This window comes from Manis pentadactyla, chromosome 1 (assembly GCF_030020395.1).
Source record: "Manis pentadactyla isolate mManPen7 chromosome 1, mManPen7.hap1, whole genome shotgun sequence".
Classification (NCBI taxonomy): domain Eukaryota; kingdom Metazoa; phylum Chordata; class Mammalia; order Pholidota; family Manidae; genus Manis; species Manis pentadactyla.
In genome coordinates this window covers 16396637-16512849 of record NC_080019.1, presented here as the reverse complement: position 1 = coordinate 16512849, position 116213 = coordinate 16396637, and the positions used below count along the sequence as shown (strand labels likewise).

Below are 116213 nucleotides of genomic sequence, written 5' to 3'. Positions count from 1 at the left end.
TATTGGTAGCTTCATTTGCAAACCTGGACATATAAGAGAAATGAAGGCCTATAGAGCAATATTTTCCCCTAGCAACTGGGACCTGGCATAACATTTTATAAGTAAGTTATTATGTTATCTTTTATATTCCATTTTTAGAATCTTGTTTTTAAATAGCAGAGTATATCATTTTAATTTGAATCTGATGAACACCACCACCACATTTCATAGTTGTTAGAGTTGGTGAAGGCACAGGAATAATAGTTCCTTTACAGATGAGAGAACACAAATTCGTGTATTCTTGGCTCCTAGTAACATGCTAAGACTTTATATTTATAGTATGCTTTCCTAAAACAGAATCATCTCAGATCCCCAAATTAAATGACAGGCTAAATATTTCTTGGAGTTAATATAATTTCTTTTTGACCCTGCATATCCTTGCTTTTGAGTTTATCCTCTGTGAATTCAGGTGGCTTATCTATAAAATGTGTTTAATAAAATGAGGTCATTTTGAGAATCAAGTTAGAAAATGCAGGGGAGACACTTTGTAAACTCTGAAAGGCTTTACAAATGTCACACTCTTTTGTTGTTGCTGCTATGCTACTGTGTGTCATGGATAAGAGAGATTCCTCAAGATGATTTAGGACTAATTATCCATAAGGAGTTAAATTTCTCAAACTTACCGCTCTAAAGTAGATGAAGTTTATCAAGTTCCTAAGACCCCTGAATAGAGAGATTGCTGGATTTCCAAACACCTTCCTCCCACTTTTCTTTCCCTCTTGCTCTTTCTCTCCCTCCTCCTCCTCCCTGGCTGTCTCTCTCCCTCTCCCTCCTACTCCTTGCCCTCCCATGCTGCTTTTACACAACTCCAACCAAAGTTCTCGGCTAAACTCTACTCCTTTACGGTGGTAGGACTGCCTCTGACAGAGACAACCCATTAAACCCTTGTGAACAGGCACATCAGCCCCAAGACCCAAGCTCAGCCCGGCGGGGTCTTGGGGGCAGCTGCGCACCCCACCCCACCACCCTTGTCCTTCTCCTGTGTGTCGGATTCTGCCCTCTCCCAGGTTGCCCATCTCAGGATGCAGGCCCTTGGGGGTAAATCACGCAACCAAGTGCAGAGCGGACCAAGTCTCCTTCTTCGTAATTTGGAGCAAGACTCCATGTACGTGTTACTTTCAGCAAAGCGGCCAAAGCAAGTACTGTGTTTGGGTGTTAGGGGAATCCTGGTTTAACTTTAAAGACTTTCATCAGTTGACACTGAGGTGCGCGATTGCAGAAACCATGTAATGTTGCCAAGCCACTCATATTTACTAGTGAATAGTGTTTGAGCGTCTGCTCAGGGAATGCACTGTGTGCTTTTCTCTCTTTTTTTTTTTTTGGCAAATGATGTGATTGACCACTGACCACCCGCACCCAGCAGGATGACTCAAACTGTCATTCTTTCAGTAGTGCTGGGTTTGTTGTCATCCACAAACTTTCTTGAAATTAAGGGTGTAGCCCTGATGATGTGTAAGTGGTTTGCTGTTCTCTCTCTGCATCTGTGAAGGCGAGTGCACAGGGTAAGGTAGCCTCCGACCCTAAATGATGTAGCACTCTGAACCCTGGGGGCTGTAGACATGGGAGCAGAGAGGTGATCGCTGAGATGTGCATGTGGAGGAGACTGCCCTGAGCATGTGAAAGGGAGCAACAACAGGCAGGTGTGGGGCCTTGAGGAAGCCCAGGAAGGTCCATGGTCATGTCGTATGAGATGTAAGAGTAGGTAAGAGAGGTCAGCTCTACAGAGTGGAGTGGAAGAGTAAGCGAGATGAGGTGTTTGCATAACAACTCATGGGGAAAGTGATCTCAAGTGAGACCTTCCGCTTTCTTAAGGAGGATGGGAGAGAATTGTGCAAAGGGACAAGCGCAAGGTGAGAAAGAAGACCTGAAAGCACAGGAGACAGGAAGGTTTCCTGGTGGGGAAGGAGAGGACAGGAATAGGGTGTAGGGAAAAGGGATAGACAGCTTAGGAGGTGAGGGTGGTGTAGACACAGGTGTGGCTGCGACTTGGGGGCAGTGCAGGAACTTGCATTAGTACCTTGAGAGATAAAATAAGGTAGTGAGAAAAGCTAGAGGAGACACAGGGGAAAGACTTCCTCATGCTCTTTACGAAGTTCTCTTTGGTTTTGATCCAGTGAGTGATGTCACCAGGGAATGGCAGACGGGGGAATCAATGTGAATGGTGGAGAAGGTGGTTTGGGCAGCTAGATTAAACTGGAATTAACCTGTGATGGAGCAGAGTAATCTCCAGGGGAGGATGTTGCCATCCTCCAGGAGAGAAATAACCAGCACTTGGATCAAGGCATTAACTGTGATAATAAAGCAGAAGGAATAACTTGAGAACATAGGCATCTAAGAACAGCAAGACCTGTCAGCTGCCCAGTACAGTTGTCACAGCCACACGTGGCTCTTAAGCACTTGAATTTGGCTAGTCTGAGTTGTACTGATGGGTGGGATGCAAATCACACACAGATTTTGACTATTTAGTATGAATAGATATTTCAAGTTGATATGATGACATTTGGGATGTATTGGGTTAAACAAAATTTATTATTACAATGAATTTCACTTGTGCCTTTTTCCTTTTTTTAAAACACGGCTACTTGAAAATTTAAAATTATATATATGGCTTCTATTACATGTTTGTTGGGGCAGTGCTTCTTGGACTTCAGTCATACTGTCCGGCCATAGGCGAACAGAGAAACTGGTACAGGGATGAGTTGTAAGATGATGACAAATTCTTCTGCTCACATTTAGTTTGGGTTGGGAATTAGAAATGCAGGTGGTGGTAATGTGGCTGGAGTGCCATCCAGCTGGTTGTCGCAGCACATTCAGTGTGTATTTGGCTGTTACCTGTCTGCTTTGGTACATATGTACCCTCTTAACTGGCATAACTGGGACAAGTAGGTGGTTAATGGAAAAAAATCAGTTGAAGAGAATCATGAAAAATGAAGCATACAAGCGAAGTTTAAGTAATTTACTTAAAACGCATAAGCACACACTCATCCATTGGCTGGCTGTTGCTTGTAGGAACCAGGCCGTTCACCCTAAGGCACTGTCTACCATTACCAGTTTTGATTTCTTTAAAGTGACAGGGTTTTGAACAAACCTGATAGCAGAATCTTTAGAGATTTCTGTTTTCTTCAGTCCTCCGCTATTTTCTCATCCATACTGAATTCCATTGAAAAACTTCAAATGTTTCCAAAGCATATGACTTTTTTACTATGCTTGCATTTACCAGTTTACCTCATTTTTAATTAATGATACTACCGCAGGTAAAAGTGGCATGAACATTTGGGTAAATGTGGGAATGAGGCCAGGTCAGGTGTGTGGACACCAGCAGTCTGCGTGGGGGTGTGAGCGGAGAGCTGGCTGAGTGGAGGTCAGACAAGAGAAAGTCTTCAGTGTTTACAAGGAATGGGAACAACAGGTCTTGGTGTTTGGAATTTGGAGGTAGGAGGAAGGTTTCAAAGCAGGAAAGCTGGATGGGGCACTGTGGTATGAGTAAGAGGCACCTGCCAGGAGGGTCTGTCCCAGCAAGGAGTGAGGGATGCAGAAGGCTTCCATCATTGCCACACCTTTTGTGCCCACCCCCTTGCAGGCATTATTTCATGGAATGCTCAGTGTCCCTCATTTTCAGAGGAAGTCATTGAGCAATTTCCTGAAACAAGTAGACCTGGTTCTAGAACACTGTTATGTCAGACTTAAAACCCAGTATTCCTCTAATCTTACTGTGCACTGGAATCACCAGGGGAGGTTCATGATGGGGAGAGCTTATTCACACACAGATTTCCAGACCCATCCCCAGAAAACTGAATAAAATTTGTCTGGCATGTGGCCATGCTCATCAGGTAATACTGATGCGGAAGGTTCATGAATGACAGTGGGGACATGGCAGAATAGGAGGTCATGGTGATAACTGCATCCCATGTACACATAAAGGAAACAACTATGTTGAATATGACTTGAAGACTGGACAACAGATTGCCTAGAGCTGATGAAGAAAAGAAGACTACACAGAGAAGGGTAAAGGGGCAGAGCCACAACTGAGCAGGATCCAAGCCATTTGCTTATCCCAACTCACAAGCAGAAAGGAGAGGAATGGAGCGGGGAGGGGATAAGTTCTCAGGAACTCTGCACACCTGGTCCCGGAGACCTGTTCTGGGAACACAAGTCCACATTGCACTGGGCTTTGGTGGTTGGTGGGGCCAGCCACCAGGGAGACTTGGAGCACTCTGGAAGACTGAGACTCCTGCTGCTTGTGGGGGACAGACATGCTCCATCAGTCCTGCCAAGACCCAGCACAGAGGTGGCAGTTTGAAAGGTTCACTAGCCTTGGGAAGTGTGTCTGAGGAGTGAGGTGGTCTGAGGGAGCTCTCTGTGAAGGAGAAAGGACAGGTGGAGGACACTTCCCCAGCCCTCCCTCAGCCCAACTGGCCAGATACTTGTGAGAGCAGCTCTGAAACTCTCCACCAGCCCCACTGACTGAGCCCTGGCATGCCCCTGAGTACCTGCCCAACCCAGCGCACTTGGCCCAGTGGTGGTCCACCATTGCTAATGGAGAGCCCTGTGGAGGGCAGTCCTGCCCACAATGAATCCTAGTAGAAATGCCTGACACCACACAAAGGTCACCGTAAGGCTAGCTGTGGGGATCCAGCAATAAAGGCAGACAGGAAGAAAGGCAGGCCCCCCTGTAGCATACCAACAGCACCTGCAGCTCAGCCTCAACAGAGAACTGGGCTCCAGTGAGGAAGGGTTCTTGAACTTCTGGGCACCATAGGATGCTAACTACATAAAGCCACTATTTTCAAGACCAGGAGGTACAAATGATCTATCTAATACAAAGGAAGAAACCCAGAAACCCAGACAAAATAGGAGGTAGAGGACTATGTTCTAAACAAAAGAACAAGACAAAACACCAGAAAAAGTGCTAAATGAAACAGAGGTGAGCAAACTTCCTGATAAAGAGTTCAAAGTAATGGTCATAAAGCTGCTCACTGAACTGAAAAGAATAGAAACACTTACGAGATTAAAAGAACTAATACCTATTCTTCTTAAAATATTCCAAAAATTAAGACAGGAAGGAATACTTCCGAATTCATTCTACATGGCCAGCATTACTCTAACACTAAAACCAGATAAAGATGCTACAAAGAAGAAATCCCTGATGAACATAGATGGAAAAATCCTCAACAAAAATTATCAAACAAACAAAAAAAAATACATCAAAAGGATCATTCATCACAACCAAATGAGATTTATTCCAGGGATGCAAGGATGGTACAATATCTGTAAGTCAATCAATGTGATACACCACATTAATAAAAAAATGATAAAAACCATATTATCGGAGGGGTGGAAGATGGCAGCGTGAGTAGAGCAGCGGAAATCTCCTCCCAAAACAACATATATCTATGAAAATATAACAAAGACAACCCTTCCTAGAATAAAGACCAGAGGACACAGGACAATATCCAGACCACATCCGCACCTGAGAGAACCCAGCGCCTCGCCAAGGGGGTAAGATACAAGCCCCGGCCCCGCGGGAGCCGAGCGCCCCTCCCCCCAGCTCCCGGCAGGAGAAGAGCAGGCAGAGCGGGAGGGAGACGGAGCCCAGGACTGCCGAGCACCCAGCCCCAGCCATCCGGGCCAGAGTGCAGGGCGCTCGATACTAGGAAAACAGGGCAGCAAGAACAGTGAGCAGGCACTGGAGGCTGGGCGACAGAGGACATAAGAAAAGCGCGCGACCATTTTTTTTTTGCTTTTTTGCTGTTTTGTTTTGGCGAGCGCTTTTTGGAAGTCTTAAAGGGATAGGGACCCCAATACTAGGGAAACAGGGCAGAAAGACCGGTGAGCAGAGGCCTGAGGCTGGCACCGCAGAATAAAGAAAAACGAGCGACCACCTTTTTTTTTTATTAAAAAAAATTTTTTTTTTTTTTTAATTTAAAAAATTTTTCTTTTTTTTTTTTGTGGTCGTTGTTTTGTTTTGGTGGGTGCTTTTTGGAAGTCTTAAAGGGGAAGGGCGGGACACTTAATCCAGAGGTAGGGAATCCGGGGATCTCTGGGCACCCTAACCCCTGGGCTGCAGGGAGCAGGGAGGCCCCTTACGGAGATAAATAGCCTCCCAGCCGCTCCTGCTCCAACGCGACTCCACCATTTTGGAGTAGCTGCCCGAGCCAGGCCACGCCCACAGCAACAGCGGAGATTAACTCCATAGCAGCCGGGCAGGAAGCAGAAACCCTGTCTGCACGCAGCTGCGCAGCACAAGCCACTAGAGGCCGCTGTTCTCCCAGGAGAGGAGGGCCACAAACCAACAAGAAGGGAAGTCCTTCCAGCCGTCACTCGTCCCAGCTCTGCAGACTATTCCTATCACCATGAAAAGGCAAAGCTACAGGCAGACAAAGATCACAGAGACAACACCAGAGAAGGAGACAGACTTAACCAGTCTTCCTGACAAAGAATTCAAAATAAGAATCATAAACATGCTGACAGAGATGCAGAGAAATATGCAAGAGAAATGGGATGAAGTCCGGAGGGAGATCACAGATGCCAGAAAGGAGATCGCAGAAATGAAACAAACTCTGGAAGGGTTTATAAGCAGAATGGATAGAATGCAAGAGGCCATTGATGGAATTGAAATCAGAGAACAGGAACGCATAGAAGCTGACATAGAGAGAGACAAAAGGATCTCCAGGAATGAAACAATATTAAGAGAACTGTGTGACCAATCCAAAAGGAGCAATATCTGTATTATAGGGGTCCCAGAAGAAGAAGAGAGAGGAAAAGAGATGGAAAGTATCTTAGAAGAAATAATTGCTGAAAACTTCCCCAAACTGGGGGAGGAAATAATAGAACAGACCACGGAAATACACAGAACCCCCAACAGAAAGGATCCAAGAAGGACAACACCAAGACATATAATAATTAAAATGGCAAAGATCAAGGACAAGCAAAGAGTTTTAAAGGCACCTAGAGAGAAAAAGGTCACCCATAACGGGAAACCCATCAGGCTAACATCAGACTTCTCAACAGAAACCCTACAGGCCAGAAGAGAATGGCATGATATATTTAATACAATGAAACAGAAGGGCCTTGAACCAAGGATACTGTATCCAGCACGACTATCATTCAAATATGACGGTGGGATTAAACAATTCCCAGACAAACAAAAGCTGAGGGAATTTGCTTTCCACAAACCACCTCTACAGAACATCTTACAGGGACTGCTCTAGATGGGAGCACTCCTAGAAAGAGCACAGCACAAAACACCCAACATATGAAGAATCGAGGAGGAGGAACAAGAAGGGAGACAAGAAAAGAATCTCCAGACAGTGTATATAACAGCTCAATAAGCGAGCTAAGTTAGGCAGTAAGATACTAAAGAGGCTAACCTTGAACCTTTGGTAACCACGAATTTAAAGCCTGCAATGGCAATAAGTACATATCTTTCAATAGTCACCCTAAATGTTAATGGGCTGAATGCACCAATCAAAAGACACGGAGTAACAGAATGGATAAAAAAGCAAGACCCATCTATATGCTGCTTACAAGAAACTCACCTCAAACCCAAAGACATGTACAGACTAAAAGTCAAGGGATGGAAAAACATATTTCAAGCAAACAACAGTGAGAAGAAAGCAGGGGTTGCAGTACTAATATCAGACAAAATAGACTTCAAAACAAAGAAAGTAACAAGAGATAAAGAAGGACACTACATAATGATAAAGGGCTCAGTCCAACAAGAGGATATAACCATTCTAAATATATATGCACCCAACACAGGAGCAACAGCATATGTGAAACAAATACTAACAGAACTAAAGGGGGATATAGACTGCAATGCATTCATTCTAGGAGACTTCAACACACCACTCACCCCAAAGGATAGATCCACTGGGCAGAAAATAAGTAAGGACACGGAAGCACTGAACAACACAGTAGAGCAGATGGACCTAGTAGACATCTATAGAACTCTACATCCAAAAGCAGCGGGATATACATTCTTCTCAAGTGCACATGGAACATTCTCCAGAATAGACCACATACTAGGCCACAAAAAGAGCCTCAGAAAATTCCAAAAGATTGAAATCCTACCAACCAACTTTTCAGACCACAAAGGCATAAAACTAGAAATAAACTGTACAAAGAAAGCAAAGAGGCTCACAAACACATGGAGGCTTAACAACACGCTCCTAAATAATCAATGGATCAATGACCAAATCAAAATGGAGATCCAGCAATATATGGAAACAAATGACAACAACAACACTAAGCCCCAACTTCTGTGGGACACAACAAAAGCAGTCTTAAGAGGAAAGTATATAGCAATCCAAGCATATTTAAAAAAGGAAGAGCAATCCCAAATGAATGGTCTAATGTCACAATTATCAAAATTGGAAAAAGAAGAACAAATGAGGCCTAAGGTCAGCAGAAGGAGGGACATAATAAAGATCAGAGAAGAAATAAATACAATTGAGAAGAATAAAACAATAGCAAAAATCAATGAAACCAAGAGCTGGTTCTTCGAGAAAATAAACAAAATAGATAAGCCTCTAGCCAGACTTATTAAGAAGAAAAGAGAGTCAACACAAATCAACAGTATCAGAAACGAGAAAGGAAAAATCACGGCGGACCCCACAGAAATACAAACAATTATTAGAGAATACTATGAAAACCTGTATGCTAACAAGCTGGGAAACCTAGGAGAAATGGACAACTTCCTAGAAAAATACAACCTTCCAAGATTGACCCAGGAAGAAACAGAAAATCTAAACAGACCAATTAGCAGCAGTGAAATTGAAGCGGTAATCAAAAAACTACCAAAGAACAAAACCCCCGGGCCAGATGGATTTACCTCGGAATTTTATCAGACATACAGGGAAGACATAATACCCATTCTCCTTAAAGTTTTCCAAAAAATAGAGAAGGAGGGGATACTCCCAAACTCATTCTATGAAGGTAACATCACCCTAATACCAAAACAAGGCAAAGACCCCACCAAAAAAGAAAAGTACAGACCAATATCCCTGATGAACGTAGATGCAAAAATACTCAACAAAATATTAGCAAACCAAATTCAAAAATACATCAAAAGGATCATACACCATGACCAAGTGGGATTCATCCCAGGGATGCAAGGATGGTACAACATTCGAAAATCCATCAACATCATCCACCACATCAACAAAAAGAAAGACAAAAACCACATGATCATCTCCATAGATGCTGAAAAAGCATTTGACAAAGTTCAACATCCATTCATGATAAAAACTCTCAGCAAAATGGGAATAGAGGGCAAGTACCTCAACATAATAAAGGCCATCTATGATAAACCCACAGCCAACATTATATTGAACAGCGAGAAGCTGAAAGCATTTCTTCTGAGATCGGGAACTAGACAGGGATGCTCACTCTCTCCACTGTTATTTAACATAGTACTGGAGGTCCTAGCCACGGCAATCAGACAAAACAAAGAAATACAAGGAATCCAGATTGGTAAAGAAGAAGTTAAACTGTTACTATTTGCAGATGACATGATACTGTACATAAAAAACCCTAAAGACTCCACCCCATAACTACTACAACTGATATCGGAATACAGCAAAGTTGCAGGATGCAAAGTCAACACACAGAAATCTGTGGCTTTCCTATACACTAACAATGAACCAACAGCGAGAGAAATCAGGAAAACAACTCCATTCACAATTGCATCCAAAAAAATAAAATACCTAGGAATAAACCTAACCAAAGAAGTGAAAGACTTATATTCTGAAAACTACAAGTCACTCTTAAGAGAAATTAAAGGGGACACTAACAGATGGAAATGCATCCCATGCTCGTGGCTAGGAAGAATTAATATCGTCAAAATGGCCATCCTGCCCAAAGCAATATACAGATTTGATGCAATCCCTATGAAACTACCAGCAACATTCTTCAATGAACTGGAACAAATAATTCAAAAATTCATATGGAACCACCAAAGACCCCGAATAGCCAAAGCAGTCCTGAGAAAGAAGAATAAAGTAGGGGGGATCTCACTCCCCAACTTCAAGCTCTATTATAAAGCCATAGTAATCAAGACAATTTGGTACTGGCACAAGAGCAGAGCCACAGACCAATGGAACAGACTAGAGAATCCAGACATTAACCCAGACATATATGGCCAATTAATATTTGATAAAGGAGCCATGGACATACAATGGCGAAATGACAGTCTCTTCAACAGATGGTGCTGGCAAAACTGGACAGCTACATGTAGGAGAATGAAACTGGACCATCGTCTAACCCCATATACAAAAGTAAACTCAAAATGGATCAAAGACCTGAATGTAAGTCATGAAACCATTAAACTCTTGGAAGAAAACATAGGCACAAACCTCTTAGACATAAACATGAGTGACCTCTTCTTGAACATACCTCCCCGGGCAAGGAAAACAACAGCAAAAATGAACAAGTGGGACTATATTAAGCTGAAAAGCTTCTGTACAGCAAAAGACACCATCAATAGAACAAAAAGGAACCCTACAGTATGGGAGAATATCTTTGAAAATGACACATCCGATAAAGGCTTGACGTCCAGAATATATAAGGAGCTCACACGCCTCAACAAACAAAAAACAAATAACCCAATTAAAAAATGGGCAGAGGAACTGAACAGACAGTTCTCCAAAAAAGAACTACAGATGGCCAACAGACACATGGAAAGATGCTCCACATCGCTAATTATCAGAGAAATGCAAATTAAAACTACAATGAGGTATCACCTCACACCAGTAAGGATGGCTGCCATCCAAAAGACAAACAACAACAAATGTTGGCGAGGCTGTGGAGAAAGGGGAACCCTCCTACACTGCTGGTGGGAATGTAAGTTAGTTCAACCATTGTGGAAAGCAGTATGGAGGTACATCAAAATGCTCAAAACAGACTTACCATTTGACCCAGGAATTGCACTCCTAGGAATTGACCCTAAGAATGCAGCAATCAAGTATGAGAAAGATCAGTGCACCCCTATGTTTATCGCAGCACTATTTACAATAGCCAAGAATTGGAAGCAACCTAAATGTCCATCGACAGATGAATGGATAAAGAAGAGGTGGTACATATACACAATGGAATACTACTCAGCCATAAGAAAAGGGCAAATCCAATCATTTGCAGCAACTTGGATGGAGCTGGTGGGTATTATGCTCAGTGAAACAAGCCAAGCGGAGAAAGAGAAATACCAAATGATTTCACTTATCTGTGGAATATAAGAACAAAGGAAAAACTGAAGGAACAAAACAGCAGCAGAATCACAGAACTCAAGAATGGACTAACAGGTACCAAAGGGAAAGGGACTGCGGAGGATGTGTGGGTAGGGAGGGATAAGGGTGGGGGAGAAGTAGGGGGGTATTAAGATTAACATGCATGGGGGAGTAGGAGAAAAGGGAGGGTTGTACAACATAGAGAAGGCAAGTAGTGAATCTAGAACATTTTGCTATGCTGATGAACAGTGACTATAAAGGGGTTTATAGGGGGGATCTGGTATAGGGGAGAGCCTAGTAAACATAATATTTGTCATGTAAGTGTAGATTAGTGATACCAAAAACAAAACAAAACAAAATAAAAAAAAGGGCAGTTCCTGTGTGGTAACCTCCAATGAGTTCTACACAAGGGTATAAAGGGCATACAAAAGTGTCGGCAAAGGGTCTGTTTGTGTTTATAAAGCGGATCAAAGCCTAATTGGGCTACCCCGAAAATGAACTAAGATACGATATGAAAGAGAACTTCCAACATCAGCACTCTCTGGAAGACTCATGCCAGAAGATGATCATCAAAAAACCCCAACAAAGATCCACGCACTGCTACAGCTGTAGATGCACTCATCCTACCAGCTCCTGGACTTGCCATGGGAATGAAGGAGATATCTAAGCTCGCCTGTTTATACAGTAAAACAACAAATTTGACTGGATATATACTGTTGGAACTTAACCAAGAATTAGGAGAAGTGCAAATTGTAGCGCTCCAAAATCTTACAACTACAGACTATTTACTGTTAAAAGAACATAAGGGATGTGAACAGTCCCCAGGAATGGGTTGTTTTAATTTGTCTGATTTCTCTCAGACTGTTCAAGTTCAGTTGGACAATATCCACCATATCATAGATAAGTTTTCACAAATGCCTAAGGTGCCTAACTGGTTTTCTTGGTTTCACTGGAGATGGCTGGTAATTACGGATATGCTTTGTTTATGTAACTATACTCCTATTATATTAATGTGTGTGCGCAATTTAAGTAGTAGCTTAAAACCTATACATGCTGAAGTTACTCTACAAGAAGATATGTCAAAGAAATAATCAATCTTCCCATGTTTTCTTCCGCCTGCTACTTCTATAGCTTTTCTTCTTCCTGCCTAATTACAACCCTTAAATAGAATTCGTGCCTCACATCAAATTTACCGAGTATCATAATTCTTCCAAGTGGTAAAGATACCTCAAGACAGGGCATAAATATGCAAAGAAATAAAAAGCTAACCATTTCAAACAATAAGGCTTCTCTCTCACTTACCAACTTTACATTTCCCTGTATGGCCCCGGAAGATGACTGGTTAGCCAGAGACGGGTAAGATTCCTCAAGGGAGGAACAACCTAAGACAGGCACAGTCGCAGGGGGGTCATCAGGTGAGAAATTGGGGATCAACAGAGGTGAGGCTTAGAACCTCACCCCCCCGTTCTGAAAGAAATCTTCTGCATACGTGGATGTTTTATTGCCCTTGTCTAGCTTGGATTAACACATAGTCTACAGGCACACACCTGATCATCTACATTTGCTCTCTTACAACACTAAACTATGTTTTCTACCTTTATCTTGTATCTACCTACCACTTCAGCATTTTATTAAAAATAATAATAATAAAGAGAGAAATGTGGTATCCACATATAAATCAAGTATAAAAACCAAATGAGTATTCATATTTGAACTGACTGTTTAGAGTTCATAATGCATGAGCAAAACCGAAAGTTTCTGTGATGACTGCCCTTGTACTGTTCACTATGTAACTTATTCATTATGTAAGAATTTGTTCTCCATGTAAGAACTTGTTTGTTATGCCTCAGAAGATTGGAGACTGATGAAAATTAGGCTTGGGGTGGATTAATGATTGTGCATTGAGCATTGACTCCCCTATACAGAATTTTATTTTTGTTAACAACCATTTGATCAATAAATATGAGAGATGCCCTCACAAAAAAAAAAAAAGGACAGACTTCCAATGGTCAAATAAATAAGTAACCGGGATGTAATGTATAGCATAAGGAATATAGTCAAGATATTATAACAGCTTGGTAGGGTGATAGCTGGAACCTAGAATTATGTATATAAATGTTTTATCACTGTGTTGTACACTTGAAACTAATGTAATGTAATACTGTGCATCAACTACCCTTCAATAAAAAGTAATTATCTAAAAAAAAAAAAAGAAAACAAATCCATATTATTATCTCAATAGATGTTGAAAAGGCATTTGACAAAATCCAACATCCATTCATGATAAAAATTCTCAACAAAATGGATAAAGACATAGTATATTATCTCAGCATAATAAAGGCCATATATGGTCAACCCATAGCTAACATACTCAATGGTGAATAGGTTAAAGTTTTTCCTCTAAGATCAGGAACAAAACAACTTTTATTCTCACCACTTTTATTCAACATGGTATTGGACGTCCTAGCCACAGCAATCAGACATGAAAAATAAATAAAAGGCATTCAAACTAGTAAGGAAGAAGTAAAACTGTCACTATTTGCAGATGACATGATACTATATATAGAAACCTTAAAGACTCCATCAAAAAAACTCTTAGAGCTAATAAATGATTCAGTAAAGTTGCAGGATAGAAAATCAATATACAGAAATTGGTTGCATTTCTATGTACTAATAATGAACTAGCAGAAGGAGAAATCAGGAAAACCATTCCATTTACAATTGCATCAAAAAGAATAAAATACCTAGGAATAAACCTAACCAAGGAGATGAAAGACCTGTACTCTGAAAACTATAAGACACTGATGAAAGAAACTGTAGAAGACACAAATAAAGAGAAAGCTATCCCATGTTCATGGATAGGAAGAATTAATATTGTCAAATGGCCAGCCTACCCAAAGCAATTTATAGGTTCAATGCAATCCCTATCAAAATACCAATGGCATTTTTCAATAAACTAGAGCAAGTAATTCTAAAATTAATATAGAACCACAAAAGACCCTACAAAGTCTAAGAAATTTTGAGAAAGGAGAACAAGGCTGGGGTTATTATGTCCCCTGATTTCAAACTATACTACAAAGCTACAGTAATCAAAATAGTATGGTACTGGCACAAGAATAAACCCATAGATCAATGGAACAAAATGGAGAGTCCAGATATAAACCCACATATATGTCAATTAATATATGATAAAGGATCCATGAATATACAATAGGGAAAAGACAGCCTTTTAAAAAATTGGTCTTGGGAACATTGGACAACTACATTCAAAAGAATGAGACTCGATTTTATCTAATTGCATGCACAGAAGTAAAATTTAAATATCTCAAAGACCTAAACATAAGACAGGAAACCATAAATCTTTGAAGAAGACATAGACAGGAATCTCTGGAACATAAACATGAGTAATTTTTTTCCTGGATACGTCTCCCCAGGCAAGGGAAACAAAATAAAAAAAGAACAAATGTGACTACATGAAACTAAAAAGCTTCTGCACAACAAAGGGCATCATCAACAAAATGAAAAGGCAACCTATGCAATGGCAGACTATATTTTTAAATGATACATCTGATAACGGGCTGATATCCAACACACATAAAGAACTCATATAATTCAGCACCAGAAAGAAAAAAATCCAATTAAAAAATTCACAGAGGGCTTGAATAGACATTTCTCCAAAGAAGACATACAGAGGGCCAGCAGACACAAAACATGCTCCATTATCACTAAATATTGGGGAAATGCAAATGAAAACCACAGTGAGATATCACCTCATACCAATCAGAATGGCCATTATCAAAAAGATAAGAAATAACAAGTGTTGGTGAGGATGTGGAGAAAAGGGAATCCTCCTACATTATTGGTGGCGAAGCAAATTGTAGAGCCACTGTGGACAACAGTATGGAGGTTCCTAAGAAAAATAAAAATACAACTACCATATGACCCATCAATTCCATGTCTGGGAATTTACCTGAAGAAAACAAAATCACTAATTTGAAAAGATATATGCACCCCTATGTTTACTGCAGCATTATTTACAAAAGCCAAGATATGGAAGTCACCTAAGTGTCCCCCAACAGATGAATGGATAAAGATGTGATACATAGACACAATGGAATATTACTCAACCATAGAAAAGAGTGAAATCTTTCCATTTGCAACAACATGGATGGACCTAGAAGTATTATGCTAAATAATTAGCCAGGCAGAGAAAGACAAATACCATATGACTTCATTTATATGTGGAATCTAAAAAACCAAAAAACAAATGAACAGAATGAAAATGGATTCATGGACTCAAAGGGACTGGTGGTTACTATGGGGAGGGTTTGGGGTGGGTGGGTGAAATAGGAGAAGGGGATTAAAAGGTACAAAATCTAAATTATAATAAAAATTAGTCATGGGGTTAAAAGTACAGCCTAGAGAATATAGTCAATAGTTCTGTAACATCTTTCTATGTTGACAGTAACTACACAGTTGGAGTGAGCATTTAATAATGTAGATAACTGTCAGATCACTATGTTGTATATGTGAAGCCATATAATATCATGTATCAACTATACTTCAGTAAAAAATGTTAATGATACAAACAAAAACAAAAAAAAATCCATACACTATTGCCTTACAGGAAACCACAGAGCAGGAACAGCCAGAAAGGGTTGAGGCTGCTTAGTGGGGAATGGAGACTGGACATGGATATGCAGTTTGCTGGAGCCAGTCTGCATCAGCTTACAAGAGTCCGTTGTTAAAATCAAAGGAATTTTATGAGTCATTTATTAAACACAGCCAAAAAATAACAAACTTGCAATTAAATGAACTTTCGTATAAAAGTTAATATTCAAAATTCATCATTTCTTAATTATGTTGCCACATCTTGTTATCGCCCATGTTCTTGAGGTCATCTGTAGGGGGTGATGCGGTCTGTATTGGTTATCTAGTGCTGCATAACTCATCACCCAGCTCACAGTGACTCTCTACAGTCTCTGTGGGTCAGAACCTGGCTGCTGCTTGGCTGGGTAGTTCTGGCTCAGGGGTTCTAACAAGGCTGTTGTCAAGGTGTCAGAGAGGCAGTCTTTCACAGCTCTGCTGGTCTGAAGGACCAGGTTCCAGCCTGTCTGCATGGTTGTTGAGGCCTCTGTCATTCATGGACTCTTGGCCAGGGGAAGTCAGTCCCTCCCAGGCTGTTTGATGGGGCCTTCTTCAGATCCTTGCTGTGTGTGGATTTCTCCACAATGTGGTGGCCAACTTCCCCAGGACAAGTGTGAGCAGAAGGGGGAGAGAGATCAGGATGGAAGCTTCAGTCATTTTATAACCTGATTTTGGTAGACACATCCCATCAAGTCAGCGTATTGTGCTCATTAGAGCAAGTTGCTAAGTGCTGCCTACACTGGAGGGGAGGGAATCATGCTGAACCTCCTGGGAGGTGAGAGTATCAGGAATTTGTCACCACCACCATACATGCTTACCCTTCTCAATGCCGTGGTCAGTGATGTCATATTAATAATCTGTATTCAGCCACAGTGGGAATAACTACACTGTGGAAATCAGAAAGCACTCTAAATGAGTGCTGAGCACTGGACAGCCCTAGAGCCATGTGTTTACACAACTTTTGTGAAGTAGATGAGTTTTAGACAGGGCTTTGGAAGAAGGAAATAAAAGGTTTGGATATAGAGTTTCTGGATTTGAAAATGGTGAAGGCGGCACATTGAAGAGGTGGTTTGGGAGCTTGAAAATGCCCATTCAGAGTCCAGAAGTGACATGAAAAAGATTGCTTTTCCTCTGTCTTTCTTGCATAAGGATAATTAAAAATGTGGGTTGCATACTAGATTTAACTACGGGTAGACAAAGTCAAACACATTAGAGACTTGGTATGCCTGATTTCCATCTACCAATCAGGCGTATAACCTTTAAGCTCCAGTGAATATGACCTACACCTTAAACAGCACAAATTCAAAGCCCAAGTTTTAATTCCTTTGAACTAATTTCTTTGTGTAGGTGGTATGTCCAAAAATAAGTGAGGAGCTCTATCATCTTTCAGATGAGCAGGGATTTTTTTCAAAAAGGAAACTTCCAGAATCATAGCATTTTAGATCCAAAGGAGATCTAAGTAAACACAGAACAGTATTTCTTGAAGTATGTTTCTCAATCATACATCAGAAGCAGAAATACTTTGTTTTGTTAAAACCCAGAACCTTGTTAGTACCCAGAACCCGTCTCAGACCCACTGTGCTGTCGGGGCTTGGGAATCTGCACATTTCTCAAACTCTCTAGATGATTCTGCTGCACTTGAGTAATTCACTCTAAGCCTTCCATTTTATAGAGGAGGGACACAAACCTTCTCAGATGCAGAGGTCCCTTTCCAGTGAGACCACATGGCTGGTAGGATTCCATCCAATAAAAACAAATGAAAAAGAACCCATAACATCGAATTTTAGGAGAAAATAGAAAACACACCCTTTGTCTAAAAAGACAGCTAAAGGGCAACACAGGACTACAAGAAATAATACGCTGTTTATGTGTGTAGCAACTAGTTGATATGCCCCACCTAGCCACAAATTAGTGTGGTTGCCTTAAATTGCTAACATGAAAATCTCAACCTTGTACTTCTGAAGTTCTTGGATTTAGATACTCTTTTTTTCTAGGTTTCCAAGGTTGCTTTTTTTGTGCATGATTTTAGAATGTAATTATAACCGTGGTTCAAACTTGTGGACCATGTAATGAAATACAGACTGGTCAGAGTGGAAAATACACAGTTCTTGGTTCTGCCTACACTGACAAGGGAAGTGACTAGATCCACATTCAATGAGTGTCATGTCTTTAGAGTGGCAGCTTTCCCCAAAACCAGAAGGGATTCAAGCTGCAGTGGGAAATGGAGACAGTTAGAGGGGTTTGGGAACAGCCTCTTCAGCAGCATTTTTTTTTAATCCAATAAAATCTTTTAAATATTTGGATCCTTTTCCGGAAGAAAGTGTTCCTTTAGTGTAATGTGTTGTTTGACAGGTGGAGAAAGAGCAAGTTAAAACATGTCTAACATGAAAGATTTCCTTCATGGTGTCCAGTTTTTCTGCTTGGTCAGAATATCTAGTGGATTATTTATTGTTACTTATTTGGATTTGTGTTGTTCTTGGATCCAAAGGGCAACCTCTTCAGAGTAACATCTTCAGAGTTGCTCCAGGGATATAAATCTTGTCTAAAGGCTGGGTACAATAACTTTGTGAGGGTGGATGGAGATGGTGGGGAGTGGAGATATTATCTCTCATGAGCAGAGTTTTCTTTCCATAACAGGATTTTATCTTTTTTTTTGTTTTTTTATTTTAGAAGATTCTTCAGCCCCAGTGAAGCCTCAGATGACTGCAGTCCTGTCCAACATCTTGGTTACAACCTGGTAAGAGATCCTGAAGCAGAACCACCTGGATAAGCTGCTCCTTATTTAGGAGCATTAAAGATTTATTCTTAATGACAAACTAAATCCGTTGTCCAGCACACCCCAGAGCTGTACTTTGTTTTCCCCACCGGTGTCACAAAAGGGGATTGGCACAGGTACTCAGAGGACATTGCATTATTTGTTTTTTAATTTTTTTTCTGGAAGAATCCAGGAATGAGCATAAATACAATTAAAGACAATATCTGCAGATTGTTAGAATGCTTTTCTATTCCCTTAAGCCTCTAAACACAAGTGCGCAGTGTTGTGCTTTCCAGCCAGATCTTGCAATAAATGAAAAATCCAGTTCTTGGATTGTGCTTGTTCTGTCAGTACAGCTATTACAGATACATCGTCGGGAGAAGGCAAGGGGCCACCAATGCTTGCTATTTGTCTCTTTTTTCTGGAATGTTCTCTAATTCTTGGTGCATCAAGATGGAAACCCTGGTCGACTTGGAATAGATGTCACTTAAAAAATCCAAGGGTATTTTTCGCATCCGCAGTGTCGTGGGTTTGCCAGGGACAACGTCGTCCCCAAACCAGAGCTTAGTTGTCCTTCACCTGCATCGTCCCGGCCGTTGGGCTGTTGACGTGTTCCCATCCGGCAAATCGCGCAGGCGGCCGGGTTGCTCCTCCCGCAGTTCCGGGCGGGGCGCGCGTTGACACTCCTCCGCCGGTCGGGAGGCGACCGCGGGCTGGTGCGGACCCGCAGCGCCGGAGCCGGGCGGACAAAGAGGCCGCCAGCGAGGGCCGGGGCGCAGGGGCGCGGGGTCGGGGCCGGGGGCGCCGGGAGCAGGGCCGGGGGAGCGGGGCCGGGGGCTCAGGGCGTGGGGCCGGGGCCGCGGCGATGGCCGGGCCGGGGGCGCTGCTGGCGCTGGTCGCGGTGCTGGTCTGCGGGGCGCTGCTGGGCGCCGAGGCCCAGGAGCCCGGGGCGCGCGCGGCGGGCGCGGGGCGGCGGCGGCGGCTGCAGCGCGAGGACGGCGTCTCCTTCGAGTACCACCGCTACCCCGAGCTGCGCGAGGCGCTGGTGGCCGTGTGGCTGCAGTGCACCGCCGTGAGCAGGATCTACACGGTGGGGCGCAGCGCCGAGGGCCGGGAGCTGCTGGTCATCGAGCTGTCTGACAACCCCGGGGTCCATGAGCCTGGTAAGGCGGCCCCGCCCGGGGCGCGTCCGGGGCCCGGCCGGGGTCGCGCGGCGGCAGGGAGGGCGCGATTGTGCGCCCAGGGCGCCTGGGGAGGAGGGCGCCTGCGGAGGAGGTGGGCAGTAGAGGGGGGCCGAGGTGGGCTTAGTTGGCACCCCTCTCCCGCTACCGCGCCCCCTCCCCGTCTCCAGCCCCTGGGCGGCGGAGGGCGCGGAGGCTGCAGGGCGCTGGCAGGGGCGCTCGCTGCGCCGCGTCCAGACCCGCGGGAGTAACGGAGCCTTGGGTGAGGCCGACCTTCCTTGCGGACCGGAGTAGAAAGGTAGCTGGACTGCAGGGCTTCGGGGCCCGAGGGACAGTCGCGCACCTTGGGCGGTAATTCCCGGAGGACCAGCGTCTGATCCGCGTACACGCGCGGGAGGCCCCGGGAAATGTGCCTCCGCGGCTTGCCAGGGAAGGAGGGGGTTTTCCACGTTCCCAGCTTTGGCCCCTCGAGATGAGTGTTGCGATCCGATTCTATTTCACCTGATGTTCCCACAGCCATCTTGTGCATCTTCTTCTTGAATATGTTAAGGCACTTTTATTCATGTTAAATATGATTCATTTAGTATAAATAAAGAGGTATTAAAAATATTCATGGGCTTTTTCATATGCTTTTGCTTTTTGGAAATGATGCAACTCTTAAGACTGTTCCAGGCCAACAGGAGCTGAGATGCTTGTTGTTTTTTAATGACAGAGAAAACAAGAAAGTAGGCTAAAGATTCTCAGTGTTATAATAGTGTTATAATGATGTTAGGAATCAGTCCAGAAGGGAATAAAATAAATGATAAATTAAAATTTTATCTTCAAATGGCGAGTGTATAGGTTGATCAATAATCTTTAAAGGGGAAACATTTCTCAGCTTCAAATAATATAAGTGAAAGTGCAAAGGTTTGTATAACTTCACTGTCAAAACCCTAAAATCAGATCCTGGAAAACATTTTACATAGTGCAGTGTAGCAGGATTCAGTTTGTAGATTTGGAAATTTTGGAAATTAGTTTCAGACTGTTATCTGAAGATAAAGAAAAATTTGAAATACAATGACTCATTTTCAACTATTTCAAATAAAGTCAAGGCATCCTAGGCAGAAATAAGACTAATCTAAGTATTTGTCAATTTCCAATTGCCTACTTCGAGTTTCTTGTTATTTTATTATAGATTGCTCCTTAGAATTTGTTGCAGTTATGAAAGCTATTGTTAACTTTTTGCTATCTTGTTTTAAGTTTAGAAATAAAATTCCAGAATGATATGGTTAGAGTGCAGTATGCTTTTGAAATGAAAACAGTAATTCCTTTACTTGAATGTTTGGAATGTATAGTCCACCAAATTTGCAAACCTCTCTAGGATTGCAAGCTCCTTGAGGTAGGGACTATGTCGTCAGCACCCAGCCTGGATCTGCCACACAGTACTCATGATGGAGAAAGTGAGTTGGTCAGCAGCTGAGTAACACAATGTTTTAAAATATTATATTCCTCCTAAACACAAAATACACAGATTTAATTCATGTGTCAAAGGTGAACTCAGAAATGTTTTACTTTATGTGATTTATAATTCCTTGTTAAATGATGGGGACCTTAAGTTCATGGTATTACTAAGTAATTAAATACAAAATGTCTATCCACTGTATTTTTAAAGGCAGGAATAAACTATTATCACCAATACTGAAAAACCACAAGGATGATTTCCCCCTCCATCACCTTTTTTTTTTTAACGGGAAGATAAGTAGGTTAGAAATATTCAGGGAACTGGTGTTAAAAAACCACATACAACTGCGCAGATTTTAAAGATCCTATTGACATTATTCATGGTTCATGAATCTGGGAGCATCCAATCCAGTAGGTGAAGGAGTTTACAGACAGAAAGGGCAGGAACAAGGGAGATGTATGAGACAGAAACGGGTTGGTATGCAGGGGCCTCAGTGGGTGGCAGGGTCTCCCATGACTGCCTCACCAGTGCTCATGAGCTGGTTCCTGACTGACAGGTAGATTCCATCCGGGGAGAGGCAAACCGTAAGGGGTCGGTTTGGGGATGCGGGTCTGCTTAGTCTGGAGGCTTCATTTTGGGCTCTCTGTCTTGTTTCTAACACCAGTAATGGAGAGGTCTAATCAGTATGTTAGTTTGCTAGTACTTATACAAACTAAGTTTTTAGGCAGTTGGAAAGTGTTCACCTTTCTTAAGTGGCCTTCAAATTCATTTTAGATTGAGCTATTTTAAGACATGAAAAAGGATATCCGTACTAATTCATTGGTGTTTTTGAGCCCACCACCCTGAGTGGGCTGTACAGTGACCCACAAGATAGCCCTTGCTTTTGGGGTACGGAGGACCAGGAATTGGAAGGACAGCGTGAAGGGGAGAAGAGCTGCCAGAACGTGTAGTGGGTGACGGGCTTGTGGCCACAGGTCCGGTTACTGAAGAATGGATACCAGGAAGGCAGGAAGTGCAGTCACTGAAATTCACCATTTCCGGTGTAGCTCATATGGATGCATGTTTTAACAGAGTCCCCTGTTTAGGAAAGGCTAAGTCTTAACTCTTTCACCTGTATGTATCTTTTTTTTGTTTGAAATAATATTTCTGATTAAGCTACTAGGAAGTAACATTTAGCTTCACGAATTCAGTATGAGACTAAAACTGATGAGGTGTCGTGCATTCATCTCCTGGCAAGTAAGAGGTGTGAAGTGTTAGTTTTCTTAATCTACATTCCTTTTCTGAACTTTAAAAAAAATGTAGCTAATATCTAAGATTTAGTTATCATAATAGAAAAGCTACTCCAAGACAAAACAACATACGTGCACATAAAGATGAAGATTTTCTGTGTGGTAAAACCAGTGGGCAAGAGGCTTCCATTGTCCAATTAGCAGGTTATGGACAGAAGGTGCTCCTGTTACCACCAGCTCTCCTCCTGGGCACAAAGAGTGCTCATCACACTTGTTGGGATTGGGCCATGGGCTGAACTTGAATTGACCTCCTGAGAAGGATTCCCTTTCTCAGATTTTCCACATTTTAATTCATCAGAAGGGGAAGGAAAATCCCATTTTAGGTTGATCAGCGAGGAATACCCATACCTATTCTGCCATGACAGCCTCATCGCTGGCTAGCTGAATGTCGGGTGCCTGTTATCATTTTGTATCACTAGAGACCTGCAGAAATCTGGAGGAGGGTTGTATCAGCCTTCCTCAGAAGAACTTGAGTGGTCTTAGCCCTGGTCTCATCTCTCGCATCGTAAATCTGGACACTCGAGATGGGACTGCTGTGAAAACGACTCTGGGCTGATTCTAGGCACTCAGATGTGTTTCCATTAGATAGGGTATCTGCCAGGCCCAGTCTTGGTCCCCAGGTTTCTTTCTATTTGCTGATATTTTATACTTTTAGAATATTTCTGCACATAGGTACTCAAACTCGAACATGTGCTGCTCTTGGCAATCAAATCCAACATTGCAACACCCAGAAAAGAAACCTTCATTAATTTCTGTCTAAGCAATGGAATTCCTATTCCCAGACCACTCCTTCCAGAGTGAAACATGAGCTAAGATTAGTTAGTTTAAAAATAATTCTTTTACATGTAGTTTAAGATGGCTCTTGGGAGTAAATCTGATTTATAGCTGAAATGCTATCTTAGAAACATTCTTTAAAACATAGATTTTTCTCTCTCAAAGGCTGGAATGATTATTTTGGATCTGCTCCTCCCCAAATCTGTTAAAATTTAGTGTGTGAATGCCAGTATGCAGCTGCCAAATATTGTGATGGAATGTTCAATGCTGGCAAAATTTCTACACAACTCAAAGAAAGAAGTGGGAGTTTTGGTTACTTGGTATCACCTATTTTCATGCCAGATTAACAGGTATTAGTGGGAAATGATTACAAGTCACACCTCAAGTTGGTGAATATAGATGATAGATTCTGAGAAGGATCTACCAAGTGTGGTCAATAGTTATTTTTAGATCCAAGTGAGTCAGTACAACTTTTGCCAGAAATAATGTACTTGATTGACTTGTGATTGGTTAATGGAAGAGAGAAAATTGGGCTGCCCCAATATTATTTCTTGTGCTCAAAGTGGGCAGCTTGTATGGAAACTGACTTGAAAGGTGGCAATGGGATGACCTCCCAACATCTGCCTGAGTGGGGTAGCGTAGGGTGAGACCCCACATCTGCAGTCACTCCTTTTGGGAAAGACAGTTTTGACAAATACAGAAATAGTCCGCATAAAGAGTGACACAAAACCCAGCTTTGCCCCGAGTGTATTCCATGGAACAATTAGTTCAGCTCAAAAATGAACAGGTTTGTATATTGCAAGACTTAATCAGAGCCCTTTATATGCTAATGTCTGTTTCAGATCTCCAAATTAGAGGTATGCTAGACAGTTTTTCCAATCTTTTTTCACCATGGAACCCCTGTTTTCAAGGTGCTTATCTTGGAACCAGCATTGCACTAGTTGGAAAAATAGTCATTGACCAACATGTTAGGAAGGATGAAAGCTGGAATTCTCTCCTGAAAGACTCATACAGGGAACCCCAAGGTGTGGCGTACCTGTGTTTCCCATTTTTTTATGTTCATAAACAGCAAGTGTAGTGACTTATGTGGAGTAAGTTCTTCAGATACGCCCATTAGCTGAATATCATGTTCAGAGGCAATGAGCACGGGACAGATAATTTTGATGGAGAGGTTAAGGTAACAAAAGCCTTCGGCTCCTTTGTTGTTAGTAGCTCCATGCTTTTAGCTTCTGCTAACCTCTTCTTGATCACAAATAGGAGCTCTGAACTCATACCTCACCCGGTAGCTGAGAGGCCAAAGCCCTGCGGGAGAAAGAAAAGGATTTACTGGAGTGGCTTGCATCTGCTTAGTAAGGAGACTGGTGAACCTGCTAACATTTTTCTTCACTGTCAGCCAGGCTGGACAGTGCACTCACTGGCCTCCCTCTTTTCAGTGGCCTCCTTCCCTGTGTCACCACAGGACATGAGGTGCTCACCTGTCGCAATGGATACCAAGGCCAGCCCACAGACCTGAAGGACTTTGCCTCTCACCACCGTTTCTCTGTTCACAGATGTTTGCCATCTGTTGATTTTTAAAACGCGGGGCCTTCCTGCTTTTCTTTGGTTTGACATCACATTTTGCTTCATTCAGTGGGAACAGTGAAAGTATTCATCATTATTTGAGAAAGTCTTTATGGTTGTTTTCTCAGGTAGCTAAATAAATCTAGTTCCAACATTTACTTTGGAAAACGAACTCATTTTTCTGAAGAATTTATAATGAAACTGTTCAGGTCCTGACTATTTTCTTTGACAGACTTGGTATGAGTGAAAAATCTTTGAAACCTTCTTTTTCAACCCTCCCTAATTTTTTTACCTTGCTGGGGTCCTTTCTGTGTGATTCTGTAGTTCTTTGGGGATCTGTAACATAAAGGTTTACAGTATATGCTTTGATAAGCCAGACCCCTGAGTTTAAATCCAGTCTCTTCCTAGTTTCAATTAAGTGCTTTTGGACAAATCACTTCTTAAGTTCCAAATTTATCATGTATGAAATGACAACAATGTGATGATTAAATGAAGTAGTAAATAAAAAGTTCTTAATTTATGATGTGTCAACAGCTATTAATGTCTTTATTATGGCATTGGCCACTGCTGGCCTGTTTCTGCAGTAGATTGTAAGCATCTTGCAGGCAGAATTGCCTTTTGTTCATTTCTGTATCTGAAAGATCTAGCGAATACTTAGGGCCTAGTGGCCACTCAGTGAATGTTTGGAATAAACGAACTTTCTCAAGCAGGAAAAGATGCACATCATAAAGCAAAGCTCTGTTGAAGGTCAGTGTTGACATTATGCATGTTGGCTTGTCCGAAGTATGATAATAAGAAGGGACAGAAATGGTATGTTTCTTATGTATATACTTATATTTTTTTGTGATGCATCCAGTTTTGCTAATGGAGAAGGCTGCCAGCTGCACATCTCTCCAGTGAGGGCTTGCTTGTTTGTTGTTTCTTATAAGTGGACTAGTATGAGGTTCTTTCCTCTTGAGACATTTTAAACAGTGGAGCTGCTTTTTAAGTATTAGAAGTTCTAAAGATATTCAGGAGAAATTCACTTAGTGAAATTTCTGACCTTCAAAGTACCTGCGTGAGCCCCTAGAGTTGGGAACGGTGGGCCGTTTTGAATACAGATGTCACGTACCTGTGGGTGGTGCCCTCCCCGCGACAGGGCATCCAGCCTGCACCTGGACATGCTGCAGAGGAGGAGGTTTCCCTGAACACAGCTGATGGGGCAGATGAGCTCAGACTTGAAACCTTTAAATTTGCTTCTTCCTTCCCTTCTCATTAGTTACTGGAATTGCTGCCAATCTGTTGCTCTGTGAATATTCTTCTTTTAAAATTCAGGATATGGTGTTTTGTAGGCAGTCCAGCAGCCAGTTCTTTCTAATAAAACGTGGCCTCAGAGACAGGCCTGTGTACTTCCCAGTTCCTTTTATTGTTTTCAGATGATTTACGTACATCTGTAACTATTCCAGTTAGTAATCTTGAAGGCATACATACAGAGCTAATTCTTAAACAGAAAGAAATGAGTTAACTATGATAATAAACTCTACCAGTAAATATTTTGCTTTTTATAGAAATCTATTTAGTGTAAAATCACTGTTGAGCATCATGGTTCAATAATAATAATACACCTAATTTTAAAGACATTTGATTTCAAAGACTGATTATTTTTAAAATGGATGCAGATTGCTTACTTTTAAAATGAGACTCCATATAACTTTAACTTAAATCAGGCTTGCTAAAAAGTCCATTGCTTTCATTTCGGAAGTCAAGGTAATTGGGAAAAGCAGCGATTATCCCATGAATTTGCTTATGCAGACAGCTCCTCAGATGTTCAGATCCAAAAGTGATGCTGACAGATTGGACCTACCAATTTTCTCTTTGTATATAGCCTAAATTATTCAAAACCAGAAAATCTTCTCTTTACTATGCAGCTGTTATGCACTGTCATTTTGTAATTTTTTTTTCCCCAAGAAATATTTTGTTTCTAGAGCTCAGTTCACCAGCGTGCACGAGTCATAAGCTTTGACCATGAGTTCAGGGTGGGAAAACTTCACTGTGAGAGCTGTCTGGCTGTCATCTGCTGGGCCACTGTCTGGAATACCTTTTTCCTTTTTTCTTTTTCTAGCCAAGGGGTAGTTTTAAAATAGCCTTTCTCATAATCATTATAAAAAATTGCCATGTAGCATTCCAAGCTAAAATCAACCTCTCAAGATGAAAAGAAAATGTGGGTTTTGTCAATATAGTTAATACTTTCAATTTGACTTAGGGATTATTTGATGAATGCCCATTGTGTGCATGTCATTTTATTTTATCTGCTGGTCACTTATTGGGAAGTGCCTTTGCATGCCTTGAAATGAGTGATTTCGTTCCAAGCTCGGAGCCTCTCTCATGCATGCTGAGCTTGATTGGCACGCTAGGGGACTGACGGACACGTTACTTGGTGCTGCCCAGCGTGTGCTGCACGCAGACACAAAGGTTGAAGGCTTCCCTGGGCTGCTCCTGATGTAGCACGTGGAAACAGCGTCTGCAGGGGACCTAGTGCAATTGTCAGACATTTGTCCTTTTGGTGTGCCATGTGCAGTATTGGACATCTGATTCTGAAGTACAACAGTCCTATTAAAATAGTGTGATTTGTCTCAAATCATGTCACTTGTTTAGCATAAACTTTCTTTTAAAGTTTACTGGAGGAAACCAGTCTTAATTCACTTTGGGAACTCAGTAAATGGTAAGCCACATTCTTCACAGAATCAGCATCGTGGGAGTTAAGTCAATGTACTTTTGTAACGTGCATTAACTGTCCAAAATCAACAGGACCTTTATAGCACTCAGGCAAGGAGAAATCCACTTGCTAAATATATTTTCTCAAGAGTTATATTTGATTTTTGGAAAAAGCTGAAGCAACACAAATATAGGTAAATAATTCTCATGTGTTAGGAATATGTATAGTGAATAATACTGTGTAGACAAATAGACAAAAGTGCTCTGTAGGCAAAGGTTTTGTCTAGGTCTTGGTGATGGGAGACAATCATGAGTGGAACAGTTGTTTTAAGTTATTTTAAATTTCAAATTGGTTATCGTATTTATATTTATAGATTTCACTTGCTCTTATAAAATAGCCTTCATTTTACTTGTTTTTATCTGTATCCATAGCTATTGTTGGGAATCAAAGTGTTTTCCCTTTTACCTAAGTGGCTTATTAAAAAACATTTTTTTTCTCAGAAGCTTTTTCTTTCAGGAATTTCTCTTGGACTCTTACCACCCTCTCTAAATCTGGCCGGATAGTCCACCAGGGATTTAAATATCTGTCCAAATTTGCCTTTACTTCATGAAGATTCTACCTGGAGGACTTACTGTGCCCCACATCTCCTCCCCTTCATCCTCTGGCTTTGCCTCCCTCTGTGTGTGTGAGAATAAGAACAGAGTCATTGGAACGGCAGCTGGCAGGCTTTCGTCTGAGCACTGGGACATGAGCGCCCAGGGATGTGTGCAGGCTCATTCGCTGTCTGCGTCTCTGCCACAGCCCTCAGCTCTCTGTGAACAGCCCGGGTGTGGTCCTAAGGAATAGCTTTTCCATTCTTATCACAGGTGAGGGATTGGATAATATGTATCTTTATGGGGAGTTAAAGATGCAGGAAGAGTCTCCTATGTGAAAAAGAAAGATTTTTGTTGAAAAGAGAAATTATAAGCGTACATTTCCTTGTTTTTTGAAAATCTTGTCACAAATGATCTTAATTCCCTATAAGATGCACATAAATTGTGGTTCTCACACATTGGGAAAGACTTGTGAATATATTAAGAATAGTTACACTATAAAAAAAGGCAGTCCAAGGCGTTTAGGTTTCAGGGGGTTATTTTAAGAGGTTTGTGGTGCTGCGGGAGGGACAGTCTGAGTCCTAAGGGGCCGTTCTAGTTAGGGCTGTGCTGCCTTTGTTTATCCGCAGGGATGGCCCCTTTCCAGCTGCATGAAAGCGCCCAGCTCCCTGCCTTTCACGTCCCAGCACTCGCCATTTCACTTACGACAAAAATCGGAGTTCTAAAATGAGCCTCCAAAAGAAAGTTATAAATCCAGCTGCAAGCTAATAATTTGAAGCATTGCTTGCACTGGTATTTTCTTTCTCTCTAGGGGACCACACTTATCACTAAATTTCTTAGTTTACTGCCCAAATATGCTAAAACTGTTAGAAGGTCGAGGTGACATATAACAATTAATAAATTAAGTTTTATAAAGTTTTATAATGCAAACCATTAAAATATGACTAAAATAATACATGAACACATCCAAACAGCTAATGAAAATCGTAATTTCATCACATTTAGGACACATCTTTATGCCCAGTGCTTAATTTCACAGTGGCCCAATTATGCGATGATGTGCCCTCCTGTTTTTTTAGAGAGCTGTCCTAACCTGCGGCCTCTCCTGCACCACGACGGCGACTGCACATTTCAGTGAGGCTGCTTGGTCCCGAGAAAGTGACCACTGAGCGCACCCCGAGACGAGGCCCGCACGGCGGACTCTCTCGCACACCTGTGCCAAACCCCTCTGTGTGGGCGTGCGCAGTCCTGCCATGTTCGGTCATGGCTCCTCCAAGCCCGACCTTGTCTCCTGCCCTGGTCCTTTCTACGTGGAGCCTGGGCTTCGTGTGGCCTCCTGGCCTGCTTCTTGGTGGACGCAGGCCCTTGTTCTGTGTTGAGCCATGTCACTGGCTGCTGCCTTGTTTCAGAACCAAAGTGCTGATTGCTAAGAGCTCCTGGGTGTCAGGGTGATGTCCCAGAAACTGTGATCAGAGGGCAAACAAAGTCTCGAGGGGCAGTAAGCATCCAACTGAATTCTGTCTCAGTGTTGGTGAGGGTGGTGTGGTGCTTGTCAAACCGGACAATAGGGAGAAGAAGGGAAGTCGGATTAGTGGTTTAACCATCTGGGAGGGAATTACTGACTCGTTTATCTTGAAAATTAGATGAAAAATTAGATGATGATGGGGCATAACCTGGGGATATGGACTAAGTCACGCTGCTCACCTCTTTCAGTTTTAGAGTTCATGAGATAGCAATTATAAAGGGCTTCACGTGGCCGCGCTGGTGGTGAGAAGACTGGCCCAGGGTGTCTGTAGCTTCAGATGTCACCCTTGGCCCAAACCTCCGTCAGCTGACCCCATAACCCCCAACCCTGTCCACTTTCCTTTGGGAAGGTAACCCCAAAACTGTATGACTTAATATAGTTGTTTCCCTTTTGGGTAAGAATATTCAACCCTAAGGAGACTTAGACATAATTTATATATTGCTGGAATTTTTAGTACTTTTAAAACTTAGTAATATTTCATAGAATTTGGTAGATTCCAATGTCCAAAGATTAACTTGGTAATTCCAATAGAAGAAAATGTGTGAATTATGATTTTTAGGTTGAAGTCTTAAGTTTTTAAATGGTGTCAGAACATCTAAGATAACTTAGGAGGGGTGGGAGAAATGGGTGAGCTTTTTTTTTCTCTTTAGCTTAAATATAAAAAAGAATCACCATATACATCCAATTTTTTACATTTACTATATTACTTAAGAAGTTGGAAATGTTCGACAGCCGGTCAAACAAGGTACTTAAAAGGAAATTGAATATATTATGTTTATATTTAGTTTGGAAATTTTAAGATAATTTAAATGACTGACTATCCCTTGAGGGTGGTTATAGAATCTCCTATGTTGTAAATAGGTCAATATGATTTGGAAACTGAACTTAGAAAGAAATGGGATTTTGGATTTATAATTTGTAACTCTAATAAGTTGAATATTAAAAATCACATTAACTTCCAAGTATTTTCTGTTCACACAAATCACACTCTGAGGTCTTAAAGTCCTGCCATTTTGCATTAGTCTGTGCATATGGTGCTTCTGGGCTCAAAATTTGGACCGGCCCTTCTGTAAGAATTTATGCTTGCACATGCATGAGCTGCAGGAGATCTCAGAGGTGCTGAGCATGTGCAATAGATAAAAATGCTTCCTTTTCTGTGAAATGCATGGAAAGGCTCTGTAAGCCTTCCTCAGATTAACTCAAATTAGAACAACCTCTGGGTGGAGTGTGGCCTGTATGACCCAGCATTCTTAACTGCCCTTCAGTTGATTCTAGTGTTCCACTGTTCAGTGTGGCATCTGGGATTAATAGAGTTCCTTGTTCTCATAGGAGTGAGCTACACACAATCTTGCTGTACTTCAAACCCACTTCAGCTTCTAATTTGCTCCCCACCGATAGCTGTAGATGGAACTGGAGAACCTTCATTAAAACAGCATATTAATTTTACTCATGCATGTAAATTGTACATTGACAACAGCTCTAGGCCTCACACTGGCAGTAAAGACCATGAACTGTGTGATAATTATTTTTAATATTTTTGAGACCTTTTCCCATTATTTCTAGACTTCTGAGTATGCTTTGTATAGTTGATCCACATTGCTGGATAGATGAGAGTTGAGGGTGTTTATACTGTTCTAATAAACATTTTCCCTGCTCTTTTGACTCCTTCAGTTTGCATACACTGTATCTTAAAAATTTACATGCAACTTTTGGGAACCCCAAGTATTTTTTCTGAATAGTTTTAAAGTTCTTGTTGATGTTGCTGCAGTCGCTCCAACATTAAAGCTGAACCTTGGTTGCTAGAATCCTGGGACCTGTGTGTACAGGGAGAGGGGATGAATGGGGATGTAGTTTCTAAATGAAAGTATAGGAGGGTCGGACTGGCTGCTGTTTTCCCCAGTAGTCATAGTGTATCATTAATGTATTTATGGACTCTGCAAAGACAGTAGCATAAGCAAACATTCATACCCTGCCAGCACTTCCCTGAGGCCCAGAAGGCGCCCACCTATAGGCCACTCCAGATTTCCCATGACATTCTTCTTGTCAAGGTGCCAGACCACAGTAACAACGGCTTATGATCAGGAAGGGCCTGCTAACAACTTGCAGGTATAATTCACCCTAATTGGACAAATGAGCAAGAAAACTAAAGACATTCATTCAGTAGGTATTTGGAAATACAAGATAAGAGTGCTTTTAAGCCAGTTCATGTTGGAAATAGAACTGTGAATAGCAGAGGGCAGTAAATAATGTACCTCTGCCATTACTGTATACATTGCGTTCATAGCGCCAATGTATCTACTTAACAATAATATCCAAGCCCTTTAGATGAGCGATGTTCTGGAAACTGGCAAGATTCTTGCAAAGGGAGCAACAAAGAATAGCATTTTGTCAAGTCCGTAATGTGAAGGTGTCAACTCAAGTGCCACAAGGAGCTGTGAGAGGTCGTCGTGGGGGGCTTTTAAGAGGAGGTGGGGTGTAAACAGGTCTTGAAGAATGAACTGAGTCTGGGAAGTGGAGGAATTCATTCTGTGCCAGCATATGATTGTTCATGCCTCTTGTGTCTTTTTCTTTACTGTCCCCTTTAATGGTGACATTTAAGTGTTCAATAAATGTGTGACAGATAATTGCAATCTATTAGCGTGATATTTCCACCTTGTTAGAGAGAATATAGTTTTTAGGGTGTTGTCTTTTGGAGTCAATTTCCTCATCAGGAGGTAAAACTGTTTGGGATGGATATTATGCTAACATTATATATGTAAATATATATGCATATAAAATGATCTGGTTATATTACATATCATTTAACTATACATATATTAAGCATATAACATATGTTGATTACCAATACTTTTTCCTTCCAGATAATTATTTCTGAACACTCCTTAAAAGTCACGGAATAAAAGATGTTAACTAACTTTCATTTTGTTAGGCCAATTTCCTGCAGTTAAGTATAGTTCAATCAGTGTTCTTACTATCCATTTCAAAACTATGTTTAACCACAAAATGAGAATGCCAAAAAAAGATGTAGTTTGAGTTGTCAGGCAGAATTCAGCACGTGGTTTGTCAGATGCTTTGGGAGGGAAATTTATGATGTAGAAATATTTAATATTTGAGTAATTTTTCCAAGTATAGATTTTTTTTTTAAGAGGATGCATTTGTTTTGAATTACTCCTAATGTTAAACCCAATCTTTATTAGAGTTGCATAGAGTTGTGACATCTTAGAATTACAGTTTTTTCTTTTTTCTAGCTGGAAGGAACCTCTCATTTTATAGAGGATTAAAGTGAGGTTCATAAGAGCAAACCACCTGCCCGCACTTGTGCAGCCAGGAGGCCCTTTCCTGATGTACACTGGGCATGCTTCTTAGGCTTTTTCTCACAGCGACGTGTATAGTTCAGGGAGTGAGCTCAGCTGTTTTTTGGTGGCTGTTGAGGTCATGAGCTGCTCACATGGCCTGAAGTCTGTGGAGAAGTGACACACACCTCTCAGTGTGTCCATTCCTTGAAGTGCAGTTTCCTGACCACTGCCCCACCCCCACCCACTTTAGGTGGTTGTGGGGTGTAGCAGGGGATGGACAGGGCCCGGGGTGACAAGACAGGGTGTCCAGTGACAAAAAACCAGCAATAGATTGAAATAAATCACTTTAGCCCACTATAGGAATATACAGTAAATAAAATCTTTCTTGGCAGTAGAATGCATTCTCTAGGAAAAAACAAGCTTTTGTCAGAAGATTGTTCTGATGGACTGTTAAAGGCTGGGCCTTCAGGGCTGAGGAATGGGCTAAACTGAATAAAGACGCACATTTTCAGAGGCTGTGTGGCGTGTCAGAGGGAGAGAGAGGCCTATTGGCTGGTGCCTTAAGAGAAGCTCTGGGGATGTCACCAGAATCCTACGTGCTGCGATGCTTTGTGGAGTGGATTACTAAGGAGATGGGGTGAGGTTCATAATCTTGCTTCAAGATGAGCAGTGGCAAAGCCAGAGGTAGCCCAGGAAGGACCAATACAGAGCAGTGACGACACAGTTACAAGAACTTGTCAGCAGACACGCGCTGCACCACGGCGCCCCCAGTGGACACAAAGGCAAGGTTTTTGGACTAAGCCAGACATCCCCCATCTCACTGACCTACAGTGAAGTCTTAGATTCTTGAGTTGTGTATTGCAAATTGGAATCCTGGCCCCAGGAGAATGCACAACACAGGGAGAGGCCCTCGGAAGGGTGCTGCAGTTTGTGTAAGGCCAGCTCCAGGCTTGTGTGTACCTGCAGAATGGACTGTGGGTTGGAGGTTGGGGTGTGGAATATAAATAACTGAAATCGGGTGAGGTTTCCTTTTTTTTAATTGAAGCATTGTTGATATACAATCTTATGTTGCTTTCAAATATACAACACAGTGGTTCAACAGTTACCCATATCATTAAATCCTCACCCCCTCTAGTGTGTCTGCTATTGACCAATGTAGAAAGATATTACAGTCACTGGCTATATTCTCCATGCTGTACCACCCTCCCTGTGACCAAGTTATATTGTGATTGTGAATTATTGTGCCTCTTTAACCCCCTCCCCTCCCCTTCCTGCACCAACCTCATCCCCTTGGCAACCACTAGTCACTTTTCAATGTCTGTGAGTCTACTGCTGTTTTGTTCCTTTTGTTTTGCTTTGTTTTTATGCTTCACAAATAAGTGAAATCATGTGGTATTTGTCTTTCTTCTCCTGGCTTATTTCACTGAGCATAATACCTTCTAGATCCATCCATGCTGTTACAAATGGCAGGATCTCTCTCTTCTTTTTTAATGGCTGAATAATATCCATTGTGTATATATACCACATCTTCTTTACCTATTCATCTACTGATGGACACCTAGGTTGCTTCCATATCTTGGCTATTGCAAATTATGCAGCGATAAACATAAAGGTGTATATGTCTTTTGAATCAGGGATTTTGTTTTCTTCAGATAAATTCTTAGGAGTGGAATTCCTGGGTCAAATGGTATTTGAGGTTTCCTTTTAAACAATAGTACTTGTGGGTGACCTGTTAATATACCTACATTAAATTTTAATGTGAAAGAAGTTACTTGTGCTAAAGAGGATTACATATTTGTTGACAATTTTTCCAAACCAACAATATGCACACAGTTTCTTAAAGAACTTTATTCCATTTATGAATGTTTTATGAAACATTATAATGGTACAAGATCTATTGATATTGCATCTAATAAAAAAACTTGTATTAAGAAGAATAAGTATGTCTAAGAGTGATACCTGGAGAAAAGTACCCCTTTAAATTACTGAACAGAAAACAGTGGTACAAATTATTGTAAGAATTTAAGAATATATATGAAATATATATGGATGAAATTCTTTTGCTTTGTTTTTTGCCATTTGAGAAACTCTAGCAAAATGATCAGATGATAAAGTCTTTTGGCAATTTGTAGGCAGGATATGCGCAAGCAAAAAGGCCAAAATCTTCAGGCTGATGTTTGTGTGAGAGGGTGTGTTGTCAGGAGAAGAAAATGGGCTAATAATACAATGAGAAGACTTGAGATAATTTTACAGTTAGTTCGGGGTAAAATAACTTTCCTCTTGATTATCATATTATTTCAGGTGAAAGCATTTGGTGTGAGCTATTCAGACAATTGCTTTAATTCTCCATTTAATCTGCATGGGTCGTCACCTTTGGGTGTTAATGAGACCTGAGCCCAACCTAGTGTGAGGTCAGGAGGAAGGGACGGGGGCTGCATGTGCATCAGGAGTCAGTGGGCGACACTGGTAATGATTTGACTGGACAGCTTTATTAGCAGCCATTTTTTTGCCAGGCTAATAAAAAATGGCTTCTTATGCCCTTGTCTAGCTTGGATTAACACATAGTCTACAGGCACACACCTGATCATCTACATTTGCTCTCTTACAACACTAAACTATGTTTTCTACCTTTATCTTGTATCTACCTACCACTTCAGCATTTTATTAAAAATAATAATAATAAAGAGAGAAATGTGGTATCCACATATAAATCAAGTATAAAAACCAAATGAGTATTCATATTTGAACTGACTGTTTATAGTTCATAATGCATGAGCAAAACCGAAAGTTTCTGTGATGACTGCCCTTGTACTGTTCACTATGTAACTTATTCACTATGTAAGAATTTGTTCTCCATGTAAGAACTTGTTTGTTATGCCTCAGAAGATCGGAGACTGACGAAAATTAGGCTTGGGGTGGATTAATGATTGTGCATTGAGCATTGACTCCCCTATACAGAATTTTATTGTTGTTAACAACCATTTGATCAATAAATATGAGAGATGCCCTCACAAACAAACAACAACAAAAACAAAAAAAAGTACACACTTACAATGGTAAAATAAATAAGTAACCGGGATGTAATGTATAGCATAAGGAATATAGTCAAAATATTATAACAACTTGGTATGGTGATAGCTGGTACCTAGAATTATCATGTATATAAATGTTGAATCACTATGTTGTACACCTGAAACTAATGTAATGTAATACTGTGTGTCAACTACCCTTCAATAAAAAGTAATTATCTACAAAAAAAAAAAAAATGGCTTCTTAGGGTCGTTTTCCAAGTCCACTTATGAAAATGCATTAGAATGAAAACAAATTCCATCTTGTTTCATGCTTTTCTGTTAAGTATATATGCAGCTTAGAAGCTAAATTGACAGCTGAGGATAAACATGAAATTGTAAATGCTGTGTATCTATGTAGTTCAAGGGATTGCATGTGATTGCACATATACAGAATTTTACAGGACTCGTGGGAAATGTTTTTGCACCTTTAGAGATTGCTAACCACCTGTGGGTGCCCCAGGTACTTCAGCAGAACAAACCTTATATGAGAAGTCTATGATAACCCTGTCCCAGAGGGCCACGGGGCCCTGCCAGTTCTAATTGGAGGTGGAGGCCTCATGTCCTGTGTAAATAAAAACTAGCTTGATTTTTTTTTATTTATGCAGAACGTGCTCTGTGTTATGGGACAGGGCTGGGCGGAGTGTGGTGGGAACAGAGGGCTTCCAGGGTATCCCGAGGACCAGCAAGATGCCACCAAAGCCTTTCTCTCATCTTAGAGCCTCTGGCATTGATGGACCTGAAGATACCTGGAAACTGGCCAGGTGTTCATTGTGCTGGAATAATGTGTCTAAGTCCTTTCTGAGCCTTGGGAAAGAGCAAGTGATCTTCCATTCATGTATGTTTGTGCTTCTATTCAAAGTTAAATTATTAATAGCATTTGGAGAAAATATTCTATGTTTCGTATGGACAAGAAGATGTTCAGTTTGAAACATTTCCTGAGCTTGCTTGTGCCATCATAGGGGAAACTGCCTTAGCTTTATTATTTCCTCAAAAGCTTTATATATATTTCCTGCAGTATAATAGCAAAATAAACTCTATGAAGGACTTAGAATTTTTAAAGCTATGTAATTCACATTTTAAGTTTTTGTTGTTTTGTTAGTTTTCCTAAAATAACTTGAGGGGTTATTATTTGAAGACAGTATTAATCTAAATCAGGAAGGTGAAGGTATCTTGTAAATAGTTCTGTATTTTAGATTAAATTAATTTTATTCCAAGAAAGATTTTTATGGTGAATATAAGCAAAGCTATACAATTTTAAGAATATTATAATGAAGAGGATGACTGGCTTTAAAGAGGGCAAAGTTAAATAATCTAAATATTTGTATGCAGCTTAAAACCAGATGTTCTTATTTGAAAAACAAAATTTGTCACGCTTCTAAAAATAGTTTTTATGTAAGAAAAATGAAAACAGTGGTGCAGTCAGGAGCTAAGAACTTTTTCTTGCATAAATTGTGTGTGTGTGTTAAAAGACTAAACTGTTGTCTCTTGTAGGCTACCTGGCTCCGTCATTATAATCACTGGATACAAATCAACTGTTTTTCACAATTTGGGGAAGTGCTATCTCACATGACTGCAGGGTAGCTGGTTATTTGCTTAGGATAATATTTGCATTTTGTAGTGAATTTTAGTGACTTTGCAAAGTGCCAGATCAGGAGAGCAGGACGTCTTTCTTTAAAAAGCAAAATATAGTTAGTGCTAAAAGGCTGAATGTTCCTGTAATTATCTCATCATTGGTATAAATCAGTTCTGATGGATGTGCTGAACGAGGCAGGTCTGGAATCTCCTTCCTTGGGCTTCCTGTTCACACATCCCAACAGGGAGACTTTGTGAAGACGCTGTCATGTCCAACCCGAAACTGTCTCGGGACCACTGCTTCTGGTTTGTGGAGAGACTTTGCAAGCGTGGTTCTTCAAGTCCCCGCCCCTGAGCTCAAGGGCTCCTCCCAGTCTGGGGGCAGCAGGGGTATGTTCTTCCTGTGCCCCTCTGCAGGGTCCCCGGGCCTCCATGGGCTATTGTGTAAGAACTGGTTTGAGTTTCCTTTTAAAGCTTCTACTACCTGGCTGGTAATTTTAATAGATTCTTTTGCCATTTGGGTTCAGTACAGCAAAATGAAAGCAGCATTATTCAGGGTAGCTGTCACCACAATCCTTAATATTTTCCCAGCATTATTTCCTTGAAAGTATGTTTTAGGACAATGAACAATGACCAGTACTTAAATTTTAGCACAGGTACAAGCTTATTGGGGACCTCTCTGGTCCCCTGTCACCACCTAATTATTTCAGATCTTGAGATGTTGTAATTCCAGCTGTGGAGAAATGTATGACCAATACTTAAATTTTAGCATAGGTACAAGCTTACTGGGGACATTTAGGTTCCATGTGTCTCTGGTCCCCTGACACCCCCTAATTACTTCAGACCTTGAGGGTGTTGTAATTCCAATCATGTAGAAATGTATGGATCAAATCCAGGTATGTAGAAAAGTGTGGCTCAAAATCAATACAAGTACGATGGTGACATTATCACGCTCATACCTGCCACCCTTGTCACACACATGCCTTCACCTGCTCTGCAAGTAGTTTTGGAGAACTGAGCTAAGCCCCAGGATGCTGCCTGTAGCCTATAAAGGAGAGCGATCATTTTGGCGTGTGGTTTTGTTTAGGATCTGGACCCCAGAGGTAGGCACCGAGTGTGAAGTAGAGAAGGCAGACTCAGCTTTGGTGTCTGGGTGTAGGTGTGGCATGTGTGTCGTCTTGGAAGCTTGGGTGGTGAGGAATGTTCCAATCTGTGCCCCACGCCAGCTCAGCCACCATCTGCACTTGAAACTTCAAATGAGAAAAGTCAGTGCCTTGAGGCTGGGGGTGTGAGGAAATGAGGAGCTAAGCCTGGCCCTCCAGCTCCTTGTCAGGACATGGGGAGCATGGCTGTGACCCAAGCCTCTGGCTGAGCTGCCCCTCTGCTGCCCTGCCCCTGAGCCAGCTCCGTGGGGCAGCTCTCACTAATGCTCCGCCAAGACAGCTTTCTAGGAGCTCGCGTGTGGGAGGGTGAAGCACGGACGCAGGGGCCTGGAGGCTTTGAGGGCCAGAAGGAGATCAGTGGGGCCAGCTGGGCGCCCACGGAGCCGCCTCTGTCCTTTCCAGGCCCCGCACTGCACGTCCTCCCTCGGCCTCCTCCCTCCGTCTGGCTGTCTCCTCCTTGCTCCCTGGATTGCAGCATGGGACCGGGGGTGGCCCCCACTTCCCAGGCCTGCCTTAGGTTCGTTTGTCTACGCGCCTGAGGCATCCTACATCCACCTCCTCATCCGCATATGTTGTGAAGTGATCACCACGTGTCTGTTAACATTCACCACCCCACTTAGTCACTAACGTTTTTTCTTGTGATGAGAACTTTCAAGATTTACTCTCTTGACAGCTTTCGAATAAGCAGCAGGGCATTGTTGTGTAGTCAACTGCAGTCCCCAGGGTGCAGGTGACCCCCCAGGACGGACTCATCGTGTAGATGGAAGTTGGTCCTTTGGCCCACCGGCCGCCCCCAGCTCTGGCAGCCGCCAGTGTGGTCTCTGTTAGTTCGTTTAGATTCCATGTATGATGAGATTATGTGGCATCTGTCTCTGACTTATTTCGCTTAGCATAAGAGGACAGTTTTCTCAAATTAGAGGGTAGTGTGGAATGGTGTGGGGGCAGCCAGGGGTGGGTGTGCTGATGCATATGGAAATTGGGAAACTGTCCAATTCTCCACAAAAGCCAGTTTGGACATTTTTAATGAGTGAATTTCCTAAAAGTTAGAAGTAGCTATAGAAAGTAGTTGGACTAAGTTAAATATGACTACCATGATATTACTGGATGACATTTGATTTAGAAGCAGAACCATTCTGGAGCAATACCTGTGGGCCAGGCTTCCTATGGAGTACCTTGGTCAATGAACAAACTCATGAGGCCGGAATTGTATTTCCATTTTATGGACAAGGAAACAGCTCAGAGGGATCAATTAACTTTAGAGTTTTCAAAACTAATGAGCAGTAGATCTGGGAGGTTTCGTTTGTTCATTCATAAGTGTGTATTGGCAGAAAATGTTTTCCATCATTGGTTTTGTTTTGTTTGATGGTAACAATTGCATTTCATTTAGAACCATGGTTTCAATTCAGAGAAAGCTGTGTAGGTCATAGCATGAATCAAGCAGATCACCCCGGTGTAAATGTAACCTCACCATTTTACTCACCCAGAAGTGTCTGGGGCTTTAAGTTCCTTGCATTATAAGTTTAATATCTTCTCTCTCTCTCTCTCTTTTTAAATCACTGACTCCTCCACTCCTGGAACGGTGCCTGGAACATTGTGGGCACTTTGTAAATAATTCATGGTGCCCAAGAAAAGTTAATGCCATAGATCATTTTCTATTCAGTAATAACAAAGCCTGACTTTTTTTTTTTCCTGATTCTGTGTAAGGAGCATTTCACTGAATGTCAAGTATTAAGGGCCTCTTGGATCAAACTCACATTCCATGGTCACACTTGCCATTGGAATTGAATTCTGAGGGGAGCTGAGGGTTTCTTGTCCTCAGCCTTTACTGTAAGTAGTGACACCGGGGCAGGGAGTCATGCAGAATACCAGATCGAAGCACTCAATAAGTGTGTTGGTTTGAAAAATCACCAGCCAGCAGTGAGGCAAACACATTTTGTATGAATGAGAACTTAGCCCACTGGTTGGCATTCAAGACCCATTGGAAAAATCAGGAAACATGAGTGGGGAGAGCCCAGAGTGGATTGGATTGGAGCAGCTATCAAGACACAGAAGGCCAGAAGGTGGTGAGAAAAATGCCAGACAGCAGACTGTGGAGAAAAATAAACAACCAAGAAAAGTTCTATTTGGCCTTAAAAGGGGCAGATGGTAACAGGAAGCATGCAGTGAGGGGTGATGGTGAAAAAAATCACAAAGACTATGACCATAGGCATGCCAAGGTTTGGGGGAATAATGAAAACTCTTTGCTGGTGTTGTAAGAAAGGGGGATAAATGCAGAAACGGAATGTTAAGTAAGTGTGCATTTGTGTCAGGATAGTAGAAATGTGGGCTGCATTATTCCATTAGAACAGAAGTTTGGTTTTCTTAGAGATTGTGACCAAAATTTTAAGAAGTATTTTGTTTTGCAAAAAAAGAGCTGGCTTTGTAGTAGATCTGTTCCTTTAACAGTTCTGATGTGTGAAAGAATTCTCCTAACAGTGTTAATAGGTTGCTAAGAAAGCAATAATTTTCTAATGGAAGAAATGTACAAAACATGCTTTCTTTCCCCTTTTTTTCTCATAAAAGGTCTTTGGGATGAGATATAGAAGATAAGAAATGACAATGTTGAGGGTTAAGGTAAAGAATTTTAATTTAAAAGTTGAGAAAAAAATTGCAGCAAACAACTAATCCTTTGGAGTGGTAATGTGAGAATTTGACAAAAATTCACTGTCAATATTTAAGATAGAAACAGTTGAACATTTACAATTGGGAATAGTTTTAAAATAAAGGGACTAATTTACTGTGCTTAAACTTTGGTTTAGAACTGCCTGTTGCATTTTCTCACGGCAGTGACCAACTGGAGGAATCAGATGGGCCCAGGTGTTACCACCCTCTCTGTTCGGAAGTATTTCTGTGCTGTGCCCGAATATGTCTTTGATTTCATGAATCAGAAAGATTAGATGCTCACTCTCCTTTAGAATGAGGAGTTAATGCATTAGTATGTTGGATTCTTATTTATTTTCATTGTTCTGCTCTTGGATTTTTAACCATACTTACTTAAGAGTGAATATTGTATTTTAAATTGAATGAATGAAGTAAGAGGCCAGGAGGCAGATCCTGTGGGTGATGCTTCTGCCCTTTTCCTTGAGAACTGAGGGCAAAAATTAAATGTACTATGAAAATTTGTTTTGCTTTTAAAAACATGGTTGTACAGAGAAACAAGCTTAGGCATCAGAATACTTTTAAATGAACTAGAATCATGAAATCTAGACACTTTATGTCAGTTATTTTACTTCATCCTCAAAATAACATTTTAACGTAGTTGCTATTATCATCCTTATTTCTAATCAGGAAAACAGAGGATCATTAAAACCAAGTCATTTCCCTAAAGTGCCGTAACCCAGGAAGTAACAGAGCCAGGGTTTGGACCCAGTTCTGTGTGTCTTCCATCATGCAGGGCCTCTTCCCAGGGAAGGGGTTTTGTGCGTTAGATTACTCGAACCCCACTGGCCAGTAGGCTTGCCCTTCCCATCGTCTGGGTGGGGTGTGGGCATGTGTATTGAAAAGGTTTCAGAGGAGGTTCTGATTCTAACTGTTAGTCAGAACTGCTGCATCCAAGCCTTCCAAAACCAACCCACAGCCAGCCTGCCAGCCCACCCACCCTGTCTGATTGTGGAGTCAAAGGTGGAGACCTAAACATCATTTTCTGCAAGATGTTAGCCAATTGATCCAACCTACTTCACAGAGTAATATTTCTTAACCACAGGCTAAGAATGTCTTTTGATCAGGTATTAAGAAATATAATAGGTTGTTTCTGGGAGGCACTCACACACACACACACGTACACACAGAATTGTCTCTCTCCTGTGTTTTCATGTGTTTTCACTTTTATGGCTTTATGTGTGGGTAGCTCTTCATATGTCAAGGCTTACTGCTGCCTTCACCCACATTCTCAGATCTCGTGTCTTTAGTCATTCTCTTTGTTTTGTTATCCCACCACTTCTGTCCTCTAGGAGGTCTGAAAAGACATTGTATCATGTAACAAAATGTCCCCTTTTTATCCATACAGAAAATACACCAAAGGATGGATCTGGGAAAAGTGAAAATATTAATCTTTTATTTCCTGGGAAATTCCAGCATTTTTATTAATATTGGTAGTGTAATTTTTATTGTGGACACTCCTTTACAAACAGTATTTTTATCACTACTGTGGATGAATTCTCTCTCGTATTTTCACCGTGTTATCGCCAGAGTGAAAGAACTACTGATGTTTCACATAGGTACCTTGCTTTTTTGCCATTTGGCTGAACTTTCAATTCTAAAGGATTATCCAATTGATTCCTTTTGGTTTTTCTGAGGAGACCATATAATTTGTATATGTTTCCTTTTTATTTGTCAAAGTCTATATATCTTAATTTATTCACATGCATATATTGGAAGTTCAGAATTTGCAGTGGTAAGTACTTTCCCCTGGCTGTGGTGGGAATGGCTCTTCATGTCCCTGTATGTGGTGACCCTCACACACACTCCACCATTAAAGGACTATGCTTCACCCTTACAGATTAGGTACATTAAGCCTTTGCAATAATTAGTTTTATCAAATGCCATTTTGATTTGAAATGAATTTTCGTTTAAAGGATACTAAGAATAGACACTCTTTGATTGGGGAAGATTATTCTTTGAATATATTTCTACTTCCTGATATTTTATTTAGTTGTTCAAATCCATGTTCATAAAGGAGATTGGCCTGTAATTTTCTATTTTATATAATTGTTTTCAAATTTGGAGTTAGAGTTGTAATGTTTTTTCACAAAATCATTTCATTGAGGTCTATCTATTTATTAGTATAATGGGAAATGGCTCTATTTAGATCTGCTTCAGACAGGGAAATCACACTGCCTGATCACCAGTTACTCCCCTGAATGGCCTAAGACTGGTCAAATTAGAAGGATGTCAAGGCAGAACTTACTGGTGCAGCGGAAAGTAGAAAGTATTTAGAGCTGTGTCTTGCTTTTTCTCCCCCTCCTGTAGACTCTAATACAGTGGTCCTTAGGCTGGTGGTCTCTTCAGGGCAGAAAACAACACATGCACTGAAAGGTGTGTGTTTGGATCTACGCGCCTGACTGTAGCTCCTTGTCCCCCAGAAGCAGAGAGGGTATAGAATCTTCATGTTTTTGATCCTCGTATGGCTGGTCAGTGAATAACCTCTGCCTCTATTGCATCTCCTGGGCTTGGTGGCTTATGCCTGGGTCTTACCATCAGAGACAGGGTTCATTCCCAGACTGGTGGATTTCTTCTTCTCCAAGCATGTCCAGGAAGCCCTACATCTCCTTCCTGCCTTTGCAATAGGGACCACTGAATTGCCTTCATGGAGCATAGCTTTCCCTTCAGAATGGACAGCTGGAGTTGTAATTACAGAATGCTCAAGTTCAGTTCAGCTAAATTATTTGTGCTCACATTTTTATCCATCTTATAATTCTAGTTACTATCACATCTTCATTTCAAACACAAGTTGTATAAACAAGAAGCCGTATCTGGACAGTAAGTGCTTTCTTAAATCCTGTTCTCCCATTTTAATGAATGGCACTTGTTCATAGCATTCCATTTTTACCACATTAATCCCATTTTATTGTTTGCAATTTTTATTTCTGTTGTTCATTAATAGTTTTGCTAGAGGACTGTCTATTTCAGCATTTTGCAAGCTTGTCTCCTCAGAATACTAACAAATAGCAAATGAGCGTGAGAAATTGTGCTAAATACCCCTCTTGAGGATTCAGAGTACACATTAACGTAAGAAAAGATCTGAGAAGTTTTGAAGTAAAAGGGAAAACTTGGAAGTCTATTTAATGTTTTAAAGAACTTAAAAACAAAGAACTTACTTGTAGAGGAAGACTTTTTCTTGGCACACTTAACTGATTTTGTGTCCTAACACCAATTTTAAAAGTGCTAGTTTATTTCATTATATTATTGTTACTTCAAATAAGAAGAATTGTAAATTTTAAATTCAATGCATTGTTTTTGTTATTTTTTAGTTCTTAAAATTATTTTTTTTTACCTTTTAAAGGAATCATTCCATCATTTTAAAACTTAAAAATAGTTTCATTTATTTTGATATTTTAACAAAAATATTTAAAGCTATGCCAAGATCTCTGAGTACACCTTTGACCAACCCTAAACGTTTTGATATTTAGCAACCTCATTATTGCTTTTTTATAAATTAACTATTTTTCATTTTGAATTTTTTTCTTTGATCTCACTTTTTAAGAAAAAGTTTTGAAATTTCCAGTTGTATGCCTCTTTACAAAATTAATTTCCAGTTTCCTTGTATGGTTATTAGAGAATGTGATCTATGGTTTTCCTTATTTGTAAAATTCTACTTTTCAATATTTGTCAAAAGTTTCTCTATGACCAATTGTGTAATTAGCCATTATGTTTCATGTGTGCATTAGAAGATGAATTCCCTGTTTCTAGATTATTGAGTTGAGTATGTTCTGATTAGTTTTATCTTAAAAAAAAAATCTGTACTATTTTTTTAGTCTTCCTGACCTACTGTAAACTGTGGAGGTGGGTTGGTCTCTTCTGTAACTTCACTTTATTTTCTACTATACTTACAAAGTATTTTGTATACACATTTTTGGTGCATTATTCAGAGTTATATATTCAGGAGTGATTGCAAAAAATGTTAAAGTCGACTTTGCATAATTAGTTTATTTTTCTTGCTTTATTTTTGGGTTTGCTTTATATGCATGTACATATTGTTTTATTCTTTTTTCTGTCCATGTCATTTTGTTTTAGTTACATTTATCAGACGTTATAGAATCAGCTGTTTTTCTCATCACATCTTAAGCTTTTTCTCTTTGATGGTAAAATAGAAAAGATTTATACTGAATGCCATAATTATTATGTTTGCTCTTACCCTTATTTTTATTTCTATTTGCTTTCCATTCTGCATTGTGCAGCGAAGGCCACCTTCTTTACTTTTAGTTTCTGTAATGAGTTAAAAAAGTGGGAACGTCTTTACTTGCACTGCTGCTTAGAGATAATAGAGATTTATAATCTCTCTACTATTATGAACATATAAATCCTCTTCCAACATCTGTTGGTTCCTTTTATTTGATGTAGGAGTTTTTACTCAGATTTTTAAACCTCTATATATTTTTTTCTTGTTCAGAAATCACCACAGGCCCATCCTAACTGCAACTGCTAGTTCTTGAATTAATCTTCTGAGTCCAAGGAATTTATAGAACTCTGCTCAATCAATATTTTGGATCAATCTTCCCTTTACATGCCTACAGATAGGAGACAGGGTGAAAGCTTGGCTGCTTCCTGTTTAGGAAAACAGAAGATTTAATCTGCCTATTTCTTAGTTGGAGAAAGATGAGTAAGAATTAAAGAATAGCCTGGAGCGTGACTGAGATATTGAGGATATGGTCAAGTCATGGAAAGATTGCTTAAGGTCAGATCTGTAAAAGCAAAATATTTCCTCTAAAAACCACACCAGTGAGGCCCAAGGAGATGTTTTAGGTTAGTGGCTCTCAGGTCCATGGGGAGCGATTGGCAGCATGTGCAGACACTTGATTTCCACAGCTTGTGGTTGTGGGTAGAGGAGATGATGCTGCTCAATGTCCCACACGTGCAGCACGGCCTCCCAGCAGCATAGTTCCGCCTGCTTTGGCTTGGGAGATGCCTTCGATTAAGTGGTATGTACACAGTAAATGTAGATTTTTATAATGTTGATGTGCATTGTGTACCATTCTTAAGACCGAGCAAACATCTGAATTCTTACTGGCACCTGAGTGAATTACTTGAAGACAAGAGAGAACCCTTACTGCGTTGTTCTCTGAACTTGAGGAACGGTTGTCACTGGCTAAGATCTAGTCTTCAGCCAAGTGAGCTGAGAATTTCCCACAGGGAGGAGAATCTTCTCTGGGAATGTTGCTCAACCTTAGAATTTTAAGACTCTATCCTTCTTGGCTTACCCAAAACCTTATGTCAATCTATAAATACTGTTCTTTCAAGGAAAGGTGTGAAGTGGGCATCTACGCTTTTAGAAAGCAAAATTGAAGGTGAGCTATTGGAGAAATTCCTTTTACTGGATTACAGTCTAAGACTAGTCTTTGTGGCGGATAGTGATTTATTCTGTTTGAACAGGTAGGAAAATGCTACCAGGGTCCAGTTGGAGGCACCAGTCCTGGCAGGTGCTCCATGCCATCTGCTCCCGGCTCCCTTCCTTGCTACCGGAAGGGTGGTGCCCCCTGCCCCCCACCCAGTGCTGGCAGCTTGCTAGGAACTCAGGCTCTTGAGCCACAGACCTGTCTCCCCAAACCAGGATCTGGTCCCCAGGTCCCCAGCTGATGCGTGTGCACAGTAGAGTTTAGAAGCGCCTCCTCTGTAGGCCGCGGTTTTATTTTCAGCCTAGTTTATGTAATGGTAAGTTGTGTAAGCCGCCTCAAGTTCTTTTAGAAATAGGAAGAAGTAAAGATCTTTTATGTCTATCTGAGGTGGATCTTTTTTTGCTCATAAAAGAAATATATGCACGTATTTGGGAAAAAAGTATAAATAATTTGAGTGCAGCCATCCTTTGGCAGTGCCCCCTTTCTGTCCTCCGTGCGTGTGCCTATCTGTCTGTTGCAGTTTTGTCCTGCCTTTTTAGAATCAGATCATAAACACCTTCTCACCCACTTTCTACAGTTATTTGGAGGACATATGAATGATTGCATAATATTCTGTTTTATGCAGCATAATTTGCTTGATCATTTTATGGAGAATAATTTCTAAGTCAAAAAGAAAAAGTTAATATGGCTATTGGGTAAGAATAAAAAATTTCAATTATTTATACTAAATATTAGACTCTTTAAAGGAGATCCTTTCTGTACTATGTGCAGATCTCACTGTCTGTGGTTCTTTAGTCCTCTAAGACCCTGAACAGTCAGAAGTACCCCACTGTACCATGATATAGAAAGGGTTGTAACCCATCTTAGTATTTTCCATGGAATTCCCTCAGCAATAAGGGGAAGTGATTCAGAACTTTCAACAATCTTGGGGTGGGGTCCAAAGGGCTTGTCTCTTGTACTCTGTATATTTATTTAGATGTAATTTTTTTCTTGGAAAACAAAATCATATGAATTTGCATTGTATCCTATAATACAAAGATAATGTTCTTTATTACTTACTGGTGGAATGGATAGTTTCTTTAAGATTTTACATACTTTGCCCTATTAAACTTCTTGGCATGATTTAAATATTTGAATGTAAAAACACTCTAAGGATGACCTGCTGCTCAAAGAAGACTTACCTGTAACGCAAGGTGATTTTTCCTTTGGTGTTGTGACCTGAAGAGGGCCCAACATCCCGCATCCATGCATTTCCCACTTGGTTTCCTGTGGCTTCTGTAACACATCACCACAAACATGGTTTAAAACAGCGGAAATGTTTGGAGGCCATTATCTCAAGATGTGCATCCCTGGGCTGCATGCAGTCAAGGTGTTGGCAGAGCCCGGCCCCCTCCAGGGCCCATGGTTACAGGGAGGGGTACCTATCACCCCTCTCCCATGCCTGGCAGTGGCCGCATTCCTTGCTTGTGGCCACTGTCACTCTGGTGTCTGCCTTTGAGTCACTACCTTTTCTCTGCATGAGAAATCTCCCTCTTACAAGGACACATGTGACTGTATTTAGGGCCCACCCAGATGGTCCAGCGTCGCCTCCCCATCTCAAGATTCTTAATTTAATCCTATCTGTAAGGACACTTTTTTGTTTTTACCATACAAGGTGACATTCACAGGTTCCAGGGGTTAGGACTCAGACATAATGTCCAGGGGCCACCTTTCTGCCCCACATTGTAAAAGGCCCTTTCTTCTTAGGCCCCAGGGGGAGCCACATGTTGCCCAACACACTTATTTATAGGGTTGGCTCTCCCACAAATGGACTCTTAAACCCACCAGTCAGGGAACTGTCTGATCAGTGCTAGTGAGGTGATCTGCCACACGGACCCTGGCTGTCCCCAAAGGAAAGTGACTTTAACCAACCCACTTGTTTGCTGAGTGTGACTTCCTGGTTCCTGCTCGGTTCTGCCTGTAAAAGCCCTCCCTGGAGCTCCTTTCTATCTGCTGCCTGGTTCAAATTGATATTTGCTCAAGCAAACTCTTGGGCTGGGCTCAGCTGGGCACTTCTGCTAGCTGCCTTTGCCCACCTGGAAGCTGGTCGTTCAGATGGTTCCTTTGAATCAGATGGCACGGGCCGTGGGTTGTCCAAGGGCCAGGGGCCTGGCATGAGGGTGTAGACTCAGGCCATCAGCTGAACATTTTCAAACAGTTCCTGCATCTCCCACTTTTATTCCTTATGAAATCCAAGTTTGTACAAAAACATTCCCAGAGTAAGTGTTTTGGGAAGAATCTTTGTTCTTTTGCACATTAAGAATTATTAAGCTTCTGTTGTGTTACCAACATTCAAATTTGTAAGAAAGATTAACTATACAAATATATACATAATGTAAAACAGTATCAAGCAACCCCAAGAACCATTAGGAAAGGTAAGTTCTGTTTATGCTGTGCGTGTGCTTTGGGTTGTCTTTTCATGCTGTAAATATGACTTAACAGTCAGGTAAGAAAAATGTTATGCTTCATGTGTAATCCCCAGAGAGGTCATGGCCTCAGCTGGCATGACTGTGCTGGTGGCCATTCTGCATGCAATCTTTAGGCGCCTAAAGAATCTCATTGCTTGAAAGCTGAGTGGAAATATCACAGAAAAATAGAAATGTTATTACTGTGGTACTGTGCTCTTTAAAATGGATTGATTCCAGTCTTCTTATTTTTCTACCAGTTTTTAATAGCTACAGAAATCACATAGCCCAGAGGTACTTTTAATTAAAAAAAAAAATTACTGCTTGCTAGTAACCATATGTGGCCAAATTGATTTCATGTGTTGACTCAGTTTTTGCAAGAAGTGACCTTTGTCATGTTCACTACAAGAGCTTCTTGTTCTCTGAGGAAAATGTCACTCTGGGAAGTTTGCACAAACATTTTTAAAAGTAGTGCCAAACAACATGTGGCAAAATAACATAAAAAATATTTTTTTGGCCTGATTCCAAACCCAAGTGCTTATGTGGGATCTCAGAATGTTACAGATACATTCTGCAGGATCTCATTTCTGTGACATTTTGAAGGTAACAGACTAAATGTGCTGTCACTTAACATTTAAACTTCATAATTTCTAGCATAATACCAAAAGGAAGATTAGGACTTTTGGAAATGCACAATATGAATTTTCTGATGATTGATGGTTGAAACTGTGTGGAAGTAAAATGTATAGTTTTCACTGCATGCTGGAGTTTCAAAAAATATAAAATATGAAGTGATTCTTATTTGCATCTAATATATACGTCATGGGAAAAAAAATCACAGAAGCATTGTGAAAAGAAAGTTATTTAAACACGCATACTGTTTAGACCAATGAAAATAGTGAAAATTAGGGCGAGGAGGCTACATTTCAGAAAAAAGCAAAAAGCACAGTCAGAAGGTGATTTTGGTGTAGTGTATGGATTTAGTCTGAAGACACCAGGGTTGAAGAGTGCCGGCAGTCTGAGGAAACTCCACTGCAGGGACCGCGGGCCAGGCCTGAGCACCTTGAGGACCACAGGCGAGGACGCACCCTGTGGAAGCCTCAAGGTCTTGAAGACCGAGGGCCAGGCCTTGTCCTCCAGAAGCCTGGCCTTGACGGTTGCTCATGACCAGCCCTATGCTCTACTCTTTTCCAGTAGACTTGCATTTCCAATGCCCAGCCACGACTCGTTGACAAGTCCATTTATGGCATGGAGATGGAGCTCCCTTCCTGAGAGTTTCCAGCACGCCGCCTGCCTTTGCCCAGTCTCCTGGCTTTCCTGCATTCCATCTCCTTGTACCGACCACGGGCCCATTTGCACTAAATGTGCCGGGGCTGCAGTGTCCTCTTTCATCCCTACCGATTCCTGCTCTGATAGGGCCTTCCTGTCCCAGTGTAACCTCCGTTCTTCACTGTCATGCCCACCATATGCCACCTGGGTTAGCTTCGGCTCTTTTTGCACCTGCTCCACACCAGCCTGGCTGTGGTGTAGGCATGCTGCTGCTGCAGAACCAGGCACCAGGCACTTCCCATACGTGGTCGCCATATTTAACTCCCAAAGCTCTCACTGAGCCAGGTATGGGTCCCCACTGGGGAGGACACCCAGTTAGTGACAAGGTTTCCTGACAATGACCTGCTTTTCCATCACAACATGCTGCTTCCTCACAAGTCTGTAGCATCCTAAATGGAAAGATTCTGCCATGTTTATATAACATACTATGGTGGTAACTGAAATTAAGTACCAAAGAACTTGGACTTTTGGGCAGTGTTAGGTGAAACTTGATTTTGCTTTTGTTTGAACATGAAGACAGAACTGGTAAAGGGTGATAAGATCCAGGCAGCAGTAAGAATGGAGAAATTCAGGAGGAGGTCTGAAGGGGCTGCTGGGCCAGGGGCCTGGAGGAGCAGATGCCCCGTGCAGAGAAAACACCTTGGAGAATAATACAGAGAAGCAAAAGAACAAAGGAAGAAAGATTGAGTTAGTGTTTACAAAGAGCAGATCTGTAGTTGATCAGTTAGTGGAACATGTTACAAGCTGGCTAATCAGGAAATACTTATAAATATGATGTGAAATGTTAACAATCAATGAAAGTTTTTACATGAGGATGATAACCTCTCATGTGCCCTCTTAGGCTTATGATTCATAAAATGTGTGGTAGAAGGGAACAAAATAATATAACACTTAAAGTCAAGCACATTTTATGTGCCATATGATGCTATGTGTACTGGTATTTACCCGCCATGTTTTTACATTTTACTTGTCAGTCTGCGCCATCTGACTGTGCTGGCACTACCAGTGGCTCCCGTCACCACAGAACGTCCCACCACCAGCCATGCTGCTAATAGAGAAACAACTAGAAGAGCAGGTTGGCCTTGCCTATTCCTTCCTTCTGAAACAGATTTTTACTTGGTTTCTTATTCCTTGTCCCTCTCTGACTGATTCTTCTCTACTGCAGTTTCCCCTCAACTTCCCAAGCCCAAATATTTGAACTATTCTGAAACTGTGTCCTTGTTCTTTCTTCTCTGCACATGTTTCCTGGGTCAGTGATTTTCAAACTTATTTGACCCTTATGCAGTTAAAAAATACATTTTAGAACATTGGGGAGTTTGTGCACATGCATGTGCATGCGCACACACAGACACACACACACACACACACACACACACACACACACACTGAATCAGCATCCTCACAAAGCAATCCAGTTTGATATATTATCTTTTCTGTTTCAGTAAAATGTCCCCATTGTTTCACTACCTAGTTAATGTGACACAACTTGCTGTTCAGAAAACATTTTTCTATGTAGGTCTCGTACAGTGCCATGGCTTTCAATGTCATTTTTATGCAGAAGGTGCCTATCTATACAGGCCATTTTCACTTTGCATGGTGGTGCAGGATCATAAAAATGGCTGAGCAAGCTGAACCCATGCGTAGGTCTTCATAATCAATGGGAAAGTCACAATCTTTAAAACTTTTTGTTAAAACATTAAAAACTCTTGCCCCTGACTGTAAACATATAAGGAAATGAAAAAATAGTAAGCCTAGTATTAGTGCATTGTAGCCAAAACTTAAGAAACATTGAGAACTAGGATTTTATTTTGTTTGTTTTTTGTTTTGTTTCTTTGTGAAAAAACACATCAAGAGGAGTTTGAACAGTGCTTCCTTTTCCTCGCGTCACTTCCAGTTGGAATGAGCATCTTCTCTAGGCCTCTGCAAATTGTCGACTCCTGTTTGGATCAGCTTTCAGCATTTTATCCTTTGCATTTTCAGTGTCGTGAAATATCTGGGAACTCCTTTCTGTTGAGTGTTTGTCAGCACCCTCTCCTCTGGCTCCTCCGTCCTCTCCCTCATCATGTAGACCAGTCCCACTGGGTGCCTTGGCTGTGTCTCTGCCCAGTCAGGCTGCAAGGTCGGATTTCCTGCCAGTTGCGTTCTCCCAAAACACCACTTGAGTTCAAGTGGAATTTCACTTTCTGCATTGTCACTTTTCATTTCTTTGGAGCAACTTTATCTTTCTTGGCCAGTTCCTGCTTTTAATTACCATTTTGTAAAACGTCATATGTGTTTATTACTGATGAGATAAGAGGGTAACAACTACATGCTCTCCTGTCTGGGCATGAACAAGGTGACAGAGTGCAGTGGCCAGGGTCCAACGACCAGGTGATGGGGTACAGTGGCCATTCTCCAGGGAACAGGTGATGGGGTGCAGTGGTCAATCTCCAATAATCATGTGGCAGTGTGCAGTGGCCAGTTGCCGTGAACCAGGTGACAGTGTGCAATGGCCAATGGCCAATGGACTTTCAAAGAAGCGCCATGACTGTCATTAACTGTTGTGCGCCTCTGGTCACTGACACCCAAGCCGTGCTGCTGGGGCACTGGTGTTACCGACTGCACAGTGGTTTTGTTAGTCATTCGTGCTGGTCCCTGCAAAGTGAGACTGGCATGTAACCCCAGCAAGACGTCTCCTTGAACCACATGTAGTAGACTTAACTTGAATTTCTTGTAGGTAGTTTAAATTCAGCATGTCCAAACAGACCTCCATGAAACAGATGTCAAGCCTCAACAGAAGTTGCTGATACTCATCTGTGATTATTCTCCCTCCTCTCAGGGTCTCAGTACATCTTCTTTTGAAGGACCAATTGATATTTGATCTGTGGTAGGGCCAAAGCAGCCATGGTCATGCATGCATGAAGGGGTGGGGCAGTAACATTCTACTTAACAGTTAAGGCAGGGGCCCGTCTGCAGACTATGGTTTGCTGAGCCCGGGTCTGGCCTATTCCAAGGATGTTTTGGCAGAATCATTCTTGAATCATCTTAGACACAGAAAATAAGTTTTTAAACAAATCTCTGCACTGAGAAAAGCACTTTCATAATCCTTTTCAGAACATCTACCCCAATTCAACAGCCCGGGGATTATCTGCATTTCTAAAACACACCCCTCACAGTTGTAGCGGAAGCCCATTTCCTTTTGCTTGCTTACCTGCTTTTGGTGGACAGAGAAAAAGCCTAATTCTGAATAGTTGTTTAATATTTCCTTGCTTTGTAGTGAGTATTATTAAGTCAGACTCTTGGCTTTTGTCCTGAAGGAGAATAATTGTGTTCTTTTATTATAACGTTCTTTTTTCCAAATAAATAAGCTTTGTGCCTTTTTCTGAATCCGAGTTCCTTCACTGATGTTGGTTGTGTGAGCTTGGATCTATATAATCTAAATGGTTAAATTAGTCTTCATGGATGAAAGGCATGCTTTTGTACAGAGCCAGAGCAAATGTTTTTTACTCATGTGGACACTTGGCATTTCTCAGAGCCGCAGCCTGGTACAGTGGGAGTACCCACCTTTGGGACAGAAATCCTAACCCTAACCCTAACTCTATGGATTCTAGTATGGTGACCTGTGGGCAAATCCCTGTTGAAAAAGTCACTTTCCATGGCTTCAGTTTTCCTACCTGCAAGTGAGATGGTCAGTACCAGGTCTGCACAGAATGAGGGGCTGGCAGCAAGGTAAAGTGATAGCTCAACAAGATGGCTATGTAAATACACTCCAGGCACGTCACACAGAAGAGCACTGTGTGATATGACATTGTTTCCTACTTGCTTCCCTTAATCCATGTGTGCTAAGGCTCAGTGTACCAGCATTACTCACTGTCTCTATTTCTCTACAGCTTCCCATTCTCCTAACTGAGAATGACTAGCTCGCACTCTGAGTTAAGGCAATTCAGCTGCTTTGTTGAGTGTGAGCCACATTTGGGCAGATGTGCCCTGTGTTGCTCTGTGGTGAGTCATATGTGCCAGGCTGGGGGACGTGGGCACCACATAGAGCTGACTTAGGTACTGGGACTTCCCCGTGCCCAAGGGCTCGCCCTCTGTGGTGGGCCGCTCTGACACCTGCTCCCTCAGTACCTGACTCTCTCCCCTTGTCTGTTCTGCAGTCGGGGTTTGCTCCGCTGGCTGTGGTGATGACCTTAGGGCAGTTTGGTTTCCTGCTGCTCCCAGGGCAGACCCCTGCCCACCTGTGGATGGAGGTGCCCCCTTCAGACTCCACGTCAAAGTTGCCTCTAATTTCAGGCATTTGGTAATTTTATATCATATGTAACTTCACCTTTAAGGCCCTGCCATCATGCAGTTTTTGTTCCAGTCAATGTATGATGCTTTTACTCTGCTTAAAACATCCCTAGATGTTTAGTCTGTTTCCCATCAAAATATATTTAGAGAATAACATGACCTGTTATTGGTCCAGGGTTAGCCAGTTTCCTATTTAGTTTATTTTAGAGACAATCGAACATAAGGCGGATTTTCATAATTTGTGTAATGGTCTTTTTTATGCCTCAACTGAAGTGGTTTTATAGGAAGATTCAGGGATTAAGAAAACCCTTAACTTTGACATATAGAAGAATCATAACCTTCAATAGTCAACTATTTACTACTTTTTGTATTCAAAATTGGTCTGGTTTTGGGACTTCAATATGTCAAGTGATTATTTAAGTTGGACACTGCATTGAAATTCTTGTAGCAACTGACAGCCCAACTTTAGGGAAAAGGAGAATACATTGCTTCACAGAATCGATAAGTCTGGATGGGGCTAGCTTCAGGCATGGTGGGATCAGAGTGAAAGTGAGATCCCCTGGCTTGCTCGAGTGGATTGCTGTTCCCTGTGTTGTCTCCTTTCTCAGACAGGCACTTCTCTGAAAAGGAAAAATTCCCACAAAGGTCTTTAATTGAGCCTTATTTCTCTGGCTTAGGTTACCCCCTTATATTCAAAGCAGTTGGGGTGAGAGGGACTGAGTTTGCTGATGGGCTAGGTCTGGGTCATACGGAGTGAGAGTGGAGTAGATCTTACTCAACAGGGATGCTAATTCTGGGCCAGCAAAAGCATCAGATTTCCTCCTAAGACACTGTTTAAGCAATGTATTCGGGCATCTTTACTTAGTGCTGGGCTCTATTTTGCCAACTTCCCCACACTCAATTGATTGTTTGCTGGGACTGTGGGTGGAGGAGGATTTGGGTCAGTGCTTGTTGAGCAATGATTGAAGTGGTTTTCTGGATCCTGGAGAATAAAACTGGAGATGGCTCTCGAAGTCATCACATCTAATAGGAGGCGCAACATATGGACTCAAGACTATGTACGTGTGACAGTCACTTAATGCACTCAGGCACAGGGTTCTAGGAAGAAAGGCGTGCAGCCACCTGGAGGCAGGGTTGGGAGTCCAGGAAGCACCTGGTTCGGCTTTCCGGAGGAGCAAACCTCTGTGCTGGTCCTGACGTGTGGTGAGAGTCTCTAGGTGAAAGAGGGGTACCAGGTGTCTTGGCAGAAGGGACATGATGTGAGCTTGTGGAGATGTGACAGAGCATGATGTGTGCACGTGGAGGTGTGACAGCATGACTTGTGGGCGTGGAGGTGTGACGGAGCATCATGTGCACTGTGGAGGTGTAATGGAGTGCAATGTGTGTGCATGGAGGTGTGACAGAGCACAATGTGCACTGCAGAGGTGTGACGGAGTGGGACGTGAGTGCATGGAGGTGTGACAGAGTGCAACATGCACTGTGGACGTGTGACAGAGTGCAAAGTTTGCTTGCGGAGGTGTGACAGCGTGACGTGCATGGAGGTGTGACAGCGCCATGTGCACTGTGGACGTGTGGCAGAGCGCTATGTGTGTGCGTGGAGGTGTGACAGAGCATGATAGGCATGCGAGCTGCCAGTGTAGCAGTGCCTTCGCCAGGGAAGGGCTGGGTGGCCAAGGGCCATGCTGGGAACCAGCACTGGCTACCTGCCGTTTAGATGAGCAGCACATGCAGAAGAACTTAGACTTCATCCCCGGAAAGCCAAGGAGATCTGAGGGGCCTTTGTTAGGGGAGGGCAGTCCAGTGCCTGTTTCAGAGGAATCGCTGGTGACTGTGCGCAGAGCAGAGCAGATGAGGGGAGGGTTGTTCTGAAGGCAGGAGAGCCCCTTAGGAGGGTATTTTAATGGACCCAGTGGGAGAGGCCGAGGGTGGGAATGGAGGAGGGGTCAGAAGGGGACAGGTATGAGAAACACTGGATCTTATGTGGGGCACAGCGTGCCTCCAGATACAAGCCCCCAGATTGGGGAGGCTGTTTGGTGTGGACAGAGCAACAACACATTTGGAAGTATGCTTGAGCCTCTGAGGAAGGGTGGCGGAGAATGAGGCGTCTGCCTTTCTTATCTGAGGCGCCACTGTGCTGCCTTGTGCTGCCCTTGCTCGATCCCTTCATCAGCACACGTCTGTTGGGCATCTTCTTGTAGGGTGGCCGCTGTGTGGGGACCTGATAATGACCAAAACAATCATAGCCCCTGCTTCCATGAGCCCTGCAGTCTGGAAGGCAGATGGGTAATTTGAAAAGGTGATTTCAAACACTTTGTGTTACAAAGTCACTAAGATAAAAATGGCGCCAGAAAGAAAAACAGTTCTGACGTAGAGGGAGGGTCCATCCTAGCTTCAAGGCAAATGTGTCCGGAGGACTGTGCAGTTCAGGGGGTGGCCGTGACCGGGGCAGTTTAAGGAACTGATTTCACAATGGTAGTGTTCATGTTGGAGTTTGGAGAAGTGCTCACGCAGGGGACAGGCACCACCAGACGCAGGCCGCGGGCACACCCTTAGACTGGCCTCCAGTGCAGAGACTGGCGCCAGGCACTGGGCAGGCCGGGTGCAGGGTGCCCCTGACCGGTGCATGCAGTTTTCAGAGGGATCTTTTCAGCAGTTAGGCAGCTGCTTAAATCCCCAGAGAATTTGGCTTTTATAATTCTTAGAGAAAAGGGAATAAATAATGAGAAACATATTGCTTGCCTGGTTCATTAAAATGCTTTTGGATAAATAGTCTAGCTTCATGTTTGAAAAAATCAGCCAACTGAACCAATATTAACAAACAACCAAAAAAAACCCCCCAAACAACAACATAAAACCCAGTTGTCTGATAATTGCCAAGAGGCAGCCTTGGGCCAAGCCAACTTTAAAATTGGGGAAGGCGGCAAGATGATGTGAAAAGGGGAATGGATAGGGTAAAAGAGGGGGAAAAAACAGATTTTGGTGGGGTGGAGTGGTAGGCCATGCTTTTGTTTACCACTCTGATTTCTAAGTCGAGGGGAACTCATTTCCTGATGGAATTGTCAGAGATAAATTATTCATAGGAGAGCCATCTGTGCTCTCTTTGCCAGTGTATCCGCACAGAAGGAACAGTATGTCTCAGCAGACGTCAGCCAAAGCAATTGTTTAATGTGATTCATACTACTTTGAAAATTTACTTCAAACTTATATCTAATATCTCAGTATGGCAGGGGGATCCTGCTGCATTTCTTACTCATAAAATATTCAGACACTAATAATAAAAAGACACTTTACTATTGAGAATATATATTTACAGTTGCTGCTGGAACATTCTATATACCCATAGCGGGGCGGCTGTCTGGTTGGAATGTGGTGCAGCTTTTTCAGTTTGGGAAAATGTCAGTGTTCTGGATGAAGGAGGGAGGGGCTGGGGATCCATGGAGGGGTGAGACGGAGCCGGGTGCCCCCCCAGATCAGCCACTGACCAACCAGCAAGCCGCATGTGCTCCTTTGGGAGTCAACTTATCTGCTTCTAGAACTTCTTAGGGTTTGAGGCCTTAGCTCCACTACTGTCATCCACAGAATGTGTCTGTGCCGTGTCACAGCTCCCACCCGACTTCCACACCAGCCTTCCTGGCTCTCCTTACATTTCCCTGCGGGTGTGTTTTCTGTTGTCACATCCTGTACCTCCTCCAGGTTTCAGCGTGCTTCTCACGTCGGCGTCTTTAACCAGAGAGTCTCTTGGGGTTTTCGTCAGGGCTGCCTCATGGGAGGCAGGAAGTATGGCGGTCTGGAGCTTAGTCCTCATCATAAAAAATACCTTTGTCTCTTTACTTACCCAGATGTCAGATCGTTTGAGCTAAGCTTTCTCATAATACAGACACAGGCAAGTGGAAGTAGTCCCAGTTGTGGCAGAAATGAACCAAACAAATTTTGGAATTCCCTCAGCTACTGCCATAGCCTCCCAAACAGACTATTTATCCAAAAGCTATGTTTTCTGGAGCAGTGGTATGACCTACATGATTTTGGGAAGCGTCACAGATGTCATGACTCTTAGGAGCCCCATGGCAATAAATAAGTGTAAATTTCTATAACAACACATAGACTTTCAGCCTTACCCTCCTTATAGAACGTGCTCCTCAGCTGCTTCTGATTGACGTCCCTTAGAGTCACGGCATCCCTCAGCCCTTGATAACCATGAGCTTCAGTGCAGGGAGAATTCTGAGGAGTGGGCCAGAAACTACCACCTCCGGCCTCTTTCTCCAGTTGGGAAGTACTTGCCTGGAGGGCTTTTCCCCAGAGACACGAGTCCCTGATGGGCGCTGGCCAGTTGGCACTTGGATCTCCTGCAGCTGGGCCTCCGAGAGGCTGCTGTGCTCATCTCACGCCAGCATCAGCAGATGCCAGTAAAACGTAAATAAAACTTCAGCCCTCTCAATAATCTCCTCTCAATGATTGAAGAATATAGATGTGGTTCCATTAAAGGAGCTCAGGATGTGACTGCAGGCGGGCGATCCATTAGCACAACGGCATCCAAAGGGAAGAGAGTACGGGGGACACAGGGCCCAGACGTCTCCAGCTGGCATTCCTGGGGCCTTGGCACCAGGTCTTGGTTTTCCAGGGAGGCTCAGGTCACTGCTGTTCCCTTGCAGGGATTCATCACTGAGATCAGTGTTCCCAAGAGTTCCAGTTCATCTGGCCAACTGATGAATAGTGAGGCTGTTTTTAACAGCTCCAGTGGCACAGGGAGTGTCATGTACCTGGAGAACTGGCGACGTGGAGAGGAGGCGGCCTGTAGGCACCCTGGCTTCCTAAGCAGGCCTGACTGATCTGCAGCACATGTGGGCCTGAGCTCTTCTGTGAGCTTGTACGTCACACTGGCTCAGGCCCATGTGGCTCAAGAATGACGCTGCGGCCGGAGTGTCCTGCCCGCACCTGCCTCTGAGGCAGGCGTCTGGACGCTGGGCACTCAGGGCACTCTCAAGCCAGCTCCACAGGCTCACCGCCCTGCTTTCCAAGCAGAACCACTAATTCTGACTCTCAGGTGGGCATTTTCCATGAGGTGCTGGTTTCAGTCCATCCCAGTTATTTAGCCTATTGCATTTGGGCTTTCTATATATATAGATCTTTAAAAAAATTTTTCCCTGGGCTCCAAGTTCATTCAAAATTTCAGGTTTGACTTTCAGCCCATGCTGGAGGGCGTGGGTTATGACTGAGGACGTCAGCCTTTGACCAAAGCCACAAGACATCTGTTGCTTCAGTTGATCGGTGCTGCCCCAGGCTGTGTATACAGATGCGTTCACAGTGACTTTTGTAAATGATTTTAATCATGATCGATGACCTTTTCTTCTAAAAAAGGGATCAAGGAATGTGGTCTATATTTTGTATAAAATATAGCATTCTTTTGTAAGTTCTTATTATTTAGTATTTCTGGCTTGGCAGACCCTTTTAAAATTTTCTCACTAAGGAAAGCAAAACAATGATTTTTATTCCAAAATATAGCTGCTGCTTGTGCATGGCATTCTTCTGAGTTTCCTTGTGCTGTTCCTCAAACCTGTCTCTCGTGATGTAAATAAACTTAACATACAGGCAGTTCATACCAAGGTGACAAATTCAGTTTCCAGATTGTAACAAAGAAGAGAAACTGTAAGGTGTCTCATACACCCATTTACATTTAAATTAATTAAGATTAAGTATAATTGAAACCCAGTTCTGAGTTGCACTAAACACACTTTGAGTGTTCTGGTATCGCTATACAGGACAACACCACTGTGCAAAGTTCTGGGCTGCGTGGCACAGGGGAATTGGCAGGCCTTGTCTGAACCCTCCTTCCTGCTCGCGGCAAAGTGCAGTCGGTCAACCTTCAATGTGACTTGTCTGACCTTGTGATGGGAGTCAGCTCTAGGACAGCCTCTGTATTGCCTTGAGGGACAGCAGTGACTCCTGCAGTGGCACAGCCGTCCAGAGCTCAGGCCCAAGCTCTCGGGGCTGCTTCGCGGCAGCGAGGCCTGAGCACACTTGGCTTCCGCTGTAGCCCAGGGCCTTGTGCACAGTCACTTGGGAGGGAGATGCCTCTGTGAGTCATGAAAGGAAGGGACTCTGGGAGCTCAATCTAGCCTAACTAGAGAAGTGGGCATCTCTTGTGGTTTGGATGGCTTGAATGTTCACTGGGAATTATGAGAAGTGTGTTCCGTTTTGTCCCCAAGGCCCTTCCCCGCCCCATCGTCACCAGATAGCTAACATTTTTACTATGTAATGTTTTACATGCAAGCCACTGTCCTAAGGGGTTTTAGCATTTTTAGAAATTTAATCCTCCCATTAGTCTGTGAAGTAGGTGTCGTGATTCCCACACCTGATCTGAGGACAGTGAGGCCCAGGGTATAAACAGTATGCCCAAAGTCTCAGAGCTGGTATGTGGAGGGGCACGGAAATGGACCCGGCTCCGGAGCCTGGGTTTTAACCACCAGCAGAGGTCTTGCGTCTTCCTAAGTCCACCACCCTTGCGGGTTTGAAACTAAGTCAAAAAAGATCTAACAGCTGCTCATGGACCATGGGGGCAACCATGGCCAAGGGGGGCAGCTGGGGCTCAGCAGCCACTGCCCCGTCATAGTCCAAGTCCCCACCACCCCGCCGTAGCTGCCCCCCACACCCCAGTTTACCTGGGTGGGGGGAAGCTGAGGTGTGTTCAGTTGTATCAGCCACGTGAATTACAAGCTGTGGCCTTAGCAACCAAAGACAGCATCTTTGGTACTGGGCGTTAATAACTACTCACTGTGGTTTTCTCTTTTATCCCCGTGGTAGGAACGCTTACAGATCTGCCCTCTGACAGGTTTGAAGTGCACAGCGTTGTTCGTATTAGGCGAGTGTTGCAGGGTAGGTCACTAGGACTTCTTTACTTTGCACAACTGAATTTGTACACATGTGGGTGTGTGACTGCACAGCCCCCTGATCCCCAGCCCTTGGCATCCACTACTCCATTCTTTCCTCCTATGACTGACTGCTTCGGACCCTGCATGTAAGTGGAATCACGTGGGATTTGACCTGAGACTGGCTGATTTCACTCAGCGTATGTCCTCAAGGCTCATCCATGGTGTCACATATTGCAGGATTTCCGTCTTTAAGGAAATAATATCCCTTGTATGTATGCACCCCATTTTCTCTATCCACTCATCTGTTGATGTTCACTGAGGTTGTTTCCACATTTTGGCTGCAGTGAACATGGTGTGCAAATCTCTCTTCAAGATCCTGATGTCAGTTTTTTTAGATAAATGCTCAGAAGTGAGATTGCTGGACCATGCAGTATCTCTAGTTTTACTTTTTGAGGAGCCTCCCTACTGCTTTCCACAGTGGTTGCACGCTGTCTGCAGCCCCACCAGCTGAGAATGAGGCCTCTAGTTTTGCCACATCCCCGCCAGCACACGCTGTATGTATGTTATGACAAAATACTACAGACCAAGTAGTTTATTTCCCATGTCTGTAAGCTGGAGGCTGAGGTCAGGGTGGCAGCCTGCTTGGGCGTGGGCCCTCTTCTGGGTCACAGACTTCTCACCATGCAGACGGGCAGGGAGCTCTGTAGGGCCCCTTCATAAGGGCACTATCCCATCCTTGAGGCTCCACCTCATGACCTAAGCATGTCCCAAGGGCCCCCTCCTACTTCCATCAGAGGCATTAGGATTTCTTTGCAGAAATGTCTGTTCAAGTCTTTGGCCCATTTAAAAAAATTGCATTATGAGCTTTTTTGCTGTTGAGTTGTAGGAATTCCTTATGTATTTTTGAAATGAACCCCTTATCAGCTATATGGTTTGCAAATATTTTCTCCTCTTCTGTAGGGTGCCTTTCACTGGACCATTTCCTTTGTTGTGTAGAAGCTTTCCCATTGTTTTGTAGTTCCATTTGTCTATTTTTGCTTTTGTTGTTTTGGTTCCTTAATAATAAGAGGAACAAAAGTTATTTTAACTTCTATCTTTATGGTTCTGTTTCCCTTTTTCTAGTAGAATGCAAATTTATTTGATCTTTTGTTTTCCTTTTTTAGGTTCAACAGAAGGTCTGTTTTATTTTCTATTTTATTGATGTCATTTATCCTTCCTGCCAATTTTTTTCTTGTATTTTTAAATACTAATGTTTGCTTCTAGCTTTTAAAATCCACAACTCCTACCGTCTTTTCTTGATTTCTGTATCTTCTTTGTATTTGGAAAAAAATAAATGACAAGAAAGCTAACAGATTTTTAAAATAGCATTTATTTCCCCCCAAAATGAATAAAAGAGTTGAAGAAGGTGGGTGAGATGGAGTGGGAGGTAAAATCAGAACATTTTCAGTCAGTAAAAATCTTGAAAGTACGTTAGTGAGAGAACTATAAACAAAACATTATAGTACGTATCCTATAAAAATCCATGATTACCCATAGCTAATTCATAACTACATTAAAAATGTAGAACTATGCATAATGATTTAATGTAAATTTAAAATTTAAATATTGAATTTAAAATTGGAGAAGAGCAATACACTTCCCTATAATCTGAACAGTGCTGGAGCATTGCAGGGCTATTTCAGGAAGCCCCAGGAGGTGTTCTGCCGTGTTCCTCCATCTAACACTGGGTTCAGTATATGTCAGCACGTGCCTTTTGGGGCGTGCAGTTTAGCATTCGGAGTCACTCTTAGACCTGATGCCATGTAGTGGCCTCCAGGGTTAAGGCATGTGCCGTGGGGTGCGTTGGCACTCAAGTAGGTTGCAGTTTCCCAACAATAAAGAAAAGCACTCAAGTTTCTAGAGTCCTTCATTATTTAAAAGTCAGTCTCTCTTCCTCTCTTTTTCTCCCTGCTCTTGATTTTGGGGACTCCAACGCGTCTTTCTGGAAGGGCAGTCCACGGACTAGCAGTATGTGCCTCCTGGGTGCACATCAGACTCCAGGCTCCCAGGCCCCTCCAGACCTACTGAACCAGAACCTGGATTTTGCCAGAATCTTCAGGTGATTCATGCGCACATCCAAGTTTGAGGAGCCTGCCAAGTGGGAGTTAACATAGGGAGGGAAGAGAATTCCTAGTTCTGTTCAAATCAAATTCCCAAAAAGGTCCCTGATTCACAAACTGTTAAGAGCTTTCACCCTACTCAGTCTGTATCCCAATGGCCCTCAACTGTTGGAACCTATTTGCTGGCATCTTTGAGTTCCCCATCACTAGACTTCCCTGCATCTGCTTCCTAAATCATTTCTTTCCAGTCCTGGAGGTGCACCAGAATCACCTCTAGAGTCTTTAAAAAATGCATGCGTTTAGCCTCTTGTCAGAGCTTTTGAAGTGCAATCTTTGGGAACGGAGCTTGGAAATTTGAATGTATGAGAAATCCACAAATGGTTCTGACCTAGAGAGCTGTAAGGTCAGCACAATTTTCTCTAAAAACTTTGAACCGAAGAGAATACTTTGTGCATGTCTTGGTTTGGAGTAATCTCCAGGAGGGAGGCCAGTTCTCCCACAGGGGCGTCACCAGCTAGGCACAGTGCAGGCCCTGTACTCTCCTTGAAAGATCCTGTTGCGTGGCCTACTGCTTGTGAGACTGCTGTTTAGCTGTGCAAGTCTGTAGTTACGACCTTGAAGAAAGAACATCCTGAAAATCTTTTGACAAATCAGTTTGGCTTTTGGGTTATCTTCTTCCTGAGAGATTTAAAAAGAAAGTTGCAAGGAATTTCTGGGAAGAGGTCATTTAACTAGGCATTGTGTTTCAGGTGGTTACTGTTCCACCACTATCTGCTTATTAGCAAGTTGAAGTTTCTCTTCTCCATTCATCCCTGTCTGCCAGAAATATTTGACATTTCCCACCACAAAGTCCTGATGACATCACTGCTACTCATCCTCTCACCCTGTTCCCCCTGGAAATAAGATGAGCTGTTCATTCACGGGCATGGAGATGAACGGTGGAAATGGACTTGTGTTTCAGCATTACTTTTTGTAATCTTGTCTTAGTTCACTGTGATCTACCATTTTCTCTTTAAAATTGTCAACATTTATGGAGAACTATGATTTATACAGGACAAGTTTTGAAGCTTGAATACTAATAGTTTGTTAAAGAAAAGACATTACGGCCTGTCTCCATGGAATCATAGGGTGTTGGCGAGTTCTTGCAGTCCATAGGATTGTAGGGTGTGGAGATGCCATCCAGTCAGGCCTCTACAGCGTGTCCTGAGACCTCTTGCCTTTGGGGGAATCGACTATGTAGCACGTTCTGTCTTTCTAGCTCTCACTGAAGGAAAGTGTTCTTCAGCTGTGCTAACCGTTCTTTCTCTTGGTACCTTCTAGTTAGGATGCCAGTTTTGCTGTCTGGTGTTCTGCAGAATCATCAGATCCTTCCCCACATAATGACCTTCAGAAACATGAGCAACCTTTAACCTTCAGAGACTGGATGCTGCCCCTTAACTTTTCAAGCTACAGAATAAGCTTCTCAAGGGCATTATTTTCTAAAATAGACAAACAAGTCGCCACCAGATATGTTAATGAAGCATCAGCACAGATCTGAATCATAATTGCTTGTCAGAATAGGTCCATCCAGGTTTTCTCTCCCCTTTTCAGAGCCAGTCCATGTAACTCTGATCTGTGCTTGGCCTCTTAGGTGTACTTACCTTTACATTTTACTGTATACTTGATAAAAATACTGGTGAAAGAGCAATCCTCTAAGAGAGTTATCTAAAATAACAAGAAATTAACACTTTTAAGAGATACTTCAAGGTCCGAAGACCATGTTCAGTAAGTAAATGCACAAGGCTGGAAATATCTTCTGTTCTTCTGTTTGCCCCTCTTTCTTCAGTTAGGGTCTTACTAGAACATTCTAGATGCCATAGGTAAGAGAACTTTAAAATTTAAAACTTTAAAATGTAATGGCTAATGCATAATTAATATTTTCTGAAATAATGCCATAATGCATCTCTGCAGAATAATAATTTGCAGAATAATAATTTGACTGCCCATGAAAAACCAGATGAAGTAATATTTCAACTTCAAGATGTCATGTGAATTTAGTTGTTTAAAATATGAGTGCGAAGGATGATGCAAGGGGAGATTCTATAATCTTCTCTAATTATTCATCTGCAACAGTTTTTTATTCTTGTACCTTTACTTGGTTTTTTCTCCTCCCTTCCTTCTTTATTTTATCCTGTAGAAGAGGAATATATTTTTAAAACCATACTCACGTTCTTCTATTGTTTGTTTGGCCCCTGGAGATTTACCTTTCTTTTAGGAGTATGTTCAGCATTTTAGGCTGCTAAGGTGCTAAAACATGAGCCAATTAATGATGTATTTATTGATGTTTCTAGGAAACTTGCAGGGCTCATTCTGCAAGAATGATTTACAAGCTATAACATGTTAAAATGTCAAACCAATGGAAACAATTAGTTGCACTGATGTTCCATTGCCAGGTTCACCACGAGGGAGGAGATCATTGATTAAAAGGTCCATCTGTTCCAAAGATGTTCTCAACTTGCTGGCATTGCCTTTTGTGAATCAGATCAGTTCAGTGATCCTGCTGCTTGTTAACTGTTTGTCTATTTCTCAAAACCATTGGTTATGTGCACATTTTGCTATGATGTTTTTGCAAAGTTGGGTTTTATTTTTGGAGACTTGTGTTGTTCAGCAATGTGTTTACTATATGACATGTAACAGGAGAATGTATTTTGAAATTGTCATAAGCTCTAAGAATTGTGTAATCAGTGAATTGAATATATATCTTCCAGTGAAGTTAGTGGACTTATATTTTGGCAATAACTTGATGTTGGAGGAAGAATAGATTCATCTCAGTGTTTTGTCTCTACAGGATGTAAGATGGAAGAGCTCTGGACTGTAATCAAGTTCTTTCTCAAAATATCCTTAACCTACTTATGTTTTCTAAATATGACATTGTTCTTCTTATGTGGAATTTCAGAATTTATAACCCATTTTCCCATTTATCTCATTTTCGATTAGATATTTTCCTCTGCCTTTTCTTCCCAGAGACAATGTCCTAAGAAAGGGGCCTTAAAAGTTATCTGACCAGTTAATCTGACCAATGGTCAGACTATCAGCTATTTCTAAGAGTAAAAAGTATTAAAGAGACACATGGAGTGACCACTGGTAAATTAGGGAGTGAAAGTAAATTTTCCTTTTTGTGGGAAAGGGAGACAGTATTTCTTTTTACTTTTGCCTCTTTATTTGATCATTTTTTTCTGGCTCAGCCTGTGGGGATTGTGGATTATGCTTTAGGGGTTCTCTGGCCACTTTAAGGCCATAATTCCTACCATTTGGGGGCTTTGCTAATCTGCTGTCAGCTTCAAACTTCACTCACATGCTGAGTCTAATAGTGTGGGTTTCTGGGGTGTAAAACACATTTTATTTTTGAAACATTAGAAATTTATTTTTGTTTTTTAAATAATTTTTTTACTGATTTAGTTATTTCAAATCACATTAATACACAATTGTGGCAAGTAAGAGTTGCAAGTATAGAACTTAAAATCATTTGTTTGCTCTGGGTCAGAAATTACTTATTTCTGATTTCAGGTACATTAATTGTTCTGTGATACAGATAAAAAACATAGAAACTCGGCCCAGCCAGGCTGGGTTTGGCTTGTGAGGGGCTCACCCTTAAAGATGGCTTGATTGACAATTGTGTACCTGGTGACGTCACAGGAAAACTGATAGCTACCCAAATTTGTGGTAACAATTGATGCAACCGGGAAACTACTTTTTGTACTGATACAGTGCAACCCATGCAAATATGATCCCTCAGCTACAGGATCAGAAAGGGTGGCACCTGCTAGGGGAGAAGGAAAACGAGCTAGCTGGTTGGTGACTACAGTGAGACTGTGAACACGGCCCTCTCCAGGTGTGTTGCCAGGAGACAGGAGCTGATGCAGTGCGTGAGTGTTTACCGTCTCTGTCCACAGGAACACGACCTGCTGAGCTGTATTTGTTCTCTGCAGGCACTAAGTGTCATCCATTTAACAGCCTGTCACAAACTCCCATCTTTACAGCCAAAGAAAAGAGAATTAAGTGAAGATGAAAAGCTGTCACTTGTCATTAACTAAATGAAGGTGATTGATACAGAAAGGCTTATCCAGAGTCCTAGCCTTCAATTTTATCTCCATTTGTGGATTAAGGATTCTGAGGCAAAATGTCTGCAGAACACTTTGTTTAGATTTGCAGCAAAAATAACCTCAGGGAGCCACTTGCTCTACATACAAAGGTGGAGAGGCGCATTTTCTGTCTGTTACACTATTTCATTCATATTATTGTGCTCTTACTATGCTTCAGACTCTGTGCTGGGTACGGGTGGTATCAGTGAGCTAGAATAGACAGCATCTCAGGGCTAATAGACCAGAGAGTCTGTGGGTGCGGTTTTAAAGCAGTCACATTCATTAATGTGTCTTTTCAAACTGAGGTATCGAGCATAGCACAGGAACTGGACTCGGAGGGAGCACTCTCAGGAAGCCACAGTTACCCATGGTCAGAGGGTGTGGGGGCATCATGTGCGGGAAGTGAGGAGGAGCAGAGGCCGGAGCCGGGGCTGGAGGATGCGAGGCTGCAGGACAGGGAGGGATGGTGCCCGGGAGACGGGGGTGTCAGTCAAAGGTCCAGTAGAGAATTTTGGTCTTTCTGATGAAAGAAAATGAGGAGTCAGCTTTGGGATTTTATGCAGAGGGGACCTCATGGGGATTATTTTGAGAAGATACCTCTGGCTTTGGAGAGAGAGGACTGGGGAGGAGTCAGAGAGGCTGTGGGAATATTCTGGCTTAGCACCTCAAGGCTGGCTGGCTGGTCATGCAGTCAGCACCCCTTTGGCCTCACTCCTGACTGCTGTTGGTGTGCACGTCGGCATGCTCTTCCAGACCCTGCGTTTCCTGAGTTTCAGAACGCAGCTGTATTTCGGGTCCTGGTAGCATCTGACTCTCGATTTTCATGTACACATCCAACAGATGCCAGCCCTAAACTGTGTGGCCTTCTCCATCTCTCAGGGCACGCCAGCAGGCTGCACCTGGCCCTGTGTATCGGGGTGGTAGCATTATCTAGTGACCTTATAGATTGCCCAAACAAGGAAGGTGAAAGGACAGGTGGCTTCTCTTTTGCTAAGTCGTATGTGCCTTGTATTCATTTCAGCACATTAATATCTTCTATAAGATGGCCTTTAGCCCTCTGTCTTCATGTCAAACTAAAGCATTGCTATTGTCATTACTGTTGCTATTGTCTCACTTATATAATCAACATGGGGGACATTTGTTTCTGAGATGAATTTCCTACAGAGTTAAGAAGCAAAATGTTACTGGAAATCTCCTGGCTCTGAAAATCAGACATTGAAAACGTACAGAAGTAAAGAGTGGTAGGGAGTGGTGTGGCCTGCGGCAGAACTGGCTCCATATCCGGGCTGAAGCATTCAATGCAAACACAGCATATGTGTGACAGCTGAACAAAACACTGGGGGCTATCGATGTGAGCTGGCTATTTCTCCTTTAAGTGATTAAAGAACATTTTTAAAAATGCAGAGAAGCCATCCTGGATTTCAGTGACTCATGACTCCCAGTCATGGGCTAAGCTCTTGAGTGGCTGGGCTGCAGAGCATGTTGGGATCAGGGGCAGGACCATCAAGTCCAACTGCCCATCCTCACAGTCACCTTGGGAAGTGGTGTCTAGTTCTCTGGCTGCTCGTGTCTTTTCCTTTTGTATGGCTGCCCCAGTGCCCCCTGTGCCTCAACTAGTGCATCAGTCAAGGCAGACAAAACAGAAATCAGAAGCAAAGAAAGCAACTTTCTCACACCTCCCAGGCAAGTCCTTGAGTAGTTTTATGAGACTTCCTAAGAGTGAAAAATGAGGGGCATATAAATAGCACTGCTGCTGCCTGACCCTTAGTTTGGGATGAGCTTAGGCAGGCTGAGAGATCACCGAAGAGGTGGCTTTCTTTGGTTAGCAGTCACTTAAATCACACACAAAGGAAACTCGTGCAAAGATTATTTATGTAACATATTCCCAGGAGAAAATTCCAGTTCCTTTCTTTTTCCATGGTGAGCAGTCCTAGTGATTTAGTAAATGGTAGAGTCCTTCCCACTGCAGAGGGGCCCCTGGGATGGATGGAGTGGACAGGAGCAGAACAACAGGACTGACTCGGGTCACTTTGCTACCGTGCTCTGCCATTCTGTCACCCCCACAACACGCAATGGGGAGCAGCAGACACGAGCAACAGTGACTCACTCTTGAATTCTGAGCCCATCAGCAAAATGTGTCCTCTAGGCTGTGTTTGTACAGTAGTGATAACAAAATAACCTGTTCCACATTTTAGTGAGCTGTTGAAAAGAGAAAATTAGCTTTTGTGGCAAAACACCTCACAATAAACTAATACAATGTAACAATACTAATACTAAAAAATAATGATAACAAACAGCACTGGCTCTCGCCAGGCACTCTCAGGCATTTGCACTCATTAGTTCTTACAATGCTCTCATGAGGCAGAATCGTGACCCCCTTCTGTGGATGGAGAAACACACACCGAAGGCTGAGGTGGCTTGCTTAGGGCTGGCCAGGAGGAGCTGGGGCTGGGACTTGGACCCGTGAGTCCGGCTCCAGAAGTTAGTGCTTTTAATCACTGTGGTTAAAAATGAACATAGATTTTAACTAAATTTGAAGCATTTGAATCCTTGCTTCTCGGGCTGTGTGCCTGGAGCCTGGCCCCTTTAGCAGTGTGAGCTGCACTTTGCTCGTCATAAGACAGAGATGGAAAACAGACCCACTTTCAGGTGTTTGGTGAGGACTACACCAGAACATACAGAGTGCAGTGTACACGCGGTGGGTTGTTATTTATTGGGGGTGAGGGGTGGAGGGGGATTGGGAGGGGTGGGAGGGTGGTATATTTATCTGCTCCGGCTGTCATACAAAGTACCACAGGCCGGGCAGCTTACACAACAGCCATTTATCTTCTCAAAGTTCTGACAGCTGGACACCCAGCGTCAAGATGCTGCCAGGGTTGATTTCTAAGACCACTTCCTGGCTTCTCGCCAGGTCCACATGAGGCCTTTTCTCTACACGTGTGGGGAGAGAGGACAGCTCTGCTGTCTCCTTCTTATAAGGACACCAGTCCTGTCGGATTATTACCCTTATGATCTTGTTTAATCTTGACTACATCCTTAAAGGCCCTTTCTCCAAATATAGTCCCTTGCAGGTTAGGGCTTGAATTTGGAGACATGACATAGTCCATGCAGTGCGTAGCTGGGGAGAAGGTTGAGAGGACAGGAGGTACGTGGAGTATTTTGGTTTTGGAGGCGGGTTTCTTGGGCCTCAGTTGTGGAGGAAAGGAGCTGTGTGTGGTGCATCAGTAGAGTGTGATGCATTCAGCTGCATGTCCCTTGCTTTGGCTTGGGTGCTATATAGAAAACATCTCCATGCTATCTCTTTGGGTTTTTTTTAGGTGAGCCTGAGTTTAAATACATCGGGAACATGCATGGGAATGAGGCTGTCGGTCGGGAACTGCTCATTTTCCTGGCCCAGTACCTGTGCAATGAATACCAGAAGGGGAACGAGACCATCGTCAGGCTGATCCACAGCACCCGCATCCACATCATGCCTTCGCTCAACCCCGACGGCTTCGAGAAGGCGGCGTCCCAGGTGAGCCTGGGCGGTGCAGCTGGGTGCTCTCCCCTAGTGTGGGTGCCTGTCCTTTCTGTAGCTGTGCTCCTGGCACCTGTGGGCAGTGCAGGGAGACTGGAGGCGGCTGTCCCTCACCTGGCTGGTGCAAAGGACGCTAAGAAGGTCCAGTGGGAAAGCATATGCCGCGGAGGCTGTGGGTGAGGAATTTGGTTAGTCAGTCAATATTTAATTAATGTCTTGCTTTTGCTGTTTAATAAGTAGTGTTTATTCATCCACGTTTGTGCCTAGGTAGGCTTCCTTCTGCAAACCTAGTATGGAAAACCCTGGCTGCCTGGGAAGGGGCTGCGCGGTGGCTGTGGGTCGGGGTGTCACAGCGCCCTCTGCTGAGGTCATGGAGGGAAGGCTTGGGCCCTCAGTTTCACTGATTTTCGTCCTTGTCTGTCTGATGAGCAGTAAAAACCCAAACAACGAAACCACCTCCAATACATTTTCACTGCTGGGAAGCAGTGGCGTTTTCAGAGATTCATAGTGTGTGCGCCCTTTCTGTCTGGATTTGTGGAGGACATTAGAGTTGCTGTTTTCTATAGTTTGAAGTAATTTTCTTATTTTACAGGAACATATTAAAGTATATTTAGTCTGTTAATTTTTAGTTAAGAAGTTGATTTGTGCCTTAAAAAATAAAGAGATCCAGGGACCTGAGAGTTTGACACTACAAGAAATCCAAACAGTGAATTTCTGTAAATAAGCATAACACTGATGATTTCTAAAGTTGTGAGGAAAAAAAAATAGAGAATTAAATTATTGACTATTTTAAGGTGATGTTCAGAGCTGTAAGACAGAATCAACAAAAGATTGTCATTGTTACTTTCTGTTAGATTTTTATTTCTCACAGTATTTGAGCTTATGTGAGCTCAAGAATATGGGAATTATTTCCATACCACAGATATGGTGTAATTTAATAGTAAATCTACATTATAGAATATAACTGAATATCTTGGAAACTCATTAAATTTCCAGGTTGTACCACTATGGAGTTTAAAATTAAACAGAAGTTTCTCAACTTAGGAAGCTCTAGAACTTTTGTTCAAGATCTCATATTTTTTCCTAAAGACTGTAAGAGCGAGGTACATTATTAATATGTAAATAATTCATGTTAAACTCATTTTGATCTTCCAGTCTTATTTAATACTTTATTACTTTGAATGCTTAGAAAACAGATTGCTGTGATTTACAGAGGCAATGAATATTTTACCTAAACCCAAGTATAGAGTAGCATGCTTTGGAACACAATCATCTATTACTAGCTAACAATAGGCTTTTTTTTGCAGTTTGATGACAAATGTCTTTTAAATGTAACTATTATTAATACTCAAAATACTAGTCATTGAAAATATTTTCAAAATATCCATAACAAGGTACTTTAATCCTGACACTTCGTGTGTTCATCATTTAAAAAGTGAAAATGCTTCTATGAGAGGACAGTGTTGAAATAAATAATGTTAATAAGTTATTTTAAAAATCATGCATGAAGACTTTAAGTAGAGAGTAACAACAGTAATGAATAACTGCTGATTTTCTCTTTGGTGTTGCAGCCTGGTGAGCTCAAGGACTGGTTTGTGGGTCGGAGCAACGCCCAGGGCGTAGACCTGAACCGGAACTTCCCTGACCTGGATAGGATCGTTTATGTGAATGAGAAGGAAGGTGGTCCAAATCATCATCTGCTGAAAAATCTCAAGAAAATTGTGGATCAAAACACAAAGGTAGAGAGAGAGCATGTGTGCTTTTCTTGGGTCCCGTCCCTGAGCCTGAGGACGTGTGTTTCACGGTTTCTGCCCGATGCCGGGCGTGGGTGGGTAGTTAGTTACCTACAGCTGCGGGAGTCGAGGCAGGAACGGTGGAGCTTTGGGATGAGTCACCCCTGGAATTGGGCCGGGGCGGGGAGCAGGGGTGGGTGTGCAGCTGGGGGGATGTCAGGGGGTCCTGGCGGGTGTGCGGCCCTGTCAGAGGCTCTTACCAGGGCACCTGGTCAGCCCTGGCCGCCCCTTTCACGACCCCTCCGCCTCCGCCTCCGACCTCGCCGTCTTTCAGATCACAGCTGGGGTCCCTCCCTGCTGCTTCTACTGTGGCTCAAACGCTGGCCTTCAGGGTCCCGGCTGCTGTCGGCTCAGCCTAGTTTCTGTCCTTTCCTACTTCAGGGCCTCCTGACCCCCAGGGAGGCAGGCATTGCTGTTTCACCTGCTCCCTGAGTCCCTTTATCTGGCAGTACCCTGGGCCCCAAGCTCCACATGACCCAAACCAATATTGTCCCTAAAAACCACTCTTCTCCTGGCCACTGCAGCCTTGGTTTTCCATCCCTGTGGCAGCAGCCGTCACTGGAGCTCGGGGGCCGGGCCCCCCGACGTGTCTCCATCTCTGAAGATTCGTCCACTGCTCAGACGAGCACAGTGCCCCTGCCTGCTTTGAGTTCAGCCTCTCCCCACTGTGTTCAGTCTTCCCAAATTCCTCCAGAGTGACCTTCACACACACACACTGCTCTGCGGCTTCAGTGCCCGGCCAGCCCTCCTCTGCCGAGGAAAGTAAACGCTCGGTTTGTCAGAATTGTGCAATTGTTCAGTGCGAAGACTTGGGGCACCGCCTTGTCCAATTCTAGCTCCATACTTGCTGTGTGAGTTTTGGAAAGTTATTTAACCATGTGCTTCTGCTCTTTGTCTGAAGTACGTGGCTGGGGCGGGTCTGCCTATGGGTGGTTGTAGATATTGGATGTCCTGGTGCACTTAGATCCCTGTAGGTCAAGAACGGCACCCATGGTCGCTGTCCCAGCATGATTCCTCAGAACTCTGTCGTGGACCAGGGTGTAGGCGCCCACACCGATGTGCCCACTCAGCCCTGGTGCCTCTCACAGCGCGTCATGGGAGCACAGTGTCCTGCTGCGGAGCACCCGGTCCTGCTGCTCGGTGCAGCAGAGCCCATCTGGGAGGGGAGCTGGGGCTCTGCAGGTTTCAGTGATGCCGGGGTTCTTGTTTGCAGAGTGGAAGAATGAACTTCAGAAACGAACAAGGCAGGAGATTTACAGAAAGTTTTATTTAGGATAAGATAAAGTTTTATTCAGAACAGAGTAAGATAAAGTATGGAACTCCCCGCAGGTGCAGGGAGGACAAGGTTGCCGCTTGGGGTCTCGGTGTCTAGGGTTTTACGCTTGCTGCAGCAGGAGTTTTCTATAGATTCAGCCAGAATGCTAATTATATTTTAACCTATCTCTGTGAAGGTTTCCCAGATACCCTATTGTAAACTAATGGGCCTATGTAACTTTGAGCAATGAACTATTCTGTTTCACTGGGTCCCGGTGGGGAATACATTGTTGCATTATTTCAATCTCAAGCACCCTGTTTTTTCCTACCTTCCTGAAGCCTCAGTAAGACTTTATCCTTTTCCAAGGCCCACACTGTACTTGAACTGGGCAGGAATTGCACCCTGCTGCCCCCTGTCTCACCGGTTCCTCTTGTGTTTTCAGCGTTTCTGCTCTGGCTTGTCATCTACTGCCAGTGCCTTTTCTGCATGAGAATGAGAGGACAGTTTCTTCATTTTATTTTCATTCCAGGATAGGTCATGATTGCTCTTGATTCTTTTAAAGGCTTGATCTTAGGGGCTACCAGAGGCTTCACTTAAATAGTACTCAGGATATCCCAGCCTAAAAGACTCTATTATTAGAGAGAAGCTGAGTTCTATTTGTCAAACTGTGGAATTTAGTTGCTTGCTTTCAACATACTGGTAAATGTATTTAGCCACAGCATATGTATAAGAGCTAACAGTGGGCTCAGCTAGTAGACTGGTACAACTTGGGGTATTCAGGACTGCATCTGAAATATGGTTTGAAAACAGTTTTTAAAAAAAGATTTTTATTACAAAAATCAATATTTTATTTTGAACAAGAAAGATAAAACAAATATAAATAAGAAGAAAAGTAACCCTTACCCTACAGCCTTAAGTGTCCACCATTCACACTTTAGTGTATATCCTTCAAAATTATTTATGTCAACCTGTAAATATATGGAAGCGGGCCATGCATGCTGGTGAGTATAGTCTGCCCAAGCTCCCACTCAGACCAGACTTTTGCCCTTTGGCCCAGGGAATGTCACTGGCTTCTCCATGTCTGCTCCCCCTTTCCTTACTTTTACTCCTGTCCCCTTTTCCTCCTACCCAAATCCTGCCTTATTTCCCCTTGACACACAGTGAAGTCCTACCTTCTTCTTGAAGTCCTCAGGGATTCTCCAAACCACAGAGATTCTATTCTGTCTCTTCTGAACTCATTGAAATACTCATTGACCTTTGACCTATGAGATAGGTCAAGAAAATCTAGATATATTATGATTTAAATATCAAAAGTATGAACCTAGTAAAGGAAAGCTTTGGTAAGCATATAATTTTTGGAGGGGTATAGAAGTTCCTAAATCCTGTATGTAGAATAACGGGCACATAGTAGTTAGTAAATGAATGAGATGTAAAAGGGAAGGAAGAGATGATAAAAGATCAGTAGATTTGACAACATAAATATCTTGGTGTTTTGTATTTTAATTATTATTATTAAATTTGAAAGGTAGGTGATGAACTTGGAAAATATCTATAACATGTAGCAGACAGATGGCTAATGTTTTTACTAAATAAACAATTCTTGTAAATTTGTAAGAAAAGATACATTTCAGTAGAAAAAGCAGTTAAGCCATGTATAACTCTGTCACCAAAGAATTAATATAAATGGTCACTACATATACAAAAAACTGCTTTAGTTTTATTAGTTAATCGAAGAATGTGACTTTAAAAATATTCTGTTTGTCCTGTATCAAAGCGACAGACTTAAAAGATACATGTGCCATGTGGGTAAGAGTGATTGGAGTTTGCAGGCTTAGTATACGGGCTGTGTTGCTGTAGCTCACAAGGGAGGCAGCTTAGAATACATTTTATAAATTCAAAATTGCTCTAGCTTTTGGTTAGGATCCAATTTCTAGAGAAATTTCTCCAAGTTCTGCACAAAGAACTATGAGAGTGTTCACGGTATTTCGTTTTCATGGTGAACAAGTCATTGCCCAACGATTGGAGGTCCCCCAGCTGTACTGACGTATAACTGAGAAATAAAAATTGCCCGGATGAAGGTGTAGAAGGTGGCGATTTGATGTAGGTGTATGTTGTGAAATGACCACCACAGACAAGCGGGGCCACTTGGGGTTACTGTCCAGTCTGGAAGCTCTGCTGCATCCATCTCCCTCTGGGGTGAGACCCTCTCCGTGGGTCTGTGTGTGACCTACTCTGATTCCAGGTACTTAGTGCAGTGTGACCCAGTCACCGTGCTGTGTGTTACACTGAGCCTATTCGTCTTTGACGAGATCGCTGTGCTGGTGCAGTGGCTCTGGAGCCACACGCAGGGCTGAGTCCGGGCTCTGCCCCCGGATGGCCTCATGCTGTCCCCTGACATCTCTGCGTCTCAGTTTACTCATCTGTAAACTGGGGGCCCAGGAAGTCTCTATCTCAGAGAATTCAATGTGTCACACAGAAATGGTTGTTTGGTATTAGTTATTATTTTATTCATTCATGTTTAAGAGTGATATGCCCTCCCACTGGATACTGCTCAGCCATCAAAGTCATAATTTAGGAGGGTATTTGATGACCCGAAAAAAGTGTTACCTGTTGTCAAGCAAAAAGGTTGCATACAAATGGTATGTGAATTATCATATTTTAAAACTTATGTAAGTGCATTCAGAAAAGACTGAGAAAGAGCTATATGAAATGTTAGCAGTGGGTGTCTTCACGTGGTAAATTACAAGTAACTTTAATTTTCTTACTTTGTGTTTGTCACTACATTTTCTACAATGAACTTTTTTTATAAGTGAAAATAAGATAAACCAATCAAATAGTAAAAACTGCAGTTTATTCTAAATCACGTTTTTCCACAGTTATGAATGACTTACATGAAAATAGGGTAGTTTTGATATATTAAAGCTGATATACTGAAAATAGTGTGGGGTTTATAGGTTCATAGACTGAATTTGAATCCTTAGCTGTGTGAATTGACACAATTGTTAATGATAAACCAGTCTTCAGATTCCTCCCTGGGAAATGGGTCAATACCTTTGCCTGTCTGACTGGGAAGCTCAATAAATAGTGTGTGTGTGAGAGCAGCTCATAATGAGCACAGGTACATAAATACAAGACCTTACAACCATCAAACCTTACTGAGGCTGTTACATTCTCTGCCCTAAAGGACTGTATGGCTCACATCTCCAGTAAAAGCCTTTTTTTTAAAAAATTCAAACAGGTACTTGGGAGTTTGAGAGTCTTTCTACTTGCTATTGAAAACTTATCACATAAAAGTATCAAGCATTTGGCTCCAGACAAATTCTTTGGTATAAATTTCTTACCTCTTTTGTTTTGCTTCCAAGATATCAGGGGCCGTGCATCATTCAAAAAACAACACAGATTCCTGAAATGTCTGCCTTTGTTCTAAAATTGAAGATGATCATTTCAAAGTAAACTGGCATTTTACAGTGAGCTCTGAAAGAGACCCAATCTAAAGTTTTTATATATGAATAGTGTTAGAAGTAGTTGGAGGGACTAAGAAAAGTAGTAAGCAAAGATTGGAAATAAAATCTACCATATGTTTCTAGAGTTTAGTCATCAAGGGAAAGAACTCCGTTCTGTGACTTGATTTGCTTTTCTCCCTGTCTCATCCTTAGCTATTATTAAGAAAGGTATCAGATAGAGACGCCCCCTAATTTGTAAGTGATTTCCATGTTGGTTTTTAAGTTGGAGGCCCACGAAAGTGCAACTTTTAAGGAAATTTAAACACTACTGACATATTTTTTATTGTAAGTCTGAGAAAGATAGAGATGGGAATGCTTTCATACAGGAACTTTTTTTTTTCCTATGAAAACAACCACAAAGTGCCTGAAATATGACCAGCTCTCAGTGGTTATGCTTTACCTCTACCGTGTCTTTTCTGTCAAGTGATTACCAGCCTTGTGACCCTTTTAATGTCCGGTCTGTGCAGCTTGCTCCTGAGACCAAGGCCGTCATCCACTGGATCATGGACATCCCCTTCGTGCTCTCTGCCAACCTGCACGGGGGAGACCTGGTGGCCAATTACCCCTATGATGAGACGCGGGGCGGTAGGTGACCTTCCTGCTGCTCTCATGGGCTCAGGGCTGGCGGTGACTTCACGAGCGTTTGCAGGGAGATTTCTGTAATACCCTTTAGGCAACTGGTTGCTAAGTGATTTGCCTGTAGAAACACATGTGCTTAACAGGAACATCCCTATTTCATGTGGCACTGGCATATGTATTTGGCAGAAAGGGACTATAACTTTTAAAAATGTTTAGGTGATGAGAAATGTGGTTTTAGCAGAAAATGAAAGACAGGGAGCCAGGCGGAGGTGTGAGCAGGCTGCCTGGTCACCCAACCACCCTAACAGGCCCGGGACAGTGCAGAGGAGGGGGCTGGCGGGCAAGGCTCAGAGGGGGAGGGAGCCTCCTGCCCGACCAGGCGGCAGGTCTCCCACTCTGCAGTGGGAGCTGCTCCTAGTGGGTTGGGGAGGGCAAGGGGGCCTTTGTCCTCTAACTGGTTTCAGTCAAGCTTCAGGCACCACAGCTTTAGCCAGATAGACATTCTGAGCTCCATTTTTAGTGCACTAGGAAATTTCCTGCTTTGGGTCTGTTTTTTGGGGCCTTTGAATCAGAGTCAGTTAGCTCTTTGTAAATACAGGACAATAATTTTAGATCTTGGAAACACTGAGCTTTGAAGAAAGTCTTCAGAGGAGCATCGTTAAAATTTAGAGATTTTGTTGTTTGTCAATAGTTGGGAAATTTAAAAGCCTGGCATATTTTGTAACATGCAAAAGAATGCAACATATCAAAATATCAAATTTCCATAGTACACATTGGAGATTTTTCTAAAACTCTGAGGTCAGATACTGAAACATGTGTGCAAAAGTGGCTCATGGAAGCTATGAGGTTGGCACAGGTGTATTTTTTAAATTAAAAATTTTGTCAATGGAAACCTTACTGTCTTCCATGTCCAGTTTCCTATGAGTTTATCACCTCCTCCTGTGACCCTGTCGGCTCTTCGGGAGAATGTGCATTCTGCACAGCTCCTCCTCCATGGTGGGGATGGATGCCATGTAGCTGTCAGACCAAATGTCATCGTTGCAGACTTAGGCCTTCCTTCCATTCCCGTAGTGATGCAGCCGAAACAGCCCATCAGCAGACCTGTCCTAGGCGCTCTTGAGAAAGCTCCTGGGTCTGCCGTTTGATCTTGCCGGCTTCCTTCCCAGGTGGTGCCCACGAGTACAGCTCCTGTCCGGACGATGCCATTTTCCAAAGCCTGGCTCGAGCTTACTCCTCCTTCAACCCGCCCATGTCTGACCCCAACCGGCCGCCGTGTCGCAAGAACGATGACGACAGCAGCTTTGTCGAGGGGACGACCAATGGTGCTGCTTGGTACAGCGTGCCTGGCGGTGAGTTCCCGCGTCCCCCTGACTGTGTGACAGCAAGTCCTTTATTGTTACCATTTAGACTTAGGGGGTCTTCAGTCCTATTCGATCATTAAGAAATAGACTGAACCTGTAGCTTATCCATTAAAATTGGTTTTCTGCCTGAAGGATTGCTATGCACAGTTTTGTTTCTGTTGATTTTTTAAAGCCATGATGCTAATTGAAGAGATACAAGAAACGAACTGAAGGCCTCCATTGGAAAAATGCAAATGGGTTATTGTTAACTACACTGCTTTTCAAATTCTGGAATAAGAGAGCATCCTAATTATATGTTAGTCATACTCTTACTAGAGGGAGTGAATAGGTTAGAGGGCAGGTTCTGGCTTTTAACATATCTTGGTCCACATACCTTTTTGCTTTTTTTTTTTTAATGTAGGGTTAATGGGGACTGTTTGATGGGAATATTTAGTCCACATGCCCTACTATAATAAGCACTATTAGATCAGGAAGTTCTTCATCTTTTATGGGGCTGAAAAGGGAAAATCCTTTGAGCAGCACAGCTGCTGGAACAAGAGTCTTCTGGACGTGAGGTGGCTCCCGTTGCCCCACATGGACGTTACTGAGCTCTTACTTTTATGGCTCCCTGACCACCCCAACTCATGTAATACTTGCCTCTACAAGGATGGAGAGTGAAATGTGAACAGAGCTGCTGTGTTTTCTTTTCCTCTTGGTCCAGAACAGTTTCTCAGGGCCCACCTGGAAATGCAACAGAGAATTAGGGCAGTAGCAGTGCTGGCTAGTTATAGGGTTTTGGTTTGTTTAGTTTGCTGCTTTGTGTGAATTACGCCGCAAGAAAAATATTCTTCATGATAAATGTTTGTTCTGTTTTAATTTATATCTTGCATCAGGGCAGACCAGATTTAGAAATTTTTTTCCTTATAGGTTGAGAAATAAGGTCTGTGTTAGATTTAGGATTGAGACTATGTCAAACACATGAGCTAGAAGTAATCTTTTACTTCAGTATTCATAAAAACATTAGTAATTTCTTTGGAATTACCTTTTTGGAGCAATAGTGCAATTTCTGCAGAATACTGAATAGTCTCATATCAATAAAAAATGATGATAATAATAGTAATAATTCTCAAGTCAGTGATTATGTTCCACAATAATCAAAGAACGCTTGCAATATATTTAGGGTCTCTAGTGTTGAGTGCATTTATATTTTCCTTTGGTGAACTTCCTCCTTGTCATTATCTAATGACCTTCTCTGTCTTTTGTTCTAGCTTTTGGCTTAAAGTGTATTTTGTCTGACATCAGTGTAGCTGCCCTGCTCTCCTCTGGCTTCTTCTTGCCTGGCCTACCCTTTCTGCCCCTCCACTTTGAGCCTGTGTGTCCTTAAAGCAGACATGAGCTCTTGTAGACAGCATACAGTTGGGTCTTGTTTTTTGTTCATTCAGCCATTCTATGACTTTGTGGAGAATTTAACCCATTTACATTTAAAGCAATCATTGATAGGTAAGGACTTGCTAATTCCATCTTATTAATTGTTTTCTCACCATTTTGTAGTTCCCTTGTTCCTTCTTTCTCTCTTGCTGCCCTCCTTTGTGAAATGATGATTTTCCACAGTGCTATGCTTGCTTCCCTTCTCTTTAATTTTTGTGAATCTTCTGTAGGTTTTTTTTGCTTTGTGGTAACCACGAGGCTTCCATGAAACATCACATAAACATAACAGTGCATTCTGAGCTGATAACAACTTCACTTTTGATTACAAAAACCCTACCCTTTACATCCCCTTCCATTTTGTTTTTGGTGTTGCAGTTTACACCTTTTCATGTTATGTATCCATTAACAAATTATTGTAGCTATGTTATTTTTAATACTTTTGTCCTTTAAACTTTATACTGGAGTTGTGGCTAGCACACCACATTACAGTATTAGTGTGTTCTGAATTTGACTATGTATTCATCTTGACCAATGTGTTCTATATATTCATACATGTTTGTATTACTAACTAGCATCCTTTCATTGCAGCTTGAACTTCTTTCAGCATTTTTTGTAAGGCAGCTCTAATAATGATGAACTCCCTCAGTTTTTGTGTCTGGGAAAGTTATTATCTCTCCATTTCTGAAGGACAGCTTTGCTGAGTTAAAGTATTCTTGGCTGGCAGTTTTTTTCCTTCAGCACTTTGAGAATATATCATCCCATTCCCTCCTGGCCTGTAAGGTGTCTGATAGATTTATGGGGTTCCCTTATAAGTTTCAAGCTTTTGGTTTTTTTCTGGCTGCTCTTGAGATTATCTCTTTGTCTTTGATTTTTGACTCTTTTGCTACAATGTGTCTTGGAGATGATTTCTTTAAGTTGATTTTGTTTGGCGACCTATAAGCTTCATGAACTTGGAAATCCAAACCTTTCTCCAGATCTGGGAAGTTCTCAGCCATTATTTCTTTATAATATTTTTCTGCCTGTTCTCTCTCTCTTCTTTTTCTGGGACTAGTGGTGATATGTAGATTGGTTTTCTTAATGCTATCCCTACAGTATTGTAGGCTTTCTTCAGTCTTTTCCATTCTTTTTCTTTAATTTCCTCTGACTGGGTAATTTCAAATGACCTGTGTTCTACCCACTGATTCTTTCTTCTGCTTTATCTAGCCTGATGTTAATGCTCTCTATTGCATTTTTCATTTAATTACTTGTATTCTTCAGCTCCCAAAATTCAGCTTGGTTCTTTTTTATGACCCTATCTGTCTGTTAAACTTCTCATTTTGTTCATGTATTGTTTTCTTGATTTCATTGAATTGTGTTTGTGTTTTCTTACAGCTCACTGGGCTTCCTTAAAACAACTCTTTTCAATTCTTTATTGTGAAAATCACAGATGTCCATTTCTTTGGGGTTGGTTACTGGAAGGTTATTGTGTTTCTTTGGTGGTGACATGTTTCCATGCTTTTTCGTGTCCCTCGAAGTTGTCTTGGGTTGCTGTCTTCCCATTTGGAGAGGCTATCACCTCCTCCTGTCTTTACTGACTAGCTTTGGTGGAGTAGTACCTCCTGTCAGCCTTTTTGGGGACTCTGAGGCTTTCTCAGACCTTTTCTATGGATACACTGCACATTTTTTGTGGGAAATTTCTCATATTGCATGCCTCTTCTTGACCTTGCAATGTCAGGTCAACTGCTCACAGCTTCTTGCCTCCTTTCCCCAGGCAGTGCTGAATGCTCAGATCCGTGTGCTCTCCCCAGCCCCACGGAGTTGGGATGGCTTTCTGCATATGCTCATTAACCATGTGCAAAGGCTCATTCCTGCTGCCCTCAGGGGTGTGCACAGCAACCAGCCTCAGGGTGAGAGGTGTGGGTGGAGGCATGCAGTGTCAGGGTGCCCAGGGGCCAGTTGCAGGATCTCCCGGGCTTGAGGCAGGCTTGCTGATGGCATCTGTGACCAGGTTTGTGAACCCCACAACCCTCTGACACTCTCTCAAAGCCCTGGCTTCTCTTCTCCCAGAAGCACTGGCCCCTGTCCTGTGGCATACTTCAGTTTTCTGGATGGGGAGAGAAAGAAGTGGGCCATTTGGGCAGCAGCTGGCACAGCCAGGAAGGTGGTTGCTTGCTCACATGCCCCTGCTTGCCTCCTGAGAGGAATCATGGGCCGAGAGCTCTCTAGGCTCTGCACTGAGCTGCCTCAGGCAGAGTGATGTGAGTGGAGCTGAACGTACTCCCTCAGTGTGTCCAGTCTTGTTTGTTTTTCTTTCCCAATGCATGTGTGACTTCTGCTCTGGACTCTTTCAATGTTATTCTGTTCCATGGGTGGTTATCATAATTGGTGCTCCTCTGGGGAGGTGTTAGAAAGCTCCCATTCTGCCATTTGATGATATCATTCTCTGCTGTCTTCTTTGATGCTGATTCCAGCAATGCGCCACATGGCTGGTGCTGGCTTAGGGCCCTAGAGTAGCGGTGCATTAAGTGAAACGGTTTCTAGGAGCCTTGGGGGCCTGGGCGTCTGGTGTAGTAATAGCCACTATGTGCAGCCTGTCCCCTGTGGGGGGCAGCCCCCAGAGCACCACTTGTGACCCCTCCCCTGGGGTCAGTGCTCAGTGTAACAGAAGGACCTGCATCCGTCTGTCACTGTGTGCGCATTTGGACTGTCTGTATTTGGTATTTTGGCAGGCATGCAAGACTTCAATTACCTCAGCAGCAACTGCTTTGAGATCACCGTGGAGCTCAGCTGTGAGAAGTTTCCACCTGAAGAGACACTGCAGAGCTACTGGGAGGATAACAGAAACTCACTCATCAGTTACCTGGAGCAGGTAAGGTCTCCTGCATAAAATGGGAGGCTCTGGAGCATCTAAACCTGGTGTGTGTGGTCTCCTAGGAGCCAAGGAAAAAGCTGTTTTTGCAGTTTGCATTGCATTAGTTGATGACTGCAACTTAATTCAGGGGGATTATTCTTAATAGCATCTCTTCCATTTTCCTTTTAAATCCAATTTTCAGTTATCAGGTTTGTCGGTCTTTCATACTCCTTATTTTCAGTCAAAATAATGTTAGTGGGTTTACTGCAAAGGCAGTCACAGCATCTTTCCATTCAAGGCCAACAAGTACAAATGGGCTGTAATGTAATATTCTTGGTAGCTGGTGGTGGCCATGTGACCTGTGCACAGGTGACCAGCTTAACAGAGAGAGCAGTGAAGGGTGCTAAGGCCAGAGGCACCTGACGGGCCCGCAGACTTCCTTTTCTTGTGTTTGTTTCTGTTTGAATGGTCTGGAAGATCCTTCACAGTCTAGCAACAATGGAGAACCTTCTGGCTGCTTTTTTAGCCTTGGTTTTGACTCAGAACAGACACCGGTTTTCAGGGGATTACTTCTCATTTGTCCGCTTGAGAAAAAGCTGAGTAAAGAATGTTCAAAAATTTCAATGCAGAGTTTGCTTGTTCTTGACCTTCACAGATACACCGAGGGGCTAAAGGGTTTGTCCGAGACCTTCGAGGCAACCCGATTGCCAATGCGACCATCTCTGTGGAGGGCATAGACCATGATGTCACGTCTGGTGAGTGGCCTCTTCTTGTTTGGGAGTCTGCCGTGCATGGTAGATCATGGGAGCTCAGTATTTACCATCACTCTTTGCTATTCCAAGCAAAAAATTAAATGCCTCCTACGTGTTGTTCCCCCTCCGGCTCTGATCTGGTCATTTCCTTTGTGGGAGCAGGGCAGGCATTTTCTCACCTGTGTTTGAAAGCCGGGGTGCAGCCAGTGGCTTGCTGTCCTCACCTGTCTGCCTGAGCCAGCAGGTTGACCCGTCTACCTTGGAGGCCTTTGCAGTTCTTGAGGTGAAGCAAAGTGGACCAGCCTCAGAGGCAGCACCCAACAGGCTTTCTGATCTGGAAAGAGCAGGAACAGGGCACCTGCCAGCGCCTCGCATGGGTGGGATTTCTGTGCATTGCCTCATTGATCCGTACAACTCCAGACTGACCCCAGGTCGAGCAGGATGTTACAGGATTGAAGCTAGGTTGTTATTTCTAGGTTTCAAGCCCCATTTCCATTTCCTGAGTTTGGGGAAAATGATATATTTTCCTGGCAAGCCTAACTACTCATGTTAATAAATATTTATCTGGCTCATTTTAGTTTAACTGCCACTGGTCGGGACCTTTTCAACAACATTTTAGCTGTAAACTATACACATTTCTAGACCTTAAAATTAATTAGCCTGTAGCTTATTTCCCGAACCACTCTGTACCTGTACCATCACCTCTTTCTCCACAAATATAACTTTTATTTTTAATCCTTCACATTTGTCCTCTAAAGCTCCATTTATTCATTGATTCATCAAATACTTACCAACAACCCGCTAGTGCCGGCCCATCTTCCCAACCAGCCTACCAGAATCTGGGCCCAGAATCTGCTCCCTTTGCTCTCAGGGTGGGGATTCGGAAGCCAGGCGCTGGTCCTATCAGGACAAGAAACCTCTTCTCTCTACCCTGGTGCCATAGATGCTGTTCTCTGTTCCTTGATGTGGAGATTTTAGGAAAAAATGTCAGTGGAAAGGAGTGAGTGAGGAGTTGCCTTTGGGAGGAGAGGAGGGATCTCAGTGGAGATGGGGTTGAGTTCACTGCCCTGGAAGCAAGCATTTCAGGAAGGGGGGAGGGAAAACGAGGGACCAGTGGGTGAACCCCTGGAATGGCCCAGTGTGGGAATCTTGACGGAATCCTCTTCAGTGGAGGGAGTCTGACCAGAGAGGGCTGAGGAGGGAATAGGAGAGATATTAGAATGTGAAAGTGTTGACAAATCTTCCCAGGAATTTTTCTATAAAGCAGAAAAGGTCAGTCCGGCACCAGCAGGTGCACTGGAAGAGATGGTGGTGGGCTTCTGGTTGTTTCTTCATCAGAAAGCATCAGCTGAGAGTGAGGAGGAAGAGGACATGTTAGCAGTGCAGGAAAAAGAGGAAGGTGTGCATTGTTCTTGGTACTTTGGGCTCAAGTATGGTCTGAGTGTCCGAGTCCATCACCGTGCTGCTGGTTAGAAACCCAGACTCCCAGCCCCACGGCTGGTGATTGGCAACTTACCAAGTTTCCCAGGCCACTCATTCGCTTGGATCTAGGACGGTGGGAGTGCGGAAGGGCTGGGGAGGCTGGAGGAGAAGGGAGGTAGGGTGTTGCACCCTGCGTGAGGTCGGTCTGTGCACTGGGGCCAGAGCAGCGCAGGGCAGGGAGCTGGCATTATCTGGGGCTGGCGGTTTGCCTGGCATGTGTAGCCGGGGCGCAGAGTGGAAGGCATGTGCTTGGGGGCTTACGGCAGTGGCCATCAACCCCAGTCTAGGCTAAAACTGCAGTGAGTGGGAGCGAAAGATGTGACCTCAGGGCCTCAGTTCTCCAGAGAGTTTGAGAAAATGCAAATCCTGGAGGTCACACCACGCAGCGAATTCTGGACCTTCAGAACTTACGTGGCTAACACGGGCACCAGGGTTTCTGAGGGTGTTTGCACCACACTCCGTGAGACGCTGCTGTAGACACACACCGTCAGGACTTCACAGCAGATGCCCAGTAAACAGCATGCCTGGGGCCAGGTGCTCTGACCCACCGCTGGGATGTTACTCCCTCTACCTGTGTCACTCCTGAGTGATTAGAAGATCCATTGCCTTAGATCTATTAGGCAATTTAACAGTAATATCCTCTGGGGAAGGTAACACTCTTTTCAATGGAATGTCATCAAATTCCATGAACATCTACTTTTAAAATAGGGAATCCAAGCAGCTGATGGCAGGCACGGTGTCCTTGGACGCCTGATTACGCATCTAAACAGGAACCCTGTGATGTATTTTGTGTCCCCACAGCGAAGGATGGCGACTATTGGCGGCTGCTGGTGCCTGGAAACTACAAACTTACAGCCTCAGCTCCCGGCTACCTGGCGGTTACAAAGAAGGTGGCAGTCCCTTACAGCCCTGCAGTCGTGGTGGGTAACCTGAGATAGCTGAGATTCGGCAGCGCTTACTGTGTCCCGTGGTCCTTGAGGCTCCATTAGCATCCGCACTTAACAGATGCAAACTAAGGCCCGGCAGAGCTAAATGAGGTGCCCAAGGGCTCCTTAGTGGATAAGTACCACTCAGCGGAAAGCCCTGTTACCATTTCTTAGAGTTTGAAGAGATCCATGGGAAATCAAATAAAACTTTAAAAAACTTGAACTTCTACTGGCCACACTGATGTCAGTCTAAATGAGGTTCTGTTCCATTTATCTTTTTATCTCTAGCACCTTGCACAATACTTTACTTAATGGGTATTTCAAAAAATAAATTATGCCTGCAAGGTGATTTTAGGCATTAACCAAATATTTTTGAAACACATACTATGAGCAAAACCCTGTATGTTAAGTGCTATCAAAAACTGTATTTTATTTAAGTAGATGCCATTTATTTTGCTAGGAAGGTAATGGTGATAAGGTCAGAACCCTGTTAGAGCAGGATTTCACTACTGTCTCTGTGTTACCTCACCAGAGCCCGGGAATGTCTTAGGATTTCCAATTTAAAGGCTTACCTGGGAAGCGTTTATGGACTTTTGTTTCTGCACCCAATGTTTGGAGGGTAAATGCTTGGTTTTTGCAAACACAGTATCCTGAGTGTTTAACTGCTGCCTCGGTTTGGATCATGTGTGTGTGTCCATTTGGCTGCATATGTATTAAAATTGGGCTGAAAATTTGGGCAAAAGAAACCTGGAAACAGAGCCTTGCAAACAGGTTGTACAATGTTCAGCTATTCGGATTCTTAGCCTGTGGCATGTCAGGGTAGTCACATTCGTAAATAGCCAGGAGTTTAAGTGGCCAAGTTGGAAAACTCTCAGCTCCATCTGGAGTGGGAGCTGAGGTTGCGGCTACATATTTTGGACAGCCCTTTAGGCAGAAGTGTATGGGTTCTCGGACCTGATGAGGACTCTGGCCCACTAGGACACAGGTCCCTGGGTCTCTGGCTCTGGTGGTTTGGAGATGTACATACTTCCATCAATTTCTTTACCAGATTCAAGGTTCTGGGAAGCAGAGCCTTATGCTTTGGGACACAGGACACTGAACTGCATCCTTCCATCTTCCTCCAGCTAGTAGGAGAATATTCAGGGTTGAAGGGAGAGGCTCATTCAAGAGTCAAAGGCAGAAAATTAGTTACGAATTACATCTTCTTACTGAAGGGAAAGATTGCCTTTAAGTAATCTGTCTTTAAATAAGCTGCTTTTAAACAGTCCTGTAAAGCTATTAGATCAAAGCACATTTCAAACATAATAGCTGCTGATTTTTTTGTTCTGTGGAAGTATTTTCTATCACGAGAGCTTTTTTAGGATACACTCAAATTCTGTTGGCTATATGGCACTTACCCTGTAAGCTCTAAAATTGCTCTTTCTTAAAATTCCAACTTTTAAAAGCACATATGCAGTTTGTGACAGTATATTCCTGATTTCTCCTTTAGGTTGATTTTGAACTGGAGTCATTTTCTGAAAGGAAAGAAGAGGAAAAGGAGGAGTTGATGGAATGGTGGAAAATGATGTCAGAAACTTTGAATTTTTAAGAAGGCTTCTGTTCAGCTACTTTTAATCTATATATAATGTAGGTGATGCAATGTGGCCATTTTCTTTTAGATTTTGTGCAAGTTAATATTTGACATTGATTTACTTTAAAATCATCTAAATATTAATAGACATGACTTAAAATAAATATTAGACTTACAGGTAAACATATAGGAACTTATACTGGTTTTTCTCTTATATAACATCCATTTTCCTATATATAGTCACCAAGGACTAAAAAAGATTTAAGCAATCTTGCCATCTTAGACTTAAAGGCAATATTCCATGTGTTACTTACAATATAGAAGTTTTTGAGTAATTCTCGCTTTTAAAAATTAATGAAGTCCTTTTAACATAAGCATTGACAGTGTCACGTAATGAATGCTATTGGAAGAGTCAACGGCAGCAGCCTGACGCTGGGAGCACAGCGCACTGCAAGACTTAAATAGTGTGAATTGTCATTCGTCTCATGCGCTGACTAGCTGCATGGCATGATCTTGTTAATGCATTTTTTGATGGAAGAAGATGCAAATGTTTAGCAAGAGGTTTTACGAAAGGAACGGAAGCTGACTTTCTGCTTGTACGTACACGTAGGGGCTGTACTCTTCCTCCGTTTAGCCTGTTAACACTACTTCAAAGTTTAAGGTTTTCTCTTGGTTGTAGTTGCCTGGAACTGCATTCTGAATGAATAAAGGCAAAGAAAAATATCCTTCTGGTCTTTATTTTAATTCTCTATGAATTTTGGTCTGGAGTTGTGGTCTAATAATAAGAAAAAAAAGTATTCCCTTGATAGTGGCCTCTCATTGGACCATCCCTGAAATTTTTAAGCTTATTAAGTGAGTCTGTGAGAATGAGGGACCCAGGCACTTTTGCCAGGACAGCAGGTATGATCCAGAACTGTCCGGGACAAACACAGGAGGGGCGTCACCTGCATAGGTGGTGTTTACAGCCCTGCATACGTAACATAAAATCCCCAGGGAGCAGACCCTGGACTTAGAAGAGAAGGTCAGGCCGGGGCTCTGAGGGACTTCAAAATTCTGCTCCTTGAGGTTTATATGGTAGGATAAGGTAGACAGTTGCCCTAAATCTTAGTGGTTTGACTTAACAGTGAGTTATTTTTTGTGGAAGTCCCCTGCAGGAAATTTGTCCTATGTGGGTGATGCAGCAGAAAGAACGTCTCCACCTGTGGCTCTGCCATTCTGACACAAGGCTCCCGTAGGTTTGGGTCCTTGTCACAGGAATAGACATGCCTGGAGGCACTTTACTCATAGCTCATGGGCCTGAGCAAGTCACCCAGCCTTGTTTAATCACACTGAGCAGCTGTCACCACCCTGCTCCCTCTGGCCACCAGCACAGCTTTACTGCCCTTCCCAAATGCAGATTCACTTAACCCTCTGCAAGCAGGCCACTTATGTACACCAAACCAAGGTACTGAGCTTCTCATTGGGGATTCTCCTGCGATCCCATGGAGGCCTCGATGTCACTGGCCACTCTGGCTACTACACCTACATACTAGAAGACGGGTTATAGGCCTCCTCACAGCCCACATACGTCGTAGGACAGGATTGAGAAAGAGTCAGTAAACACTCCCGTTTGGAGGGAGGGATGAGAGGTGTGCAGCATTCTTGGTCTGCAGCAATTCTGAGCTGCCGAGCAGGTTGCCCCTCTCCTGGGGATGGAGAACGCCCCTGGTCATGGAATTGATTCCATACTCCAGAACGTGCTTCCTGCTCTCATGCTCTCCAAGGCCCTGGCATGGTGCTCCTGGACGCCTTTTCTTACAGCACTTGGGACCCAGGGGGCGCCTACCCGCCAGCCCCAGGGTGGCTGCATCATCTGGAGTGTGGGTCCTCAGTCACTGCTGGGAGGTTGAGGAACCCAGAAAGGACTTTTCATTGCCATAGGCTGGAGGTGGCACACGCTAGCTCTGCTCCTGGTTCACTGAGCAGGACTAGTCACATGGACTCACCTGGCTGAACAGGTGCAGGAAATGTGAAGGGGCAAACAGAAAGCACATCTGCCACGGGGCCACTCGGACCTGGTGGACCATGTCTGCCGTGGGCCACCCTGATCAGTCAGCCACCCATCCAGCTGTAGGAAGGCAGGGGTTAATTCCATGTAGTCTCACCCTTGCAACCATCCGTCATGAGACAGGGGTTCAAAGATTGCCAATACCCTGGTTTATGCTCTGGTTTTATCAGATGAGGGTCTAGAATTGAGTGCTGTGGGGCTGCTCTTAGTGAGGGCTTCTGTGCTGTGGGCCCTCCCTCAGTTATACCGCTGGCTGCTGGTGACCCCACTCGCCCCTTCCTGCCTGTGAGAGGATCACCTAGTGGCTTTAACGTCTACCGGGACTGTCAGTGTTTCCTCTCCTCACTTCTCTGCTCCAGCAGAGGGGGCCCCAGTGCCAGGTTCAGGTGTGCGCGGGAGAGAGGAAGGCTGGGGCTGTTTGGCCCACAGAATGAGTGTGTCTTTCACCAGTTAGTTTATCAGTGGTAAGGCCGATAGACTCTGTCTGTCGTTCTCCTGTCTTATTTTTCAACTGGCTCTGAACTCAGTGGAAGAAGTGGGTATTCTTATGTTGAATCTTAACATCTTCAGGAGGTAAATGCTTTAATGCTTAAGGTGTGGCATTGTTTTGCAAAAGTAAAGTGGAACCAACCTCTCTTACTCTGAATATAGTACCCCTCCCAATACAGTCTAAGATGTTACATGACATTGTCACACTGTTGCTTATATAAATTTAGCGTAAGTGAGAACTCTGCATTAAAGTTTTTGATTTGGTTTGAAACTAAAGGTTGGAGCCAAGAAAGAGGAGGATACGAGAGCTGAGGATTAAACAGATCTGGACTATGAACAACAGGGCTGTGTTGTTTAGGTAACAAAAATCAGAGAGAAAGGGAACTAGGCAGTTGATTCTAATGAAATAATGAACACATTTTGAGCTTTTTTCTTCCTCACTGACAATGAAAATCAGACACATTGCAATGCAAGGAACAGCTAATCTCAACTCACATTTTCAAAGATAAACATTACTTATAGAAAGGGAACTGTGAACTTTGATATTCATATTTTATTTATACAACTTCTGAAATCTTTCTGTGATTTGGTGGTGTGGGGGACTGAAATACCATCATTTGTTCCAACATATGACTCAACTTCTCTTCAAAATTTCCGTGAGGTTTGTCTTCTGTGGGTAGGCCTGGACAGCATTTGGAGTTTCTCCCTCAGAAATGTCAAGATAGAATGTACCCAGACTTTGGGTCTCACTTGTAAATACACCACATCATGGTTTTGCTGTTCTTAGGTAAACATCATTCTAGGTTCTTACACGTGTTCTGACACTTTCTGCTGTATGTCTTTCTCTTAGACAGTCAGTCCATGAATCAACTCAATTACAGCATGGGTTTCTAGTACAGTATGTAACTTTTGTTTTATGTGGTTACATCATGACAAAATTCTCTGGGAATCAGTGGTTTTAAAAATAGGGCAAAAATTTGGCTTAGCTGAGTTCAGTGTCCTCAGTGCAACCCAAGCTGATACCGAAAATGCTCTGTAATGGCTCTGAAAACTAAAATCACCTCGATGGAGCTTATTCAAAAATTTAATAATTCCAGGGGTTGTAGGCTGGTAGGTTGCTTTCTTCTACCTTTTCCAGTTTTTAACCTGTCTTAGCTCTTTTTTCCTTTCCTTTCCCTTTCCCTTTCCCTGTCCCTTTTCCTTTTCCTTTCCCTTTCCCTTTCCCTTTTCCTTTTCCTTTTCCTTTCTCCATGTTTTACTTTTGAAGATTAATTCAATTATGAAATGCTTTTACCTTGTGGACTCTGCCAGAGATTCAAATAGCACATGTCCATGGTCCTTGGCCATGATCATTATCACTGGAGTCACCACCATCACCATCTTCACCATCACCATCATCACCATCACCACCATTACCACCACCACCATCATCACCATCATCACCATCACCACCACCACCATCACCATCACCATCATCACCATCACCACCACCACCATCACCATCACCATCACCATCATCACCATTACCATCATCACCATCATCATCACCACCACCATCATCACTATCACCACCACCATCACCACTATCACCACCACCACCATCATCACCATCACCATCACCATCATCACCACCACCACCAGCATTATCACCATCACCATCATAACCATTACCACCATTACATCACCATCACCATCACCACCATCATCACTATCACCACTGCCATCATCATCACCATCATCACCATTGCCACCATCATCACCACCTCCATCACCACCACCACCACCATCACCATCATCACCACCATCACCATCACCATCATCATAGTCATCCCCATCACCACCATCACCATCATCACCATCATTACTATCAGCATCACCATTAGCATCATTACCATCACTATCACCACCATCACCATCACAATCACCACAATCACCATTATTACCACCATTACTGAGCATAAGTCTTGTGCCACACTCTGTACTAGGCATTTGAAATATGATACTTTGAACCCCCACTGCAACACTATAAGATAGGAGTGTTGCTACATTCCTGTGTGACAGATGAAGTTAAAGTTAAATTCCATTTTAAGTTTAACTTCAGAATTTAAGTTAAATTCTGTTCCTCACAGAGCTGGAAAGTGGCAGGCCAAGATTAAAACTCATGTCTGCCTGACCCCAAGTCCGTCCTGTTTCTACCTTACCTCACTTCTTTAGCATGAGGGTTTATATCTGGTTAAACATACCTTTGTTTCATGTTCTTTTGACTGCCTCACAGATTTTAATTGCTATATTTTGGGTTTCTGGGCAGTATTTATTACCTATTCTGGAAGAAGTTCCTTTAAAGATAATTTTAAATATTTTGCAAATAAATGCAATAAGCTCCTGTTTTAGAGCTTCTTGCCATGTGGTCTTACTATGAATCCAGTTACTTTGATGTAGTTCCCTGTGGACTTGGAAATGTTTGGCCATTAATTAATGCTTGGTCAACATTAGTGCTGTAGAGAGATACATTTCAGGATTTTCCAGGGCATGGGGCAGTGCCTTACAGCATGATAGGGCAGGTGAGGAGGGGAATGCCTGCATTATAACTGCCTCATGTTGTCCTTTACTTCCTCCCTGGGGGCAGGGATTTCTTGGGAAGTTAACCAGCTGCAGGTTCTGGTTGCAGCAGTTCTGTATGTCTTGACGTGAGTGTCAGGACAAACCACAGCAAGGCTGAGTGGGAGGGTATAAAAAGAGGTACTGGGGTCCTGAATTCAGGTAGAGAATTAATGGAGACAATACTTCAATAACGGGACAAATTAAGGGACTGAGACCCTTCGCTTCAAAGAGGCAATCCATGCAGGTGAGGCTTCTACTCCTGGACAAAGATTCCCAGTCAATCTATAATCATAGAAGGCAGGCAGGCATGGAGGGGCTGGTGGTGCACAGTGAATGAATCACTCTGTGTCAAACACTTGGAAACTGCTTAGCATGTGGCAAATGCCAAAAAATGTAGTTACTATTGTTATTACTTAACAATGTGTCAGTATTGTCATTCAATATGCATTATTATTTTTATTAGTACTGCTATGATTGCAAGGTTAGTTATGAGATTTGCTGCCTAGAAACTGGGACTGTGAAGAAACCAAGGTGAAAGACCCACAGGTGGGGCCAGTGTTTAGAAATGAGGTGAGAGCCTCATTATTAGAAGAGTGATGGCAAAATATTGGGGGTAAATTTTTTATTTGTTAAATAAATGGTGAAGTAAACAAGATTCTTGGAGCTGTTTAAATTCCCTCTATCAGACTAAGAGCACTGTAGATACCTGCAATGGACTTGAGTCTAGACGGTGTTCAGTGGGGGTCAAAGACTGCCTGCATCTCATACGAAAGGGCTTTTTTTAGTACAGTTGACCTGGAGCAATGCGGGGGTTGGGGCTCTGATCCCTATGCAGGTGAAAATCCATGTATAACTTTTGACTTCCCCAAATCTAACTAATAGCCTACTATTGACCGGATGGCTTACCAGTAACACAGTGGATTAACATGTATTGTGGGTGTGATATGTATCATCTACTGTATTCCTATAATAAAGTAAGCTAGAGAAAAGAAAATGTATTTTTCAAATTGTCACAAATCTCCAAAATTTTATCCAATACATTGAAAAAAATCTGCATGTAAGTGGACCCATGCATTCAAACCTGTGTTGTTCAAGGGTCAACTGTAACAATTTTAGTATCAACTATAGTAGCATTGGAATAACTTAAAAATGACTTAAATAATTATTTGCATTTTTTTCTACTTACTACTGTGTTTAATCGGCAATCATTTTAAAGTGAAGAAGAATGATAAACCATAATGAAATACTCCAAGATTGGTGAGGTTGGTGTCCAGTTTGCACTGTGAAATGGTGTTTCTGAGATGTCATCACCTAAGCAGTGAGGAGATGGAGTGGCTCTGCCCTGATGCATGGGTGATCTGATGTGACTCTACCTGCAGGCATTTGTTAGAAGGATAAGCCTGTGTTAGGAGGGGTGGAGCACACAGGTGGGCAGTGTGCAGGGGAACTAAGGTGTTCCAGCACTAACCTGTAAACAGAACCAGAGCCTTATCAATGGCAATCTATGGGACACATCTAGAAAACTTACTGGGAACAAAACACTTCATGGTGAAATAGACATAGATAACCCAGTCCTTTTCACTTTACAAACACTTAAAAATTCCCCTACTGCAATTTCTACAAAGGGAGAGAGTCTGTTACTCATCTTTATTTCCTCTGCAATTTTTCAGAATTAGTCTGTCACTTGCTCTGGTCTTAAAATTGCCCTGGTGAAATCCTATTCATGGACTGAAGACAATGGACTAATAGAAAGGATATTTAATGAATTACTAAGAAATCAGTTGATTTTGAATGTGCACACGTACAAAATATTGCGTACATACACAAACCAGAAAGTGGTACAATGACCTTTCTGAATAGCCGAGTCAGTGGTTGAGTTAGTCAAGGTTCATAAATTTGAATATGAAGATAACAAATTCTCCCTATTGTCCCGGTTACACGATATAATTATCCAGGGAACCCTCTGGCTAAGACTGCTATTTCTTCTTACCCATATTTACACTAATATTTACTCAAGAAATTCCTTAAAACTCAGCTTGACATCACTTGGTCTGCTTCCATCCCTGTCCTGGTCATGACGGTCAGCAGCCGGCCAGAGTCACAGCCTACAGCCACCCTTTGCTCCAGAATTTCCTTCTGTGTTTATTTTAAACCTTAAATTTGAAGAGCAAGGTGGTGAGAAGATGGCACGGAGTCAACCAGGGCTCTGTAGATTTGTTGCTGTGGCTTGTCTGGCTACATAACCCACTGCTATGGGATCTGGGTCTGATTAGGGCAGATTAAAGGGGCGGGTGGTGCAGCATTCTTTGCTTTAAACCTAAAATATATTTCCTTGTGCATCAGATACATGGAGCTATTTCAAAGCCTGGGATGTGTGTAATTAAAGTAAGAAAGCTCCAGCTTTGTGTGCACACTCGAGGTCCAGACCATCAGACATGCTCTTTGTCAATCAAGGGATGCGCGGAGCTGACAGGCGGGTGGGGAACAGGCGGGTTAGAGGCTGGAGTTTTGGTTGAGTCCTTCTCCCACTCACCTGTGCAGAAGTAAGAATGCAGCCCGTGGCAACTGTAGTGCAAGATGCTAACTTCCAACCCCTCGTGCAGGCAGCTGTGAACGCCGTCCGCAGAAGCTGTGTGGGGCCTCCTTAGGGGACTGGACAGTGCACCCACATTGACAGATTCCTCGGGATTGTGTCTAAACAAAAGAATGGAAAAGCAGAAAGTAATCTTTGCTCCCACTTAGGAATCACTTTCAAACCCAGTGTCATTATTTTTGAGCTTTTGCAACATAAAATACAGCGCCCCTTTCTCTCGGATTTCTATGTTTCTGTCTCCGGACCGGCTGTCTCTCAAGTGCATTGATTTGTCACGTGTCCCAAATGCCTGCAATCTCTCCTCCTTTCTGCCTCCTCTGTCTTGGCGCCTCTGCACGCTCCCCCTCTGCCCCTGTGGGCCTCTCTGGGTCACACCTGTGCTCTCCGGAGAGCAGCCGTGGAAGGGCAAGGCTCCCCTCCTCCCTCTCAGCCAGCCTTTCCTGGGCAGCTGGACCTCCGACACCCGCCGACCGACGGCTCCATCACCCCACTACTCGCCAGCCCAGCCCCAGCTCCCGCAGCCCAGGTCCTCATTCTGGAGTCGGCCCTGGCTTACCTGAAATCAGGGCCCTGAGTGAAGCAGACGTTTGTAGAGAATCAGGCTGCTTCTTTCACTTTGATGAATGCAAGAAATGCAGCCACACCAACGTGAGGAAGGAGGCTCGGAGGAGGTGGCGGGCTGGGTAGGGCAGAACGGGTCCTGACTCGGCTCAGAGCACCCAGGCAGCGGCCGCACGGGGCCGAGGGGCAGGCTCTGTGAGCTCCGCACCTTTGAGAACCCGGGACTCCTCAAGTTTAACTAGCAAACAGGGCCACTGCTATCAGTATATTTATCAGAGCTCTTTTCCTCATAATCTCACATTCCACCTGTGGATTTCCTGCTGCGTGTAAGGGGAGGCCACAGGGAAGGTGCACTAAAGCCCTTTGGCTGCACTGTTGAGTACAATTTGGCTAAAATGCACTGTAGCTTAGAAACGGCTTCGGATTGGCTAGCAAATGAGCCAAAAATTGGTGCGACTCCTCCTGTCAATAATGTTGGCTTCCTGAGCAAGACAAGCAATTGATTCGGGACAGAGTTCCTGGCCGGCACACCCCTCACAGCTTTGGGGAGGGAGGCGCCTCAAATGCTGGCCCTGGTGACGGGCCGGGTGTGCCGGCATGTGCACAGCGGGGCCCGGCCACGTGGGTGGCACTGTCAGCTGTATCCCGCTGTAGGGCCACCTCATCCTCTCCCTCTCCATCTGTGTTTCTAGCAGTCATGCCCGGGAGCTGCCAGCCCCTCACTCAGCATCAGTCGTATCTCCCCCCGGAAGGTACTAGAAGTCCGCGGGATCCCGTCTCGGAGCCAGAGAGGCGAGAGGCGGGGACAGGTTGGCAGGTGGAGCTGCTCAGCCTGTGTCTGCTCTCGGGATGAACTAGCCCTGCTTCTTTTTCATTTTTAGGAGCCTTGTGTTAAGAATGCCCAGTTCATAGAGGAGCTCAAATAAGCTCTCTTTAAACTGCTCACTGTACTTAGAGGGCATTTTGAAATCGTTTTCCTGCTTGCTTATCAGAATGGTGTTGAAAACAGATGAGACTATGTGGAAAAGCTTCTTGGCTGGAGACTCGAGATTATGATGATGTGTTTCCATAGGTAAGTGGGCTGAGTTAGAAGAACAGCTAAGATGCTCTGAGGGAGAACTGTGCATAAATGCTGGGGAAAGAAGTATTTCTCAATTTTAGAAAGGATATTAATTTTTTCTCACAGTAGGTTGTTTTGCTAAAAGACAAAAGCAAATGTGTATCAGTGTCAAGTGAGAAAAGACCCTGCCTCCAGCTACTTTGTGGTTGCATAGCCACAACATTTCTTCCTGTAAAATGCTCTTTGTAGAGCTCAGGTCATGCAAACTCTTAGTTTTAAAAGATTGCCATTTATGTGAACTTCTGATGATTTTGACTGTCATACTTTGTCCTGGTCTTGCAAGTCTCCCCACTCCCCTCGTCCTGTCGCCCTCCGCCCCCTCCCCTTCCTCCCCCTCCCCTTCTTCCCTCCTCCTTCTCTTCCTTTCCTTTAAAGACTCTCTTTTAGGAGACAACCTAGGTGGGGGGTGCTGCTTAGCCAATGACTAGAAATTGCAGGATCCAACATATACCCAGGCAACCCGAGGCCAGCCATGCAGCCTGCAGGTGGCATCTGGAGCCCCGCATTGCAGAGCCACACATCAGATGGAGCCCCATTCACACCCCTCTCCCTGCCCTGTGTACATTCCATTGGTCCACAGAAGTGTTCAGCATGGTGTCTGGGTGACCCTAAGTCTGCCTTGTAAGTCTGCCATTTCCTCTGGAGTCCTTTGGACTGTGTAGATACCACAGGAGTCAGGAAAATGAGCTCTGGGAGGACAGTGGGGCAGAGGAGTGGGCTGGGCTTTGAGAGTCTGAGGGGCCGGAGGGACTCCCTCCGCAGCAGGTGGGTTTGGTTTGGCACGGTCTGCTTTGGAATCTCCTGCAGAGAGCAGAGCCCCTCCTCTCCAGCCAATGCCCTGCGCTCCAAGCAGGCGGGATCCCCACGGAAGGGTGGGGCAAGCAACTGATCGCCTGTGAGGTAACTGGGCGTAGCTGTAGATGTGGGGGCCGGCAAGGACTGGGATGCTTCAAAATCGTTTTTAAAGGTGTTGGAGGATACATTTTGGTTAAAGAAGTGACTTCTCCTGGGGTTGCTAGCTGGGACCCTCCCCTGGCCCTGCAGCGGGCACTGTGGTGACCTCTGGAACCTTCGGCGCCCTCCCTGCTCTACCTGCGCATGCCCAGGGTGCCCACAGCTGAGGGGCACCATGCCTCCTGGGGGCGGCTCCCTCTCTGGAGCAGGGCAGCTTGGGGTTCAAGTATGGGAGCAGCCCTGAGAAGCTGTGTGATGTCTGGTAACCTATTGAGTCATTCAGAGACTTAGTTTCATAATCTGGAAACAAAAATAAAAATCACTACCTCTGCCTGGTTTTTATGAGAATTACTTGAGATGAAGTATTCAAACCTCTGCTTTTCCCTGGACAATTCATGATTTAGGGAAAGCAGACTTCTGCCTTCTTAGGAGACCTGTGATATGTTAAAACAGACTTAAATACATTTACTGAACAATGTTACCAGCTTGTTACATATTTTATTTACGTAAAATAATAGAAACAACTCCTAGACACATTCTGAGTTGTGAAAACTCCAAAATTCTTCTGGCTACACCAAGAAAAAAAGCAAATACAGAGCAGGATTCTTTTCTTCATATTTACAAAATAAGGAAATGGTGAACAGCCAGCTGCCTGGGTCTGTCCTGGTAAGGATATTCAGTGATTTGAGGAAAATAAAACTTCCATTGAGCATTTAGTTGCAGTTTGATGTGTTTTTGTGGAATTAGATTTTGCTAAGATGAGCAATTCCTTTTTCCAGAGATCTCATGGAATCAGACAATGTCAAAACAGAGAGCTGGGAACGGAGAGGTCAGGGCTTCTCTGGGCGTGGTGGTGGCCTGACCCGCGGCGATGGTCTTGGGGGCACTGGGGACGAGGATGTCAGAGATGTTGCCCTGTGGTAGGAAGAGCTGCATATTCCCTGCCTTTCGCCCTTTACTCTCCTGGAAAATTCACACTCTTCTCCTGACCCCTCACTTTGCAACAGGGAAACCGAAGCGCAGATGCCGTAATGTTCTACCTCACGCTTCTGGAACGTTCCTTCAGATCAGGGCTTCCTGATGTCTGCACTGCTGGCATTCCGCTGCATTGTGGGGGGCTGCCTGTGCCCTGTAGGGTGACTGGGTCCCTGGCCGGTGCCCACTGGATGAGCAAGCATCCCCAGTGGCAGCACCAAAAGGCCCCCTAATATGGCCAAATGGCTCCAGGGCACACACAGCTCTGGCTGAGAACCGCTCCTGAGGGGTCCTTAGAAAAGCGACTGAGATAATCACAAACATGTCACTTTCAGAAGCTTGTGACAACCTTGTGTAGTCTAGGTGCTGGTCACCCAGAACGCTCAGCACCATAAAACTCATCAGCACCCGTGAACACTGGCCACCGTCCTTTCCATTTTGAACAGATAGCTCATCCCTTCTGATCCACTGAGAACTATGGGAGATTTCCCTTTATCGTATTTTCTCTGCAGCCCAGGAAGGTTGCACGTTGGTGCTGGTGTCACAGGTGATGCTGGAAGGTGTCCTGGGCCCACACTGTAATACTCCAGGTCTGCCCTATGTGGCAGCCCTTCGCTGCATGCACTGCCCTGTCATAACTGGGACCGCGTGTGTGACAGCTTTTCCCGGGAGTCCTTCCTGTGCATTGTCATGCTTGCAGGGAGCTGGGGACCCTCAAACTTGCAGTGGTGTCAGAAGTGAGGATGGCCTTGTGTAATTCCCCCAAAGGCAGCTGTAACTCCTTGAGGTGCACCTGTAGTCATGGGACGACATGACACCTGCAGGCGTCCCCTACCTGTGGACTGACTGCAGTAAAAGTCTGGCTTGGCCAGAGCCAGAAATAGATGCAGATGCTCGCCACACAAACACGCACAGCTGTGCATGGGACTCACGCATCCATGCCTACCACAGCCGGCACTAAGGGGCTGGCCAGCAAGCTCTGGTGTGCCAGAGCACCTCACAGGGAAGATGGGGGTGGAGGGCACACGTGGAGGGGTGGGTCTCCGGGGCTGAGCAGTGGGCTGATAGGAGGTGACGAGGCTGTGGTGGGTGGTGGTGAAGCCCATGTCCTGGGCAGTCTAGAATGGCAGGTGAGATTTGCCACCCATTGATCCCCACCTAGACTCTAAGGGTGGCAGGGCTCACGCCTCCCCCTTGTTTCTGAACCTCATGAACCTTTTCTCATCTAACAAGTACCAATATACCTCTTACTACCCTTTGACTGCAAAAGGACACCCTTCCCTTGAGACCCCAGACACCCACCATTTACTCCATGTCCCAGGAACAGCTCCAAAGACTGAGGGTACAGCTCTGAACCCCATGGACCCAAGTTCTGCCCTGGGGAGCTCTGTTCTCATCAGAAGCTCTATTGTGAGTGTCTCAGTGGGTGTGGGGCTGTCAGATTCTCAGATTTCAGGATGCCAAGGTGGGTGGGAATTACTCACAAGGGTCTTTGATTTAAAAATCAGCTATTAACGTAAATAGTCTTCCAACTGATGGATGCCATCTAAGAGACATGTACCCACTCTTTCCCCTCCTGTGAGATGGATTCTTTTACCATAGCAGCCTGGCTGCCTTCCTACACAACCATCAGTTTACACACAGTGATCACTACTGTTACAAAACCCTGAGACTCAGTGCTTTCTTGTTTTAAAACTTGCAATAGCAAGAAAGGAGAATGGGGGTGATAAACAGAGAGAATCTGAGGGGCTTTCACATGCTTAAAACACATGTCTGTGGTTCACATCAAGATCCTGTTGCTAATAGACACCAGCAGCTTGAAAGTCAAATGCAAGTAAGAGAGGGCCAGTGTTGCTGCTCAGAATAGAGTTCCTTCCAGAAACAGCTCCTCTCTTGTGTTAGCAGCCGGCATAAAACAGCTTTAAGTGCTTACTGATTTGGACACCTGGAGGTAGTTTAGCACATAGACCCTGCAAGTGCCACATACAGGCTGTAAATCTTTGCAAAATACTGATTTGCTCCCTGCAAAGGACAGACCTAGAGCAGCTGACATATAGTCCATTTCACCTTCTGAATATTAAGAAACACCCAGAGGAGGTAGGAGAAGCCACGTTACTTAGTCTACTTTTCGTATAAACATGATGTCCAGACTAGAAGGCATGTGGAATAGTATACTTGCTAGGACAAGCCCTGTCTCCAGAATGCGTTGAGCAGGCTGTTTCTGGGTTAAGGCTGCTCATGGTAAACATACCTCCAATTTATGAACTTATGAGGCATGGCTCCCTGAATGATTCTCCACAGGTTGTACAAATCTCTGGGTTAAATGCACATGTTTCGTAGCTAAATGCTCCTTACTGTGTGAGGGGCCTGCAGACCCCACTGGAGAACTCACCTATTGTTCTGGGCCAGAAAGCGAGCACCACCAAAAAGGAGAACCTGGGCTTTCAGGATGTCCCAGATCATTCCTGGCTTTGCCGTGCCCTTGATTGCTTGTGGCCTTGAAGTTATTAGTAAAGCTTGACATCGGGCAAGTTCTCTGAATGTTGGGTATCCGATTCCGGTACTACTTTCTGTATTAGCTCATTCCCCGTGGAATTCTTGTGAGGATGAAATGATTGCCTTGTTCCTGATCTTAGAGAACAAGCTTTTGGCTTTTCACTGCTGAGGATGACGTTAGCTGTGGGCTTGTCATATATGGCCTTTATTATGTTGAGGTACCTAGTTTGTTAATAGCTTTTTTTAAAAATCACGAATGGATGTTGAAGTTTGTCAAATGCTTTTTCAACATCCATTGACATGATATATGATTTTTATCCTTTCGTTGTTAATGTGGGGTATAGCATTGATTGATCTGTAGATGCTGAACCATCCTTGCATCCATGGAATAAATCCCACTTGGTCATAGTGGTGATGGTAACCCCTATTTAGAGGGCACACCATGCCAGGGAGAAGATGCTCTGGAGCAGGAATATAGATGGAGGTGTGCAGAGGAGGTCTCCTCACTGTTTAGTCAGAGCAGAGACTCCATCAGAGCATGGTGGAGACAGATTTTGAAAAACCCACCTTCCCCTTAAATGCTGTAAAAAAGGGCTTGAATGCTAATGATACAATAATATCCTTAGAAAACATTTCAGACCAGTTTTTAAAAATTTTCATATCAAAACAAAATGAAATCAGTTATTTATTATTTACTAATGAATTATTTCTTTATGTAGAGATGATTTAGTTTCTGCTCTTAGAGTTTTCATAAACATCTTACTTATTGTCCCTCCTTATAAAAATAGCTTGCACACATGTAGACAGAATGCTTGGCCACCAATTCAGATACTGAACCCTAATGCCCAGTGTGATGGTATTTGGGGTGGGTCTGTGGAGGTGCTTAGGTCCCAAGGGTGGAGCTCCCATGATGGGGTCAGTGTCCTTATAAATGAGACCTCACAGAGCTCCCCTCCCCTCTGCCAGTGAGGACACACCATCCATAGACCAGGCATCAGCTTCTCACTGGAAACAGAATATGCTGGTATCTTGATCTTGAATCTTCCCAGCCTCCAGAAGGGTGATAAATACATTTGTTGTCTGTTTTTTATTGCTGTTTTTTATAAGTTACATAGTGCATGTTATTTTATTATTGCAGTTTGAATGGACTGTGCTAGCAGGCAGTTCTATAACTCTAATGCTCTTTTTCATGAAAAAACACATTTCCTTTACTTGAATAAAAATAAGAGAGTTCTTTGCTTCAATGGCAATGCATTGCTAGATTATAAGGCCCACATGACCATTCTCTGTTTCATTTTGTAAACATGTTTCCATTCTTCTGGAGAGGTTTACCCTGGAGGTTTAAAATTTGAGACCTTATTTTCTAGGTATGTCCATGCCAGATGTTAGCCAGACGAGGTGATCTTGCAAGTGCACACCTATCTCTTTTTGTTTATATGAAAAGCCAGTAATTGAGTATATTCCTGTTCCTGCATCATATATTTTCCCCTTTCTATGTTATATTTAGAAATGAATGTGGAAATTGTTAAGGAAAAGATGAAGTCAGTCTAACAGACAAGTCACCTTCATTATAAAGTGAATATAGCAAGAATTGAGAGACAAACTCAAGTTTGGGTTTATGTGGCAGAAAGAGAATAATGGTTATATTGTCTATAGATTTTATGGTCTTGTGGGGTATGCTGTGGTATATTGTAATTCTGAAATTTTTCTTTTTATTATCCACAAAAGCCAAAGAGTAATTTCCAGGGACTTAAATGTCAGTTGATTGTAATACTATACATTTATTAGAATATGAATAATTTTATATAGGCTGGGCATTTTATGATTATAGTTGATGTCAGAAAATATGCACAAATATTTGTGTTCACGTCTATCTGAGAAGAGGAGTTGCGTGAGCCTGTCTGTCATCACAGCAGTGGTCTCACAGCTTCCTGAAGCGGGTAGGAAAGGGCCTGAGGGTCACCTGACCTGAACCATCCCCTGACGCTGCGCAGTCAGAAGTACAGAGACGTCAGTGGGTCACATCCCCCAAAGAAGGCATTTCCTTCATGAGATCAGTTAAAGTGGTTTCTAAGGCACATACAAGTTGCCTATTTAATACACGGAATTTAATGAACGTAAAAATATAATTTTTCGTGCCGCCAAGTGTCAGAACAAGCACTGGTCTGTGCAGCACTAAAGGGGCCTTGGTAAACCTTGTGATTTACCTCCCGTCCGGCTGTCACCACCTCCGCCCTGCAGGCACATCATAAATTTTGTGGTCACTAGATGGCAGTATAACACCAGTAAAAAAACCAGGAAAATCCATTTTCCCAACTTCAAAACAAATGTAATGCTGTGGCAGTTTAAAGAAAACTTTCTAGAGAAGCACACTTGCGTACCAGGAGTAAGAAATACACACATTAAATCTTTCTTAAAATAAAAGTGCAAAGCCAGATTACTCTCAAGAGTACAAAATTGTCTTAGTCTTCTTTTAGTCCTGGCAATTCAGGTGTGTAACTTGGTTTTCTGTTTGGAATAAGCTGAAATAATCTTGTACTCTTCTTTCTTACTCCCAGAAGAACTTTTGATGCCTCCCAGATGCACGTGAGCCTTTAAAGAAAGATGATAGTGTCGTAGTCATCGGAGAGAAAAAGAAAACACAGCCCAACTCAAACAACTCCTGACACACAAACGGTGCTGCCCAGCTCTGGCGGCTTGTGCTGGTTCTTGCCACCTACTGGCTTCTCATCCAGGTTTCGGTCTAGTTCTCATGTGCATAGAAACCCTCCACTGTTTCTTGTCTGGGAGCAGGTGATCTGGGAGGGAAAAGGTGATCTGTCTTGGAGCAGGTGATATGTCTGGGTGTAGGTACCTGTCTGGAAGCAGATGCAAAGGCCCTGTGGTGGAAGCGTGTCTGCTGAGTTCAGGGTTGTGCACAAAGGTTAGCATGGCTGAAAGGAAATGGATGGAGGTCAGAGAGCATGGTCTGAGGGTAATGGCAGGTCATGAAGACCTTGTAGGCCATTGTAACAACTTGGTTGAACCAGGGGGTGTTTTGAGCAGAGATGAGGCATCATCTTATTTATGAAAGGATCAGTCTGGCTGTTGTGTTGAAAAGCCTTTCCAGGTTCAAAGAGCAAGGCAGCACAGCAACAATCCAGGAGAAGCTCTGAGCTCGGACCTGGGTGGAGGTGCCCAGTGCTTGAATCAGGCTGGACTTTGAAGGCCGAGCCGACAGGGTTTTCTATGGACTGGATGGACTAGGAGACAAATAGGAGCTGTGGACAGCTGCCTGGCATCCAGCTGAAGGCACAGGGGCCACGGGGCAAAGACCAGGGGTTTCAGCTAGGACACACCAAGCTTGAGGTGCTGTTAGTCACCCAAAGACAATGATTTTGTTTCGTTTGGTCTGGTTGGAGGTATAAATCTGGGAATGATGTCATTAGGGGGCAGTCATCCTCCCTGAAGAAGCAATGACCCAGTGGGATCTGGAGGCGCGGGAGGGAGCTGCCCGCCCTGAAGGCGCCGCCCGTCCACTCGTCCACCTGCGCAGGAGACATGAGCAGTCTCCTCGGAGGTTCTTTATTAGGTGCTGACAAGGCTCTGGGGAAGAAGGGGGCTTTCCTGTAGCAGTTCCATGAACTCTCAGATACAATACTAGAGAGTGGAAGCCTGGAATACTTCCTGAAAGTCCTGAAGAATCTCAGAGAAAAATGAGGTGTGCTTTTCAGCATTGGAAATGACTGTGCGGTACCTATGTTTCAAAGCAGAGGAAGACTTGGGGCACTTGTCACCAAGAGGTGACAGCAGATGCTGTCCCACTCCCTGGGGACAAGAGCATCCTGGGAACAGAGCAAGTGGTCAGGGGGCAGAGGCCACACAGCACATGCCCCTGAGGCTGAGCGTGGGGAGCCCAGGACTACTACTTCGTGTAACTTTAGTGGGAGGTTGAAGCTCTTAGTGCTCTAGTTTCTGCCCCAGGAAAATAAACATCAAGCGTGTTTTGCCAAGAGGATCAAATGAGAATACGGTACGTTACTCAAAGTGCTCGGAACATGGTAAAGCTTCGATAATAGAAGATAATTACACTTTTTATTACTGTGAATCACCACAGAATTAAACTAAGCATTTACTTGCATGCAGTATCTTAGTTTGTCTTTTCATTTGAGCAGCAGGCAGAATTTACCCTATTTTATAGGTAGGAAACTGAGGCTTGGAATCTGCTGAGCGGCAGATCCAGGATTTGAAAGAAGTTGTCAGCTTTCAGTGTCTTCAGGCCACCATCCCAGGGTTCTGCTCCAGAGCCTATTTCTTTTGGCAGATGACACCTGAACCACACTGCTCCTCACTGAAGGCTTGAACAGCAGCCCACCTTTGAGGAATCAAGGAAAGGAAACCACACGGGAACAAAACTTATTTCAAATAAGGACAGATACACTTTTTTCTTCTTTCTTTTCTTGGGGCAGAAAACAAGGTAATTATGTTTTGATATTTGATTCTATAAAGATATACTTTTTCTTCTTTCTTTTCTTGAGGAAGAAAACACTGTAATTATGTTTTGATATTTGCTTCTCTGAAGGTTTTGAAACCTGGGCAGTTCTCTCATATCCATTTAGATATCTAAACAACAGCCAAACTCCTAAGATGTGCGGATGTGGCTGCCACTACCCGGTAGAACCGTTAACTAGCTCAGTGATGGCTGGAGAAGCTGAGGCAGACCCTCTATTCCTGCTCGCTTGTACAGATGGTTCAGTGGTTTGCACATGGAGGTGGCATTGAGTAATGGTAGTAGGACCTCTCTAGTGTCTTTATTTTCAGAAAGATTGGCTTGGGATCCTATGTAGTTCCACTGGACTTTTATGCTATTTTTTTCTACAAATGCCATCAGCTCCCTTCTGAATCTACCCAGGACACATCTCTGGGCCATCCAGACATTAAGGTGGGCTCTGCTGATGTCACCACATAGGAATGAAATGTCCGCTGTTTCTCCTGTTTTGGAAGCTTTCCTAATGTATACAGCTCACAGGACTTACTGAGGCGCTAGCTTTTGGTTCTAATGTAAAGCAAAGTGTCATTGTTTATTGCCTGTGCAGTAGAAATTCTGGGGAGGTGCTTTCTGGTTAACTGTGTGTCCTCCAGACAGGTTTCCAAGCAACAGTCTAGGGCAAAGGGGAACATTACTCTACTCACATTTTTCTTCCAGAATTACATGTTTTTGGGTCCAAAAAGGCGGTATCTTGGAGTATATCCAAATCACTGTGTGCATGCTCCTTTCTTGACCACAGTTCCTCTAACACAAATCAAATTTAGAAGCTTCCTTTAGTCCCAGATGGTCCGAATCTGAACATATCTAATTATCATTTCCCACTGGAATTCACGCCAACGAGGGCTGAGCTTCTGCCCAAATGACACCTGCTTTCTCCTTGGTAAGTTCTGATTCCTGCCTCTTGTGTGTGGCAATTATGAATGAAATAAAAATGTTCAGTGTGGTTACAGAATTCTTGTCTTCATTTAGTTTGTAATACTCAAAGGGAGAGGCAGAAAAGGGGCTCTAAATTTAAATTATTCAAAGTGAGGGAATCTTTGCATTTGAATTTTAGATATCTTAGTTTGTCTTTCCATTCTATTATTTCTGAAGTCACTCTCCTTACTCTTCTCTCCTATTCTAAATCAAAGGTGTGTGGGCGCAGGCCTTTAACAGTGAATAACTCCTCACATGTTTACTTAACATGTACTGTGCTAAATGAACTCTGCTAGCTATTATGAAAGATATAAAAATAGACAAGATTTAGCTCTACGCTCTAGGGATTCATAGTTTTGCATGGAAGCAGGTATGTTCGGAACATAATATAGTAACCAGTCTGTGTCATAAGGAATTAAAGAATTCATTTAGGGAAGAGATTTAGATCAGTGGTACACAAAAGTTTCCCTGTGTAACCCAAATGTGTTTTTCCTCTTATGTTGTTACAAATAATCCAAATGGGTTATTTCAGAAAACTAAAAGTAAAAACCTATAGCAAAGGATAAAATGTCATGTGCTTTCATAGAATTTTAAGCAAATTACTGAGAGAGAGCAGGAAGGGGAAGTTAATATTATCTGGGAGTATCTCGGTGTTGTTCATAGAGATAGCACTGTCTGACCTGGTTTTGATGGGTGGAAAATCCTTGCAGGAAGCAAAGTGCTCATGGAGAAATTAAGGGCCTATTGGGAGGCAGCAGGTTTGAAGTTTGGCTGAAGAGCAGCGTGGGTGAAAGCATAAGCAGTAGACAGATGGGTGGAATGTAGGTGGGCAAGCCCTTCAAAATCCATGCAAGGAGCCTAGATCCTACTCTCCAGGCCCACAGCTCCCAGGTCAGAGCTGGAAAGTACTGGTTCTATGAGGTATGTGGGGTGGGAGGTCCGCATATGGAAGATTCCCTGTGGACGTCAGACTGTTTAATAATCGAGTGGGAACTCCTGCAGTAAGATTCTTGTTCTGCTTCTCTTGACTTGGTGTCTTCAAAGGGCTTTTCGCTACAGAATCCTTAAAATGGTAATGGCATGGAACAGGTGCCATGGGTCTGCACGATTGACAGGGATGCAGCATGCCAGCAGCTGGGCACTGCTTTATGTACGTCACATGTGTGTGCTTATTCAATCCTCAGGCCACTTCCTAAGGTAGGAACTGCTATTGTCCTCACCTCACAGATGTGGAAACTGAGGCCCAGGGAGGTTGGGGAGCAGGTCCAGGCTCATAGGCTGGTAAGTGGCGGCACTGGGCCTTGACCGAGGGGTCTGTGGCAGGGCCCCGTTTCCATCAGCATGCCACGCAGGCTCCAGTGCCTGCTGTGAGTGGGGGATCCTCGAGGGGTTTGAGGAGAGGGACGTGCTCGTCCTTAGGTTCAAAGGACACAATGCCAACGGCCTCGCAGAGATGCGCAAGGTGAACTGGTTGAGCCCATTAGGGAATTATTTTTTCTTATTTTACTGACCACACAGAACTGTTGAAAGAGCAGCACCAGGAAAACCTGAACATCCGGCCCCAGATGCAGGTGCTCACACTTGTCATGTTTATTTGATGCACTTTTTCCTCCTAAGCCATTCACAGATACGTTTCAGGCATTGTGACCCTTCACCATCAAATACTGAAACATATAAGCTTTAAAAACCAGGACACTCTGGGAGGTTATGCGAAGGCCCAGGTGAGGCAATGGGCAGCTAGGGCAGCTGAGCGCAGGTGTGGGTCACCCGTGAGGACCACCTCAGCTCCACGCGGGTATCTTCTAGCTGTTAGGCTCCTGTACGTTTTGCCTCATATACTGGTCAGTGTGAACTCCAAGAAGGCAAGTTAATTTTACAATCGGCTTAAGCAAAGTATAACTTGAATGATAAAGGCAGTGCCAAAATGCAGTCCGGGTAACCTGCGTCAATGTCATACAGCTTTGCTGAGCCCTGTTCTTGCTGCTGTAGGGTTTAGTAGTTGGGCACAGACAGTGTCCCGGGCACAGCATCCACATCAGGAGTGGAAGTGCAGGGGAGTCAGTGCTATTTTTAGTTCTTCAGGATTTGGGCCAGAATCACCACCTTCTTTGGAATTTCTGCATTGCTTGGTATCCTGGTGTGAGGCTGTCTTCCACGCTTCAGTTCAAATGGACACCTCCTCAGTGTGAGCACATCAGGTGTCCCCACCACCAGCAAGAATGTGGGCTCCTTGGAGAAATGGCTGATGCCATGTTTGGGCCAGGGAAGTCCAGGCATTAGCTGGAGTATCTTGCTGGGCAGAAAACAGGAAAACACTCGGAGAGTGATGGAGGCGTGTCCAAACCCACTCATCAAGGAGAGAAGCCCATTAGCCAAACTTGGGACAATTGGAGCTTCAAAAACAATCATAATGATAATGAAGAGTAACAAATAAATATTCCCTGATTCTATAATGATATTAGGAAAAGAGGGAGAAAGAGAAAATATAATCTCTGCTTTAAGGCAGAATGCCAGCTAATAAATTCAGAGAGGATGGCAGAATTAAAAAACCCCTTCCATAAGCTTCCCAGTGCAATAATTGATTTAGTGAGGAACAGCTCTGGATGCCAAAACCCCTGGGGCTGGAGCATCGAGGGACAGAACTTCCTGATGGTTCTGAGTTTCACATCACACATTGCCACTAATCACAATGGGGCAGACCATGTCTGTGCTGGGGACGTCCAGCAGCGACACCCTCTTTGATCCTGTTCTTGGCATCATGACAGTGGCCCAGCCTGATGCCAGGTGCCTCCAAATGATGCAGTGGGAGGAGCCAAGCATCACTGAAGTGGGGTTCTTGCCAGTAATGCTTTGTCTGAATCATGAGGAAATTCCCAGATAAATCCAGAAGGTGGAACGTTCTGTAGAACAGCTGACCTGAACTCATTAAAGGACAAATCCATGAAGATCAGAGGGGATGATGGGTGACGACAGAGATGTGACACCCAAGGAAGGGGAACGTGATTAGATTCTGAACTTTAAGAAACAGCTGCGAAAGACAGTTTGGGGACAACTGGGACAATTTGAGTATGTCTCAGATGTTGGATGATTTTATTACATTCATTTTTTTTAAAGGACTGGTTAATGGTATTATGTTGTGTGGGGGAATGTCCTTGTTTGTGGGAGACATGCGCTGGAGTATTTAGGGGTGAGGTGTCTTGTTTGAAGCCTAGCTTTGGATGGCTTAGCAGATGCAAATGCTTGTAGACGCCTGTGCGGGGAACTGACGAGGGGCAATGAGATTACGGCTAGTCGGCAGGTAGATGAGGCATGCCAGTGTTCATATGCCGCTCTCTGATTTGTGTGCAGGCTTGAGTCTTTCCCCGCCTACACCCAGCTACCATTCCGAGAAGTAAAATTTCTGCTTTGACTTGTTAGTTTTGTTCCTCGTGGGTACTTGAGCTTTCAGGACTAGATCCGCCCTGTTTCCCCGCGGTGACGATGATGTTGCGGACACGGCCCTGTAGGTTTCTAGGCTGCCCTTCCTCCCTTCACTCTGAGCAGTATGGGATGTGACAGCAAGGGACCTTGAAAAGGCCTTGGTCTGTTAGTTTTGGCAGCTGCAGAAGTGGGTTCCATGAGGCCAGTGAAGAACTGTGGTGAAAACAGGGCACATTCCTTATGGTTCAGGGGAAGGCCCCGCAGATCCCTGGAGTGCACAGGAGAGAGATGCCTTTACGTGTACGTCTGCTAAAGGGATCATGTCAGTGTGCTTTATAGCATGTTGTCTGCATCCTTGTGTTGACAGGTTTTGGCAGCCTTGAAAAAGTTGTCATGCTTTCTGAACTATATGTAAGAGATGTTGTCAGGTCCCTTCCCACCAGAAAAGAAGGTAGAAAGAAAATGGCAGGGGGGCTATTTTCTCACAAATTTTATTTCTCCAAAGATAAGATAGACCTCAGGTCTCAGCTTACAGTTGTAGTTATCACAGATGTTTGAAAACCGGACTGACTGGTAGTAACAGAGGTTCCTTAGGTAGTTGAATGAAGGTGGCATGGTGCACCATGAAAGACATGGTGCACCTTGCCACTTGGTGTTTTGGTAGTAAATGGTGGACACAAGTAGTGGAGGCCTTAGAGGAACACCTTCTCTGGGCTTCCTTTTAATGCAGGAGTTTGGCCTTGACTACTGCCTCTTCTTCTGAAACCAAGGATTACTGCACTGACTCCATCTTCACCTTTTTAATGTTTCTATAATGGCAGGATGTCTGGCTTGGGCATTTTTACTGACTCTAAGAAGTCCTTGGGGGATTGAATTCTGGTGAGGATCTTGGGCATTTGATTTCTCTTCTCCCTAAAAGCAAAGGCACAACTTCATGAGAGCTCGACATACAGATTGGATTTGATGTCACTGAGCAAATGTTCACTGAGTACCTGCCCGTAGCAGGCACTGTGCCATGCAGGTAGAAACCTGAGAGATGGCATCCTGTGGAGTCAATTTGGTGACCGTCAGTGACATGGGAACACGTGTTGGGAGGAGTATGGCAGTTTCCTGCTCTGATGGTCTTCATGGACCAACATTACCAGTCTTTTCATAATGTATTAAATCCATGCACAGAAGATCTCTAGCCAATCCTTGGACTATTTAGATTTTGTCTCACATTATTTATTAGGGGAAATGAGTTCCATATGTTTAGAAAAGTTGTTCCAGAACTACCTCTTTTCTGGCTCATTTTTAGGATGTCGGGATTTGGTGGTTTGTGTTTATGGTCAACAAATGCATGCTCTTCATGACTTTTACTTCTTCTTTAGCACACACACCTCCTCGGCTGTTCTGTCTGTCAGACATGAAGATCTTTGCTTTCTTAGTCCAACATGGTTTTTTCTCTTTACATATGTGTGGAGGGGTTGACAATCCAGTTGACAATACTGTTAGCTTTCCACCTGACCCTTTTCTGTGGAAAAAATAGTGTAAACTTCTATTGAGAAGCAGGTGAAAGAAACACTTCTTGCCTTTGGATAAAAATGTACCAGTATTTAGAATTGCCCATGAGTTCCAATCAACCGCTTACAGAGGCTGGCTAGTGCATTCTCAGGAATGATTATCTGTGATTACAGGGCTGTGGCCATGCCAGGTTTTGCTCTCCCTGTGAGATTCATCACTGTTGATCATTTTAGTGTCTTATGTCAGCCATGCTCAGAAGTCTTGATGGGACAGTATGCATTCTCATTGAATTTCTCTTTCTATTTTCAGCAACACAAGGCTACTGGGATACTCTTAATCATTTCTTCTTCTTAATCATCATGCGCTTTATAGGGACATGGTCTATCTTTCATGAAACTTTTTTGGGCCATGCAAGCAGAACTGGACTCAGGCAACTAGTGAGGCTTTTGCTCTTTGCCACTGTGTTTCACATCTGTTTTCTTCTCACTTCCTTCAAACTTTACTTTAGGCCTACTATATGACAATAGAGTTGTATGTATGGATTTAGAAAATTTATTTTTTCATTTCAATTTAGCACATTTTAATTTAGGGTGTTATTTTCTATTCTTTACAGCACTACACTGCTGTAAATATGCACCCCATTTGGGCAGTGTAGGCATCTGTGCCATGCCGCTCCATGAGCTTTAGGTGCAGACTCGCACCCACCCCACAATAGGATAGGTGGTTATTACCTTCTTTGGAGCTGTTCGGGTGATGGGCTCCATAGTGAGCAAGGTGTGGTACACAGTAGCCAGTTGCTTCTCTATAAAGGTGTGCCAGACCTCTGACCTCTGCTCCTTTCCATAGTTTTGACCAGAATCCAGTGTGTTGATGTGTCCATTCAATCCTTTGCCAAAGGCCCCATCCATAACCATCTTCGGTTACATGAACACCCAGCTCACAGGGCCTTGATGAGTCCACTACACTCAAGGCCTGTAAGGCCTTGACTGCCTGCTCAGCAGCAGTAAAAGCAGCTGCACGTCTCACCCCAGCCCCACCTGATGCCCTTCTGTACCAACCAGTATAAGGGCTTCAGAATTTGTGCCCTGTGAGGGATAAACACTCCCCAGTAGCTCAAAAGACCCCAAAATCTCTTGTAATACTGCCACAGTGGTAGGGGTGGGGAAAGCCTGGACCTTGTCTATGACAGCTTCAGGAACAACTTTAGTTTTAACCTACCAGATAACCTCCAAGAATTTTAAAGACAAACCAGGTCCCTGAACCTTGGTGCTGCTCACAGCCCATCCTTCCTCCTGTAGATGTTGCAGCGGTTCTAGGAACTGCCCCTCCTAAATCTGCAGGAGAGTCAGATGTAAGCATGATATCATCAGTGTAGTGATAAAGCCACACCATTTGCAGTTTCTTCCATGTGGCCAAGTCCTGGGCTACAAGCCCATGACAGATGGCGGGACTGTGGAAGTGTCCCTGTGGAAGGGCAGTGAATGTCCCCTGCCGGCCTTCCCACATGAAGGCAAACTGTTCCTGACTTTTCTGTGCTATGTCAATAGAGAAGAAAGCATTAGCAAGGTCCACAACATAATGATACTACAGAGGGGACAGCAGCATGCAAAGGGGGTGGGACTTTATTCAGTTCCCTGTAGTCCACATTCATATGCCAGGAGCCGTCTGGCTTTTTCACTGGCCATACTGGGGAATTAAAAGGACTATGAGTGGGCTTTATGAAGCCTACCCTCCCCAACTCCTGTAGAGTTGCTCCAATTTCCTTGTGTTGCCCAGGAAATTTATAGTGCTTAGTATTTGTCACCCACTGAGGTACAGGCAGGGCTACAGGTGGGTGCTTAGCATGTCCCCTCAGTACTGACTTTACTACACATGCCCTCAGTCTGAACTCAGCTGCAGTGGTCTGTAACCACAGGCCCTGCAGGATATCCACCCCTGAAACATATTTAGGGATGGGAGAAATGTACACAGTATACTCCTTTGGGGGTAAATGCCCTCTCCCCAATGGGATCTGGGCTTTCTTCACTCTAATTGCTTTACCCCCACAGCCATCTATCACAGCAGAGGGCCCGGGAAAATGCTCAGGGTGGCCATAAATCAGAGAACATTCAGGTCCTGTGTCCACCAGCACCAGGACACGTTGAACACATGGGGACCAATGAATTTCCCTTATGGTTAGTGTGATGGTTAATTAGTTTTCTGTGCCAACTTGACTGGGCCGTGGGGCACCCTGACTAATACAGATTTTGGTACCAAGAGTGGCTCTAGAGGAACAGATTTTCAAGGATGAGCTTTCTGAATTGGTTCTGGTAAAAAATTCAAGTTTCCTTGTATTGCTTTCTGGAATTGGCTCTCTAATCTGATTAGACTTAAAAATGCTAATGGCACTGTTTCCAGCAGTAAAGCCATCATCTGGCAATAGTGGGACACAAAATATCCCAGTTGGATACTCCCAACCAACCACTTACGAAAAGCAAGGAGCTGGGTGACTGCATATGATGTTTTCCAACAGCTGTGTCAAATGAATGGATAGAATAAGATTGGCTGCTAGGTCCTAAAGTCACTGGAAAAAGTGAAAAGCCAGCAATGAGCTCAGGGATGAGAATTACCAAGTGCATAAATGACTGAAACCTTCTACATGTCCCCCTTATTTTCTGTAGCCATAGGGCTGAGACTGATGAAAAGCAAAGCTAGAATCATGTTACAAGGCTGAGTTACCAGGAAGAGGAAATCCCTGCTGCTTCGGGGCTTCACTGTTAAATGGGGGCACAGTTCTCTATAAGGCTGTTGCGCTCTGAATTAGCATCCAGTACACTTTGCTGTTTCTCACATAGCCAAGGTCCACTGGTCGGAGATGAGACTGGCACCAGTTACTCTACCCCTGGTGACCCACTAGCAAACTACTTGGTTCCTTTTCCCATGACCATATGTTCTGAAAGCCTAGAGAAAGAGTATGTCTGGAATGCGAGAGACAACCCAATCCACGTGGGACTCT

The 116213-nt window shown here is 43.4% G+C and overlaps 1 protein-coding gene across 1 annotated transcript; it reads left to right on the top strand.

Annotated features, from left to right (window-relative positions):
- The first annotated feature begins 19513 nt into the window (after positions 1 to 19513).
- CPE (carboxypeptidase E) lies at positions 19514 to 89739 on the top strand. The gene is made up of 9 exons (XM_036888927.2): positions 19514 to 19826; positions 71359 to 71555; positions 73130 to 73297; positions 78577 to 78694; positions 79855 to 80037; positions 84165 to 84304; positions 84942 to 85041; positions 87322 to 87440; positions 88936 to 89739. The coding sequence occupies exons 1-9, from the start codon at positions 19529 to 19531 to the stop codon at positions 89032 to 89034; spliced, it is 1422 nt and encodes a 473-aa protein (XP_036744822.1). The 5' UTR covers positions 19514 to 19528; the 3' UTR covers positions 89035 to 89739.
- The last annotated feature ends 26474 nt before the right edge of the window (positions 89740 to 116213 follow it).

Coding starts and splice junctions, on each gene's coding strand:
- CPE (XM_036888927.2), top strand. CDS start 19,529: ATGGCCGGGCCGGGGGCGCTGCTGGCGCTGGTCGCGGTGCTGGTCTGC. Junction 73,298..78,576: donor TTGTGGATCAAAACACAAAG/GTAGAGAGAGAG, acceptor CGGTCTGTGCAG/CTTGCTCCTGAGACCAAGGC. Junction 85,042..87,321: donor AGACCATGATGTCACGTCTG/GTGAGTGGCCTC, acceptor GTGTCCCCACAG/CGAAGGATGGCGACTATTGG.